This window comes from Mastigoproctus giganteus, chromosome 3, assembly GCF_048544385.1.
Source record: "Mastigoproctus giganteus isolate SK-2022 chromosome 3, ASM4854438v1, whole genome shotgun sequence".
Taxonomy (NCBI): Eukaryota; Metazoa; Arthropoda; class Arachnida; order Uropygi; family Thelyphonidae; genus Mastigoproctus; species Mastigoproctus giganteus.
The window spans coordinates 86184331-86328509 of record NC_143577.1 but is presented as its reverse complement, the minus strand read 5'-3'; the positions used below and the strand labels follow the sequence as shown (position 1 = coordinate 86328509).

At 37.0% G+C, this 144179-nt stretch overlaps 1 protein-coding gene across 1 annotated transcript; it reads left to right on the top strand.

Annotated features, from left to right (window-relative positions):
- The first annotated feature begins 55363 nt into the window (after window positions 1-55363).
- Window positions 55364-142250, top strand: LOC150088126 (lysosomal alpha-mannosidase-like). The gene is made up of 26 exons (XM_090370580.1): window positions 55364-55421; window positions 73973-74114; window positions 85646-85748; window positions 88618-88767; window positions 91456-91649; window positions 97110-97215; window positions 100235-100332; window positions 107261-107314; window positions 108380-108496; window positions 113126-113329; window positions 114296-114353; window positions 116160-116199; window positions 116934-117003; window positions 117189-117308; window positions 118132-118248; window positions 118874-119000; window positions 119335-119408; window positions 126924-127133; window positions 127515-127633; window positions 128421-128522; window positions 132189-132276; window positions 133261-133347; window positions 135894-136160; window positions 137779-137928; window positions 139355-139517; window positions 141871-142250. The coding sequence occupies exons 2-26, from the start codon at window positions 74013-74015 to the stop codon at window positions 142077-142079; spliced, it is 3129 nt and encodes a 1042-aa protein (XP_090226706.1). The 5' UTR covers window positions 55364-55421; window positions 73973-74012; the 3' UTR covers window positions 142080-142250.
- Window positions 142251-144179: the final 1929 nt, after the last annotated feature.

Sequence of the window (144179 nt, the reverse complement as noted above, 5' to 3'; positions counted from 1 at the left end):
AAGCTGAGTCTCTGATTCTGTTTTCCCATCAGCTGAGTACATGGACGACTGTTTGGCCACTGGGATGGAGACTGAGAAAACTGCGTCTACAGGTTTAGCTTATCGTCTGTATCCTGTTCTGGATTTCGGGCGTATTACAAGAGTGAGTGCGAATCCTAATCATCAAGTGATTGATAGGGACAAAAGTCTCAGTGGATCTCATTGACGTCCTCATCCAAGGAGTAGTTCCCCTGATGCGCTCCAACCCTCAAAACCTAATTTTCTTACGCATGAAGAACCTCCCAACTTGTCTGTTGAAGAGAACGAATTTTTGACGCCTCTCGTTTAAGGTCCTCGTTAAGCTAGGGAAGAAGACTACAGAGTTCCTCTGCTGCTGACTGGTTTATTCATGGGATAAATGTCAAGTCAAAGATTAAAGCATCTCCTGAATTATCACCTGTCTTTGTTTAATCAACCCAGACACATCCACTGATGAGATTCCAAGTCTAATATATCACAGTCAGGTGGTATATTAGACGTCGAATACTACTGGTGTTCGAGTCAAAGTGCGCAAGATGTATACCAAACATCCCTCATATGCCGCTTTCGACATCTGCAGACCTGTAGACCTTGATATAATTCTTGACCCACGCCTTTGGCCACTGGGATTGGTCGTCCGCGAATTTAGAGATAACCTAGGAGTATTTACTAAAGTGGGGAGCAAATAGCTAAGATTCGGAGAATCGAGCAACTGGATGTGCAACCCCTCTTAATGTTTGCCCAGAACGTCAGAATAACACACACACACACATATATATATATATATATATATAAGGAACTAAAATATAAGTCCTTTATAACCAACAGCCAGACAAATAGTAGTAACTAACAGGCCGCCAGAAATATTAAGAGCCCAAAGGCGAAAACATGTTAGACCAGTACTGATCAGAAACCCCTATCAAGTATCTTTGAAAGTTTGCTTTCAAAACTTCAGTGGTCTCAGAAACAAGCTTGACACTGAAACAGCTTTTTCGCCCAGTATGCGGATAAATTTTTATTTATCTGAAATATGGCTAAAGCCGAACCAAGAGTCAATTACCAGCGTCAGTTTAGCCGGTTACTCGGCGTTTTTCACATCGAGTTCACTCTGGAGGTGGGTGGGGTAACTCTCCTAATAAAAAAAAACAAAAAAACCACCAAACTACAGCTCCTCCATGCTTACTCTTGTAACTTTCCACGCTATGAATCCTGGTCGTCATTGAAAAATATAATACTTGTCTAATTGACATCGGAATAGTCTATTTCCCTCCGTCACCTGATGTCATAACAATGGATGAAGCCTCGGGCTGGATGTTAAACAGATTGCACACTTCTGGCATACATCTGATCTGTGGAGATTTCAACTTACCTCCGAATTTAGATAATCTGTTGCAAATGCCATTAATAATTCTTAGCCCAGCATACTTACACAGCATCAATAACGATCCAACCGGAGAGAGAGACATCTTCTCGACTTTATCTTCCATTCTGGAAATTGCATGGTCAGATTCTGAATCTGAGACGTATTTTACCTCGGATTGAAGATACTTACTTTCTGTGGTACAGAAAGTTTAAGTATCTTCAATCTTCCTCAAACCTACTAAATTCCTGGAAGCTACAATACCTTGGAATATCGTCGAGAATTGCAATCCAATCCTCGCCTCGGACCTCATCACGAGATGGACGATTACAATCTGTCTATATGCTGCTACCAAAACGATTCGGACCTAGCATATAAGTCGAGCGCGATGGACCCCTGACCTTTCTAATCATTTCAAAACCAAACAGATCAATCCTTCATGACCAATGGCAGACTTCAGGTACTATCTAACACAAAATCCAATACTCATGTGCAAGGCCAACTTTAACCAACATAAATCAGCCGTAATTAAGCGTTTGACTGGTGCTAACATCAGTGAAATGCTTAACTCCTTAATATTCTTGAAAAGATGTTACTACCAATCCTAACTAAATTACCGGGTGCCTCCGTAGCCAGGTGGGCAGAAGCAGCACACGCTTCTTGATTAGGCCGGGTTCGAGCCCGTGACCACCAAATACGCAGGATGTGGGAAGGTCAGGGAAGGACCACCGCATATCCCCCAGGAGCAATATGGCCTTAGTTGCTAATGCTCCTAAAAAAAACCAAACAAACAAACAACTAAATTACCACTTAAACAGAACTCCGAATTTCCTCGTCACCTACAATCAACAAACTGGATGGATCACATTGCCAGCTTCCAGTTCTGTGAGCTATCCTACAGTGATCTTTTAAATTTGACAATGCAGTTCATCTTAGCCCAAGAGCTCACATCCATCGAAATCAGCAGGAAGCAGCTAGGAGATGCCATAAACTCTCTACTGCTACTGAAGCCATGACGCAGTGCCACATTTTATCATAAGAGCCATCAATCCCTATTTAATAAATCCACTGCTGATCATATACAATGCAATACAATCTAACAGTCTTTCCTTAACAATGGAACAAATACTTGGTAAGGCCAATACCAAAGAAGCCAGCAAGAACCATATCAGATGAAGAATTTCAGACCGATTGCAACCTCATCCACTCTCCTTAATATTCTGGAAAAGATGTTAGTACTAATCCTAACTAAGCATCGTATGTCAAGACCCCGAGGCGGTTTCAGTTTGCAGTGCCCAATAGGTACACAGTAAACAACCTTCTGGCAGCACAAAACGCCACACCTTTGTGCCGTTTTGTTCTGCTAAATCTCAAATGGCAATAATATATGCAGTCATCGAAGCCACCTTGGACAGGTGGAACATCTCAGCTCGATTATTTCTACAACAATCCTTCTTTATAATAAATGAAATCATACTGATTTTCCTTACTGCACTGCTAATGAATAGGAGTGCCCACCTAACCGTTAAAAACAGGGCCTTCACTTGGCAGATTACAACCAGTGACCCACAAGAGGAGGGGGGATCCTGTTCGGCTTTCAATTCACTGCAATTCTCATCCCCTTCATATGCCCTAGAGCTGATTATTTAGTGTGTGCACAAGATATGTGCCTATGGCACATATGAAATAGTCTGTAATCAAGTCACAAAGGAGGTTAGGCAAGCGAAGGCAGATTATGAGAAATCTTTGGCAAAAGATGCAAAGAAAAACAAAGATTTTCTTTACTTACGTGAACACTAGAAGGAAAGGGATGAATCAGATTGCACCACTTAACATAGATGTGTTGACTATTGATGATCATGCTCAGGTAGCTGACAAACCGAATGCGTATTTTTCATCTACATTCGCACATCAGGCGTTATTTAAGGAGGGGAATGCCAGACGTTTATCAAACTCTAACAGGGAGCTAAGTGATTTTGTAATAACAGGGAACAAAGTGGAGGAGAAATTGTTGAAGTTAAACATAAAAGAAATGCACCAGGGGCAGCTGAAATCTATCCAGTTATATTAAAGGAGGCAGGAGAGAAAGTAAGCAAATCCTTAGCCATAATTTTGAGAGCTTCCTTGGACTCGGGGGGTCCCCATGGGCTGAAGGTGTGCAAATGTATCACCAATTCACAAAGGGGATTCAAAGGGTGACACAAGAAACTACAGACCTGTTAGTTTAACTTGTGTTCAGGAGAAATTAATGGAGTCACTGGTTAAAGAAGCATTGCAGGATTATCTAGACAAAACTTCAGTAATAGTTAAGTGATAGCATGGGTTTGTTAAAGGGAAGTCTTGTCTGAACAAAGTGATTGGATACTATGATGTGGTCACAAAGGAACTGATGCCAAAAATAATTTTGATATCGTATACTTGGATTTCAGGATAGCTTTTGATACTGTTGCGCATGGAAGACTGCTGTACAAATTGGAGCGGTATGGCATTAAGGGTAAGTTGCTATAGTGGATAAAGGGAGACAACAGAGAGTGGTAATCAATGGACACTGCTCTTCGTAGACGAATGTTATTAGCGGAGTTCCCCAGGGTTCGGTGCTGAGCCCATTTTTGTTTTGTGTATTCTTCAATGATATTGATGAAGGTATATCAGGCTTAATGTCGAAGTTTGCAGATGATACAAAGGTTGACAGGGTTGTTAACGATAGTAAAGACAGTATTCTACTCCAGCTGGATGATTTAAATAAGTTGGGCAAATGGGCCGAGAAATGGCAACTGAAGTTTAACACTGACAAATGCAAAGGTACTGCATATGGGTAGCAATAATCCAACAGAAGCGTACCAACTGTGTGGTACTACACTCAGGGAAGTGGAAAGTGAAAAAGACCTGTGGATAATTGTGCAGTCAGATATGAAGTTCGTTGAGCAGTGCAGACGGGCTGCCAGGGCAGGTCATGGAGTCTTGTCAATGATATATAGGAATTTTTCTAGCAGGGACAGGGAGGTGACTGTCCCGTTGTACACGGCAATGGTCATACCACACCTTGAGTACTGTGTATAGGTCTGGAGGCCTCATTTTAGGAACGATGTATAGTTGCTAGAACGAGTACAAATAACGGCAACAAGATTTAGCATTAGTAGAGGCATTTGATGCAAGAAAGCAAGCTTATGCAGCATCAGCCAAAAAAAAAAACCCACTTCCACTTCACCCCTCTGTTCGTTCAAAATACCTGTCCAGCTGAGCCTTAAACTTATTTAGGCTATCAACCTCCACCACAAGGGATGGAAGTCTGTGTCACAAACCAACCACCCGCTGGCTAAAGGCAAATTTCCGCACGTCTATCCTACATCTGTCTTTCCTCAATTTGAATTTATGCCCTCTCAGGTGATTTTTCTGAGCTAGAGGAAGAATCCCATCACCATTGAGCATGCTTAAACCATTCAAGGCTTTATACACCTCTATCAGATCACCTCGCTGGTGCCTAGTCTCCAGACACTGTAATTTGCAAAACTTAAGCCTTTCTTCGTAAGAGCACCCCTTTGTTCCATTCACTAATCTTGTTGCCCTTCTCTGTACTCGTTCCAGCAGCTCTACATCCTTCTTGAAATGAGGCCTCCAGACCTGTATACAGTACTCTAGGTGTGGCCTGACCATCGCCTTATACAATGGAATAATCACCTTATCCCTTCTGGAAAAATTCCTGTATATCATTGACAATACTCCATGAGCTACTCTTGCAGCCCGTCTGCACTGCTCAGAGAACTTCATATCTGCCTGCACAACCACCCCCAAGTCCCTTTCATTCTCTAGCACTGTGAGTGTAGTACCACAGAGTTGATACGTTGCTCTGGGGTTGCTGTTTCCCATGTGTAGTACTTTACATTTGTCAATGTTAAATTTCATTTGCCACCTCTCAGCCCATCTGCTCAACCTTTCCAGATCCTGTTGCAGCAGCATAGTGTCAGTAGTGTCCTTGACAACCCTGCCAACTTTGTATCGTCTGCAAACTTGGACATTAAGGCCGATATACCATCATCAATATCATTTATAAATACAGAAAACAATAATGGACCCAACACTGAGCCCTGAGGGACTCCACTAATAACATCAGTCCACGATGAGCAGTGTCCATTGATTACCACTCTCTGTCTTCTCCCCCTCAACCACCCCTTTATCCATAGCAGCAATTTGCCTCCAATGTCACATTGCTCCAATTTGTGTAGCAGTCTTCCATGTGCAACAGTATCAAAAGCCTTTCTAAGATCCAAGTATATAATATCAAAGTTATTCCCTGCATCCAGTTCTTTTGTGACTGCATCATAGTATCCAATCAAGTTGGTCAGGCAAGACTTCCCCTTAACAAAACCATGCTGTGTCTGAGCTATAACTGAAGTCTTGTCTAAATGATCCTGCAGTGCTTCTTTAACCAGTGCCTCCATTAATTTTCCTGGAACAGAAGTTAAGCTCACAGGTCTATAATTATTTGTGTCAGCCTTTGATCCTCCTTTGTGAATTGGGGTCACATTTGCACATTTCCAGTCTATGGGTACCTCCCCTGAGTCCAAGGAAGCTCTCATAATTATGGCTAAGGGTTTGCTTACTTCCTTTGCTGCCTCCTTTAATATAACTGGATAGATCCCATCCACCCCGGGTGCCTTTCTTGTGTTTATCTTCAACAGTTTCTCCTCCACTTTACTCCCAGTTATTTCAAGATTCTGTAGCTTACTGCTAGAGTTGAATACACCTCTGGCATTCCCCTCGCTGAATAACTCCTCATGTGTGACTGTCGATGCAAAATATTCATTTAGTTTGTTAGCTACCTGAGCAGGATCATCAACACTTGACCCATCAATATCAAGTGGACCAATCTGATTCATCCCCTTCCTTCTAGAGTTTACATAAGTAAAGAACTCTTTGCTGTTTTTCTTTGCATCCCTTGCCAAGGATTTCTCGTAATCTGCCTTCGCCTGCCTAACCTCCTTTATAACTTGGTTGCATATCAACTTGTATCTATCATAGGCTTCTGTGTCATGTGTTAATTTTTATGTATCCCATGTATTTTTCTTCTCTGCCATATGCCTCATTAGTTCATCTGACATCCATTTTGGCCTAAACCTTGAACAATATTTCTTAGTTGGTATGTAAAGCCTAGTAGCTTCCAAGATAAGTTCTTTGAATGCTTCCCATTTTGAATTTGCTGTTGGTAACATCATCAGTTGGTCCCACTGTATAGAATTTAAATACTGTCTCAGTCCATCGTAGTTGCCTTTACAAAAGCAATAACCCTTCCCTTTACCCCTAATGGTAGTTACCTCTTTGAGTAAATCCCACTTCGGCACACTGTGATCACTGCCACCTAGTGGTTCATTTATCTGCAGATTCTTAATGCATGAAGAATCACTGCTGATAATCAAATCAAGAGTATTACTCCCTCTAGTTGCCTCCCGAACATGCTGATGTAGAAAACAATCATCCAATAAATCCACAAAAGCCCTGCTAGTGTGTCAGTAACCAGCCCCCAAATTCCAGTCAATATCTGGGAAATTAAAATCTCCCATTATAAGACACTCTGATTTACTGGCGCACTATTTCCCTGTACAGTTCCTTATTATACTCATCAGAGTCATTAGGCCTATAGCACACTCCTACTCTCAATTTTGATCTCCCAATGTTTATGTCACACCAAACTGACTCCACACTGCACTGTCCAGCGATGTCGACTGGCTTTACTTCCTTGGTTTTTATGTGTTTCTTAACTAATAGCATAACCCCTCCCCCCCTTCCTATCCTGTCTATCCTTTCTGTAGACTTACTCCCCAAATTGCAGTTCTGCATCCCTTATATCTGTGTGACACCACGTCTCTGATATCCCAACAATATCTGCCTTCGATGTTTTGAGCAATACCTCAAATTCATCAAATTTATTTACTAAACTCCTAGCATTGGTGTACACGCAAGTATACCTGCACCTGTTTCTATTCTTAGCTACCCTAACACAACCCATGTGTTTACTTGTACCGCAATGGCTCCCAGCAGTCTCTGAAATATCATGCATCTTGTTTTTCAGGCTTCTGCTCATTCTAATAGAAGCAGTGCAAGAATCTCTTTCACCTCTGCCAGTGGTTACTGTCAATCTATTGGTCTTTGTCTCCCCCCTGGCTTTTGATTTGTGAGAACAAAGGGATGCTCTTACCAAGAAAGGCTTAAGTTCTGCAAATTGCTGCGCCTGGAGAGTAGGCACATGCGAGGTGATCTGGTTGAGGTGTATAAGGCCTTGAATCGGTTGAGCAAGCTGAATACTGATGGGATACTCATATATATTCATATATCTTTCAGTGGATTAAACCACCTGAACTAAGATAGGGTCACATATGGTGATGATCGCCTCTATTGTGTCCCTTAATCTCGTCGGCTTAAGTTTAAAAGCTCACGTGATCTCATGTTTAAGTATATGCATTACAGGTGTGATTTCCAAACGCGCACTGCATTGGGTCGCATTAGGTGATGATTGCTTCTCCTGAGCTTTATTTTCTCTGATATCGAGCTAAAAGGCATCGTTATCCCTTTTGTTCCAAACTTACCTACCATAGGGGATTATCTTTCGTCCCTTAATACTCTTGTCAAGTCGAATGGCAATTGTCCATTAACACTAGACAGTTCGCCATCCATTCTGTTGCAGCACACTAAATACGCACCGACGTGTGTTATTGTAAGGTCGACTCCTAGAACGTCACTACAACTCCGCCCCGTGTCACTATGAAGTACAGTGCTGCTCTCAATGGCTCATGCATATAGTTTAGTGTCGTTTGTGTGGCGTTGTTCAACGCGCGTAATACACACAACGAACCACAGTTGCCCTTTAACACTTTACAGTACAGCTATTCACTCTCCTGCAACACACTAAACAAGTACCAACTCTTGGAAGTCTGAGAGATTACAGGTGAATTGATTTAACACCAATTTTCACTTTCTGAAAATTGGTGTTAAATCAATTTCTGAGCCCACCATGCGTCATGCGGCCATTCGATCAAAGTATTTTTGAACAGATTGTTGTATATTCTTCATGAACATAAAAAAAGTGGCTAGGTAGTGATAATAAAATATTTGAATCTTTGATAATATAAATTCGGCTAAATGATTAACAACCCTCAAATATATTCAGATAATCTTTCCGAATATCGTTATTCAATAATCCCAGCAACTGACTTTTATCCTATTATGAACTAGTACATATTCAGATATCGTTTAAAGGTGGTATAATCATTTAACGCTGGTATATTTGCGTATAAATTATACAATAAGATAACATGAGATTGAAAAAAAAAACTGAGTATAATTTTGACATCATTTACTTAGACTATAACAAAAGTTTTGGTACAGTTCCAAATATTCTAGCGTAAAAATCTTCATATAAGTTGAAGCAATATGGCATTAGCGGCAGCTTACTGCTGTTTGATGGGTTGGTTAAACGGTAGAGGACAGAGTGGATATAAACGGCCACTGTTTTCCTTGGCCTCATATTAGGAGCATCCGTCTCGAAACTTTCCGTACTAAATTCCCTTTCTGTTTTTAATTATGTATTTTTTTATTATTATATACATATGTCAAGGTTAAAGGATTTAGGACTTTTTGGTTCGAGGGGTGAATACTCTTTGGAACCTGTAAAATATAAATCCACTCTGAATCTAGTTATTTCAAGTTAAATGTTTAAGTTTACTGATGATAGCAAATTGGGTCCAGTTAATGACAGTAATTATTGTTGCTTCAGCAAGATTCATTATTCTGATAAGCCGAAAAGGAAGCATTTTGGTATCACAATGAATGAAGAAAGGTCATGAAAAGTACGTTATTCTAAGATGTAATCAGAGAATAATTATGCTGGAATTTGAATATAAATTAAACTGTCTGAACAGTGCATTCAGGCATTTATTGCCTTCTGAGAGATTATTTGTTGTTTTTCAATTTAATAGCATCGTAAAAATATTTCGTTATTATATGATTCTGTGTCACAGGCCGATCTGCATTTTGCTTAAAAATCCCGGTGTAACTCACTTAGAAAATTATAACCTACTCGACGCCTGAAATCGGCAAGAAGACCAACTGAATAAGCCATTAAGCATTCCTTCAATCTCTAATGGGGATTAGAACTGAGATCTCTAAAAACAAATGAGAACTGGCGAGACCCCTAAACTCTCTAAGAGTATTAGAGGAGAAATGGCATTTCAAATTTACACCTTGAATATTATATAGAGATTTACAATCTTCAGTTTGCTTTTTTCTTCTTCTTCTTCTTCTTCTTATTTCTTTATTTTTTATTATTGTTTTTTTTATCATTATTATTTAATATATATTTTTTTATTAATTAATTTATTATTATTTTACTCTTTTTCTTTTTTTTTTTCCCTAACTGCACCACGGGTGGGTTTTTTATTTTCTATTTTTTATTTATTTTTTTTTTTTGTGCTCTTCTGTCTTTATCTCCTCCCTCTGGAATGGGCCCCCAGAGGAATCTGTTCCACCTTCTGGCAACACTAGGTGGGTCAGAGTCTCTCTTGAGACAGTACGTGTTTTTCTGGGACTGGCCCACCTTCCCGTGGTGTGGACGAGTACCCAGAATCATCTGTCCAGGCGACTGATGCTTCTGGGTAGCCAAGTGGCCAGAACATAACAACAGAACACACACATAATACACACAAACGTACGTCACACACATATCTGGCCCATTTATAGTGATACTGTTCTTCACAGAGACACAAGGCGGAGTTGAACAACCGTTCTAGGTGCCGCCCTTACATATACACATGTCCACGTCAGTTTGGAAAGATGTGAACTTATTGTAGTAGTAGTGGCATGTGATGCAAGAAAGCAAGTGTATGAGCTTATGCAACATCAGCCAAAAAAAAAAAAAAAAAAAAAAAAAAATCACCCCATTCCCTCCAAATGCCTGTCCAGTTCCTCCTTAAATTTATTCAACCTATCAACTTCCACAACGACAGATGGAAGTTTGTTCCAGCAATTAACCACCCGCTGGCTAAAGGCAAATTTCCACACATCTATTCTACATCTGTCCTTTCTTAATTTGAATTTATGCCCCCTTAGGTTCGTAATCTGAACAAGTGGAAGGATCCCATTAGAATTCAGCGTGCTCAGCCCATTCAAGGCCTTATACACCTCAATCAGATCAACGCGCAGGTGCCTAGTCTCAGATGTAAAACATACAGCGAAAAGTAACAGTATCTATTTAAAATTATATATTCTTATTAAGAAACTGATGAGTCCTAAATATCTGAGAACCAACCATCTTGCTGCTGGCCTGATTAAAGTATTTAAGGCTTTGCAAGAGTCAAGTAAACTAAACGCTGAAGGAATACTGTACTCCTTTTTTTCATGCGCCATGCACAGACGGGCAAATTTTATATGGGGAAAGGGTAGTTGTTGATTACATGTGCAAAGACTAGAAGATATGAATGAAGATTACATATTTTACTTTTTTTTTTTTGCCATGCTTTCGTTCATCATTTATTACTACTATTAATTGATATTACTATTAGTTGTGTGTAGCACAGTTGGTTTAATAATCACTGTTCTCCCACACCGTATGTTGAAGACCTGAGTTTGAATCCCTTCAATGATGCGAGGAATTTTATGGGTATTTTTCACAACGTGGCTAAATTAGTCAGTCTCAAGGGATGGTAGGATGGTTTTTTCTCCCAGAAACTCGGGTTTTTCGTCCAGCACATCAGAAAAAATCGACCACAGAACACACGAAAGTTACATATATAATATATACTGCGCAATACTGTCTAAGTTGCTGATGCGCCTAAAACAATACAGAATGAGAGCTTCCTTAACATCATAAAGTAGTTCATTAGCTTAACTTTATCTTTTGCCAAATTGTCTCAGATGTGTTTCAATGCATCTAAACTGGAAAGTAAATAAAGGAAAGAATTTTTAAATGATAAACTGACGTGCATGAACTCCCCCATAAAATCGTGATTTTAATCACCTTTCTCGCACACATAATGAAAAGGTCCGAGGTCGAATTTCGTCAATGACGACAAGAGTTTTCCACAAAGATACTGAGGTATCCTGTTTCAGTTTGCATGGTGCTTTCTCCCGAAAACTCGAGTTTTTGTTCCAACAAAGAGGCTAAGAATAGGTGCAATTAAAGATCAATATACTGGCCCCTTAGCCTTTTTTTTAGCTAACACCTAAACATCATGTGCTCCAATACCTTTCCTAACAGTGTTTACAAAAAGCGTTAATTCAAAATTAGACCAATTGCCCAAAATGTTCTTTTACAATTACATGAGTAATGTAATTATGAAAAAGAAATTCAGATAACAATTTAAGTTTATTTTCTTTCGGATACATTTAAAATGAATGAAAAGGTACACTTTCCTTGTGATGTAAGTAGTTTGACCACTTTTGTATGTTTTTAGACTTATTTTTCCTGATTTATAACTCCAGATTTCATAAACACGGCAAGTCAATACAGTTCCTCACACGTGCACAGTTAGCATTTTGCCGAACTTTTTCCTTAATTGCCACAGTGACTTGTTCTATTCGAGGAAACATAGTTCGGCACATTCGGAATATGTTGTTGTAGAGTTTTAGGCGCATCAGTTTCTTAGGCCATATTGCGTCGTATCGTATATTTGTAAATTTCGTGGTTCTGTGTTCGTTTTGCTGTTTGCCGGACGAAACACCCGATTTTCTATAAAGAAACAAAAAGCTGCCCCAGCTTGAGACCGACTGATTCAGTCATGAAAAAGACCATAAAAAATTCTCCTACCATTTATGGAAATGAAACTCGGCTCTTTTCTACCTGGCGCGGGAAGGACGATGATTATACAAACTGGGCTTCCGAGGAATACGATCAGGAATACGATGAGCAAAACTAAAAATAAGATACAGAAGAGATGATTTTGTAAATATCTTTACTTTTTACTTTTCTGCAATATTTTCTCATACCCAATGAGTAACATAATGGTTATCATTGCTATTCTCCGATATCAGATCGAAAAGGCCCGAGTTCGAATCTTCTGAAGAGCAGGAGAAATTTTTATTTTAATTTTGTCCCCCACTATGTGGCTGACTTAGTCTGACTCGGGAAATTATTGCATGGTGCTTTCTTCGGAACCTCCGATTTTTCGTCCCTCAAGCAGACTGAAGAATACACTCAGTTATAAAGAACTCAAGTACTCAATTATAAAGGACATGCACTCAAGAATCGAAGTTCATTCAAATATTTTGGTGTTACCATAGGCCTAGATGATTGTAGAACTTTCATGCCACATCTAAAATCCATGAAAGAGAAGGCCAAAAATTATATCAATATGCTCGCTCGCTTCACCCGCAAAGACTGGAATCTTAAGGAATCTGCACTCCACCTTCTTTAATCAACTGTTTTTGTACCGTTCGTAACGTACGTCGCTGCCGTATGTTTCCATCGTTTGTCCATCATCAGTGGCGCCTCCGCAGCCAGTCTGTAACGCACGCCGTAGGCAGGAGCAGCAGTGCGTAGCACACGCTTCTTGATTAGACCGGGGTTCGAGCCCGTGACCACCAAATACGGAGGATACAGAAACGTCAGGGTATGACCACCGCATATCCCCGGAGCAATATGGTCTTAGTTGCTAATGCTCCTAAAAACCAAATAACAAACAAACAAACCATCATCAGCACTATGAACGTTATCCTGTAGATACAACGGTTGATGTTATTAAAAATGACTTGTAGAACGACATCAACAGCAGCACTACAAGTATTAACAGGCTGTTTCCCCCTTGTCCTACAAGCGGCCTTCACAGGGCTTTCCCATGCTATCAGAAAGAACAAAGAAACTGAATTCCTGGGAATAAAAACTATTGTCGATGCAGATCCTAAACAAGAACTCCGCGTACATGGCAGGAACTTGTTTCCATCTGGCAAATCCGTTGGGATGAATCCACCAAAGGCAGTACTACCAAACTATTTCTACCTAGTGTCTCCAACCTCAAGAAACAGACTTGGCTGATTCTTCCCTAATTTACATACTGCCTTTCTTCTGACAGGACATGGGTCATTCAAAGAGGGACTTCAGGACTTTTGGCTTGTAAACGATGCCCATTGTAATTGTGGAGAACTGGAGGGGGTGGCACCACGTAATGCATTCTTGTAACATCTACCTGGACCTACGTAATCAACTGTTACTGGATCTAAATTTAACAACACTTAGTCTGGCGCACTATGGCCATAGATGCTGATGCACAAAATAAATCCCCAACCAACCACACTTAATCCGGAGAGCAACCTGTTAAAATCAAGAGAAGCGTTTTTAGGTTTTAGCAGGTATGCCTCAGCAATCTTCAAAAGGCGTTGGTATAATCTCTACGTCTGATCCCACAACATAGACATCCAGACCAGACGTTCCCGAAACCGTTATGATGTATCCTTGTACCTGCTCTTCCCCCATCACCGGCCACTCTTAGAACTGAATGAACACCCAAATGGGCATCTTCCTCGTAGGAATGACGGCACTGAACTGATAGCATTCAAACTCGCACACTTTCCATTGCACCTACCCAACTTTTCAGACCTTCCTTGTTCTGCAAGCTGTCTTCCTTTTCCTGGCCTTCGGTGGGCTCCCACACCAGGGGTGATACCTGCTTCTCCTTTCCCACCTCTTTTCGCTGGAGGATGTCTTCTTTCCTTATCCTCCTCCTTTTGCCTACTTTGACTCCACCACTTGTACTATCTTCCCCACTCTCTTCCCTTTTTTTCTTTTATTTGGTCTCCGTCCAGAAAGCTCAGGCGACCTTGGCGGAGATCAGCCAGAGTATGAGGGCAGCCTGGCTCACCTCCCAGTGGTGGTGGTGGCGGCAGACAACGTAGGATCCCACCACTAAAGGCCCTGTGGCCAAGTAGCCAGAGCAACAACAGAACATAAATATAATACTGCTTAAACCAGACACTACACTTTTTTTGGCTTATGCAGTCGGTCTGCATTCCATCAGAGTACATACGGCGCAGATGTGGGAAACCACAGGTGGTGCCTAACCCTAAATACTATACCACTCAATTATAGACAATATAATGATGCCTTAGTTGCTTAACACAGTCTGCGTGGGTAGCACAGTGGTATCGTCACCATTCTCCCCACACATCATGGGGAAGGCCCGGGTTCGAATCCCTTGATGACGGGAGGAATTTTTAATGGACATTTTTCACTCCTTGGCTGAGTTAGTTGGTCTCAGACGTAGATAGCAAGGTTTTTTTCCCCTCAGAATCTGGGGTTTTTCGTCCAGCAAAACAGACAAATCGAGCATAAAACACACGCAGTTAACGGACATATGACACACAGCACGGCAGATGGATTCAATTATTCGGGTGACCTAAAATAGTTTGGTTTGTTTTTTTGTTTAGTTGCTTAACATACACACACACACACGTAACTTCACCTATTTCCTCATTTTGAAACCAGTGTCTCAATTACGGCCGAAAACCCTGCTTTTATAGAACACAGTATTGGAACTGTGAGTTATGGAGAGCCGTTTATTCTCACACTGATTCAACTGTTCAGGTACTTCCTAGTAATACTTAATACTAATATTACTAGTAATACACAGAAAGTTTTAACACAAGTAAAATAATTTGAGAAAGAGTTAATCGTACAGTTATGAATCAAATGACAGTCTACGTACGAGTATAGTTCCGAAAAACTTAAGAGATGGCATCGCTGTTAATTATTTACATCTGGCAGGTAAAGCAAAACGGAGATGCCACTGGAGACGTGGCCTGTAATTATTTTTTTTTTCTTTCGAAACGGACTACACCGAGTGAATATACATCTATTTATTTGTTTATTAAATTCATCGAACTTTTCTCTCTATGGAGAGTGCGATATCAAAGGAAATGGCCTGCTTTTTGGTGTAATAAATTCGATAGCTGGGACGTGTGAACATTTCCGATGAACCTTGACCTTCAACAAGCCGAACAGATAACAACAGGAGCATTTTGCAATGTGTTTTTGTAAGTTAGGCATGAAAGTTTGAACAGTTGCGCAAGTTAACGTCTATGAGATTTTCATCTGGCAGCATGGATTCAGTAAAGCATGCGCAAGGTGTTTACCAAAGCAATTTACACCACAGCACAAGGCAGCTTGAGGTGGTGGTTGGTTGGGTACAGACTTCATTTGATGCCTTTTACTATAACAAAGGCGACAATTTTCTGAATAGGATTTTTACATAAAGCGAGACAAGGGTGCATTATTACAACTTGGAAATGAAACGAGATTCGATAAATTGGAAATGTCTCGTTTCTCCTGCAGCCATGTATATGGTGTGTTAAGGCCAAAGCAAGTTAGGCTATTAGGAGTCAGTATACTGTCTCAATAAATTGCACGTATTCTGTGATTGATTTACCTTAACACACCATATAAATGGCTGCAGGAGAAACGAGACATTTTCAATTTTCGCGATTTATATGTTTAATAACTGATAAAATTAAAAAAAAAGAGTTCCAAGTTTCCTATGCGCTTATCGATAACATTTCTTTTTGCGCGTCCTCCATATTGCCCATTCATTTCTCAAATGAGCCCAAGGCAAAAAATATATGTGCCTCAACTGGATATCCTGTGATACTTATGAAAACAGAAACAATGTGCCGAATTTCTTTAGCGCTATTTTAGCGACCGCCCTTAAATACTCTTAGACCACTTGTTACTGCAGCTTTATAATGATGGCACCATCATGTACATTTTGCACTAAACCTCTTGTAGCAGTAAACCCATAATACATCCAGTTACGCTATTATTTTACGCTACTACACAAGTATGCACTTACACAAGCGACCAACTGTATATTTAGTTTAATTTCAATTATAGGAATTTTAAATGTGTATAAAATATTACAGCAAACAACTGGATGCATTACATCACTCTTCTTAGAAGTTGATAACCTCAGCATTATGATACCTTAGTAGTTTTCAAAAAAAACAGGGGTCACTGAATGACCTTGTTATTTGATATATATCCCAGCCTTCCCTTGAAGGTCCATTTATATCAACAGACCTAGACCTATATTCAGCCGATATCTTGTCCATAACCTTAAGCCGAAATATATTCTTTCACGGGCAGAGGTCAAGATTTCGGTGAAAAGGAGGATAGTGGAAAGGAACAGTACAGATAGAAATGAAAACGATCTAAATAAATTGGAATGATGTAGTATTAATGACATCGATCCCTTGTAATTATTTTTTTTTTAAATATGGGAATGAGTTAATATAAAATGTCAAATCTGAATCTTTATGTATGAACGCCTAATACTCTCAGCGCAGTTATATTAATTAATATTGAAATAGCAAATCATGTAACGAAGCAGAACATTTACTCACCTGAAAATAAAAAAAGAAAGAAAAACATTGCCATAGTCAAAAAGTGTTTTTGTATCCAATTCTTCCTTTAAGGAGGTGGTGGAGGTGGAGATTTTGGCAAAATCTCCACCTCCACCAGCCACTGGCAACTTTTTTTTTTTTTTTTTTTTTGAATTCCACAACACCCAAGAATTCATAAGAGCAAGTCTACTGTTACTCATTATGGATTTATATTTATGCCACCTAGTCCTTGTGTTACTCACCAGTGAGAATATTCCTTCCTCATTCATTTCACTAATTCCCTGAGGGAATAATTAAAATGAATGAAAGAGGAATACTTCAAATATCAAATCCCATGAAATTTCCATAAGACCGTATGAAATCCCTCTAAGATGTCTAGTTGCTAAATTCTGCAGACCAGATCTGCAAAGATGTTCCTCATGGGCACTCTGCGTTATGACAATCAAAGACAATCTAATAGTCTCTCTTTGCCTTTCTCCAAGAGTTCCATATCCTTCGCTAGATGCAGCGCCTAGACTCGGATACAATATTTATTTCAAGTGTGGTCGCGCCATTGCCTTAGAGAAAGGGATAATCACTTGCTTTCCTACTTGCCTTGCAAATTGTTTAGCCAGTAAAACACCCCCACAAAAATCGTAGATAAACGCCATGTGCTCTTCTTGCTGTCTATTTACACTGCGCTTTGCACTTTATCTTTCCGTATCGTAATCCGCAACTTTTTTTCATCCAGTACATCCTTTAACTCCTCTTCCGATAATCTATAAACTACTCCTGAGTTTCTTTTCCTGAAATGTAACACTGCATTTGGTAGCATTAACGTTTTACTGCCACTTTTCAGCTAGTACTTGAAATCGGACCAAATAATTTTGAAACAGAATAGCACAGTTTTGATCGTTAACGACCCTCCCGACTTTTAAGTTATCAGAATACTGACACCTTCTCCTGTGTTCCCTCATAAATATCATTTAGGAAATTAAAAACAAGGCATGACTGTCATTGATCCTTGAGGGGCCCTACTACTACTACAGTACAGCTTGAAGAATGCCCATTTATGACTATCCTCTGTTTCCTCTCCTTCAACCAGCTCCTTATACGCTGATGTTGGCATTCTCCAGTACAAGGGACTAATACCTTAATCTAATGACGATTTAATTAATATTATTAATGATCGGATGCACTCACCTAACTCCTTTTTCTGTATAATTGGGTGTACACTATTTCTTATTAAATCACTGGACACTACTGTGGTTACAATATTAACCTGTTCGACTTCGCTCCAATTTTAACTGTACTGTCGATCACGTCACCACTTTTTTTTTTTTTTTGTTCACTCAACTCAGTCTTTCAGCTTCTTATCATTTGTTTAGGCATCTTTCTTTGCAGTACTGTACTTCTCAACTGGAACGAATATTTATGACCTCTAAAATCATCCCAAATCCATATCCCTTTAAACGCATTCCCATAGTGCATTACTAACAAATTTAATGTAATAACTCCAGTTAGAGCTCAAGAAATAACTGGGAACACCATAGTTACTCTTCGTGTAATTAAAGCCCAGCCCTTTCACTTTACCTACCAAAATTTCCTTGGCTGCTACCCATTTTATGATATTATGATCATTCCCCGCTGTCACTAATATCACTATGATATTAGGATCACTCCCCTGAACTGTCATATTTTTAATACTGATTGGATCTTTGGTTTAGGAAAATACTCCAGCTTTGGATTCTGCTTGTTCATTCAAGAACCTACTTCCCATTTGCGTTCCAAGATTTACAGTCCATAAGATTAGTCGTACGTAATGGTGAACTCGCATTTGCTTGCCCACTCATAATAACTAATGAGATTTTTTATCGCACTCTTCGGATTTGTTTGGCCTATAACACACCCCCACTCTCACTTTCCTTTAACGAGGAGAGGAAACAATTATGGACTCTGCTTATTGATCGGTGGCAAAACAAATGGAACTACTGCACCAAGGGTTTAATAACCAAAACGTTTCTTCCAAAAAGCATCAAACAGTTGGGGAAGGATATGCAAGTTCAACCATACCTATATTTAGCATTCCTTCTCACAGGACACGGGTCCTTCTCTGGAAAATTAAATGGTTTAGGTATTTCAGCACGTTCATTGTCTCGTGGAGAAAGAGAAGACTAGGTACATCTTCTGTATAGGTGCCATGAATACCAGGATCTACGGGAGGAATTGATTTATGGAGCACCCAGTTTGAAAACACTGACTTCTGGATGTGAGGCCCTTCTACTGAAGACAAGGGCAGACTTTGGTTCTTTCCAAACTTTTGCTGTACAATTTTTCAAGAAACGGCCAGTCCTGCTGCAAATGGAGCAAGAACAATGCTGATGAAATTAGCTATATAACTCCGTGGCAATTTTCTTGAGTGAAACGGATGTAGCACATTCCAGTTTTTCGTGACTGAAACCGATAAATGTAGAATGTTTCTATCAGCTGCGACAATCAAAACGGAAGGAAATCTGTTGTAGGAACTTGTCACAGGCCAGTTCCTACAACACGATGCCCTTAAGGTGAGCTGCTTCATATGGCGATCTTTGGGTTATAGCAAAGCGGTTCATTATGCCGCGAACGACAGATGTATGATGCGGTTCCTGATTCTGCAGGCACGAGCTTTGGCAGCTGCTAGATAATCACTAATTATTCAAGAGGACTAGTAAAATAGGCCAATTCATCCCTAATTAGCCCACATTTCATCACTGAGTGCTCTTTCAAGGCAGATTATTCAAGAACAGATGCTTCCCTGTGTGATCTTTAAAGTCTGTCTGAGTACTCGACGAGGATAGGTGCTTCAGGATGTGCATTTCATCACTGATTGGTCTTTAAGTCGATGTACTCGACAGTTCATTGTAAACGTCAACTTCTAACTAAGCTTATTTCAACGCTTATGAAGGTGACGCATTTGCATCAGATCTGTGATCATCTTCTGACTACAATTTACTGATGAGAATACTTCCCTGGTCTGACTGCAATTTACTTTGGAGAATACTTCCATGGTGTAAAATTCAGCTTTCCCGCTTATATTCCATTTATTAAAAAGACTTTTTTTTTTCTCAGACTGGACGTTACATACATTGAATTGTATGCACTGACTGCAATTTTTCACTAGCTACTTTCCGTAGCAGGGACTCCAAATTCATTTTATGTGAACTGCAGCTCTTCAATGTCCTATACTTGTGCGGGAACATGAAGTGCAGAACTTCAATATCTTGTAATGGAGCGGGAATTAGTGCTGTAAGTCTGTAAATATCTGTACAGTATTGTGATTAGTAGTGGGGATGCCAGGAAAGCTGGCTGGGACCGCCTAGGATAATAAATGAATTTAAAAAAAAATACCACTCAATCATCTGACACCACACGGATTCAACATCTGCCTGAACTTCATTAGGTTCTATGAGCATCCTTGTTGCTTTCAAGCTGCTCCAGATAACCAGTATATCCATCACTTCCCTCCCTTTTGAATGCACCGTCGTCATAATGAAATTGGTTATTTCTCTATTTCAAGAATAACACCTTGTTTCACTTATTCCTGAAAAATTGTATTAGTTGATCTGATCAGGATCTCAAGATAACTAGTTTTACGTAAAATACTCCTAGCATTACTAAGAAGGCAGGTTGTTATTTATTTAATTATTTTTTTAACTTTTTACTACCCTAATACTTCTCTTATAATTATTTAACCAAGCCTTTCTCTGTGTCATCTAACTGCTGGAGCCTGTTGCCTAATTCATTGGGTCTTTCATATGTATACAATTAGAAAGTATCTTAGGAGAGGGATGAAGATGAAACTTCGGTTGATTCTATTAATCTGAGTCTTACCACAGTTACCTATCCCCAAATAGTAGTTTCCCCCAGCCCTTAATGGCTCCTCTGTGGCATCATCTGAAACCCTTGCACTTCTCCTATTCAAACAAAAAATAATCCATCCCTTCTATTTATTAGAGCAGACCAAGCTGTAAACCGTTTCTCCATAAGCCTTGTAGAGTCCCTGAATTCTGGACGCAACCCACATTGCTTTCATCCTGTACCCCTACTTATGATGTTTGGGCAGAATTACAACCATTTTATTCTATCGTGCGGTATTTTTTTCTGTAGTACCTTACATTTATTAATCAAGTCGTCAGTTCGTTTTTATTTTCAGTCATTAGTCTCCATATGTATAACCACAAGCCCTTTAGTTTTCTTAAAAACTGACAACTGTGTAGTTAGCAAGATCATCAGTTTTAACACCTGGGAGACATACCCTGGTTTCGCTCCATCTTGTCTTGATTACAGAACACATTCTCAGCTTTCCAAACAACCGAATTATCGAAGTGCTCTCCACCTACTGCTCCATTCTGGATGCGTGAACCATCGAAAGGGCATCCCTTGGTTAAGTATTAAACACCTAAGTAACTGCTGAGCCCCGCAGGTCTGTTACTTTCCAAAGAAACCGCTTGCTTTGACTTAAGATTTTCACTTTACCCACATCTTGAGCACAGGGTTGCATCACCCTCAGCTAGCGAGAGTTCGTCTGCATACGACAGTTTATGCAAGAAACAGATCGTAACTCGCGGGTGAGTTATCAACAACATTTACAATCATCAAGGTCTACAGTTGAATTCGTATCTTGGCTCTAGTGGATGGAAATGGCAGGTTCTTCACGTCACTCGCCAAGATGGAAGGAAATTTTATGAGTTTCGAATCGAGTCAAGATGGAAGGAAATTTTTTGGGGTTGTTTCGCATAGTGGCCGAATTGTCGGTCTCGGAAGAAGATTGCACGTTTTTCATGCAGAAAGAAAGTGTCAAACCAACTACAGAATCACAGAATTTTGATTTCCCTCAAAAACAAATAACAATTTTGTAAATACAGTGCGATTTCTTTAATCGTCGTGGTATACAAGAAATAACAGCGGCAGTTCAAAGTTTTGAATTGATTCCAGATTTAAAGAAAAAAAAACGAAACGAAAGAATACACTCCTCGCTACACAAACTTCATATGACTGAACTGCTCAAAGAGAAGACTTTGATCTTAAGTCAGGGAAGCATTAGTCCAGTTACCACAGTGTACTAAGATTGCTCGAGTATAATTGCCTTTAATGCCGAGTATACGCAAAGATGAATGAAATACTCTCGGTGTGAATGACCACGGTTGTCTGTGTGTGAATGTGCCGTAATTTCCTGTGTAAGAGGAGAAGTCAAAGTAAAGTAAAAGGAATGTTTCATTCAATAGCCAAATGAAAAACAGTTCCAAGTAATGCATATTACACTGGGATAATAAATTAGGTTAAATTACTCTGCCCTTGACCTTTCTTTTCCTCTCGGGGTCAAAAAATGTTTTCAGTTTAATCTGATAAAGAGGAAATTGAACTTTCTGTACGATAATATCAGAGTACATTCACTCCTGTGGACACAATTTTGTCTGATTTCAGCGCATGTAACATGCGCATGACAAACACTTATTGAAGAACTCCAGTAGTAATATCAGGCTATTCTCTTACAAGTTCTTTATTATAAATTCATAAAAAAATTATATATATATGTGTGTGTGTAAATTTACTAATTTCGTAAAGAGTTGCTGAAACATAAAAAAATATATCAATAAGAACAATCATTTTCCTTTTTAGCATAATGAACGCACATGTAATCAAATTAAATGAAAATAAATAAATAATCGGAGAAGATTGTAGAATTAACTGTACACTAGTAAAACCAACGTATTACTGAATTGTGACTAGGATGAAACAGTAGGCAAAAAGAAAAGACGAATGAGGTTTCTTAAAAATTCCAGTATCTTCAAACTAAACAATACCTGTAACTGAATCCTCTCATTTCTTTTTGGTATCTATATTAGAATTCTGATGACGATTGAGACCCCCTATTAATCTACGTCCCGAATAATCGCGAGTGTACTTTATAATAAGAGTATATTGGTCTTTTCATCCAGAGTAGATCTCAAAGTATCAACTTTCTCATCGCATACTTCATGGTTGGTATTATCAGGTAGTTCTCAGCAATACTCGAACCATTCCTTCAAAATAACATTTTCCCCTATGCGGATGAAATTCAAGTATCTAATGAATGAAAATCTTAATCTCCACAAACCGGACGCGAACATCGTTGCTATCAGAGGACGCAGAGTCTCATTGCCATTTTAGTGTTATATCTTCAAGACCTTGTAAGACAGAGAGAAAGAGAGAATCTTTATTGCAACATTTGATTGTAACTAGTTACAAGGTTAAAGCATTGAAACTTTCCCTTCACGGCCAAAGGGTCAAGGGTTTACAAATAAGAGGTGTTACAAAAACATTAAATACTATAAGACATTAAAGAAAAAAAACAAGATGGCATTAAATTATATAGGGATAAAACAAAGTGAAAAATACATGTACAATTTACAGTAGTGACTATTATCCTCACAGTTCATGGGAGAGAGCAGCAAGAGCACTGTCAGGCTCGTTTCCCCGTTATGCTCGCTAATTAATTCACAGGGGTCTCCAACCGGGGCAGTTTCACTTCCGTCGATGAGTTGCAATGCTTTGTTGCAAGAGATCGTGGCGCTACGTCCCCTGTGGTCGCCATTCCCTGTATTAGTTAAGGGGACTGGCAGATGCAGCTGACAGATCGCGGTCTATGGAGTGTGTTGGGCCGAGTATCCCACGTCAAAATCATCGATTGATGGCAAATTTCTTAAGGTCGGCGTCGATGTCCTGGATGCGTCTGAGCATCTGGTATGGTAGAAAACTATCTGATAGGTGGAGGCGTGCATAAAGAGGGCAAATAGTTGGGGTGGCTCTGAATTGGGCAGGTAGAATCCTCCAGCCACAGAGATCCCAGAATTGAGATATGATCAGACCGGTCAATATCTTTATTGTGATTATCAGTGTTTTTTCGTCAATGAGAGAGGGCATCCTGGGGATTCCCAGGGCCTGTGCCATTTCAGTTGTATTAACATGGGGTGGTAACCTGTGCTTGTAGTTATCCATCTGAGGAGCCAATATTCCGCTGCCCAGATGGGTTTTCTGATCGTGGGTGCTGCTGACGCCCAGATTTCAGCTGTATAAAGTAGTGGGGAGTATATAATGGTCGATGTAAGATGTAGATCTTGCAAATTAAAATATAAATATTTATTTTACTAAAATAAATCCAGGAAGGGCGATGGGAAGTGAGAATTATCATTAATGCCCGAGTATTAATTTAAAGATAGTAAGTATTAAGATTGGATATTTAGTTTTAATGTAAATAAGGTTAAATTGGAAGAACACTGGATTTAGTAATGGTCAGTTTTAGGCGTGTGAATTAAAATATCAGCTAAAGGTAAACAAGAAATTTAAATAATACAAGATGACAAACAGAGACAGCTCAATGACTAAGAAAGAGGTGCCATTTGAGAACAGGCATGAAAGGGTTGCTGAGGGCAAGAACAATAGAACCGTAAAATGGGATTACGAAGCGTCTCTTTTGATCTAAGCCACTGTTAGGAAGTAAACAGAAAATTAGTGGACGTCCAGTGTTCTCATCAAAAAGAAACGGCATCAGGGTGACTCATATATTGACAAGTTTTCCATATTTAGAGAGAAAGTGTGAACACGAAATGGAGTGTTTTGGAGGTGACCGGCAACGTGATAGGGTCATACTGCTGTGAGAAAAAAAATAAGAAATTTCTAGAGAAGGGTTGGTTTGTGCGCTAGGGAGACAGCTGGGGTGAGTTGTTTAGCAAATGGGAAGGAATGAAAAAAAATTAAAAGTTAAGGGGATTGGTTGGAGTCCTTGGGGGAGGCATTCCAAACTTGAGGGAAAGGGTAAAGTTCGGGGGGGGGGGTAATTTTAGCAAATGTCCATTCCGTATCTGACTTCTGCGTGGTCTAAAGAAGAAAAAGTGGTGAGTTTGCAAGTTGAAGTGGAAGTAAATTTTTTGGTGGTCAGAGTTCACATATCGTGGTAGAAAGATGAAGAAGAAAAAGAAAGCAAGCGCTGATAGGCAGTGAAAGCGGTGGTTAAGTTTAAGGTTAAGGTAAACGTGCAAAAAAGAAATCCTGGTCCGGCATCGGAGGGCAGTGATAGGCAGTGAAGTCGGTGGTTAAGTTTAAAGATAAGTGAGCCGTGAAGAGAAAAAGCCTGGTCCGGCATCGGAAGGCAGTGTGCCCAAGAAATGGAAGAAAGCCCATTTACCACGAAGGAAGCCTGAATGCAAAGAAATTGGAAATAGTGGCCATTTCGGAACGTAAGTCTGTTCCTGGTTTTTTTTTTTTTTTTTTTCTTGATTCCTGAACTCAAGTACTCATAACCTAGCTCTGTAAGGAATTGAGTGATTTTTCCTTTTAAAAAAGGGAACATTCCTGTTGTATCAGGCAAGTTAGTTACTAAGGTTGAGATATTTTTTTATGAATGTTAAATGATTATGAAATAACGAAAGTGTGGTATAGGGGTAATGAAAAGAAAGTGATAGTATAAAGGCAGTAGTAAAGAAATTAAATTTATAGGGTAGTACTGTAAGGATATGTTAACCTATATCATTAAATTAGGCCAGGTGCCAACAGAAGAGGTGTAAAGAGAAATAAATTTTATTAACTAAGGTGGAATGAGTGATTTATAGTGAACATTATTGAGGATACCAGTTGCAATACACTTCTAAAGGCTAGAAAGAAATATGCAAAAAGAATAATAAAAGCTGAAATGAGTTTGCTGATGTAAATGATAAAAATTGGTATGGTAATGTAAGAGAATGGTTGAGTAATCATCAAGGATTCATATTAAGTAAGATATAACTGATACAAACTGATGTTAATAATTCGTAAATTGAGAATAGCTGATGAGAGAGAGATAATGTAGTGTACTGTAGCATGGTTCAAATATATGGAAATTGGTATGCTTGTATGTAATTATTTGTTTCTTTTATGTAAATGCTGTATATAATGTTCATTAAAGGTTTGTAAATTTTTTGTAAATAAATGTCTTTAGTGTTCTGCTAACACCCGCTTTACACACCCTAGAATCCAGAATTTTCTGTGAATTGCATTCAGATTACCACAACCTAAATATTTGTGAGAAAGAACGCTGACAACTACGCCCACCTTACCAAAGTCATTAGACTTTTAAATTCACGACAAGCCAACACCAAGAGTAACATTATTTCGAGATTTAAACATGATTCTTGCCCAAAAAGTTAAGATTCAGCGAGCAATATGCTTATGTAGCCAGGAAAATCACAAAAACCATGTGAATAATGAAATAAGAAGTAACAGCAAAGTAATAGTTAATTATATCCAGCGCCGAAATCTACCCTATTCTAACATAACGCTCTGAAAATTGATAGGGTGCTTCACGATAAAGAATTTTCTTGCATTGGATCTTTGGATTGCTCAACCGAAAACATCTATAATCTCAAAAACAAATTACATATGAATCTCACTTAATTACTGGTACGAACAATGAAAGAAGCCGCCATCATCCTCTATCTGGGCATGTCTCTCAGACAACGTGCGCATTAGATCATCAATAACGCTACAGAAACAACCTCACAAAGTCGCCTACTATTAAGAACTAATCTCCCAAGAATCTACAATATGGAGAAACCGTTTCCAAACACAGAAAGGTCTATCCAGAGGAAATCCTTGGCCTACTTATAACAATTCGTCATCCGATGGTGGGAAATGGGCAACAACAGAAAAAAATCAGAACTTAAACGGCAGGTAATCCAAACTACCAATCACATATCAAGATACCAAAACTCCAAAGCCATTTTATCTATCCCACATTGCAGATGACTTGTTTCTACTCCTCGGAGCAGCGAATGACTTGTCTATCTCTGGCAATAAAATTTTTATTAATATAGGTCAGTGAATAATTGATTTCGATGCATATTCAGCCTCCATACTAAATAAAACGATTGTGATGCTATCAATTAACCTTCATCTGCTGTTTTCTGAAGCTTTAAAATGTGCCATTTGTGAAAGTCTGCCATTTGATTAATTATTAAGCTGCTATCCGTAAATTAGGCAATACTATTTTTGACGTTTTGAACATCCCCTTAGCACTTCGTAACCTTCCCACTTCTTACCAGTAAAATTCATTTAATATTTTACCTGATATTCCTGCTCCTTGCATTACGTAATTTGTAAATGACCCCTAATCCCATCGACCTACAGTACTAGGGACGATGACCTTGACTGCATAATCGTAACGCACATTAAGTTGAATTACTGTATTACCGTTTGATGTACGGTTATGCCACTGTGGTAATTAAATACATTGACTCGGGCGCATCTCGTATTCAGTTGGTGGAAAATCAAAGTAACGGACGTTCCATAGCTTGGTAATCCGTTAGTCTATTTATGAATTTGTTATTTCTCTGATTTTGGCCACGCAAAAAATGAATTTTGACTATGGCTTCGCAGAAGTCAACCTCTTTTAATAAGAGGTATCACGGACTCTTTTTTTATGATAGTTTAAAGATGCGTCAACGTATGCGTAAAACACCTACAAGTTCTTCCACCCGTCTGTCCACATGTAATCCAACTCATAGATAATTCGTTATCTAAGAGTTGAGTTATTACACAGGTTTTCATAAAATTTTATATTTGGCTATTTACAGAGATTTTTCGAGCCATCACAGATGTTATTAAAATGAGGCCAGTAGAAATCTGGCAATGATGATAATAATAATTACTATTATCATTATCATAAAATATTATATTTTTTTATCTTACGACACCCAACGAACTCCAGGTTAAATGTCTCATGATGTGAGTGCTATGAAGAAGAAGAAGAGAATCTTTATTGCAACAACATGAATTTTAAATAAATAGCAATAACTTCTTGACAAATTCAGTTTGTGGCCAGAGATTCATTTTCAGGAAAAAATAAATAAATAAAGGAAAAGGAGAATATTTAATATAAAATATAGAATCCGGTGATATTAAATGTGCCTAACTAAACTCTACTACTCTGATTACTGCATTTGTTGGAACGGGTGCAAAGAAGACTGAAAAGCTTAGTCAGGGCCGCAATGGGGGACCCTGATGAAGAAAAACTACAGTAATCCAAATTGCAGCGCCTTGAAACTAGACACCTGCGAGAAGATCTGACTGAAGTGTCTAAGACCCTTATTGGATTGAGTAAACTAAATGCTGATGGCATCCTTAATCTTTCCCGGACAACACATACAGGAGGACATCTTAAATCGAAAAAGATGGTTGCAGCGAAAATTTGTTTTCAGCCGGAGAGTAATTGATGTTGAAAGAATCATTCCATCTAATGTTGCGGAAGTAGATAAATCTAAGGAAGGATTAGACAATTTGTTAGAGTAAAGGAGAGTATAAAGACCGGCATTTTGGTTTTTGCTGATGCTTGGGTGTGCTTACTTCCTTGCATCGTTTGCTAATAATAATGCAAATTCTATTGCAAAACCGGATACTCGAAATCTGTCTCTATTTCGAAATTGCTTTAAACTATGATTTCTGTTGCTTAATTTCCAGCGAATTAATATTTGCTTGTCTTGCTATATATGAAATATTTTTAATTCTGTAAATCAGACTTAACTCACTGATAACTTTTTAAATCAATTTTTAGATTTTTTTTTTTCTTGACGGTAAAAATAACTAAAAAAATAACACAGTGGTTCAGAACGTGAATTCGTCACTTTTATAAGATTTTTCCAACTTATAACATTGCTAGGGGAAAAATATAACGAGTTAAGTTAAAAGGTATGAAAACTAATATCTTCCAACATAAATTGTCAACTTTGAAACTCATTACTTCTCATGTCTGGTTAAATAAATTAGCACAATAGATTATGCTTTGCCCTACCATTAATATTCGGACACCCTTCTATGGATGGGGAAACAGGTCCTAGGCATGCAACACGTCACAGAACCTGCTATAAATATGCACACTGGGCTTCGAACAGACAATTGCAAAATTGGGCATGCAAGGTGACACGTCCAACAGAATTACCTCAATAAATGCTAGAAGCCGATTAACATGGTTGAAGGAGGCGAATCCTGGACTGTGAAGCAGTGGAAAACAGTCCTATGGACAGACTAGTCGAGGTTCGCATTCTATCAGTCTGATGGATGGCCGTTCTTGGGTGTGGCGAATGCCAAGGGAACAGTAACTTCCTGATTGTATCCTTCCAACAATGAAGTTTGGTGGAGGCTGTATCATGGTATGGGGCTCCTTTCATGGTTTGGCTTGGGCCCATTAGTCGTTACCGACAAAAACATTAATGCTGTGATATACCAGGACATTCATGCACTTCCAACATTATGGCAATACTTCGGGGAAGGCCCATGCTTGTATCAGCAAGACAACGCGCCATGCCATACTGCTCGAGTCGTAACAGAGTGGTTTGAGAACATGGGTGTGGAAAAGTTGGATTGGCCAGCCCAGAGTACTGATATGAACCCTATCGACCATCTTTGGGATGTATTGGATCGTCAGGTACGTGCACGTCGACATCATCCAAAGAACAAAGCCGAACTGGTGTCTGAGTGGAGGAACATATCACCTGGCATTTATAAAAAGCTGGTTGGGAGTATTTTTTTTTTTTAATGCGGAAATGCAATTGCGCTATATTTGTAGGGCACATATTGAAGTCACAATGATTTAACACTATTTTGTTATTGGTGGCTGTAGTGGGCCCTTTCACAACTGCTTCCTCTGTTATTATACAAGCTGAAATTAGCTTTGACTATGCAAGCGTTGAATAACTTTCTGATTTCGACTTTTGCTGCTATGCGCAGTCTCTGAAATCGAACCAAAATATGTTCTTGTTTAGCTTGTTTATACTCCTGCACGGGGAGCAGTTTGCAATAAATAATGAATACAATCCTTAAGCATGTTTAGCATCCACGGTCCACTCAAAGAGTATGTGCTACTGCATTCTCGCTCACCACTCGGCTGTATAGAGTATATACACGTATACCTAAAGAAAAGCGATGTATTTATTCACTTAGCCATTTTGAATGGCTCTAATAATAGAGAATTTTACAAATACTTGTTTTGCACGATTTATATTTATCATTCCAAGTAAAAGTGTTTACTTGTATGAGTGGAAATTGTAAATGGCACATGTCGTTAAGCGTTTGATCTGAAAAGGAAATAGATGTCGTGGTTTTTCATTTAGTTAATAATGAACCAATCAGGCGTAATTCCATCCCCGACCCGCATTAGTTGAACCAGTAGATAAATGTTGAATATTTAGGATAAACCGTGTGAGACTAGCTGTTGGACTTTGCTCAGCCACTCAAGGTCCAAATGAGAATTACGAATGTTGCACTCTCTATCTGTTTGTGTTTTTGTTTCACGGCAGGGTAGTGGTGACCACTGAAATCGCCACGTGCTGCAGAAATGGAGAGTTTCTGGTGCACGTAAATTACAATTACTGCGCCTGCCTTCCTTCGGGTAAGTACTTTTACAGAGTAATTAGATGCAAAGATTTATAGCTTTGAGAGATTGTGTAATGTATTGTTCAGTAATTGCTTTTCCCAGTCCTCCTATATTTCTACAACCTATTTTAAAGATATATTTTGTACGTTTTTCTTTTTAGTCTACAAAATTGATGATCTTCACTTTTACTAAGGGCAGCTGCGACTTTATTTGACAGATCCATTTGTCTAATCATTTCAAGAGGAGGATTTTCAAGTTTGTTCCAATTTTACTTCACTTCAATTCCGTAACAGATTAAGCAATTCATCTTGACTATTATTAAATATTTACTGGTCCCCTGTGGTTATTACAAATAAATTCTTTCTAACTCTCTGCTTTGTGTCAGGGTACCTTGCTCCTGACACAAATAGTTTTATGTATACTTTTTCTTTTGTCAAAATAAAAAATAAAAAAGATACCAGACATCAATATATTTTGGTTTTAGAGAAGGGTAAAGAAATTTCACGAATTCATTTATGGTTCACAAGTCATGTGTTGGTGAAATAAGTATCTTTGTTATTTTTGAACCTGGTGCTTAGCATAAAGGAAATTAAAGTGCCCCCATAAAGGGTGTTCTATATGTGTGGAGTGCTTGCGATCATGGAAACGTGGCAAAAAGAAAGCCTTGGCCTTTGACGTTCTGGATCTAATTAATGACTGCTACTTTTGTTCCATAAACATAATAGGTTATTACACAAAGAACAAGCCGAGCATTGTGTACGCCAACAATATTATATCATCTGTAAATCCAGTACCATGCCGGTACCACCTCAACTAGCTGTACTTGAAAATATGATATCGAATCCGATATTCGTGTTCGAGAGGATAATATAAACAACTGTGACGAAGAAATTCGCAACTTTGGACTAAAGCTGTTTAACAAACTAAATTCCGCGATATGAGAGATTTAAATCTATCCATGGAGTCTGCAGAGCTTTCCGGACTCAAATCCAACAATCTACTGATCCCAGCAGTCTTTTCGTGGTATAGAGATCTTGAAAAAAAAATTGGTTTCCCATTTTTCCGAAGAAGGCTCAATGATGTATTGCAACACCATTCCTACATACAATTATGACCTCTGTTTGGTATTTTCAGCAAACCAACAGAGTGGAGACTGTTTATTCGTCATAGAAGCAAAGTCTAAAAGAGTTTTTCTTCATAATGAAAAAAAAGGATGCATTCATTCCTGTAACTCATTCAGCACCCTCAAAGAAAACTACGAAACTGTTAAAACTTCTTTTGAAAAAAATTCGGTACAAGAGCATAGTTAGTCAGTGCATGTTTTTTTTTATCCATGTAATCCATGGATAAAAAAAAATTCCATTTTTTATCCATGGATTACATGGATAAAAAATTAAATTTATTTATTTGCTACTCTGCCAACAACACAAAAATGCCTTGCTTTTCTATGCGAGTAGCATAGTCGAGCAAGAAGTGAACGTTCGAAAAGGAGTCTGACCGCCAAGAGACCTTTAAGATAAACATTAATGCCGGATGCCACAAGGAAGTGTTCAATATTATATCATCTGTAAATCCAGTACCCTGCCGATACCACCTCAATTAGCTGTACTTGAAAATATGATATCGAATCCGATATTCGTGTTCGAGAGGATAATATAAACAACTATGACGAAGAAATTCGCAACTTTGGACTGAAGCTGTTTAACAAACTAAACTCAGCGATATGAGAGATTTAAATCTATCCATGGGGTCTGCAGAGCTTTCCGGATTCAAATCCGGAAAGGATGATTTAAAATTGAAGACAACGGTAAAGCCATCTGATAGCGTGCATGATATGAGCGATGCGATTAATAACAGTCTCTCAGAAATGGGCAGTTATCTCAAATTCTTCTGTCTGAAAATTAATCCAGAAAGTCAGATTGCATAGTCTTATTACAAAACCTGAAACCGACAGTGATTCAGCTTGTTCATATGCAAAATCTCAAAAGAGTTGCAAATTATCGTGAGCTTGGCGTGATCTTGGACAAGAAGTTACGTTTTAACCACCATCTTGAAGAGTTGTCTTAAAATGAGCAGGAATCGCTGGATGGCAAAACATCATTTGCTGCATGTCACTAACCCGATCACGACCAAGTGATACATCGATACCATGATCTACCAATGCACGCTTTATAGAATAGATATTGGGATTCGTCGATCAAAACTACATTAAAACCGCTATAAGCAGCAGAGTTTCGGTTCGTGAAATAAATCTGAATTACCTCCTAGCAGTGAATTGCAGCTACGGTAAATTCTCTTGGTTTGGGACGATTGCCACTGATAACTGTAGAGACGTTCTAGACCTTTACTGTGAAAATGCTTGGGAGAAAGATCTTTGGCTTCGAAAATTGTGACGTGGCCAGCTGGAGAGACTCCTGCGCTGAGAGGGAATGCCACAGTTGAACTCGAGCCAATGAGGATGGTGTATGTCTGAAAGACTGCTACCAAATCCCAAAGGCCGATTCTGGTACAGTTACTGAATACGAATCTTGTAGAGCATTAGCAGTGGCACATGATGCAAGAAAGCTTAAATAACACCAACCAAAAAAAAAAAAAAAAGAAAAAAGAAACACGACGCCCTCCCCTTCAAATATTCATTCGCTGCAATAGTTTAACTAGTTCTTCCTTAAATTTATTTAAGCTATCAACTTCCACAACAACAGATGGAAGCTTGTTCCAGCAATCAACCACCCCCTGGCCAAAGACAAACTTCCTCGCATCTACTCTGCAACCGTCTTTCCTCAATCTGAATTTATTTCCCCGTCATTTGCGTAGTCTGAGCAAGAGGAAGAATCCAATCGCATTCAGCATATTTAATCTAGTGCCTAGTCTCCACTGCAGACTTGGAACTCGTTCTTGGAAAGAGCTCCCTTTTGTTCTACCCAATCTCGTTTTCCTTCTCTGTGCTTGTTCCAGCAGCTCCATATCCTTCCTAAAATAAGGCCTCCAGACCAGTATGCAGTACTCAAGGTGTGGCCTGACCACTGTCTTATACAATAGGACAATCACCTCCTTATCCCTGCTAGCAACTTTCCGCATATCATTGACAAAGCCCCATGAACTGCCCTGGCACCCTTTCTGCATTGCTTAGAGAACTTCATGCCTAACTACAAAATTACCGTCAGGTCCATTTTCCACTACCTTGAGTATAGTTCCACACAGTTGTTAGGTTACTGTGCGGTCACAACTAACTATGTGTAGTAATTTGCATTTATCAACGTTAAACTTCAATTGCCATTTCTCAACCCAACTGCCTAAATTTTCTAGATCCTGTTGCAGTAGCATACTGTCATTAACCACCCTGCTAACCTTTGTATCATCTGCAAACTTGGAGATTAAGCCTGATATGCATTCATCAACAGCATCGATACATATTGAAAACAACAATGGGTACAACAGTGAACCCTGGGGAATAAACCCACTGTCAACGAAGATCAATATCCATTGATTACCGCTCTGTCTTCTTCAACTCAACTGTCCCTTTATCCATAGTAGCAATTTGACCTTAATGCCGCATTGCTCCAAATTGTACAGCAGTCTTTTATGTGTTATTTATACCGGCTCGATTAGTGCTAATCGAGCTATACAACAGAATACGAAGAACGAACCCCTACTTAGAGAGATCTGAAATACTCTGAATAAGTTAAACCAGAAAAAACAAGTTCTATTTTGTTGGTCAGTCTGGAATTTCTGAAAACGAACAGGGCAACCAGTTGCCAAAACTGCTACTGATCCTATACAGTACAGACTTTTACTACATCTGCATTTGACTACAAATACATTATAGAGAAACAATGCTTTGAACAAGGGAAACATATCTAGCAGAATCTAGCCAATAACAAGCTACTCGGTGTGAAAAAAAAAAAAAAAAAAAAAAAAGATCTCAAACTATGGAAATCCAGTATACGTGAGAACCGATATGAAGAAATCGTATTAGGCCGATTACGGATAGCCCCCCTCATACCCTTGACACATCTTTATATGCTTTTTCTAGAAAGGTCGAAGTGCGAGGAATGTGGATGCAGAGTTCGGTATCGCCCATAGCATCGTCTCACGTGCGTGGTCGGCCTTCAGAACGATAGGTACAGCTATTCGAAGGACCAACGCAGGATATCGCGGTTTACTGTGGCCAGTCGACTCCACAAAGGTGGACTGTTTGCCCGACGGCCAGTACGCTGTGTCCGTTTAACACCTGCCCCTAGGGGACACCGTTTACAGTGGCGCATCGAAAACAAGGACTGGACAGTAGCGCAATGGGGTAAGGTACTCTTTACTGATGAGAATAGATTCAGTCTCAGCAGCGATTCTGAACATCAGCTGATCTGGCGAGAAGTTGGCACGGTATCACTCCGCAAACATCACTGAAAGGGATCGATGTAGCGGTCGAGGTGTTCTCGTCTGGGGAGGCGTTATCTTGGATGGACGTACACAACTCCAGATACTGGAAGGCGGTACTGTAACCGGTGCACTCTACTGTACCGAGGTAATCCTTCCCCACGTGAGTCTGTTTCAAGGTGCCATTGGCCCCCAGTTTGTGTTTATGGATGATAACACCACATCCCCATCGCACTTCAGCTGTAGAAATGCTTTTGGAAAACGAGGACATTGTTCGTATAGATTGGCCCGCCCGTTTCCAATGATCTAAATCCCATCGAACACATATAGGACGCTCTGCGGAGACGGCTAGGGGCACATCCACACCCACCATAAAATGTTCACCAGCTGAAGGTGGCACTAACGGAGGATGGACGATGTAACCGCAAGAACTTACCAACAACATTGTCCTAAGTATGGACAGGCAGTGCAAAGCCTGCAACGACATTAGGGGTAGCATATCTCCTACTGAGGGCCACTTCTCCCCTTTGTTCCATCTTTGGCAGTGATGCATCTGTATCATGGCAGCCAGTGCTATGTTGCCATTTTTGAATAAAATCTCTCTGTACCGTGTTGTTTCTTTCATCATTTCTGTATCTTACGAGGTTTCTTTGGTATGATTTTCCCATGTCCAGGTCACTCCTATGAGAAGCTACAGGTGAAAACCTCACTGGTCCTTAAGTTTTGCACACCAGAGTAACAGATACGCCATACGTGGACAAAATCTTTACTTTCCTCAAACAGATACAAATCTATACCGTACTCTAAACTTCAACCTCAATCCATATTGATAAAAAACAGAGCATTAAACTTTACCTTAGTTAGGCGCATTATGGCCATGTTGCGCTTGCGCCATAATGCCACAAACAAACAAACAAGCAGTCTTTCATGAGTAGCAGTATCAAAAGCTTTCCTGAAATCCAAGTATATGATATCACAACTACTTTTTGCATTCAGTTCTTTTGTGACCACATCCTAGTATTCAATCAAATTGATCAAACAAGATTTCCCATTAACAAATTCATTCTGTGTCTGAAGTATAATTGAGGCCTTGTCTAAATGATCCTGCATAACTTCTTTTACCAGTGACTCCATTATTTTTCCTGTAACAGAAGTTGAAATAACAGGTCTGAAATTACTCGTGTCACCCTTTGATTCCCCTTTGTGAAATGGGGATACATTCTTACATCTTCAGTCCATGTGTAGCGTACTTATAATAATTGTAAATAGTTTGTTTATTTCCTTTTGCTTCCTCTCTTAATATAAATGCTAAGATCCTATCCACCCCAGGATATTTTTTTATGCTTAGCTTTAACGATTCCTCTTCCACTTTACTCTCAGTTATATCAAAATAAGTTATCTTTCATGTTAGAGTTTGATAAACTTCTGACATCCGCTTCCCTAAACCCTCATGTGTAAATGTAGTTGCAAAATACCTATTCAGCTTGTTAGCAACCTGAGCAGGATCATCAACACTCAAATCATCAATATCGAATGGACCAAATTAATCCATCCGCTGCCTTCTAGTATTTATATTAAGTAAAGAAGTCTTTGCTGTTTTATTTGTGTCCGTCGCCAAATATTTCGATTAATCTTCCATTTTTTGCCTAACCTCTTTGTGACTTGATTTCAGACTATTTTATATTTGCCACAGGCTTCTGTGTCGCTCGATAATTTATATTCATCCCATGCATTTTTCTTCTCTGCCACGAGTTTCATCAGGTCATCTGACATCCATTTAGGCCTAAACATTGAAGAGTATTTCTTATTTGGTTTGAAAATCCTAGTATTTGTTATGATTAAATCTTTGAACGCTTCCCATTTAGAATTTTCTGATGGTAAAAGCAGCAGTTGGTCGCACTGTAAAGAATTTAAAAACTATCTGCGACCACTCTAGTCACCTCTACGAAAGCAGAAACCCCTCCTTTTACCCGTAATGGTAGTTACTTCTTTATATAAAATCCAAATCAATGCAGTGTGATCACTGCAATTTAGTGGTTCCTTTATTTTCAGATTCTTGATGCATGCATAATCTCTCGAAGATGCTGCTGTAGAAAATAGTCATCCAACAAATCCACAAAAGTCTTGCTAGTGTGTGAGTGACCAACCCACAAGATCCAGTAAGTATCCATAAAGTTAAATTCCCCATTATAAGACATTCTGATTTACTGGCCCACTCTATTTCTCTGTACAGTTGTTCGTTATACTCATCAGAGTCGGTAGGCGTATAACACACTCCTACTCTCATTTTCTGCTTTCTCAAGTGCTTATGTCAAATCAAACACTCAAAATTACACTGACCATCCGTGTCAATTGGATGCACTGCCTTAGATTTTATATGCTTCTTAACTAAATGCATAACCTCCTCCCCCCTCCTATTCTCTCTGTCCTTTCTGTATACATGGTACACCCCATATTCAAATTCTGCTTCCCTTATATCTGAGTGAACACCTCGTCTATGAAATCCAAACAACGTCTGCATTTGAACCTGTGATAAACATTACAGGCAAAGGATTTTAAGGAAGACACGTATTTCTCTCTACTTAGTAGTGTATGAACTAAATAAATCAGCGAAAAGAGTTTTTAATGTAGAACATTGCAATCTGCTCTGAGTTTTCTTTCTTTCAGCCACGGCTCTCAATATGACACTTTATGATATTATAACGTGCGAATTTTTTTACTTTAAACCATTTTCAGATGTATCCTGTGTTCACGTTTTCTATTTGTGTATCAATCTGTTATAATTATATGACACGAGTAATTAATCAGTAGGAGGTTGCCCTCATCTTTTATCTAGATTATGGAAAACTGAATCACAAGGTGTTTGCGTGTTAATGTTTATTATATATATATGCTGGATATATATAAATAAATAACACAAATATATATATAATACATACTTATTAGATTCTTTCATATTAGATAACTTCTCTTCTATAACCGTTCAGTCCATATTTTCTTCAGTTTTAATTATCAATTTCACTGTCTGATTTACGCATTCAATCTACGGCGTTCTATTTAATTTTTCTTTAGTTTTCATTTGCTTTTGTCTTAGTAATGTGTACATCTACCTCATAATACTTATTATTTCCGCCTGCTTCTTACCAGTATTCTCGCCGTTGGCTGCTTGCTACTCTGGGCTCTATCCTACATTAATCGTTCTTTGTTTTAATTTAATTTTTCAGATATATATTTCTCTGTTGGATGCTGATATGAGGAACAGTCACCGAAACTTTGCCAAAGTAACAAACCAATATATATATTGGCTTGTTACTTTGGCTATCTCTAAAATTTTTCCCTCCTGTCTTTCTCTTAATTCTATTTAATAATTTTGCTTTATGTTAGAAACAGAGGATACTATATTGTTGTTTTGTCGTACAATTCTGGTGGTTGACACTTGAAGAAGAGACGCCAGATTTGTGCGAAATGCGACAATGTAATTATATAGGTATTTATTTCTATGTATTGTTTAAAAAATATTTTTTTTACCTTTTTAGTAGCTGTACTTCCCACTCATCTTTCCATTTTTCTTTTCTTTCTCAGCAGCTATTATTTATCTATACATTATATATCCATATATATATATATATATATATATATTCTCTTACGTCGCATTGCTTGCGCTTACACACGAGAAAATCCAAGCTGTAATTTTTGTTAATAATCCCAATTTAACTGGACAAATCAATTTGTTGATTTGATTTTGTTAATATCAAAGCATAGAAGGAGCGTGCGTGACATGCTGAAGAAGTGCAGGGAATTAGGCTGCAAGAGAGCAAGAAGGTACAATTCTTGTTCTGTTATCTTAACTATTTCTCGAGACAATTTAAGTGAAGAGAAGGGTAAAGTTCCATCAGGATATTAAATAAATGGAAAACAAAGGTACCAAGTGGGGTGGAATGTCAGTATGATGCCGAATACTGTTGGATGCTGATATGGGGAACAGTCACCGAAACTTTGCCTGAGAAATTTTGTTGATTATTTCTGTAGCGTTTTAGGCACATCAGCAACTTCGGCCATATTGCAGCGTATATAACATGCCTGTAAATTTCGTGTGTTCTGTGCTTGATTTGCTGCATGAGAAACAACCCTAGTTTTCCGGAGAAAAAACCACGCTACCCTCGCCTGAGACCAACTAACTGTTTCGAAAAATGTCCGTAAAAATTTCTTGCTTCATTGAAGGGATTCGAAAATGTCTTTTCCACCCGGTGTGGGGAGGACGACGATTATACCAATGCTGCTCATGAGGAGCTGAGGAAGTCAAAATGGCAGAAGTTTAACTCAGTCTAGTGTATGAGAAGTCCAGTTTGCGTCCATCTATACTCAGGAGGTCGTTGTCTTTGACATTTCTGTTTTTACGTATTTCTATAGAGTGTTTATATAAAAATAACCTTTTGTTAAAATCTGTAAAAATAGAAAATAAACTAGAAACATCTCCACCAATATTATCGCCTTCTTTTTTTTTATTTGTAAACAATTATGATGTGTAGATCAAATTCAGTTAACTTTCGAAATTTCCGTTAAGGATGTAGTTCAAAGTTCTTATCAGCAGTAAAACACCAGAGGACCTTTCTAAAAATTAGCATTTCGTGTTAATAAAAATAAAAAGAGAGGGGTTATTTAGCATTCTGTGTATAGGTGATCAGAAATGATAGTTAGGCCACTACTGATAACAAATCTTATGAATATTAAGATGTAACTTATTAAATACTTACCAAAACACAAAATAAGATAACCTGCATGATTAGAGTAGTTAAAGCTATTTGTTATCCACAATTTAGTATGCTAATTAAGTAAAAAACCTTCAAACTTATTCCCAGAACTAACCTGTTATTAGTAGCGCTTCCAAATCGGACAACTTTGATTCTAGAATTTCCATGCGTATTTGAATATGCATATATAAAAGCTATGTAAACGTAACGTTCGCATGTGCGAAAAAGCCATGACGATTACTGCACCGGAAACGTACATCCCTGAAAGATGTTCACGCACATTTTGTGCACAAATTGTGACATCTGGATCAAGAGGCACACAGCCTGAAAACGCAACTTCCAAATAACAAAAATATATACCAAATAACACTCTACTGAAACGAATAATAGTCTAATAAAAATTATGACGGGGATAATAATGTACAGTTTTAAATATGCATAATTCATTTTACAATTTTATTTTTATATTTGGCAATAAACCAAATTTTATTTAGCTTCGTGTTTTTAAGCCTTTTTTTTTTTTTGCTTCTAAGAACCATAATTTAGGTTTATTTTATGATTCTAAGGAGAGTTGCTTCTTAGCCTTATAGACAAGGATCTACTTAAGAGGAATTAGCTTAATATTTGAGAGAGAAAGTTAAAACAGAAATTTAACTTTTCTTGTTGCTATTTTCTTTAAAACTTGATACTTAATAAGCTTTGCTTCCTTGCATCGATGTTTTTATTTTATTTTAATACTATATCATTTTTGGTAAAGTTAGGGTTCTACTCGTATTTTCATCACAAACTGTGAAACTTAACTGCTTTTGTATTCGAAGTTCAGTTAATCGATTTCAAGAGGAATGTAGGATTTCATCCTCCAATAGGAGGAAACACTTTGATGATCTTAGGATTAGAAACCTAATATGAGAGTAAGAAGGCGAGAGATTGTCAAGATACGGGTTTTTTTCACCGTGGCCAAGTTAGTCAATCTCGGGCGATGACTGCATGATTTTTTCCTGCAGAAACTCGGTTTTCATCCCAAGAAATAGACAGGTATACTGATGTCTACTGATGTCTCGTAGCATTAGGTACATCAACATAAATACTAAAACAAACAGAAACCTTCCCATGCAACTTTCGTATTAATAATATTCAAGACATGGCCTTCAAATGTTTTGTTTTTGTTGCTTTTTTTAAACAGCAAATCAAATTCGGTGAAACGAAATATTACAAACCAAAAGTGACTTTTTTCATTTTGCATCAAACAGTGAGGATTATGTTAAATGCTCTCTTCGATAACCCTTTAAACTCTGTTGCTCCACCCACGTAAATTACTCCATATTCAAAGCAGTTTTAGTTTCACCTCCCAGATAATAGTGAGTACGATCGTTAAAAAAACAAAAACACTGCCATGATCTTGAACGTAGGCAGGTAATTTTCTGCGTTACTGGTATTTTACTTCCAACCGTTGCATTCTTCCGTACATCCGCAATCACTTGTTACGGTATTTTAACTTCCTAATCTCATATATTTCTTGGTTTTTCTTTGTTACTGGCGTGTCTGATGGCCTTGATAAGCTAATTCTCTGTGGGTTTGCCCTATTTCTCATTGCATCTCTAGGCAGCGAAAACTCTTTCCCATTGAAAAGCCTATCTTATTTCTTCTCGGTCATTTGCTGACATCAGACTTACTTAGGAAGGCTCAGTTGAGAAGAGCGATCCTTTTTGTATCATGGACTGAAAGCGCCAGTATTTCTCCGAGATGCAAGTAAAAAGACAGTGCTAAATGTGTGATAAAATATTTAAAGTAGATATGCAGGTCATAAACAGATATCTGGAAGAAAAATTCCCGCATTCGATTCATTACATCAGAATCATTTTCAATCAGGTATGTAACAGTTTTAATCGAAAATTTGAGATTAATTACTATTCTAATACTGAATTTCTTTTTAAGTAAATAACCTGTCTATCTGTTGGGTTAAATAATCATGGAAGAATTTAAGACTCTAGGCAGCGAAAGAGTCTTAAAATTTGGTCGAAAAATTGACTTCAGTTTTAAAATGCAGTCGAATTGAAGTGTGAGTGTTTTATTTAAACAGAATTTAATTTTAATAATGAAATCTGGAAGGAATTACTTATTTGAAGATATATCTTGTAGTAAGAAGTAATTCTTTTCAGATTTCATCGATACCTTTCGACTGGAACATTTCAAGTTGAAAAAACTTGGTTTCTTAGGTTTTAAAATCCTTTCATCTATGCTTTTAATGATCATTTAACCTAATGGTTAGCGCGGTGATTTATTAAAAAAAAAAAAGATTAATAAGGCACAGTAACTAGAAGGTTAGTAAAACACAGTATTGCGACTAAAATATACATACTTAACAGAAACGTGGAAAAGACCAGAGTTCGAGTCCCGTCGAAGACGTGAGGAATTTTTATAGGCTTTTTTCACAACGTGGCTGAGATAGTCGGTCTCAGTCTAAACTCCTTCTACGGACAAGATACTGACTTAATACTTTCACTTTATGCGATTTAACGTGATGTTTATTAGGTATACTTAGTTGAGACCAAAAACGAAGAGAGAACAGATATGGAACACCACTGTACCAAATATTTTAGTTTTTGGGACCACATTAAAAATATATAATAATAAATAAATAAATAAAATATAAATGTATATATACATTGCTTATCTTTTTATTTTGTTTTGTTTTATTGTTATTGAATTTTTTACTCTTTTGAATGACCCTCCTCTCTGAAACTGACGACATCGGGTGACCAATCGTCGAGCTGACGTAATTCATGTTTACAGAGTGATTTACAAGCTGACATATTCCGGTATTAATTTACCAAGAGAAAGACACGCGCAACTGGAAGGCATGAAAGGTGCTTCGAATTGCATCCGTATGGAACAAACTTTGGTTTTGGTTACACTCTTTCGTGTCGCACAGCATAGTGTGAACTTTGTTTTGCCATGCACCGTTCGTGACAGAAAACATTCCGTATTATATTTTTTGTAGTTAATCCAGTATAATAAAAAAAGAAATGGCTTCTGAAGAAGCGTTCGATCTTATTAAGTTCCAAACCTATTCTTCTTTACTCTGTTTGGAATTCAAAATTTTCATCACTTCATTTATTTATTCATAGTAAATAATGAAACTTTCACAAATTCTATTTAAAGGTTCCACTTACAACGAGTGTGAAGTAACTAAATTATTCGTTAATAATGGAAAAAAATACAGAGAAAAAGTTTTGATAAACACTTCACTTAAAAGAAAACTGTCTGAAAATTTCTTTAATATTTAAAACATTCATTTTACTTCTTCAAAATAAAGCATTTAATGGTAGATTTCGTTGGTTATTATAGGCGCATCAGCAACTTGGGACATATTGCGCCGTATATAATGTCTGTAGGCGAATTTCCGTTTGCTGGAAGAAAAACCATAGTTTCCGGAAGCAAAAAACAGTGATAATATCACTGAGACCGACTAACTCGGCAACGTTGTGAAAAAGTCCCGTAAAAATTCCTCAATTAATTGAACTCAATCTTTTCCACCCGGTGTGGTGAGGACCTTGATTATACCAAGTGTGCTGCCCACCAGGACTAATCAAAAGAGTTCAAAGATTTCTTTTTTCTAGAAAGAAAAAGGAGAGGTACATACCAGTTTTATAAAAGTTCCCCTTCAAAATCCCCCCTTCCCCGATAACATGAAACTGTACTAACGTTCCTGCCACTTCTGGAAGTATCGCTGGGAGTTTTCATCTATGTGCCGATTGAGTTTCGTTGTCGCATTCCATTTTGTTGTTGCATGGTTAGAATGTTAACAGATCTTCTTCCATTGAGCTTCATTTTGAGTTCACGGAAGAGAAGGAATCACGTGGGTTAAGATTAAATGAAGCTTCGTCGCCGTCCGTCATTTTCAAACAACAGGTGGCGTTTTCTCATAGCTTATTTTAATGGAATCAGAACGTCTGTATAACAGGTCTGATTTAGCATCTAAATGTAAGAAATAAGGTTTCTTGGGGTGGGATGTATCAGCGATTTAGACTATAATGTAATGCAATTTGCAGACATACGATTACATTATGCCTGTAAGTTGCATTTGTTCTGCGGGCGATTTGCTGTTTGTTGGACGAAAAACCCGAGTTCCCGAGATTAAAAAAAAGCAACTCTTGCCTTAGACCAACTAACTGAACAACGTTGTGAAAAAAAGTCGGTGAAAATTCCTCGTCTCACTGATTAATAGGACTCTAACTGCAGGTGTCGAGAGGACAGTTCTTAATGTATCTGGAAAATAAGGATCAAAATTGTTTTCGCGTTTTGCTGAACCTCAGTGATTTTTGGACAGGTCGAGTTTCTAGTCTTCTGAACTGGAAAACTGGAAATTCATTTCTGGATCATAGCCATACACCTTGTTTATCATCATCAGTTGTAATGTAGTTGAAGAAATTAGAGCCCGTTTCCATCCTTTTTTCCCGCTCCTTGTTCAACACCCTAGGAATCGTTATGATTTCAGCTTATATTTGAAAGATTTAACTGAAGCCCGACTGTTTCAAAATAATCTTCTTGTCTTTGTATCTTTCTAGAAACTTGAAATTTTATGGTATAGGTCTGATGTGGGTTATTTTATTATTTTACTTCATTTTTTTGTCAATCTTACAGAGAATATCCATAGACGGATAAAGATAAAGTAAAACTAACAACTTTATTTTATTATTTAATATTGCACCTGCGCCTTCAATACCCGGCATAATAATCTGTTCATTAATTTAATAAAAGTCTTATCATATAATAACTACTTCTTCACTATTTTGTGTCTCCATTACGAGGTCTAGTGCAATATTCGTTGTGGTAACGTGATTCTTTATCATTTCTAAGATGAGGCTAATCTCCTTAGCATTCTTTGAAATGATTACCCGAAGTATAAAGTTGAGGTCCTTCTGAAAAAAGGTTATGATTTAAAAATCTTTTATATCATTCTCACTTAATAAGTGATAAAAAAACAAAAAAACTCAACTCTATGTCCGGAAATTTACAGAATAATTTTGATATTTTAATCTTTAAATCTGCATATTTTTAAAGCATTTCTCCAAGTTATCAACTGTGATTTCTGAAGAAATGCTCGTTAAAATAAATATACTAAAGGTTGACACTATTCATTAAATGCTCATTTGGTTTCAATTTCCTGTTTATTATATTTAGATTTAATTGTTCCACTATTAAAGGAATCACGTAACTTATCAGGTGATAGATAATTATAAATTATCTATCACCTATTTAATTATTTATTTTTATTTTCGGAATTAGTAATGCCTCTCAGAAGTTCTGTCAGAAGTTTTTTTTTTTTGAGATTTTCATAAGATTCAGTTATTTCCCTTTCATGAATTCCCCTTGTCAATCATCTTTGCATCTACAATATAGTGTTCAGTTATTAATTTATCATTAAATAAGACAGATTTATCAGTCTAGTGTTTCCATTTGCTAAACTAAATATATGAAATACGTCAAATTTATCTGTTTTTAGGTTATTACAGGCACTTACTCGTTATCTGATAGCTTATCTTCAACAATAATACTACAGTATTTCCCTGTCTTTTAAATATGCGTTTATATTTAGGGAGGCGAGGTGGGCAAATAACTAGCATTCCTATCAAAAGTATCAACCGTTTTGCCTTCGTTTTACACAAAATATGAATCTAATTTCTGGCTCTTCAACTTAGTAAACTGAATGACAGTGTTATTCAGTTAACTAAGTTTAAATTTAAATAAATCCATAAACATAAAATTTAAAATTGCATTTAGCAAATTATAAAATTTAATTAATGGTGGTGAGTCTGTCTTTTAGTCCAATCAGATAATTGCTCATTTCGTCAATGAGCAATTATCTGATTATATTATTATAAGTGTAAATTATGTGTAAATTTCAAAAATGTTATGTAAATGACTTTCTTTTGTACACTATTCGGAATGGCACGGTGCGAAATCTAATAGCAGATTGCCAAAATATGTTCGTTCCAGAAACCTTAGTAGCCATTTCCCTGTCCCCTGCCTTCACTCATCGTGGCAAGTTTTTTTCTGGAAAAAACTTGGCTCGATGCAAAGCAAAATGCGAATGCAAAAAAAAATGAAGTTTCAACGACATCCGACATCATTTTTTTTATTTGCATCGAGCAGTTTCTGAACTCCATCTATGTATGCAGGAGAACAGCGGTTACACAAACGTTTTCCCTAAAGCCGCCATGCTTTTATCTCTAATACACTGAAGCACTTTTCAAAGTTTTCATCCTGCAGAAGCACTCTGATTTGAATATTCAAATTAGTGCCTCTGAAAATGAAAGAGGGAATATTCTCACGAACATTCCCTCTTTCGTTTCAAAGATAGATTAGTGAGAATATTCCCCCTTTCGCGGCCATGATCTTTGGAAATTTCTCGCTTGGTACGCTTAGTAATTAAATCCTCTCGAATTCATATTACCCGTCCCTTTCACAAAGCTCTTCATTAGGCCAAATTTAATGTGGTTAGGTGAAAGGAAATCTTCACTGGATTCAGTAATGGAACCTACTGCTCCTTCTGGACCCATATGTGCTTCTTTCAGAGAGAGAGAGAGAGAGAGAGAGAGAGTCACATCTGCTGCAATGGTCTTTGGTAGAACGACTGTCTCACAGGCATAGTCTGCGCACGTAACACAATAGTTATAATCACCGTCCTCCCCATATTGGATGGAAAAGGTCCGCAACATTCCACACATGAGGAATGTTGCGAGGAGATTTTATGAGTTTTTTTTTTTCGTTCCGTAGCTCAGTTAGTTCGTCTCAGGCGTAGGTATCAAGGCTTTTCTTTTCTTCCGAAACTAGAGGTTTTTTTTTTTTTTTTTTTTTTAGAAAAACAAGAAAATCGACCAGAGAACAAGCGCAATTTATGGATACAATATACATGAGCAAATACGATGGTCCACAGATGGCCCTGACATGGCAATTTTTTTTTGTCCTACAAGCTTAAAAAAGCAACATTTTGTGAAACACCTTGCATGCCCATTAACATACCATCTTTGAGGTTTCATCGCATATATTCCACTGATGAGTGTATATTGAATTGCTTCAAGTAGCCTTCATTTATATTATGTCTCCTTATATGGAAAAAAATGAACATGTGTTGTGCTTTATGTAGAGCGGCACCTAAACATTAGTTGAACTCCACCATTAGGTGTGGTCTGAGGTAAGTTCCGAAGTGCTATAACTCCACATAATTTTGATCTGTATAATCAAAATAATGTTACAGCTACATGATAATTAAAGCTTAGTGATTACTCTGAACACAGCTTTAGCCTCTCCCTTTAACTACTTAACTCCTTCCTTCAGAAAATCCTGGAACCGTCCCTGTCAGCCATGATGTCGTGATGAATAAACATCTCTGCAAAATGGCTAAAAATGAGTATGGTGTTATGTCTGCGTAGCGTGTCTTGCTTCCTAGTATCCATCCACACCAGGAAGAGCCGGGCCACAATAATACGTGTACTTTCCAATAAAAATGACAAGACAAAAAATCACGCATTCACTGGAGTTAGAGTTCCAGATTGTCAAAGCCGACAGATTCTGTATGAAGTAGAATAATGCATGAACGTCAATCAACGACAAGTTCTCTACGAGGCAAAGTAACTGTATTATAAAATAATGCATTGAGTTATATGGCAGATGTCTTAATTCAATAAGACTGCACAGTCTTATGAAGGAGCAGATGGCATGTGACAATCGCCTAAAATGCCATTGATAACATGGAAATAACAGAGCAGACAGTTTACTGTAATGAATGTCACCAAAACTTTGTTTCTTTTTTTCAATAATGAGAAATTTTGACATTCTTCTTAACCAAGTGTTTCTACTTTAGTCTCGAGGCGAGAAATTCAGCTCTATCTGTGGAGAGGACTTGATCTCTAATGAAGTCATTCGACTCATCCTGAGTAAACAGCTCCGGCTCCGATGTCTCTTCTTTGTGTGTGTATTCAGGATCGTCTAAAGATCTCAGTCTCCGCAAATCGCACCTTCATCAAATCAAAATTCATTTCGTCTTCTAAAAAATGTAGTCCATGCTGGGAGGTACTAGAATTATCGTACTGTCATAACGACAGTACGATAACTAGTTATTGTTGGTGATTCTATTGTCAGGGAGACGGGGAATATATTATGCAAAAAGATAGGTGGGACAGGACCAGGGTATGTTTGCCAGGGGCAAAAATTGATGACTTCTTAGAGCAGATATTATCTTTTAAGGGCACAAAAGGTGATATTGTTGTACACGTTGCCATTAATGACCTAAAAGAGTAAGAGATCTGAAGATTTACTCAACAAGTACAGGTCAATGTTGAAAAAAAAGTCGCGAGTTAGGGTTGAATTTGAAAGTGTCTGCAATTCTGCCCAGGCCGACTGGGCTAGCTGGATGGGTAAAGTACCTACCTGACAACCCAGAGGGTTGCCAGGCAGGTATTTTAGCGTGGTTTGTGTTTGCTAACAGGAGAGACTACTTTTACAGGGATGGAATACACTTAAATAGAAAGGGCGCAAGAATATATTTGCTGATGCTATCGAGGCAGTGTTAGTTGGGTCGGAAAACTGCAAGCTTTGGGGGGATTCACAGACTAAAAGATTAACAGTAGCCGCAGGCAGAGGCGAAAGCGATTTTTGCACTGCTTCTATTGTAACGAGCAGCAGCCTAGAGAGCAAGTTGCTGGAGACTTCAAGAGCTGCTGGGAGTCGTCATGGAACAAATAAATACACGGGCTGTGTAAGGGTAACTAAAAGTAAGAACAGGTGCATGTATATTTGCATATACACCATGCTAGAAGTATAATAAATAAATTTGAAGTAGAAGTGCTAATCAAGGCATCATAGGCAGATATTGTTGGGATATCAGAGACATGGTGTCACACAGATATAAGCGGTACAGAATTGGAATTTGGGGAGTACAATGTGTATAGACAGAGTAGGAAGGGAGGAGGGGCTACGCTGTTAGTTGAGAAACACATAAAATCTAACAAAGTGCATCCAGTTGACATGGGTGGACAGTGCAATGTTGAGTCAGTTTGGTGTGACATAAACACTGGGAAAGGGAAAATGAAAGTAGAAGTGTGTTATAGGCCTAATGACTCTAGTGAGTACAATGAACAGTTGTGCAGAGAAATAGAATAGGCCAGTAAATCAGAATGTCTTGTAATGGAGGATTTTAACTTTCCAGATATTGACTGGAACTTGTGGAATGGTCACTCGCACGCTAAGGCTTTTGTGGATTTATTGGAGGATTGTTTAATACAGCAATATGTTCGAGGGGCAACCAGAGGGGGTAATACTTTTGACTTGATTATCAGCAGTGATGACGCGGGCATTAATAATTTGCAGATAAAGGAACCACTAGGTGCCAGTGATCATACTCTACTGATGTGGGGTTTACTTAAAGATGTAACTATCATCAAGGGTAAAGGGAAGGGTTTTTGTTTTCGTAAAGGTGACTACAGTGGTCTCAGGCAGTTTTTAAATTCTATACCGTAGGATCAACTGATGATGTTTAAAACAGTGAATTGTAAATGGAACGCCTTCAGGGAATTAACGTTGAAAACTACTAGGCTTTTCATACCAACTAAGAAATACTGTTCAGGATTTAGGCCTAAATGGATGTCAGATGAGTTAATGAGGCTCGTGGCAGAGAAGAAAAATGCGTGGGATGCATATAAATTAGCAGGTGACACAGTAGCCTACGGCAGATATAAGCTAGTCTGTAATCAAGTCACAAAGGAGGTTAGGCAAGCAAAGGCAGATTATAAGAAATCCTTGGCAAAGGATGCAAAGAAAAACAACAAAGACTTCTTTACTTATGTAAACTCTAGAAGAAAGGGAATGAATGAGATTGGAGTCCACTTGATGTTGATGGTTCGACTGTTGATGATAACTGTTTGAGTGTAACTGAATGAGTGTTTTGCATCTACATTCACACATGAGGAATTCTGTAAGGAAGGGAAGGACAAAAGTTTATTAAACTCTAACAGGGAGCTAAATGATTTTGTAATAACGGAGAGCAAAGTGGAGGAGAAATTGTTGAAGTTGAATATAAGAGGCAGCTGGGGAAAATATAATCTATCCAGTTATATTGAAGGAGGCAGCGAGGGAAGTAAGCAAATCTGAATATGTGCAAATGCATCACCAATTCACAAGGGGGAAGCTAAAAGGGTGACGCAAATAATTATAGACTTGTTTGCTTAACTTATGTTCCTGGGAAAATAATTGAGTCAATGGTTAAAGAAGTGATGCAGGATCACCTAGACAAGACTGCAGTAATAGCTCAGACACAGCATGGATTTGTTAAGGGGAAGTCATCTGACCAATTTGATTGGATACTACAATGTGGTCACAAAGGAACTGGATGCAAAAAATAATTTTGATATCATACACTTGGATTTCAGAAGAGCTTTGGATAGGGTTGAATATGGAAGACTGCTGTACAAATTGGAGCAGTATGGCATTCAGGGCAAATTGCTGCCATGGATAAAGGAATGATTGAGTGGGAGACGGCAGAGTGTGGCAATCAATGGACACTGCTCTACGTGTACTAATGTTATTAGTGAAGTACCCCAGAGTTCGGTACTGGGCCCATTGTTGTTTTGTGTATTTATTATTGATATCGATGATGGTATATCAGGTTTAATGTTCAAGTTTACAGATGATACAACGATTGGCAGGGTTGTTAATGATAGTAAACATAGTATGCCACTGCAACAGATCTAGAAAAGTTAGGTAAATGGGCTAAGTCGCAACTGAGTTTAATATTGACAAATGCAAAGTACTACATATGGTTGCAGTAACCAAGAGAAACGTACCAACTATGTGGTACTACAATTAGGGAGGTAGAGAATGAAAAAGACCTGGGGGGTAATCGTGCAGTCGGATATGAAGTTCATTGAGCAGTGCAGACGGGCTGCCAGAGCAGGTTATGGAGTTTTGTCAATGATATATAGGAATTTTGATAGCAGAGATAAGGAGGTGATTATACCTTTGTATAAGGCAATGGTCAGGCCACACCTGGAGTACTGCGTATAGGTCTGGGAGCCTCATTTTAGGAAGGATGTAGAATTGCTAGAACGAGTACAGAGAAGGGCAACAAGATTGGAGAGAGCAACAAAGGGGCTCTCTCTTACCGATAGAAGCTTATATTCTGTCAGTTGCAGCATCTGGAGACCTGTGAGGTGATCTGATTGAGTTATACAAGGCCTTGAATAGTTTGAGCAGGCTCAATGTTGATGGGATTCATCCTCTTGCTCAGATTACGAACCTGAGAGAGCATAGATTCAAATTGAGGAAAGACAGTTGTAGAATAGATGTGCGGAAGTTTGCCTATAGTCAGCGGGTAGTTGATTGATGGAACGGACTTCCATCTGTTGTTGTGGAAGTTAATAGTTTAAATAAATTTATGATGCTAAGCACTTTATATACATAGTATAAATTTAAGGCTGAACTAGACAAACATTTGGAGTGACCGGATGGGTGAAATGGGAAGGGTTTTTTTTTTTTTTGGCTGATGCTGCATAAGCTTGCTTTCTTGCATCATATGCCTCAACTAATGCTAATGCTGAGTTGTGTCATCCAAATCAAGTTTTAATAAACAATCTTGTGATTATTCTTCTCTGAGAATTCAGTTACATTCAGATTACAAAAGTACCAATCATCAACCATATCGTAGATAGGGCAAACGGTATTGACTTTTTTCTTCATTCAAAAAAGCGGTACAAATACACTTTAATATTTACGCCTTATTCTGTTCACTTAGCGCAGTGCTTCTCAATCTGTGGTCCTCAGAACTTGACAATAAAACAGACCTGTTTTGGAACACAAGTGTAATTAATGGAGCTCATTACTTTTCCCTATAAGTCTATTCGTAACGTGGCGGAAAGCGAATGTGTATCCCTTCCTGGAGAATAGTAAGACAGCTTTGCCATCTTTAAACTACAGTACTAACTCCATAAGCAATGGAAGCAATCTGGCAAAATTAATAGTAGGATAGCCTTTTCAAGATCACGAGCCATTTTCAACCGCCAAAAGTCCCAGTCCATCAAGAGCTATTTTGAACGGTTGTTAACAGCGGAGGCGCCTCCGTAGCCAGGTGGGCAGGAGCAGCAGTGCGTAGCACACGCTTCTTGATTAGACCGGGGTTCGAGCCCGTGCCCACCAAATACGGAGGATGCGAAAAGGTCAGGGAGTGACCACCGCATATCCCCGGAGCAATATGGCTTTAGTTACTAATGCTCCTAAAAACCAAATAACAAACAAGCAAACTAACAGCGGGAAAGACACCACACACAGAAGAAACTACTAGTTTCCTAGAGCAACTTGACCCCTAGAGATGGATTGACTTCATTACCCGATTCGATTTGAAGGCGTTATGGCATCCAATAATAATTTCGACCACATATTCAATCGTGGTAGACAGGACTCGCTGACATCCATCACTATATCTAAACACCAAATGATAATAGCCCTGAACTCAACCCCATCCTCTACAGCTATGGGTGCAGATGGAATTCCCCAGTTCATGCTGAGATGCCTGGTTCCATATATCATCCAGCCCCTTGTTAGCATCTTCAATGCATTACTAACCAACCACACCTTTCCCCATCAATGGAATGTCTATTTGGTAAGGCCACACCCGAAAATAAGAACGCCATCATTAGAGAAACACTTCAGACCCATCTCCAACTCCTCATATCTCCTGAAACTACTAGAAAGAACCCTCCTGCCAACTCTAAAAGCTCACATACTTCCAGATGCTCCACCACAAATTCATTCATCACTACCAAACAGGTTCACCATTATCAATCTCCTTCCCACCACCCACTGCATCCTTACGACTTTTGAGAGGAAAGAACTCCTCATAACCTATCTCGACATCGTTCAAGTACCTGCACTGCTACGACTGCTTGAAGACCACTACTCTATAGGTGGGGATACATTGCATTTCCTCTCATCACTCCTTCAGAAACGTACAATACTTCTTCATACTCCATAATTCTGAAAAAAGCTATACTAAGCAAATATCTACCGGACTACCAAAAGGGGGAGTCCTCTCCAGCCTCCTCTTTACTGCCAATATCTCAAATTTTATAATCCAGAGACCAGATATCTTTTCTTATGCTGACGATTTAAAAATTCTGACCACCATCCAAACAAATGCAGACCCTATAAAGTTGCTACTTTATGCACCAGAGGAAATTAACAGTGTGCTCCTCGCACTAGTAGGCTACCTCAAACAATTTGGCCTTAATATCAACCCAGCAAAGTCTGAGTGCATGCTGTATTCCTTGAAGAAAGAGTCTACAACCATCTCGCCTAAGATTAATGAAGCATCCATACTTCCTGTTTCATGTCATTTAGATTTGGGGGTGGTTTTTAACACAAAGCTGACATTTAACCATCACATCGAAAAACTCATCAGGCGAGCGGCGCACCTGAAATGGAGAGCGAAGCAGCACCTTCATTACGTCTCAGACAAGGTTACCCGCAACAAAATATGTCAGGATCATCGTATACCCCCCCCCCGCTACTTTATGCAGCAGAAATCTGGGCGTCGGCAACACCCATGAATACAAAACCCATCTGGGCATCAGCGTACTGGCTCCTCAAGTGGGTAACCTACAAACACGGGGTACCACCCCCAAGCCCATACGACTGAAATAGCCCTCGCCCTGGGAATTCCCAGGCTGCCCTCTCTCATTGAAAAAAAACAGATTGGTAATCACGATAAAGATGCTGACCGGTCTCATCACATCTCCTTCATTCTGGGATCTCTGTGGCTGGAGGATTCCATCTGCTCAGCTCCGAGCCACCCCAACAATTTGCCCTCTTCACTCACTTCCCTCCACTTATCAGATCGCTTCCTACCCTACCAGGTGCTGGAAGAATCCAGGGCATCGATGTTGACTTAGAGAAATTTGCTGTTAACCGACACTATAGGAAGAGGATTCTGGATCCCACACATACCATGCTCTCCAATCAATCAGCATAGACAGAGAGCGTCCTCGAAGCAATCTGGTGACATGCAAATTCACCACAGTTTCCCTCCAGTAAGGAATAGCCAACGACTGTCCGGATAGTCTGCAAAATGAAAAGCCTTCTCTTCATCGCATCCAAGCCAATATGGCCTGCACTCACCACTTTAATGCTCCGATTAATTACTGAACATACCGAGAAAATAGCCAGCGGTGTGTGCATCAACTGCCTCTGTTCATGACGTTCTCTCCCACGAGCTGCAAAAACGAAAATCGGGACTTGTGTCATTTTTTAATTTAATCTAAATGTTACGTTACACCAGTATTTATTTAATATAATTTCATTTAATGTAAATTTTATGTCATCTTAATATTTTTCTGTAACCTAATGCCATTATGGAAGTCATTGTATCGTCTTATGTCACTCGATGTTATTTCATTTAATTTGTTTTATGTCCTGGCCTTTTGACCGTGAAAGACGTTGCAACACGTCCAATCATGTAACTGTACTGTCACAATTGGAGGTGGTGCAATAAAATATTCTCTCTTCTCTACTATACTTTACCTCTACCTGCGCAGTTGTCAGTCAAACGTTGTCAAAACTTGTTAGCCAGCCGTTATACAAATATATATGCTTTCCGGAATATTTTTCTCATACCTACTAGTAAATATGTTGCATATTTAATGGTACACTACAAAAAAAGCTTGAGATTCTAGGAAATAGTCGTATAATATAGTAGATTTGTCACACGTAGAAACGTAATAAAATTTTTGCAAATTTTCTTCACGTTACAAAAATGTTTTATCTGCAAAGCAAATCTTTGTAGTAATATTTTTAGAGGCATTCACAATGTCTTTTCTTCCTTCATAAATAATTGACTCACCGCGAACCGATTTTCTTTAAATATTATATTTTGCTCTTTAAAAAAGTAAGTCGATCCATTCAATATTTCTTTAAAATCGGGCAAATAGAAATTGAACGTTCTGTCTGATTCATTAAAATTCACAAAGCATCTGCTGTAGTTATAATTCTACATAAAAATAATTAGATAAAAGTAATTTAAAACATGATGGTAAGGCGCAATGGGTCCACATCATTTCTAAATGGTTAAATGCGGATATTCTAATTTTACGCAAAATATTTAAATCTAACTAATAAAAACATGTTATAATTTTAATTTCGTTTTTACAAAAGCATTCAATATTTAAAGCTAAAGGTTTATACAAGTAAAATATATTCCGACATTCTAAGACATCCTTCAGGTTCTCCCAGACGTCGGGAGTTCTTGAATTATTCGTTCATTCAAAAGTTGGATGCTGAGGATGAGGCAGAGCAACGAAATTCAGACCGTTATGTATGTAGGTGTTTCCTACCTGTGAAAGAAACGGATTTATGCTCCGATTAATTTTAAGGGAAACACTTGTTAAACATGAAGCCAAGCCGTATAATCCGGATGTTTTTTAACAGATACTCTCATCTGAAATAAGAATACGTTTTGGAGTTTCGAAGCTGTTGAAAAGTTCAACGATATCCGTAGAGGAATTGCTATATCTGTTCATTATCAAATTCATTTAAGTTATGCTGCAGATAAAATGCAAACTGAAAAACTAAAATGAAGCCTTATTGTTCGCTTTTAAAACTTACTAGAATCCACATTTTCAGAGAATGCATTAAAATTTGACTGGGATATTCAAAAACCTTAACATTTCCAATATGTTTTCGTGTCTAAAATTCATATTTTGCATTTCCAATCACGCAAAATCATCAACATACAGAACAGGGGAAAAATGGCAATTCCTCCCGACGCGCTATTGTAATTCAGAAAAGCGAAGTTCCTTCCACGTTCATTACAGCGCTCTCTGCCTTTACCGGTATTGGCAATTTTTAGTCGCGTGCTCAGTAGATGTTTTCTGCACCCAAACTCTGTCACAGTTTCTGAGCATAGATTCATCTGTTCGCAGTTTCTATTATGCGTTGAGGTTATCCAAACCGAACCCATAAACATACTGACAGAGCGTTCACCATTTACGAAAGTGTTTTGATTTTTTTTTTCAACCCATTCTCATAATTTCCACGTAGTATCAATATTTTGCACGTGTAGGATACACTACGAAGAATAACACTGCTAGCAGTTAAAGTAAGTTTTAGCTTAATTTAATACTATTAAATATATCCGTAAATTTTATATTATGTTTATTACTATTATTATTATCTCTTTCTTCTCATTTTTTTCCTTCCCCCCACGGGTATTGGTACCAAGTGCATGAGGTGGATCGTATGTCCGGTTACTATTATTAGTTGAGGAACTCTCCAGCCCTCTAAGTGTTCAGGATTGTTTTTTTGGAGTTCCACGTAGGGCTCCCCCCTTATGTAGGCATTTGGCAACATGGCAGTGATTGACAAGACGACCAGGATGATTGTTACTTGTTCCATATGCTACATCTGTTTGACTTCTTGTTAATGTCTGTGTACTGCCTGATTTTAACTCGTAGATTTTTTGGAAGTTGCTGGTGTTGGGCACTGCTATGTCGATCAGGCAGGTAGTCTTTTTCATCTTGTCAACGAGTGTTACGTCCAGGCTGTAACACGGGATAATCTTGTTTGTTCTTATGGTAACGGTCCCAGTAGAACTTGTGGGTAGGCGTCTCTAGCACCGCCCGAGGTTCGTATTTGTAATATGGTATGCTTTCTTTGATCAATTGGTGTTTCTTCGCTATCTCTGATGTTCAGGATGCCTATAAATTATTCACCTGATTATGAAGCTCGATTAAACAATTATTATAATAGATAGTGTAAAACGGTTTCCTACACTTAATACAGAAGCTCAAAGAATATCTTATCACAAAACCGCACTTTAGTAAGCTGTCACTTCGGTACCTTTGTTAGCACGTAGAATGTTAAGATGGTAGGCGATTTAATTCCAAGTATTTTGGATCATTTCTTAAGAAATGGAAGTCACTGCCTATTCAATCCGATCTTTTAATCCTGTTAACTTTTTTGCATATACCTTATCCTTTATGTAGGACAAGGTGTATGCAAAAATATCCGAGGAAAGAGGAGGCCATTGAATGGTACCAACCTGGTCGATCCATCGGTTAGGAAAATTTTTATTGAGAAAATCGCGCACATACAAGCTCCAGTGTGGTGGTGCCCCCATCTTGCTAATAGAACACATGTGGCTGCGTATCATCCAGCTAAGGTACAACATACAATTAGAGCATATCTAGTTAATTTGCGGATTTCATAATGTTTTTATGGAAGAAAAATGGCCAAATAACCTGGCTGAAGAATAGTGCTCACCACACGTTTACCCTGAAACTAACGAGCTCGTGTTCGTGAACTGAGTGGAGATTTTCAGATCGCCATATGCGACAATTGTGTCTGTTAACTTTACCACACACGTGGAATGTCGCATCACTGGAAACGACATTTTCCAAAAAATGTTCATCATCGTCTCTAAGTTTAAGAACGTAAACAGCTAATTCCTCTTGTTCTGGTTTGTCGTGAGTCTTAACTTCTTGGACGATTTGCAATTTGTAAGCATAAAGTTTCATTCTCATGTAAACCACCCTCTGCAACGTTGTTTGCGGTATTTACAGCTGCAGGCTCCAGGCGGATAAACTTTGTAAGACTTCGAGTAAACACTTCTTAAATTTCCGAAACTTTATCTGCAGATACAGTAGGCTTACCTGCTCCTTTCTGGTGTAGCACACTGCCAGTTCTTTGAAACTGTTTCAGCCATCGCTTCATTGATTATTCCGTACTTGGATCTTTCTGTAATTCCGGTCTCTTTGCAGTAACTGAATATTTGGTGTCCCAAAACCATAATACGCACACTTTTTTCACCTACACTGTCGCCATTTTAATTCTTTATGTCGCAATGCTTGCTGGGATCAAGGCTGCCAACCACATGAGAAAACATTCCTTGAATTGCTTTGATAACTGCAGCAAATAATTTTAAGATACCTATTACAATAAAAGTTTAATCGAGCTTCATAATCAGATGAATAATTTATAGATACCCTGTATTATCCTGGAGAACTGGTCGTGTCTGTGAGCATGCTTAATCTGGGTGATCACCCTCCATCTCGCGCTGACGTGCTGGATTGTTCTAAGGCAAGACAGCATCGTCGACACGAGTCATCTCTCAATCCAAATTCCTTGGCAATATATTTTCTGTAGTTCCTGGTGTTGATTAACTGGTCTTGGATAGCGAGCATAAATGCTTCGATTTAGAGGAAGAGCGTCCGCCGGTGAGTCACGCATTAGAAGTCTTCCTATCTATGTATTCTTAATGGAGATCATTGTAGTGCGTGCCATGGAGCGCTTTCTTTTCGCATTTTTCTTCTTCGTTTCTTCCATCTGGATTGCTGGGCCTCATCGTTGAGGTTGAGCTGGCGTGCCGGTTGCCTATCTTCTTTATGGCTTGATAGGATGGCACTGTGTTTTGCTAGAAATAATCCCTCGGGTTTATAATTGCTTATTCTTTTTTTTCGATGAGTTCAGTGAAATCTCTTCTTTCCAAGCTATGGTCAGTCTCTCGACGGCCGCTTTCGGTTAGTGTTGGCGGCTCTTCGTAATCATTGTCCTGGTTCTTCTCATGATTTTTCTCTCAGCTCGGTGTTAGTCCATTCTTTGATCCCAAAGGAATACATTAGTATTGGTCTAAATCTAAAAACATCAAAATTACTGCCCGACCTATTTGGCCCTAGAACAAGTTATCAGCGAACAAACCTACGCTCTGTTAAAATTACAACTGTTGCTCAAGAAACAGCGATCATCTCATTCTCAAATCTGGTCCTAGCCACTGAAATCCCAGGAAAGTAGGTGGCAGGACCCGCCAGAGTACTCTAGCTACAGTGGTACACCCGGTCAGCCTCCCTGTGGCATGGTGTAGTAACGTCGGGTCCCACTAGGGGCTCGGCGGCTAATAGACCGGTGGAACAAAGGGCACAACACAATATACAGCACATGACCCCCACACACTTCAAATCTCTGGCCCCGATACAATGTACACCCGCGGAGATGGGAGAAATCCCAGGAGCCGTTAGACACTAACATACCTTATACCTTATTAGTATTGGTGCAACTTGTCAGCCATAAGGATATAACAAACCCAATAATGATTCTCTACTGCACAGGATGCACCAGGGCGCCTCCGTAGCCAGGTGGGCAGGAGCAGCAATGCGTAGCACACGCTTCTTGATTAGACTAGGGTTCGAGCCCGTGACCACCAAATACGGAGGATGCAGAAAGGTCAGGGTATGACCACCGCATATCCCCGGAGCAATATGGCCTTGGTTGCTAATGCTCCTAAAAACCAAATACCAACAACAGGATGCACCATTACAATCTCGCCACCAAGTTTCTGTTATGTGGCCACTCGAGAGCTGCCTCATTTTTTTTTTTATTCCTGTCCATCTACAGTAACTTCATTTTCCCCTGCAATGCTCCAACATGTTCTCTGCTGCTCCTAGAAGACTTCACAGGGTGACTCTCAACTTCCCTTGATACAGCTTCCACCAGAGATTCTTGCCGACGCCGACACTTCTCTCTGCAGGGAATAAACCAATGGGATTCCTGCCTTCACCTCTTCTCCGTGAAGCTCCTTTGCTGACGCTGCCACTCCATCGGCGTGGGATTAGATGCTTTCGGGCTCTTTTGCTGGCCTCGGATACTCCCCAGGCGGGATTTCAACCACCCTCGATGAATCCTCATCGAAGGGGCTCTGCTGACGGTTGGTCAACTGACAGGCGTGGGATCATCTGGCCGATTGGTCCTCTGCTGAGGGTAGCTTTCCGCTCTGCCTACCCTTGCTTCCTTCCTCTTTTCTTACCTTTCCTGTCCAACTCACTCCGTTCCTCTAACTTGGCCTCTCTCCTCCCTAGCTTTGCAAGTGGGGAGTGAGCCCGTCAGGCGTTCCTTCTACCTTCCTGGCCCGGCTCCTCGTGTCGGTGGACGGATGCTGAAAGGCTCCTTCCATGGTGATCATGCCTCCCAGTAACTAAGAGGCCAGTCAAACAACGCACTACTCACACATAACCCACACTGACTGGCCTTGCAACGTTGTATACATCACAGAGTACTCAACGCGGATTTGTGGGGAACCACAGGAACCTCTTGACAAAAACACTATATCCACACACACACTATTAGTATTGGTGCTTCGTAGGTGTTTATGTCTTTGACTGTTTTCTCTCCGTTTATCACTGCTTTTAGGAGGCTTCCAAGTCTCTGACGGTTGTTGTTGTCACAGGGTTTTAGGAGCATCAGCAGTTAAGGCCATATTGCTCCATTTATACTGTCTGTAAATTGCGTATGTTCTTTGGTCGATTTTCTATTTGTTGGACGAACAACCCGAATTTCTGGGGGGGGGGGAACCATGGTACTCTCTCCTGAAACCTACTAGCTCAGTCACATTGTGAAAAAGGCCCATAATAATTCCTCCCGTCATGGACGGGACTCGAACTCAGGACTTTTCCACACGGTGTGGGGAGAATGCGATTCTACCAACTGTGCTATCCACGAGGATTTTTTGATGGTATTTCTCCGTCAGGCGAGCCTTGATCTCCTTATGTTCTAGATGTTTCAACTTACATGGTCCCAGATGCTTGTTGGTCTCTCCCTTCCCTCTGTCATGACTTTGATCTGTTTACGGGTTTTCATCTCGTAGTTTAGTTTCACTGGCTATTCCTGATGCAATCCTTGCGCCTTGCATTTGTCTATTCCAATATCCATCCTGATGTCAGTATTAAAATCTTGGGTGAATCCGGAGTAGCAGTTGGAGTTTCTTCTCCTTTGCCTCGGTTGCTATTATTATTATTATTATTTTTTTTAATTTATATTATTTAGGATTAATTCCGGTAATTTCTATATAATGCTGAATGATGCAGTCTTTCTTGTTACTGGAAAATGCAAGAATAGTATGAAATACGAAACGAATATCCTTAAATATAACACTGAAATTCGTAAGAATTCTACAACTGAACAAAACTCTCAGCATGAAAACTTTTCTTTAAAATTTAAACACAGTTCAAATGATATTAAGGATGGATTCATCCACCTTCTTAAGAGAGGTGACAGATTAGGAATATTACCCTTTTTACAGATGACACAAAATTAGAACGTATAGAACCATGTTACAGGAATAAGCATGGTAGTGATTACTTCCATTATTTCTTCAGATCTTAAAATGGTCTGACATGAACCGTACAGTCCCAGACTTCAATCCAATAGAGCTTGTGGCTCTAGGTAGGACGTTTGACATTCACAGTTCAGAAATGTTTATGGAACTTTTTCGTCCCTTACTCAAAAACGGAAATTTATACCACGAGAACAAATTACTAAGATTGTTCTTAGCATGAGGAATCTGTTATGTCTTTCTTGCTAGCCACGCAGATCTCGAACATTATATTCGGCACATTTCCATGGATAATAAACGCACCAGTTTTGCCTCTCATATACTCCTTTGCATAACCCGAATGTCGTGTTGAAAATTTCCCATTCATTGTACATTATTAAGGCACAAAAATGCTCTAACGTTTTCTTTTGAATTAAAAAAGGTTTCTGATTTACATTTTGTGTTGATTCTTTAACTTTTGACCACCAGTGTATGCTGAATGTCAAGTCTAAGGGAAATGTTGATGCTGCGAATAAGAGTCAGTGTGTTGTCGTTGAACAATAGTAATTCATGTTATTTTAATAATTTATTTTACTAACATCATGAACAGAAAGTCATGATGTTAGTAAAATATCATCATCTGGGGATTGATATGTCTGGAATTTGCAGACATGACGAGAAAAATATCCATTTGTGCGAGTCTTGTCAATCAGTTTTATAATGGAGTCCTTTGTGCATATCTCGCAACTCTCGTAGGTAGTACAAGAATTTCTATCGCTATCCATACACACCAGCTGGAAAAAGCTCGAGTTCGAATGTCGTCAGGACGGCCAGAATTTTTATGCATGTTTTTCAACCTGAGCCAATTTAATCGATCTCAAGCGAGGATTGCACGGTTCCATACTCTTTCTGAAACTCGGAATTTTCATCCAGATTAAATAGGCAACCCGGCCATATTATTCCCGTAATTTACAGAAATAGTTCACTGAAACCTCACAACCTTAGTTACCTTGAGCGCAAAATAACTATTTGCGATTTTCAGCTGGCATTTTGAGAAGACTTTTCACATCGACTTATTTTATCGATTTCACGGGCAACCTTCAAAACAGCTGTCGCCTTCCTAACAGCTGTTTCGAAGTGGCTGCGCTCTCTCTTTCTCTCTCTCTCTCTGCTCCCCCCCCAACACACACAAAGAAGTTTAACTTTACAAAAATACCGGAACAAAAATACAAAACACGGAATGTTTTAGATGCATTCTGGAAGGAAAACTTGTGAACGAGTACAGTCTCAAATAAATAATGTGCGATGTATAGCGTGCATTTTTGTGCAGCTGTCTAATAAAAACACCACTCATCGGACAATCTGACTGCCACACGTCACTTTCAGTGGGATTTTAGTTTACAGGTTCAACAACTTCAGATTATTTAAAAAGGAGTAATGGAGGAAAATGATTGTCTGTTTGCATGTATGGTGACCTGTATGAACAAATATAGTAAACAGGAGATAAGAATTTCTTTTTATGGTGATCTTTATTTCTTCAGAATTTAAGTGATAGAAACCAGAGTGATTATAATTAAAGATAAGAATCAAAAATTGGTACTGAACTCCATTGATTTTTCAATGTCTCTCAAGTTTGGTGCGCTGTGCTCAATGATAAATGGGCCATTCTTGTGGGATTGGTTTAAAACAACGTCAAATTGCAGATTTTATAGCATAGAGTTCTCTTTCTTTAAGCTTTCGAGACACACTTACCCTGATACAGTACCACCCGCAGCCCATGAGAGTTCCAATGAAAGTTGACGTGCAAAGGCTTTTCTGTTTAGATTGGCTGTTTAGTCCAAATATTGGTCGTCTTTCAATACAGGTGTTCCTCGACGGCCTCCATCTTACCTCCAGTATATTCCTATATATTTGAATTACTTCTATATCATTAAAAAGAGACTTTCAGATAAATTGCAGGAATTGAAGACCCCCGCATGTGGTTCGGCCATCTGCTTCATTCGAACAGCTCGCCATTGTGACAATTATCCTCACGATACCTCCTTGCCATGAACAGTTCTGCAAAAAAAAAACTATTGAAAATTTCACATACCTATAGGAATAAAAGTGAAAAATACCATTTGAACCTATTTCTAGAAGGAATATGATAATATTGCTCATATTGCGAAATTTTTGCTAGAAATTTATGTATATATTTTTTCTGGATTTGTAAGAAGACGTAAAATTGTAAAATAACGCATAAGGTTTACCCGTATTTTTATCCAAAACAGGGAAAACCTAAAACTTCAACTTTTGCGTACGAATCTATAAAAAAAAAGTTACTGGTTAAATAAATAAGAACATCAAACTGTTCTAGTGAAAGAAGCGGTAAGATACCTTTTACTTAGTTCGCTTAACAGCATGACGTCAGACACTCTTCATGACGTCCCATTACTGCCTTTATATCTGCTGGACTACGAGTTAACTTCAACTTGTAGCATGTTAGCTTTACGGAGCGGCACGATCCTCAGCTGTTAATTAGATGCGAAGTCATTCTTTTCGTTTCCATCTGAGGAAAACGCTGAAAGGGAAGTTATTCCACTCGGAGTTTTTAATTTTAGCTGAGTTATCGACATATATATATATATATATATATACTGAATTTTAAACACTTCCCGATAGTTTTACAGGATTTCACTTTGGTTCAGTTTTAAAAATTTAATTTGGTTTCGGTTATCCTGAGGTATGTTTATTTTATGTTCTTTAATAAGCTTTTGTCTCAATTCTCTTTATTAAATTTCTTCTGTTTCAATATCTATTTATTTTTTTACTTTTCAAGTGTAGCGCTGGCACTAGCATAATTTTCTCTGAGCTTGGTTCTTTCATGAAAATTCAATGAAACCTAACGTTGGTTTTACAACGTTATTGTAGTTTTAGAAATTTAAATAATTATTAAGCAGAGCAGCCTGGAAATACTAACCTCAGCTGGTGGCATTGGAAAGACATTTACTAAAATTTAAAGCCAAGTAGTGTCCTATCCAATATTGTATAGTCTAATGAAACTGTGCAATCTGCCCATAATCATATTCGTATGTGTAGGAGTACATATATGTGCCTTTAATTTGTAGTTGTGTATTATACTAGTACACATTACACACACTACACGTACATGTAGATGTTAAAAGTAGAGTGTTACTGGCATTCACTGTGGTCTCCTTCATCTCACTTGTGTTTCCACCCCTTTATGGTTGTGCTCGTACCAACTGTCGCGTGACTTGCTCAGCGCATCCTCTCGGTAGGTTGGTGTTAATACCCCGGTGCCTTAGTTTCAACCGCGGAGTAGCAATTCAGTACAGCCTGATGTTCACGCGTCGAGTGTCTAGCAGCTGTTCATCACCCTCGCAGTCCACGTATAAAATAAGACGATATCCAGGATTGGCTATGCAACGCTAGGTTTCCAAGGAACGTTTTTTGATAACTGTCAGTCGAGGTTCATCTTTTTCTTTCAGTTTAGGAAATCTAATTAAATGTTCATTAACTTAATTTTTATTTTAAACATGGAATTAACTACAAAATAAATTGTAAAATCATTTTTCTTATGGCCAAATCAGAAAAAGGCAAAAAATATATTTTTTTGTCCTATGGAAAAGTTTCCATCAGTATTCCCTTTATGGGAATTTTCCACTTAGAGCCTTAATAACATAGAGCAAAAATTATACGTAACCTGATCTCTGTACCCCAAAGATAAAATCTGTTCCTTGTTTCGAAACCGTTATGAAAAATGTCAATGGAAAACGAATATCAATTGTCAGAGATACTTTAACCAGATCAACTGTCACAAACTTATTTCGAGAATTTTTCACCCATAACAGACCAACGTATTTGCCGATTGCATGCAGAATCCCTACAGTAATAAGGGATCAACCCATTATTACAAAACATTTTCCTACTGTACTTTCTACTAGATCCCCCAATGGCGAATGGAAGAACTTCGAAGTTAGTTTTATGTGGAATTTAAGTGATATTAACATGGTTTTATATTCTAGTTTTGATTGACGCAATTATGTGGAAATAGATTTACATCTGTTTACTTCCAGATTTTTTTTTCATCCCCAAAAATATTAACTTTTCAGCACAATGTAAATTCTTTAATTTACAGGGCTAATTTAATATGGATTTCAAATTATGTATAAAATTATGCACAACTTTTTTTATGGAGAATTCATCTGTTTTCACAGATGAAAAACCCGAGTTTCTGGAAGGAAAAAAGAAACGCGCATTCCATTTGAGACGGACTCACTCGCTTCTGTTGATAAGAGTCTAGCCACGCTCCTCTTTGAAGAAGAGGAATGTGCTAGAATCCTGTATAGAAGGACAGAATTATAACACTATCTTACCACAAGAGATGTATATGGCTAACGATTGTCAAATATGGCAGCTTAAAATTGTATTTATCTTGAATATATTTTAATTATAGAAATTTATTTTAATTTTTTCCTGTATGGCATATGTCCAGGGTGGGGATGCAGCTTTCCAAACACTCTGTTTGATCCGTCGTGATTAACAAAATACGATGCTCATTATGAACGCTAAGAACCATGGTTTGTAAGATATGTTCTATTTCGAAACCGTTAATTGCTCTAGCAGCTTGAGCAACTGCTTGAGTCTCCTTGAACTTCATTATCCACAAATTAGTAACAGAAGAAAAGATATTATCACTGGATCGTTATGGAAGGACTCCACATTTACGAATGTTAATTAGGTGGAGATTTTAAGAACAGGGTGAAATTTCTTGGTTGATGGATTGTTGAATGATTTTGGAAAGGGCAATAAGTGCGGTACGACAGCTGAAAGAGAAGAGATTCACTCTCTTTAGGAACTGACTGGACGGACTAAGAGCAAGTATTCGTGCAAAATCTAAACCATCGAGTAAAAGAGTATTAAAAGGCAACACAAAACAGCAATTAACTCGGGAGCGATCGTTCAGGATTCTTCTAATCTACTTCTGTCGGAAGACGACGGATAGCATCGAGTGAGGTATGTTTAATATGGTGGGTATAATAATATTGTGTTAATAAGATCATCAATGCAGAAATTGTGCTAATAAGTCGGTATTACCGTTAGTTGAAGATTAAGAAAAAAAAAGCGTGTTGTTTTATTGTTAGTTGCTTGCATGTATCATGAATATATCTTCTTGTAGGAGCCATTAAATACAAAAAGGTTATTAAAGTTCTGACAATCGCAGTCGTTTGCATTTCAAAGTATCAGATTATGGTTATGCACAAGTTTCGTATTTGATTAGATGTATCATAGCTACTTTCGTTATGTCATGATTCTATTTTAAAAATATAAAAAAATATTTCCATTACTTAAGTTAAATTTGGATAACGAAATGGTAGTGCACCTTCTTAGTTTTATTAATTAATAAAATACTGTATATGCTAATCTTAGGTAATAAAAGTAGATTTCGCAAGGTGTTAGCATATACTTTCTAATTAAAAAGTCGCAGATAAGATTAAAAAAACATCGTTTATCATGGTTCTTTGGTTTATTAATTTGTTTTGCTTCAAATAATTTTTTCACGCAAAATAAGTACTTATTTTGTGAGCTTAAAGACATTTGAAAAAAAGTATGGGCCTTTACAAGCATCAGTAAACGCCCCAGATTTGTGCGATCAGTGCAAAGTCACCTTTTTTCGAATGTGGATCTGGCTTCATGGTCTCATTACCATTTTTCGATTATATTTTAATACATAGTTAAGCAACATAATCTTGGTTTCACGTTTAATGATTTATAATAAAGTAAAGTGATTATCTCTCAGGCTTGCTTCTCTTAAGTATGTAAATAACTGGCCACATGTTAATACGGCTATTGATGGGATAAAATACCAATATGTAAACAGTCGCGATTAACGTTTTGATAGTCCGAACCAGAAACAAACTCCCTTCATATCTCAGACAAAATGCGGGCATTGACCGACGGGGATCTTTTGCTAAGTTTTCGAGGAATATTCAGGTTCATCAAAATTAAAATTCCCATCATAAGAAGAGCGATGAAACAGATGTGCTAGCGCGATTTATACGGTAATATAATATAATAGAGTTTAAACCTTTTAAATTGCTCTTTTGGGATCGAATTCTTCTGTTAAGAATATTCAAAAAACAGAATGACATATGCTTTATTTTGTTGTTTTGCAATGGAATATAGAAAACTAAATACAAAAAAAAGCCTTATGCCAGATCTTTCGGTATCCACGCTCTCATTTCATGGACAGTCTAATTGTAAAACTGTAATTAAAACTGATCGTTACCATCGAAAGCATCCCCAGTGCAAAATAAGCATACCCAGAGTTTGAATGTGCAAACTCAAGCACAGAATTTGTGTAATGCTAGTTGGAAGCAAAGGGTAAATGAGAGTGGGGTGCTACAGACCACAAAATTGTGAAGTGTATGACAAGAGCTTCTTTATGCAGATGGAACAAGTGACCAAATATAAATTACTTAAGGGATTTCAATTTTCTGCTTATTGACGATAATAATTGGGACGGAACTTACCATGGGAAACATGATTTTCAAATGAGCTAGAAGATTATTATTTACATCAGCATGCTAGAGAAAATACTAGGGGTAGGAATATTTTAGACCTGATCATTACCCACGATCCAGTTACTATAAGATAAGTGATAGTAAAGGATTCCGCAGTGGGTACTGATCACGCACTTTAAGTTGAACGATAAGGAAAGAGGTCGCAGAAGTTAATGATAAATGCATGTCTTTTCATTTCAGTTAAGAAAGCTATGAGAGTTAAGGATACAGCAAGGCCTTTAACTTAGCTGGGCAGACGCAAAGAACGGATGAATATTGGTTCATTAGAATTATGGAATATTTTTAAAACGTTAGTCACGGAAATCAAGTATACAAATACCATTAAGAAAATATAGCACGAGGAGAAGGATGCTGTGATGTATAAAACGGAAGCCTGCTAGTTTCATAGAGGGAAAAAGGATGTCATGGTTGAGCTACAGGGAATGAAAAGTACTGATGCTTTTAATAACTATAAGTTTGTAATACTATTACAAATAGGGTTAGGTTGGCGAAAATACAAAACAAAGGAAATAAAGAATCAGATCGGAACATCGCGTTATGAATAAGGGAAAAGTCGTTGATAATTCAGTTGTTGCCAATGAATTAAACAGGCACTTCGCATCGATCTTTGCACATAAAATACCCTTCGCAGAAAGAAGAAAATATGTGAGTGAATCTGAGCGCTATACAATTAAAAAAACTTTCTACCCTAAAGGCCAGTAATGTGCCTAAGGTTGATGTCATATACCCAGGAATTTTGAAGGAGACGACGAAAGAAAATTCATAGAATCATAAAGGATAATTATAAGGACATCGTTGGATTCCGGAGAGATTTCTTTGGATTGGAAAAAAATGCCATTGTAGCGTCATTATATAGACAATTCCAAGAGCGAAGTGGGAAAATACAGAGAGCTGTTACAAAATACAATATAAGGTCATCGTTTTTTTTTCCTTGTTGTTGTTGTTGTTTTAATGAGGAAGCACGAGAGGTATTAAACCTAGAGTAATTAGTACCGTGCATGGATTGAAGGTTCAGAAGATGAAAGAAGATACTCGATGTTAGGCTTGAATATCATAGAGGATAATTTTCAGGAAACACGTATGGAAGAAGAAACACGTTGTTCCAGAAGATGGAAGTTAAATGAACAAATGAGAAGGAAGAAAAGTTGATTCTGTGAGTTTAAAGGTGGACAGTAAAAGGACGTCGACATGTTGCGGCACGTGTTCGCACTGATTTGGAAGAGAAAGCGGAAATTATAGAAGACAATTCAGAACAACAGTGCTCATGGAAGTATAGATAGAAAAGGCACGCAACATGAACAGAATGTCTATGAGACAGAGTGGAGTGACTTTGTTAGAGATGAGTCATTAATTAACCTAACTGCCCTCTTTCTAGACTCCTAAGAGAGGTGTTGGTGACACTGCCCTAGACGTGGGAACAATGTTCCATGGTAGGGCGGATTTGCAATTTGTGAACAGATGTTTGGAAGAAAAGTAACATTGAAAGCGAAAGAGAAAACCAAGTTTTTATATGCAAAAGAAGCAATATTTGCAATGTGCTTATGCTACGAGAGATTAAAAGTCAGGGTAATCCCCAAAAGAGATATATGATCTTGCCTAGAAATTAAAGTATCATCCAAGATGAGCATAGGTACAGAAGAATCCTTTTTGTGAGGTATAAATCAGGACTAAGTTTTAGAACGATTGAAGTCAACTAAGTTGTCTTTGCCCCACTGGAGAATTACCTGGAGATCAGCATAGCAATTGGTAGTGGATATTCGAGGATTTGAAGCTGTTTGTGCAGGGCAAGGCTTCTCAAACTGGAAGGTGGAATGCATCAGCGAAACTGGGATGGGATCTCTGGTCAATGGAAGAAGGTCATTAATATAAAAGAGGAAAAGAGTGGGAGAAAGAGCCGAACTTTGGGGAACACCAGCATTAGTGGAGAAGTTAGAAGACACAGAGACATCTACCATTACCCGAAGTGAGCTGCCAGAGAGAAAACTGGATATCTAAATACGCAAAACAGTTGACAAACCATAGAATGGAATCTTATTTTGAAGACTTTATGCCACACACGATCAACCCAAGCACGGTACTAAGTACTATAGGTTCTAATACTTCTCATGTTTGGGGTTTTCATAAAAAAAAAGCTTTTGAAATGGCAAGAGCACTTTGTTTGAGTTTCGCCAAACGTTTCCATTGAATTTGCCCATTGATGGGTAACATAAGTCAAAATATCACCAGTGGATCGACACTGATGGAATTCATACTGGCGATCATTGCTCCAATGGAAGGTTTCCAGATAATTTAAGTGTTGGCAAATAATTGATTTCTGCATTACTTTAGAAAGAAGTAAGTGCAATAGGCCGATAAGGAATTGGTCTCCCTTTTTAGGAACTGGCTGGATATGAGCAAAATTTCCAAGAATGGAAAACACCTGTGGAATAAGAAATAAAAAAAAAAGGTGACACAGAACAGTAGTAAGTTCAGGAGCACAGGTGAGTGGAGAAATACCAACAGGACTTGGAGCTTTCTTATCATTAAGATTGTTGAAAATCCTTCTGACTTCATATATGGGTTAGAAGAAAATTAAAATGCTAGTAGGTCAGTTTTATCTTTGGCTGAAGTGGCAACAGAACAATTTGGTTTCGAAAGAGCTTGGAATAGAGATGGGAAAAAGTTGCGGCCAATCGCTTTGGAAGAGACCAGAATGCTCAACTACCGTTTGGACAAGAAGAAAGCTTTCTACTCTTAGCCTGTTGGAAATCTAGTTTGGACTGATTCATCACAGTTTTACAACTGGTGCGAGCTTTGGTGTAGAGCTATGGAGACTTGGATACAAGCCAATTTCAATAAGCAACATTCTTACCTTGAACAACATAAGCACATTTATTGAAAAACCAAAATTTAGATAAAATACGAGATTTGAAGGCGGAGTGTAGTATAAAGGATTTCATCCCTACAAGAATAATTTCACTGACAAGATCTGAGCAAACGCTGACAGAAGATATGAAACAGTAATCCGACCAAGAAAAAGAAAAAAAATGAATCTCACAGATCATCCTATTTTGCATTCTCGTATACTAAACAACACGAGGTTGAGAATAGCCACGAGAAAGAGGCGCTATTGGAGAAGAGATCATCACAAAGTTGTGATCTGGGGTACTTATAAGGGTTGTTTGCTAGAATAAGATCAAGCGTGTTAGATGCGTGGTTAGGATTGTTTGGTATTCTCGTAGTTAAACGAACAATCTGTGCGAGGTCATTAGTAATTAAAATATCCTCAGCATCTCGACCAGCTGGGTACGTATGAAGCCAGCTGGAGCTGTGAACATTACAATTACCAAGGAAAATTACCTCACTGTTAGTAAAGTTGCACTGTAGAAAGTAAAGTTTCAAAGAGTTCCAAGTGATTAGTTTTTTGGAAAAAATGATAGAGGCAACAGATGAATTTGACAGAATGCGGTAGAGAGATTTTACATCAAAGAAGATCGAAAAGAGAGATTCCAAATTACTAATTCTCTGATTGGGGATATCAGAGCAGGCATATGTACAGCGAATAATTTGGACAATTCAGATGGACAGTGGTTGACTTAACTGATATTTGTCAGATAGAGTACATGGAGTTTGGCATACTATAAGTGGAAATGGACATCATTGAGATTGGAACTGAGACCATGTATATTTGTGAAATGAACGAGAAAGTGTTTGGGAGGTTTGGAACTTCTCGCAGATAAGTTTGTTTTTTCAGTTTGAAAATTCATGTTGTAATCAGTAGAAAGAAAAGGTGGGGGGAACATGCTATGAGGTATGTTGAGGGCCCTAACGGCTCCTGGGATTTCTCCCATCTCCACGAAAGTTCTATGTATCGGTGACAGTACCCTGCCAAAGCCAGAGATTTAGAAGTGTGCGCGTCAACCAGAAACCAAATTATGATATTAGGGTCCCCTTTAAATGATTACATCTACCCATATTTATTTTGTTTGTAAATTGGGTGTGTTTTCTGGTCGATTTGCCTGTTTTCTGGTCGAAAACACCCCAGTTTCTGGGAGAGAAAAACCTTGCTATCTACGCCTAAGATCAACTAACTCTGAGTGTGTGGGTCACGTGTAGTGTTATATGTTGTGCCCATTGTTTATCTGGGTTATTGGCCGCCAGGCCTCTAATGGGACCCGACGTTGCCCACACCTCGCCACGTGGAGGCTAGCCGGGTGTTACCAGTGAGACAATTGTACTCTGGCAGGTCCTGCCACTTACTTTCATGGGATTTTAGTGGCTAGGACCTAAAATAAAATTGGAACGAGCGCGGTTGATTTTAGTTCAGTTATATTAAAGCGCTGATATGGGGTCTGACGTTGAAGGCCTGTTTCTGAAGTGCCTAAAAGGTCGGGCGAAATTTTTTGGTGTATTTTAAATTTGGACGTGTAGGGCTGTGCAAGAGAAAGTGCTGGTAGGGGAGAGTGAAGGCTGGGGGATGAAGGAAGAAGAGGATCGATAGGATAGGTGATCCCCTATTATTCAATGAGACATGCCCATGCCCCACCAGAGGGAAGGAATGATGTGTCAGGGGAGAGAAGAGACAGCGAGCCGTCACCTCCCCCTGCCGGGTGTGGAGAAAAAAGGGTTGCACCGCACAAGAGTGTAGAGCCTTGAGCCAATATGGCTCTGGCAAGGCGGCAACTTGGAGTTTCTATGCAGTATGAGATCTTCGTCGGTCTTCTCTGCCATTGGTATTCTTTAGTATCCAAGTTTGCCCTCCTCATCAATGAACACTGGTCAAGTCCATTGTCAGTCCGTTATCAATGGCTGTGGTTCTCTTCATCATGGGAAGATCCACATCTGTCTCCATTGGGTTATTCTTGCTTTCGCTAGGTATTAGATATTATTAGTAGTGAGCAGGTTCCTGAGGCAGGTTATCTCTGAGTCTTCTCCACGTGTGTTCTCCGTCTCATTTTTTTTTATCTGTTTCTTCTGTTAATGGCTATTAATGTTTTACGGCTAGCAAATAGTTTTTGTGCATATTCCTTTAGCGCCTTTTATTCCTCTAGTGAATCTAGTAAATGTGATTCCAGGTTCTTGAAGAGGTAGTGTATCGCGGTGATCATTCTGCACCTGAGGTCCTCATAATGTGCTCCCAGCACTCAAGCTCTCCACAGGCGCAGCTCGGATCCTCCTCAACTCCCAGCGCTGTCAGCTTGGCTTTAAAGGCCCCGTGTCCAGTCAGTAAATAGGTGGTGTATAAGCCGGGAGACATATTACTACTATTATATTTAGGCCAACCGAATAATTAAATTCATCTGCCGTGCTGTGTCTTATGTCTGTTAATTGCTTGTGTTCTATAGTCGATTTGTCTATTTTGCTGGAAGAAAAACCCCAGTTTCTGGGGGGAAAACCTTGCTATCTACGCCTGAGACCAACTAACCCAGCCACGGAGTGAAAAAAGCCATTAAAGTTCCTCGCGTCATCGAAGGGATTCGAACCCGGACGTTTTCCACCCGGTTTTGGCGGGGGGAGACATGCTGTAGGAAATAATGAAATTCTTGAATATGGCATGAATGTACCCAGCTCTTTGACATAACGTGGCTTGACAATGCGCCACTACATACTACTCGGACTCCCACAAGTCACTGTCTGGCAGAGTAGAGGCAGAGAAATTATACACTAGCTGACCCAGAAGCCTCCTAGAGAGGTTCGGACAGAACCAATATGTTCAGTCAGGTGGACTATCTAGCTGCCGCCCTGCGAACACCGTTTAGAGCTGTACCCTTGAAATGTAGGGAAGATTGGATCTCGTCATGATGTCCATCATAACCTCAGAATACATCAATCGTACAGCACGATAGAAGAGATGGGGGAGCAGTTTGCCAGAGCTTTGCTCTTGAGACTAAACGTGCGTTTCAACACTTCAAGCCTCCAATAAGCCCAGCTTGACATACCTGAGTGACAGCCTCAAGTACAAAATGGGACCGAAAAGGATTTCAAGACTATTCCTAAATAGAAATGATATTCGGAAGTGAGCACAGCACTGATTTTAAAAGGGAAACATCTTATTATGGTTACCTATTTTTAAAAAGTTTCCAAACGTGTAAGTTGATATTTCTAAACATTCCAGTTTTTTTTCCGAAACTACACGTATACCTGGCTTAACAATGTTTCGTCATAACAACACTAAGAACTTGCCACAAATATTTGGTTTGCAAATCTTCTCTCCCGCCCCATATGCTGTTATTATTTGATGTATCTGTATGAGAGTTGCCGTTATTAGTATAATTGGAACAGGGGAATGAATTAAAATAGTTTGAGAAATAAGAAACACTGTTTTAGAATAAAAAGAAAAATGTACGAACTCTTTACAAATTAAAACAGAAAAATATAAGTTGCATGTTACAAAATGAGTTATATTTCTCCAATCCTTAGCCTAAGCATCCTCTCATAGACTTCAAGTGCTTTCTTGAGTCTTTAAAGGTTTCCACAATCACCTCATAACAACTTTTCACTCGTGATAAACAAAACTCGATAAACGAAGTTAATCATTTCTGCAGACTAACCAAAAAAAACTATTTTGTCGTCTCTAAAACGAAATTTTTTTCGTTTTCTTGTTTTTTTTTTTTTGTTTTGGTTTATGAGTCCTGTGGTTAGCGAAGTCATGAGCTTTATACAGTAGCATGACAATGGCCAGAAATTAAAGGTAATTTCTTAAACTGTTGTGGGCTGCTATTTATGCAGGGTAAATTTCACTTCGAAGCGAAAAAACATGGTTCTGTGTTTTAATGAAATTTAATTTTGAAAATTTCAGAGAATCTTGGAAAAAATTTGATCTTTGTTTATTTTCTAGATATTTTTTTTCTATCCGGCCTAGCAAATATGTCAGTTTTTTTACTTTCTGGATGATAAAGAACTCACAATATTATATTATATTTGGTTGGCATTAAGTGTGATAATTTTGCTTATAACCATATTTGAATTTATATTCTGGTACAGAAAACTTTATTTTGTTTCTAGAGCGCTTGATTGTCTCCAGTTACTTCTTGGTCAGTTTAAGATGATACGGCATAACTCCCTGGTGAACAGAAAGTTATGTCCAATAACTGTCTTCGTCCTGCTCTGTTCACTGCCAACTGCATTCAGCATCTGCAATTACCATGTAAGTTAAATTTGAATTTATTTTTAAGATGAACTGAATAAAACATCGAGCAGAAATTTCCGGAGTCAAAATCCATCCCAGACTGATTAACTCGGCCACTATGTGAAATGCTCCAAATAGTACTCCCGTCTGGATGGTATTCGAACCCAAAGTTTCTCAACATGGAGTGAAAAGGTAGCTATCCACTATGGTGAAATGCAAAAAAAAAAGTAAAGTATTTTACTTTTTTATCTTAGAGTAAATGAACAACCATAAACAATTCCATAATTGTTAGTTTTAATAATCTTCAACAAACAAGACATTCATTCACAATCAACAATTTTCAAGAAGCAATTTTTACTCTGTTCTCACTGCGTTAGTATTCACTTCTTTTATTTTAAAGAGCAATCAGCTGTGCGTAAACTTTAACAAGATAGTTTTAAGTGCAATTGTTTTGGGTAACTGTATGCCATTTTTCGCTCATTGTAATTCTAACTAAGAAATAATGCAACATTCAGTTTACAGGACCACCAACAACAGGTTTCAAATTATTACGCGTACATTTACATCTTTTAGTCGAAAAATACGCATAGAATTACAAACAAATGTGAAAAATTGTTGCTCAATTTCACACACGGATCATAACATTTTGGAATTTCAATTGAGTAATTTCAATAGTAATTTTAATATGTATATATTCTGTTGAAACAAGCACAAGCTCGCTCTCTCTCTCTCTCTCTCTCTCTCTCTCTCTCTCTCTCTCTCTCGTACACAGAAACACAGATTTCATTTGAAATAACATCTGTTGAAAGCAGCAAGGACGCAACTTAATATGTTCACTTTTAACTGTATTCAAGGTTAAATTATTCTTATGCTGTGGACCGAATATGAACTGAGTTGTGGTAGTTGTTTTTGAATACAGACCATGGAAACTGTCTATGAGGTACATGTATATCGCCTTTTGTAATTTATAATAGACCCCCCCTCATTCAGGAAAGTTGTTAGCCCTTATAATACTTAGAGCCGTGGATGTTTTGAGAGGATTGAAGATACTTGTTTAAACTGGAATTTAATTTCTGTGCATTTTAAATATCAGGAGGAAATATACACGAAGGAAGGTTGTTATAACAGTAACAGAGGGATAAATGAGAAAAATGAAAAGTTGGTTCAGTGAGTTGATCAGCGAATGGATATTGATTATGTGAGACACGAGTTCGGATTGGTTTGTGGGGGGGAGAGAGAGGGTGGAACTACAAGTTCAAAAGAACGATAGCCATGACAATATCTGCAGAAAAGATATCTGAAACTGAACATTTATGTGACAAAGCATGGACATACTTTGTAGAAGAAGATCAATAATTATTCTTATTGTACTTTTTTGAATAGAATCTAGGAGCTTGAGAAAGGTTTTGGCCGGTCCAGATGTAGGAACAGTATTCCATGAAAAGGTGTATTCCAGATTTGTACTGAGTCAATAGTTGTTTAGAGGAAAAGTAACATCGAGAGCAAAAGCGAAAAACTGCGAAAGATATGTGATCTTATTTAGATATCGAAGTGTTATGAAGATAAGCAAGGGAGATGTAAATAAACAACCTATGCAAAGCCATTAGAAAATCATTATTGTATTATATGGCTGCTGATGCTGAAGACCCTGAACATCAAGATTCTGAGTACAGTATTAGGGAAAGGAGCAATAAAATACAAAACAGTGACAAATATATTAAGTGTAATTACGAAAAATAGATACAATAGCATAAAAATAGACACATAAGTGGCACATATTGACAGAACTTAATAAAAATTAATAATAACAAAAGCCTAACATCTCTATCAAGTGGGTCCGTGCTTCGGGAAAATTTAAGGAAGCTGGAATTGCGAATATTATATTCAAGAAGAAAATAACTTCGTTCTTAAAAAAGCTAGATTGTAAAAAATTGAGTTTCACAGAAAAAGTTTCAGAAAATCATGTGATTTTTAGAGTCCGAAAAACAACAGAGGTAAGAAAGGCTCTAAAAGATCGTAATAAAGAAATTCCGAGCCAGAGAAGATTCCAAATTAGGTAATGTTTATCAAGGATTATCAGATGAACAAATGCACGTGTCACGTTAAAAGCAAAATTATTCACACTTTAAATGTCACATTTAAAAGGTGAATAATTAGGACAAATAGGATGAGTGATGGTTGAGCTAATTGGTAATTAAGATTCTGTAAGTGTATAGATGGAAATGGGCATCATTGCTATTGGAATAACTGAGACCAGCCATACTTCTCAAATGATTTAAGAAAATTTGAGAGGCTTTAAATCTTTTAGTAGATAAATTTATTCCATTAATTTAAATAAAATATTCCTGATACATTTATGTAAATTAGGAAGAATTTGAGGAGAAATGTGGTTGTAAAAAAATAAAATTTGTACATTTATCGTACATTGTAAACACCACATTTTATACCCACGGGATATATTATTTTCAGAGATAGAAGAATTTAACTAACTTTAAAAGGGCAAATTTTGCATGGGTTCGCTGTATTTGGCTGCATTGTGTCCAGCCTGTTCTTTGCGGTAAATGAAGGATACCGGAAAACAGTCTCCGCTGTTAATATACTGAAGTTAGCAGTGAATAACTAGGTCGTAGTTCGCATGCCGTTACCCTGTTTCCTGTTTCATTCGAGTGTATGTATATTATTCAAAAGTTTCCACTGTTATGACTGGCTCGATTAAGACTCTCCTTTACAGCGGTGTCATTGAGGCAGAAAGATCTGCAATTTGATTAGCCTTTTGAGTTTGAGCCATGGGGCATTAAAATACCGATTTTAATAGCAAGGAAAAACATCATTTCATTTAATTTTCGAAATTCTCCGAGTGGATTGAGAATCATACAGAAGAAAATAAAGTGGACCAAGACACATAGAACAAAATTGCAGGTTGGGCATTAAGTTATTTTACAAATTTAAAACTGATTGTAATTAAATCTTTCATTCATATGCAGTGATTCGATAAAGAAGAAAGAATTCTGTCAGTGACAGCTGTGTTTCAAATCGGTTAGCAGAATTCTTACCAGGGCAGAATGTCAAAAACATTTTGACTCTACCCCACCATTAAAATTAACGACTTACTAAACCACTGAGGTTTAAGTGATTTAAGGATACTGGGAATATTTCAAACCCTACTACAAAGGGTGATACTCTTTCTATGATAAAAACAGAAAGTTCAGAACGAGATAATGAAGATATACAGAACAGTTCTCAAAAGCCGACATGCTCGCTAACAACTTTAATGATAAAAAAAGTCAAAAACCAGTATTATAAGAATTTTAAAACTCTGGATATACCAGAGTTTCTACGAAGTTAACAGAATTCCAGCGCAAAATGATAATTGGGTGCTACCTAACCTAAGCATTATTCTTGTAGGTGAAATTTTAATGGTACAATGAGAATTCCGCATTCAATTATTTTACTAACCTTTCTTAAAGCGTTATAAACCTCAATCAGGTCCTTCTGAAGTGCCTGGTTACCAAGCTCTGTGGCCGACATAATCGAAGTCTTTCCTCCTACTACGGTCGCCCTTTTGCTGATCTCACCATGCAAATTTCTCATCTTTGGACCCTTTCAAGAAGCTTGATGTCTTTTTTTCAGATTAGAGCTCCAAACTTGGACACAGTATTATAATTATTATTATTATTAGCCATATAGTGCAAGGAAGCCAGAGGCTTATGCTGCACCAGCCAAAAAAAAAAAAAAAATTCCCGAGTTACCCAGAGAATCAGAAGTAGAAAGGAATCACCAAGAAAGAGAAGAATGATGATATCCAGCTCAGGACCCTGGGTGTGCCAAGCCTAGATGTGAGCCCCCAGGGTTATGCAGTCTTACAATTATGATATGAAACCGCAGCACACTGGTATCTTCCTATCAGTATTGACTTGTATTTATATCAATAGCATCATGAAGATAAATGTAGGCTTAAGCGAAATATACAATCTGTATTAGTGATTGTTGAAAAATACACCGTTGGGCAAAATTTAGACGGACTTCTCGGTTGGATGGCGATATTCTTGAATTGTTTTGAAAGGGTACAGTTTCCGTACCTTGGTCATTGTTTTGGACATATATGCCCTGGCTCTTTGTGAAACAATTGGCCACAACCCTTGCACTGAATTCTAAGGGCGAAGTTAAGATAATTATTTACAGTTCAGTTAATCTCAAAAACGATTTCTGCCTGTATCGAGGGACGAAATTTTCACATTTATTAGTAACACATCCCACTTGTTCATCTTCGATATCAATTTTTTCAGGGATTGTGCAAGCACTTTTACTTCATCCCTTCGTTTTCTAGAGATTTCTAGGACACCTATAGCACTTTAATGCCTGATTGTCGCATGTATTGAGACTTATTCATGAATAATATGTAATAGAGCCACAGAAAAGGTTCGACAGGCAAAGGCAGTTTATGAGAAATCACTAGCAAACAGAGCAAAGAGGGGGGATAAAGAATTCTTCACATATATAAATGCCAAGAAGAGCAGGACAAACCAGATCGGACCTTTACGTAAGGGAAAGGGGATAGTAATAAATACACCAGCTGCCGTTGCAGATGAACTCAACAGTTATTTTGCATCGATATTTACAAATGAAAAGCCTTTTGTGGCAAAGGGAAATTGTGGGAGCGAAGTTAAAAAATATGTAATTAATGACATTGAAATTTCGCAAGATTATTTAATGAAAAAACTTTCGAGCCTACAGACCAGTAAGGCTCCTGGAGTTGATGGAATATACCCTATAATCTTAAGAGAGGCGGCAAGCGAGTGCATTGAACCATTGAGGCTAATTATGCGAGCATCATTAGACTCTGGGGAGATTCCCTTGGATTGGAAAAGTGCAAATGTATCTCCCATACATAAGGGTGGCTCTAAAAGTGAAGTTGGAAATTATCGACCTGTCAGTCTGACTTCAGTAGTAGGGAAAATCATGGAGGCAATGATCAAGGGTGGAATTCAGGATCATTTGGATCGAATTGAAATTCTCAAGGATACTCAGCATGGTTTCGTAAAGGGAAAATCATGTTTAACAAATCTGGTTCGCTATTTCGAAAGGGTCACTCACGAGCTGGATTTAGGGAATAATTTCGACATTGTTTATTTAGATTTCAGCAAAGCTTTTGACTCAGTCCCACATGAGCGGTTGCTTTATAAGCTGGAACAGGTTGGAATCACTGGGAAAATCCTTAGATGGATAGAAGGATGGCTTCAGGGCAGGAGGCAGAGGGTTGTGATAAATGGCTATTCCTCAGATTGGGTTGAGGTAAGAAGTGGGGTTCCCCAAGGATCAGTATTAGGACCACTGTTGTTTTTAATTTTCATAAACGACATTGATGAAGGGATAGAGGGCGTGATGTCTAAATTTGCAGATGATGTTAAAATTGGAAGAGTAGTTAATGATCACTGTCAAGCTGAGCTTCTTCAGAGAGACCTAGATAGACTTCAGGAATGGTCAGAAAAATGGCAGCTGTGCTTTAATCCAACAAAGTGTAAGGTATTACACCTGGGAAACAGTAATCCCAAAAAAACGTATTCACTTGGTGGAGTTCAACTAAACCCAGTACTGGAGGAAAGGGACTTGGGTGTTACGATACGGTCAGACATGAAATTCTCTGAGCATTGTAAACAGGTTGCAAGGAAGGCCCATGGTGTCCTATCGATGATCTATCGAACTTTTGCAAGTAGAGATAGGGACATGATAATCCCATTATATAAGGCTTATGTTAGACCACACTTGGAATACTGTGTTCAAGTATGGAGACCGCACCTGAAGAAAGACATCGAGCTTCTTGAAAGGGTGCAAAGAAGGGTAACTCGCCTGGTGAGATCGGCAAAAGGGCGTCCTTATGAAGAAAGACTTCGAATATGTGGGTTGCAGAGTTTGGAAACTAGACACCTTAGAGGAGATTTGATTGAGGTGTTTAAGGCTCTGAGAGGCATCAGTAAAATGAATGAGGACGAAATTTTCAAGATTATAAATGATGCTAGAACTAGGGGACATAAATTCAAGTTACGGGGGGAAATGTTTAGATTGGACTGCAGGAAGTTCTATTTTAGCCAGCGAGTTATAAATTACTGGAATAAGTTGCCTTCATGGGTGGTAGAGGCCGACAGGTTGGGGAAATTCAAAGGTCATCTGGATAGTACTTTCGGGTAAGGGAAGCGCATAGGATGATAGGTTTAATTTCCTTTTTATTTATTTTTTATTTTATTATTATTTTTTTTATTTATTAATTATTATTATTTAGTTATTTATTTATTTATTTATTGTTTTTATCATTGTTTTGTTCGGATTTTTTTTTTGGCTGGTGCAGCATAAGCCATAGGCTTTCTTGCACCATGCGGCCGTTACTAATACTAATACTAATACTAATAAGTAACGCTTCACCAGTGGAGAAGACTAACTTTACTTAATCTCGGCGGATACCACCACCCAGATGGCACCGTTTCGCAGTTGTTGGCTTACTCATCGGTGAGTGGACAGGTACCCTGTTGTTGCAATAGTGACAACCCAGTTATGAAGTATAACTCCACAATATGAGAAATGCTTAATGGTGTGCATGGTTTAATCTAAATATGTTTCTTGACAATGTCTGAGTATGAAAAGGTTATTTATGTATGGGTAATGCATACCCGTGCATAAACAACCTTTTAATACTCTCAGACATTTAGTCAATAAATATATTTAGATTAAAATATTTACATATTATTACTTTCCTGCTTTATATACAGCAGGCCTCACTCTTAAATATAAATTAAACAAGGTATGATCAACTAATGAAGTCTAAATTTAAAAAAAAAAAAACAATACTTTGAATTAAAAGAAAATCGTAAAAAAAATATTATTCATTAAAGCATTTTATACCACGTATAAATGTGTTAATGAATTATTTAACAAACTATCAAGACGTAAAATATTCTTAGTAGGCGGGTGTATTCAGTAGTGCTGGAAGGGACCGTCCCTGAAAACGATTAATTTAGCTCTCAAAACCAAAATACCTAAACTGAATTGGCAGGACATCAAGTTTAATCGGGATAATGCAAGGCTGCACACAGCACAAAGAACACTGTCAAAGATGGTCCATTATATCCTATTTTTACATTATAAGAAAGCAAAAATGCAAGTTGTGAAAATATTTCATAAAAAAGCAAAAATGCAAGTTGTGAATTAGGATAAAGTACTAATCGGTTGAGCAGTTACTCACCGAATATGATGTTCGCAGTCATAAACTTTGACCTAGTGATTACATAAAAATTAAATAAATAGGCAGTGAAATTCTCCAATGTCATGGTTTTGTTTTCAGGGACAGGAAATATAGTTTATTTAAGGACAACTGTGACGAATGAGATATCATAAATAAGCTACTCTGTACTATGATTCTTATTCGTTACTAGCAGATAAATAGTGGCATTGATATGTGTGTCAGGGTTAACTAAGCTTAGTTTTGGTTATGCTATCCGTTTAGCATGACTGAATGTTTAAAATCCATAACGAAGCTTGCAGAAGACTTCGCTTTCGTCCTTAACACGCATTTTATTTCTTTTCAGTGAACGTGTAGCTTTCTTAAGAGCATACTGGTTGATTTTGTTTAGGTGAAAACACAACGAGATAGACCTAGAAGACTGTTTTTTTGAAGACTCTACCTAGAAGTACCAGGAGAAGAGCAACTAGATATCCCAATGCCTGTGAAGAAAGCTGCTCTTCTCACAGTCGTGAAAAAAATAACACGCTGCTGACCGTCAACACCCTATGACCCTGTCATTTAACATCAGGCTCAATGCAGTGACCTTATTTCAGTGTTTCTTCCGGAAGAACTGAGATGCTAGTGTAAATTGCACAGGTTTGTGGTTTCAACAGAAAAGAGCAAAACTGTGTTGTTAAAAGGATACCTGTCTAGTACGAGAAGTCCACAATGCCGGATAGATGGAATCAGTCTGCAGTGTGTGAAACCAATCAAATACCTAAGAGTTAAGATAGACAGTTACGGTTTGTCTCACACATCAACTACATACATCGCTGAGAAGATTCGTAAATTTACTGATATGATTGGGCATGTAAGCAGGAAGGAGTGGGGTATAAAAGATAAGGCACTGAATCTATTTTATGACTGTATCTTCTTGCCAATTGTGAGCTATGACGCATATGTCTAGCTAGATTGTGCGTTACAAAAGGCAAACGTTAGGAAAATATTTTCAGTTCAACGGACAATGTTGTTACAACTCAATATAGCCTGTAAGACTATGTCAAATGAGGCCTTGTAAGGTGATAATGGGACCGCTGCCGTTGGGTCTGGTCTTAGTATTCAAGTCAATGTGCTTCTATGTACGCTGTAGATAGCCATACGAGTGGATATGAATTGAAATTCGTTGTAACGATTGTTATAATGAGCAGAGGAAACGATTGTGGGCTCTTCTTATTGACATCTTGCCACTTGCAGCAGGACTCATATAAAGAGTCCTGCTGCAAGTGGTAAAAGAGATGGAACGACTGTACGAAGGGTTTAATAACCAAAACGTTTCTTCTAAGAATCAAACATTTTGGGAAAGGTATGTCAAGTTGGTTTGAATCAAACCTCCATTCAACGTTCCTGCTTACAGAATACAGGTCCTTCTTTGGAAAATTAAATGAATTTGATATTTCAGCACGTTCATTGTATACTTGTGAAGAAAAAGAAGACTGGGTACATTTTCTGTATTGGTGCCATGAATACCAGGATCTACGAGAGGAATTGATTAATGGAGCACCCAACGCGCAAACACTGACTTCTAGATGTGAGGCCCTTCTACTGAAGACAAGGACAGACTTTGGTGCTTTCCAAACTTTTGCAGTACAAGTTTTCAAGAGACGACGAGTCCTGCTGCAAATGGAACAAGAACAATGCTGATAAAACTGCCTGTGTAATTCTATGGCACATTCCAATTTTTCGTGAGTAGAACGGTTGCATGTAGAATGTCTCTTCAGCTGCGTCAAATATAATGGAAGAAGGCAGGCGAAATGGTTGAAGAGGGCTAGTGCGAGAACTTGCTCACTAGTTTTATTTCCTGGCAGAAATTCAAACTCACATGACATGAACTGTAGGGTTTGATTAACTGTAGAGTTTTATTACTATATGCCAGAGCGGGCACATGAATTGCGAAACTTCAATATGATATAATAGAGAAATTGTAATTATCTGTGCAGTATGTGGACAGTGGTGGGGTGCTAAGAAAGCTGACTGGGACCGCTTAATACAATAAACAAATTTAAAAAATATATATATAATTTGAACTGAAACGTTCGACAAATAACTGTTATCCTACAAGCCATCACTTGGGCATATGGGAAAACAAGTTTCCGGAGATCTAAAAATAAACTTCATTGAACTCATATCCAACAACTCTAGCTGAAGACAAGTATTGAAAATATCTCTGTTTATTATCGAATATCCTTTCAGTAGCCTATATGTGTTTTGGGATTTAATAAAATTTAGTTATGAAAAAGAATATCTTCAATAATCTTCCTATTAATTTCCTCCCTTTGTGCCATAATAATCTTTACCTAGGAGAAATTTTACAATGGATTATAATCCGATCAGTAGTAACTAGAGATTGACTGATTGAGTCACTCCCTTGTTGAATGGTTTAATCCCAGGCTAACAGGAAATCAGCCCTTAGATAAAATCACTCAACTTCGCCTAACAGCCCTTTTAATTGGTGTAAACTTTGATAGTTCTCTTATCACAAAGAAAAATACGTGGTTAGTTAAGGGTAGGTATACATTAGTAAACAAAATGATATGAGAAATACACGAGTCGCCACAATTCTCTCACTATCAAGTTTTTGAGACAGACTCCTTACTGAGAACCAGACCTAGGATGTTAGAGACCCTTTCTCTCTGTTTGGAATTATAGGATAAGTAGCAATCAGCCAGTTTGTTCGTAAAACTGTTACCATATAGTATATTTGCGCTCCGCGTATTACGGAGGGTGGTTGCAGACTCCCATAATGAGACGATCACCACGCTCCTCGGTGCCATTCGGCTTGTACCGTACTTTCACTCACATCTTCCATTTAAATTAAATCATTTCACACCCCACTCACTCAACATTGGCGTTACCTTGATCTGACTCAAGGAACACTCTGTTCATCTTCAAGCAGCTTCAATCAGAGCAACATTTCGTCATCTCCTCCGATCCTTCCTATTTCCCTTGAACACATCACCGAACTGAAATTCTTTATCTCGTATTTCTCAACATTACCATATCGTAGCAAGCCCAACTAAATCAACATTAGCCGACTTGATCAACACCCGAATTTCATTTAATTTGTGGCGCATTATAGCCTCAGTTGCTGATGCGCCAATAAAACTCAAACCAACCCAACTCATTTAATTTGTTTACAATGCTCTACTGTTATTGTATAGGTGAATTAAATTTTGTACTTTATCGTTTTTAACAACCAAGAAACATTCCTTATAATGGCTTAAATGTTTTCCATATGTGATTTTGGTGGGGGTTTTGCTTCTATTACAGTTTCCCTTTCAATGGTTAAGGTAATCAATGGTTGCACAAAGCGCTCTCAGAGGGTACAGGTGTGATTTTGTCCCATACTGCTGACACCAAAGTCGATCCTGTCGCGATTTCCCTAACTCCCCCAAATTAACAGTTCCCCTAAACCCTTAATGCCCCTCAATGACATTCATGAAACTCCTTGCACCTCCTCTGTTTAAATGAATACCATCTGTACAAAATAAATTCCGCCTACCAACTAAGGCTGGCCAAGCTGATAAAAATTTCCTTCTTTAAACTTTTCAGATTCCTTCAAGGCTGGAGTTAATCCACGAGCCTTTCATCATGAAATCCCTCCTGTTAAACTAATTAAATTAAATAAATATTAAATTGATAATTGTTAAAAATGAAATTAATTTTGTCGTCCTAATTTTGTCTGTTGATAAACTCAGTTATTTCTACACATTTTTCTTTTTCTAAGATCCTTTTTTTCTAAGGACCTCTAAGGGTAATGGAGATAACCCTTATGGAGGTAACCCTTAATGGCGGTGGAGGTAAAGCTCTGCATTAACGTGTATTTGCTGATTTTGTTGAAAGACCTCAGTAAGTAACATTGAGTAGATGTGGAAGATTGGAAAAATACATCCTTCTTCGAATTGGTCTTTTGAGGATAACGGTAAAATACTTCAACACAAGCACTTCGTCTCTGAAATAACGAAGTGTCCATTAATCCTCAGTGTGTTTCTTAAAAGTATTTTCGAAATAAAAATCAATTACAAATGATTTTTTATAAATATTTTTGGTGAGTGTTTTTCAATGAAGTTTGTTTTAAATTTAATTGTCCATTGTAAACCAAAACTCAATCATATTATGACGCGTAGAAAATTATCTGCTTTATTGAACAAGTATGGCTGAATAAATATTCAATATTATAACAGAATTAGCACCTAAGTTACGTGTACAATGAGTATCCTCTTTGTTTACTGCACATATGAAATGTTAGCTCATCAAAATGTTTTCTTTTGTTCAATAGTCATGTCCAACTGGCAAGCCAGATATGCTCAACGTTCACATCATTTGCCATACACATGACGATGTAGGTTGGCTGTTGACCGTTGATCAGTACTATGATAAATGTAAGTATTGTTAAACTTATTAAATAGGTAATAAGTAATTTTCTAAATTGCAGAATTATGTAAAATTATTCCAATTAGGAACTAAATGAAAGAATCTTATATTCTGTCAATTAACTCTGAATTAGTCCTTTTAAAAAGTTAAAATCAGTTTATAATATCTGTCTTATATACAAGGTACATATTTTTTTCAAATGCATGAAGTTATTTCTGCGGATGTATATTCGTTAAAAGAATAAACGGCTTTAATTAGCTGAATTAAAATTTTCGATTTGAAAATTTTTTGTTTTTTATATCAGATACTTAACTAATTTCCAACATAAATATATTATTTCTAATCCTTCTGTCTGGCCTCGCGGGTAGATGGACAGGTGGGTCTTCTGTTAAGATACGGAGGAATTTCAAGGCTAACGATGTTCTCGACTTACACCTACCATTCATATATCGCACTCTTTAAAGATACGAAAATATTTTGTAAACCTACTCTTCGAAAAGTCTGTGGCAACTTTGAGGGAAGAAGTTACCACAGACTAATACCGTGTATACGAAGGGGTATCAAAAAGTTCGTACCCTGACCTAGATAAAACATCAGTAGGAAGATGCCGTTTTTAATATAAGTTGTCTACATATTCAATAACTCACATGTGAGATTTCATTCCCTTAGGTGATCGTACACCAGAGGTGGAGCCCGGAATCTGAGGAAGGACGCTGTGGTTGACAAAGTGGAGTATCGAGCAGTGATCAAGTTCCTGTATTGCAAGAAAGTTCAAGAAATTCACGAAGAAATGAAAGCTGTGTATGGGCAGAATTGTCTATCATATGACACTGTAAAAATATAGAAACGGGAGTTTCCACTGCGGTCGTACAAGTGTCTTTGATGAGCAAAGAGAAGGAAGGCCATCAACATCTACAGACAGTGAGACGATTGAGCAGCTGGTGCTGAGTGACAGTTCATTTCATCGTAAATGCTCAGGAATTAGTTATGGGTCTGCCCGAAGCATTTTACTTGACCATTTGCATGTCTCCGCACGATGGGTTCCAAGATTGCTGACGCCCTTTCAGAAGCAATGTCAAATGCAATGGTCTCGCCAACTGTTGGATTTGTGTAATATGGACGTTGAGAACTTTTTTGATCGGTTGGTGACGAATGCTGGGTGTACCAGTATGATCCGGAGACTAAAGACATGTCGAAACAGTGGTTTTGATTCGTCTCAGGAAGTCACCAATGAAGTGAAATCGTGGGTTCAGGCAAAATGTGCAGACTTCTGATCAAGGCATTAAACAAATGATCATAGATGGGAGAAATGTGTTACTATACATGGAGAGTACGTAGAAAAGGATTAAAGTTCCTGTGAAGTTTCACCTTTCTAAGAGGCTATTATTCTAGGGCCAACTTTTTGATACCCCTCTTATAATAAGTGTACATTAACTTTTAGTCCAGAAAGGCCGACTTTATGGAAGCTTCCTTGGGATTTTCTGCATTAAGATTAAATTAAAGAAAAATGTAGCTGAAAACTACAAAAATAATAAAATAATATTGCTCCATATCAAGAACTACAAATTAAATAGTTTATTGAAACGGAAAGGGAGGAATTGTTCCCTACCCAAGATATCCAAAATAAAAAATTAATTTTCTAACCAGTAACAACGTTTCGGATCTAGTTTTTTATCCGTTATTACCTCTGAAAATTTCGAATAACGCCTAGAAATCAGTTGTCTATTATGTAAGCTGACGAACAGATTTTTCGTCAATTTAGATAATAGTTGTTACAAAGAAGTGTTTTTCGCCAACAAATATCAACCGAATATTAGTTTTAATTTTAACGTCCTGTTCTGTAGCTCCCCATTACTTTTCCCATGGTTCCATAGTCTCATAACCAATTCCAGCTTTTGCAGTCAGGAGGCTATTTTAAGAACCCCCAGAAAGCCCTTACCCCTCCTCATCCTACTAGTTTTAGAGCTCATATGAGCAACGGGTAGGGAATTAAGAGACAACTGATCTACTTCATCGAAAATCATTATCAGATTATAATTTAAATGCAATAAATTACCTTTAAAACAATGTAATTGTGGAGATCACACTGTTTAAAAAAAATAAAAACAGTAAGTTAGTACCAGACAGGTTTTAAACACTGTTCAGTTTCAGAAATCAGATTGCAAAGTACAGGGACATTGATAATGGCCTTTAAACAAGATAATGAAACTCACCAGTGTAGTGGTGACTCATACAATTATTAATTTTATAACAAGAAGTAATTATGATTTAAATGCGTTGATGACGTGAAAGTTGTCGTGGTAAGCCAACTACATATACAAAAACAGTCATCTTAGGCTGGTATATTTTTATACGTGGGTGAGAAGAATCAAATGATAGAAGAACAGAGAGCAGGACAGAAATCTATATTCTTATACAGTGCAAAACAGCTAGAACTGAACTTTGTTGAGTTTCCATATCTTAATTAATTCCATTTGAGTATGAAAGTTATAGTATTTAGGAAGATCGTATTACCAAGGGGTGCTGGATAATAATTAGAACTGCGTGAGCCAGATTAAGAAATTAATTCATATTCAAAGCATTATTTATCGAATACTTTTTTTCTAGTATCTGTGTTTATTAATATTATTTGATGTAGTGTATATTGTCTAATATCAACCTGTCAAACATTAGTGTCAATAGCTTCAACAAAGGCTTTTCTACTATACACTACAAATGTTTCAAACTGAGTGCTTCAATTCTTCCTCGATGATTTTATGCATGTACTCAGTTTTGTACGATTAAACTTATTTTGCCCGCATAAAGAGTTTGATTTTTTTCTTTAATTAAAATCGATGAATGAAGATTAGAGAGCAATGAAATTTTATATTCCAACAGATGTACGAGAAATCATACGATCGGTTGTGTCTCAACTCGCATTGAATGAAACGAGAAAATTTATTTATGTGGAATCGGCTTTTTTCTGGAGATGGTGGGAAGAACAGTCTGACTTGATGAAAGAGCACGTGAAAAGGCTGGTGAACGAAGGTAAAACCATCTATATATATTAATTTTCTGTGATTATTTTTGCATTGGTGTAATAAACCGTTTAGTAGGTATTTAATCCAAGCAGATAAATTTTACTCTTTCAGTTCAGAAAAGGAAATACTTTTTTTTTTCTAAACTGAACGAGTAAAATTGAAGAACACTCCAACATCCATCAGGATGTTGTGTGCTCTTCTTATTGCTTAAATTTTATTGCTATTTTTAATAAAATATCAATAAAATTTCAAGTTTTCTTTTAATAATCGTTTAGGAAAAATTCCCCCGAATAAAACGTTACTCTTTCATGGTACGCTAATCTTATAGCTTGTTTTTATATCCTTCTTTTGAATAAATCGCTGTTGTCAATACAGCTGTTTCTCAACAGCTGTACTGATTTCACTGCCCTTCTGAATGGATAAATTTTCCAATAAAATCTTCACGTAAAGTATTAAACAGAGATTCAGCCTTGGAGAAATCATTCTCTTTGTAAAATGAGTAAAAGAATGAAAAAAAAAAATTGTCTAGTACCTTGCTGTTATGACTGGAAAAATTATATATATATATTTATATTTTTTTATATTTATATAAAAATATATATGTAAGAATTCTCCTTTATAACAGGAGAATTCCCTTTTTAAAAAAATAAATAAAACTAAGCATTTGAGGAGACAACACAGTGTACTGAAAAGTACCATCCCAAGGAGCCATCTGTCCAATTCCTTCATGGAAACACTTTACTTTTGATAAAATGTCCTGCGTACAGTATTTCCAGGCCTTTCAGGTGATTCGTCGAATTGGGATATAGTTTTTCCCGAACAACCGAACAAACCCAATTTCAAAATGCAGTGAAATCACTTATCCAAGAAGGATTATTGATTTATTTGATTTTGCAGCGACTTATGCTAGAACTAACAGCAATAGGAAACAGTAATGTCAAAATCATAGTTAGTAGTTAAAACGTATTTAAGTGTAGTTGTTGCGGACCCCAGGCTTTCCCCCATTAGCTGCTTTTATAGTTCTTGTGGTGAGGCTTGTATTTTGGTGTAGTATTTTGTGTCAATTTGTGCTGTTATGTTGTGTGACGGGCGCTTCGCATTTTACCAAAAGTACCATCCTGGTATCAGGATCAGCAAACAGAGGAAGCTCCTCAAGGACATTGCTGTCTTCTTTGAGGAAAGAGTCCAAATATCATGGACCAGTTTTCACCCCAGATCAAACTCCATTAATAGCGAAAGATTTAACAAATCTTACCCTATTAATGATTAACAAATATATGTACTATGTACAATCAGTAGCAAGTCCAAGTTGGCTTCAACAGTTCACCAAAGGGAGAACCAGTAGGTTCTCCCTTTGAAGCCCACAAAGAGGCCTAGCAAATATTTGGTTGTAGTCTCCGCCTGTGATGCTAGAAGAGAAGCAATGCATCCTCCGTACCCTTGCCACATGTAAATCCATATTGCACTGGAAACGGAAGTCTTTTATCAGTGTAAGCAATCAAAACAAGTCCAGCAATAACCTTTCCAAATGTCTTTCCCAAAACAGGGAGCAAGGCAATAGGCCTGTAAGGGGACGGATCAGACTCGGGCTTCTCTGTTTTTTAGCAAGATCTTCAAATTAGCAACCTTCCATGCCCTAGGAAAAACGTCCTGAAAAAGACAAGCGTTAAACAAAGCAAGGATAACAGCAGGAACAATCTTCCAAACCCGTTTAATCACATCAACCGCCAAACCGTTATTCCCTGGGCATTTTCCAGAGCACATTGATTTGATAGCAGAGTCAATCTCCTCTATTGAGAAAGGGGGTTCATCAGAAGAACCAGTATAGGCAGAGTTTCTTTTTGATTTCTGTTTGCGTGAGATGAACACAATCTTTATTATCCTGATGGATAATGACATCAAGAATCCTATTAATAGTGGGTACCCAAGACAAAATATCCTGATCATCTGCCGTTCTGACCGAGCAAATACCTCTCCAGGTGGAATCTTATTGTTCAACAGCTTATAAATAAATCCACATGGATCAGCATTTCCCTGAGCGCGCAAGCAACAGGAATCCGTGAATCCAACGTGCGTGGTACCCACTATCCAGGCAGGTGTCGGTGGTTGGTTAATATGGGGCACGTTTTGTTGGCAAGAACTAAGGCTGGTGATGCGTATGGACAAAATTTTCACTGGTGAGATCTACCGGCAGCTCTTAGGATACCATGTGCACCTTGCCATGTTGCATTTTTCCTGGACAGAAACGGGATCTTCCAGGATGATAATGCGCTGTGTCATTGGGCCCGCACTGTTCACCAGTTGTTCGAGGAACAAAGTGAAAATATCACACATCTTGACAGGCCTCCAAATTCCCCTGACCTCAGTCGTTTGAACACCTATGGGGTGTTTTGGAACGGGAAGTGAGGCTTATGGACGCGCAATCGTCATCTATTCCGACTCTATGGAAAGCCTTGCAGGCGGCATGGCTTCAGATCCCTAAGGACGCCTTCAGATACCTAGTGGAGTCAATGCCTAGGCGAATAGCGGGTGTTATCCTTGCGAACGGTGGCCCAACACGGTATTAGGTAGGACATAATTCTGTGATCACTCAGTGTATAATATGATGTTCATTGAAAAGCTAGAAATGCATTTTTGTTTCATAAAAAGAGAAATTACTGTTTGCTAATGTTATCTTAATAATCACTTCAAACAGATCGACTTGAATTCATTGGCGGTGGGTGGAGCATGAACGACGAAGCTGCAACCCACTATCTTGGAATTATCGATCAAATGACTTTAGGACTGCGATGGCTAAATGACACCTTTGGCAGGTGTTCGGCACCGAAGATTGGATGGCAGATCGATCCTTTTGGCCACTCAAGAGAACAGGCATCACTATTTTCTCAGGTAATTATTACTAACTTTAAGTAGGAATTTGATTTCTTAAACAAAAGAAACCTCCATTTTTTGAGTAGTCAAAATTTTATATTTGATCATAAAGGTCAACTCAAGTTCCGTCCCTTCTCTTCCCTCTTTGTTTCAAAGAGAGAGACCGAAACTGAATTGCAGCATAAATAGATCCATTTAGGATTGGGATAATTAAAATCTACTTTAAAATTCTTAAAATAGATGGCAAATATTAGTATGGGAATTAATACCTCTAAAGTAGAGATTAGTGCAAGGGCATCAGATTTATTCGTAGCCATCTACCAAAGTAGTAAAATTTACATTTTAATTATATCTCGTATCGTGAATACCTTCACAACGAGTTGTCATAATATTGCACTACCTCGAATAAGTAACGCTTCACCATAGGAGAAGACTAATGTTACTTATTCTCGGCTGATACCACCGTCCAGACGGCCTCTCTTCGGTGTGGGCAGGTACTCTAGTGTTGCAATAGTGACAACTCAGTTATGAGGTATAACTCCACAATATGAAAGATCCAAGATGGTGTACAATAGTATAGACTAATAGCATTTAAGGTAGTGCAATGTTATGGCAACTCGTTCTGAAGGTATTCACAATATGAAATATAATTAAAATGATGCCAACTTAACTACTTTGGTAGATGGCTATGAATAAATCTGATGCACTTGCACTAACCTATACGTTAGCCATATTATCACGTAGCTTGAGGCTTTTACCCTTTAATAATATTAGTCGATTTTGATCGAGTTCGATCGGTGGTTTGACCTTTGTCTTTTCCATAACGAAATAGAGCCACAGCGCTAGATGTTTCTTACTTTCTGTCTAAAAGTGGTTTCGCTATGCATCTTTAATTGAATAGAACAAATTCAGAATGGGAGAACGAAATTTTTTCTACATTGGAATTAGTTTCCACAGTAATCATATGATTATTTCATTCACAATTACCAAATACATCTTAATATTGAGTTACTTTTTTTGTTTTTTACAATCATCATTCTTAACGCTTGATTTTATTCCTGATTTCTTCTGCTTTATTCTCACTTATGATTTAACCAGAAGAATTTAAATAATCGAAAACTAAGTTTATTAAATTATTTCATGAGCTGTTGTCATATTATTCTTCTATTAAGATAATAGGAAAGTCATACGAAGGGTAAAGAGCGAAGCCAGAATCATTTCTGCATCAAACGCATTGTAGATAAATCTGAAGGTTATACATCCTTATTATGTCTCGCCTATCTAAGAAAGCAGTTTTGATGATGCGGTACTTATTCTCAGTAACCCAATTAACTAAATTTGACGTCATTGCATGTGTCACGCTATGGATTTCCGGTTCTTTATTGTGTTTCGAGTTCCGCTGAAGCGAATTACAATTTATGGACACGAGTGCAGTGACACTCCACTGGTCACATGACCAAGTATTGCAATTCCTAAATGTTCGCTCTGCCTGCAATACCTTTTGCAATACTTTACTCCAGGAAATATTATAGTATTTTTATTACAGTTTCGGACTAGAATAAATCTGCGTTACCTTCTAAAAATACATTTGAATTAACAAAGGATCACCTGCGTCTATGTCATCAGCCTTAAAATTATATATCCTTCAAACTAAAATACAAACGTATGAATAAGATACTACATTATATTGTCATCTTATTTGAGTCAAAGCACGTACGTATTTGGAGTTGGAGACAAATTTTAATTGCTCTTCCTTTCGAAGAGTTTGTCTCTTTTTTTTTTTTGCTGAATGAGATCTCTTTTACGAGAGATAACAAAATGACCTTGTTCATAGTTTAGAATTGTGCTTTATCAGACCGCTGCACGAACCTTTCTGAACACGCATTTTAATCACGATAATTTTGATTCATTCAATGAGTTCCCTTTTAGGAGAGATAACAGAACGACCTTGTTCATAGTTGGGAAGAGAGCGATATCAAAATTTTGCATAAACCCCTCTAAACACGTATTTGAACTAACATCAGATAAATGTGTGGTTAGGCCTACTTGACCAGCATATGTTTAATTTTATTTCACTTCATGGATATACCGAAGAATAAATAACATACTGCGGTTCAAAGAATATTAAATTTTAAAAATTATGTCGAGGTGTTACTCACATTAATTAGAAACGCTGTCTCCAGGAAAAATTAACTTAATCATTCGTAATATAGTTAAATAGCTGGGGCAGATGTTGAATAAAAATGACGCATGCGTTATATATTGGTTGATTGCTGATGATCCTTGTAGTTTCAATTAGCGTTGACTGTTTAACTAGACCTCCACTGCAGCGTGTTTTGAGCGAGAAGAGGTAAGGGGAATTTCTAAAATCACCTTTAATCACGGTTGTAATCAGTTGATCTCGAGCAGATGGAAGTAGAATTCTACCCACACTGAATTATTCCTGATTTTCAGCCAGCACAATTATCAAATCCGTTTGTGAACACACACTTCTACAGACTTATGCCGTTAAAAAATAATAATTTGAATTGTATTCTTTTATCTATTAGAAATCATTAAATAGCCACACCTGATTAATTAACGTGAGTGTTTATAAACATATGAAAGAAAACAAACGTGAAGGGAGTGAACACGACTTATTAAAAGCAAGTACAGCAAGAGGGATGGCACATTCATCCCTCTTGGAAGAATAGTTACTGCAGATTCTTTCCATTCTCCCACAGTATCGAACCCCATGTAAAAACTGATCACAGAGAACTGTTTTAGTAAATGCTGACTGTCTTGGTTACTTTGTTATTCGAGAGATTGTACCAGAGATTTTTAGAGAAGAAAAATAGCCAAATATATAAACGATGGAACGTATTGATTTATGTGAGTACTCAAATTTGTTTTATTTAGTTCTTTCTACCGATAGTTCTTTCTAATGGATAGCTTGACATATTGTTGTCAACTATCCATGTCAAGCTGTTCAGAAATTTATGTCTGAAATATTTATAAATTTCTTCTTTTATGAAAAACGGATGAGGTTACTGATATTCTTAAGTAAAACGGGGTTTCTGTAAAACCAATTAATTAACCATTCATCAAGAGAAAGCTTTAAAGCATCAGAATTTATATCGCTATATCTACTAAAAAATACACCGCAGAAAACATTAAACAGCACAAAAGTATTTACTGTGAACTCATTATCATTTCTTTGTCCTCACCAAGTGGTTGTCGATATTTCAATTGTCACACGCGTCATTAAAAATGCACAATGTGAAAACTTAACTGTGCTGAAGTAAATTAGTGACTTCGCATACATATTGTAGTCATTGGAGAACTTTGCCCTTTGCACTTCATTACTTGAGCATCAGTAGATGTTGCTAATAAGGTGATGAGCGAAGTGCAAAGGGCAGAAGAAATTTCTTAAGTCAATACGAGAAACATTAGAAAACTGGCGTTGAAGCCTCTTTTAAATTGATCGTGTAGAGTTTAATTAGCAATCCGTGACTAGTTTGAAGTGTATCTAATAAAAAAGCAATTAATATAAATTCCACAAATCAAAAATAAACTTTTATTAATAAAAATAAAGTTAAATTCTAGATTTACTGACAATATTTTCTGGATAATCACCAATAGTGAAAAATATATTTATGTATCAACTATCGTCATTTAAACTGCACAAAATAAAAATTTAACATTACGGAAATCAGTGTTTATTAACTATATATATATATATACTGTAACGAACCAACTTCTCTGAATCTTTCCTTAAAGCGATCTTCTGTATTCCAATATGGTTTATCGATTATTCTTCTGACCGAATGGACCATATTAATTGCACTGACTGCGTAACTAAAACGGTCACAACAACAAAAAGGACAAACACTGACGAGTCTTTGCTTCATCCCTATTTGCTTCATCCCTATAAACAAACAAACTTTTTTGTATCCGGAAAAACCAATATTTTCTGAAAAACTTGCATAACGGATTTAAATTACACTCTGCACCAACCACTCAACTACCAAAAACCGTCAACCATGACTGCACACTACAATTTAACCGAATGTAGCTGCTTCCATTCAAATTTCCATTAGTGAATGTACGTATCATTGCTATTAATTCCCTTTTCCTTTTCTCTGCATTGAAATGATCAGGTCAGCAATTCATAAAATGCGTCATTACAGCGCTCTATGAAAATATAGTGGATTCGCCACTTGTGAGTCATTTGGAGAGATTTGGGTGAGTTGGAATCCTGTCGGCAAATGGAGTATTATTTATAGACTACTTCCAGTGGGACGCACTTCAATCACTTGGTCCCTATTTAGAATGATCCTGAAACCTGACTGGGTTAGCTAGTCTCAAGCAGAGGTGGGGGGGGGGTGAGAATTCTTTCAGTGAGTTACACTAGGGCTTTATCCTCTCTGCTGAAGATAAAACCGCACCTGAACACACAGTTGCAAAAAACAACAAACATCACCGCACTACTGTATAAAATTCCCAGGATTATAAGGACATGACTTATAGATGAATACTCCTCATTATTATCTAGATTGGTGAAGAGAGCATTGCTCAATCCGTTTCAGATTCTTAATTTATTTATTGTTTTTTTTATAAAATCTATAAACAGACATGTGCCCAGTTAAACTGTACAGCAGAGCCGTATACAGTAAAAGCTTAAACATAAGTCGCGTAAATAAATAATACCACATGTACAATGATGTTATAGTTTTATTATGAGATCAGTCCAAGACTAGGAAAAGAACATTGCTGTCCCACAATCCTTGATTATGAATAAGTCATAATAAATATCATATATATAAGCAGTCCATCAACCAGATGGACTGCTTATATATGCCCTGTGAAACACCTTCCTGTCCTGAGAGGGATCAATGTCATACTGGTTTATAAGTGGCATTGCTCTTTTAAAGAAAGGGTTCTTGGAAATCTGTAATCTTGATCTTCCGATGCAGAAGGTAACTTCTGTCTCGTAGTGGCTGGTATTCATGAAAGTTGAGATGTACAGGAGATCTGAAAGTATCAAAAAATTAATGTTTGACGATGTGAAACTTTACAATCAACAGTTAACTCCAATATTTACCAAGGGATGATTTACCAAGTGCGGCAGCCATTGACAAATATCCTAATTAAAAGAAGCCGAAGAGCTGATCCTTGTGTAACCCATTTAGAAAGGAAGAGCTCTCTTGAGTTTTCCTGTCCGATGGTTACCTTTGGTCTCTGCTAAGCAATTGTTTCAGTTCTTTAATATATTCCAAAATGGAATGTAATAATTATTCAACAGCTGTTGATTATTGTATTAATGAAAGCTGTTTTACGCAAAAGGTTATTTATACAACACACGCGTTTTACACACAGTTTAAGGTTAATTTTGTTTACTCCTAAAACCTAGTTTCAATGTAAATTTGCTTATTTCAACGAATGTTTCATCTGGTTAGCTAGATGCTGACATAAATATACTTTGTTTATTTTCTGAAGATGGGCTTCGATGGATTATTCTTAGGACGAATTCACTATCAGGATAAAGCTTGGAGAGAGCAGACGAGAATGATGGAATTCCTATGGAAAGCTAGTAAGAGTTTAGGTAAGGAATTGTCATCAGTTCAATATGATTCATTTTGTTTGGTAAATCGTGTTTGGTTACTAACGTAACTATAAGTATAAACATAACTTTGTTTTTATTTATATTCATTCATTGTGAAACGCATTAGAAATTACCCCACAGCAAAATATGTTATAGCAAATGCTAATTAGAAGGATATTGATGATGAACATATAAAGAAATGCGTACAATGTAGAAAGAATATGAACAAAAATAATTTAACTACAAAACAGAGAGGAGAAATGCATAGATAAGGTATTGTGGATGGAAAAAGTGATTGATAATTACCACGATTGCACGCTTTTCAAAGGGCTGAAATGGCATAAATCATAAGTTTCCGAAAATAACATGAATATGTGCTTTCACTCTAGGGAAAGATTAATATTAGCTGGGCTCTCATCTAAACAAATTATAAATGCACACAGGTATTTAACAAATTTACTTTGTACATTTATAATTTGTTTAGATGGGAGTCCAGCTCATATCACATGTCAAGTTTGTAGAGAACAAGAGAAAGAGTTATAGAAAGAAATGCATTACGCTAATGTGTGATCTACTCCAGGAATTTGAAAGACATCGGTACTACATATGAGACCGAAGGAGTCATAAGGATCAAATTTAAGACATATAACTTAAGTAAAAAAAAATAGACTCGATTTCGTTTATATCTTTACCATCAATAATAGAATTTTCAGAAGCAATTATAGAAATCTACCTAAGCAGCAATGAATCGAGAACGTTTTCAATTTGAAAGTGTAAGATCATAACGTTTTTATGTGACCAATAAAACATCGATTAGACAATGCTGTTATGAAAGTCTATCATCTAAAAGGGTGATGACTTAATAATCTATTAAAACTTGAGTCTGAAACTATCATAAGATACCAAATAACTTCAATATAAAAACTTAGACATGTATACTAGAGAAATATCGCCTTTTAAAGAATTCTGCTAAATTTCTATAACACTACGATACACCTGGGGCAGTGGGGGGAAGGTTCAATTATAACTTAAACGAAATCCTGAATCACTCTTTAGCACTACTCTATTCTCGAAGGGATCCCTGATACTCAGAGGTAATAGTTTTGAATAAAATCTAATCTTATCTTTTCTTCGACGAAAGTTGCCACTTGAATAGAACTTTTTTTTTTCTGAATTATTACCTTGGGTGGAGGAGGGCAGCATTTTTGATCCAAACAAACTTTCTTCGGATGACAGCGATGACTAAGTAAGAGGAGGAGGCTCAAGGAGATAACTGACATACACTTTCCGAATATAGATTGTATTAGATCATGCATAATGCAAATTTAAAACATAAAATGTTTAAAACGACTCATAACACAGATTCTCAAGGGATCAATTAATATTAGAGAATGTGCCTTGACCGTCAGCAAACATCATATAAGGATTTCTTATAACAACACATGGAAATTAAAATAAAACTGTATTAAATAATACATAAGTATAAATAAAACAATAGAAAAAGCCTGAAAACGTTAAAATAAAATTAAGAATAAACATTGATAAAATCAGTGGATAAAAGCAATAAACTACAAAAATAAATGTCAAATACTTTTCAGATGGAGGGGCCGTTTTATCAAATTCAAAAAATAAATACATAAAAATAATACAGAAACTTGAATAGTAGAATGTTCGGTGACACATAACTGTATTAAATAATACATATAAGTATAAATAAAACAATAGAAAAAGCCTGAAAACGTTAAAATAAAAATTAAGAATAAACATTGATAAAATCAGTGGATAAAAGCAATAAACTACAAAAATAAATGTCAAGTACCTTTCAGGTGGATGGGCCGTTTTATCAACTTCAAAAAATAAATACATAAAAATAATGCAGAAACTTGAATAGTAGAATGTTCAGGTGACACAACTGTCATAAAACAGGCATGGCCGGACGCGATAAATTAGAGAAAAAAAATCGGCTTCAAGTGACACAATACAACGAGTGTAAGGAATGTGGACATTTGTTGTGCCTAAACGTTAATTCAACTCGGCCATTGTACACTGATGAGTACAGAGCTCTGTGAAATGGCCAGATACAAGTATGGTGTTATGTCTGCAAAGTGTCTTGTTTTGTTGTATCTGGCCACTTAGCTACTAGGGAGTGTAAGGAATATGCCAGTGCTCGTGACATTGTAACATTGCAGACTCCATAAATGGATGAATACAGGTACCTTTATTACGATTCATAATGGAACTCGCCGTGTAAATATGAAGTGCTTCAAACCATGAAGGTGGAAGTAACGAGAATGGTTAGTTACCTGGACATCACGGTTTTGCTGCTCACTCTATTAATGCTCAACGACAGCAGAGCGATCAAAACTAGCTGTACAGAGATTGCCTCCCCCCTTGTGATCTGAAATACGGTCCTTCAGTATCTAGGTTGTCTCGCCAATGTAGCATATCCCTCCCTCCTCGGGATCCGGACATTTCGTGCAGCATACAAAACCATTCCGCAAGAAGGAATGAAGGGCTTCACTCTATAAACAATGAACTAAAGTTTTTTTATTATGAACTTGCACACATAATGCAATAATTCCGAATAACTCTGGAAAGGCGTTCACAGATACTCAGATAGTAGGGGATGCAGACAGTAGAAATAAACTTACTATTACGCGAAGGACGATCTGGAGGATCACGGGTGATTAAATCACACCTATCCAGAAACAGGTGGAGAGTAATCGTAATTAGATCTGTTACAAGAAATTATTTATGAAAAGAAAAAGACACAACCACTCGAATTATTGTCAATTTTACTGAAATATAAGATTGTATAAGTTTCCGAATTCTGCTTTGGAATCCTGACATCAGTCCAAGAAAATTTTGGTTTACAGTTTTAGCCGTATTGGTGCACTCTTACATTTACGTTAATCACGATGCGCATTTATTTTAATTTGATAAAAATGAAAATATGCAGTATATCAAAATGCACTTAATGCTAATTATATTCCTACTGAATAACTAAATTCTTTTATAGGTAGGAAGGGAGAAATATTTACAGGCATACTTCCAAATATTTATTGGCCGCCTCCCGGGTTCTGTTTTGATATTAATTGTGGAGAAGAAGAAATCACAGTAAGATGGAGATTTTCTTAATTTAAAAATATATACTCATAAGAGATTGCCAACTCTGTTTACAACATAAAATTAAAAATGAGTATTATATGTTATATACAATTTCTTAGAAATAATGCTATACGAGGGCAAATGTAATGGGCAGTTCACCTGTAGCGTTAATAGGATATGTATATGAGGGTATTTCAAACCGAACTCAGATCAGAGTTCATGTTTCGTGGCGCACGTGAAGCAAACATACATCAATAACAAAAACTGAAGAAAATTTAATAAACTGGAAGGCTGCTACTGAGAAGGATGAAGATTTTATTGAAAGACATCGGGCGTTATAAATACCTAATGACCAAGTAACAATATACCATGGATTACTTTTGGGATAACCATCGCAATCGGTTAAAACGTTTTGTTTGCAATATAGTGCAGCAAAAGCCTATGGCTTCCTTGCACTATACGGCAAATACTATTAACTATTGCCTTCAGTTGCATATTCTTTAATATTTAAATACATTTCTCTTTCTCTCTGTCTAGATCCAAAGGTTATTCCTAGAGTAAGAAAGCAATGCGCTTTATATTCTACAGGGTGTTTTCAAAGTCTTCAAAACCACGCCCTTGCATATCTCCTGTTACCTTTGCGCGAACAAAATATAATGACATGTACAAGGTTACAAGGCGTTATAAGAGATGTTTGCAACTACGGTATTCTGCTCTAAACACCCTCGAATCTGATGAGGCATGTTTTCAGCGATGCGATGAAGCATGCCTTGGAAAATGTCAGCAGGTTAACTCGGTGATTGCGTCAATCGAGTTTCAAATGCAGGCATGTGAAAACTGTTCACATGCCTGCATTTTACAGAAAAAAAATCAAAAGGTCAAGGCCCTTTGAAATCACGTGATCTTTTAATACAGATTTCACTGTCTGCAATGCCACTGCAGATATGCGTGCTCAATTGCGACTTCTAATGGAAATACCCTTTCTGATATCACCTTTCGTCCAGTTGGTTTATGAAGCTATAAAGCATATTCAGATATTTCTGAAATATTAAATGCTTCTTTAAAAGAATTTATCCGTCATTTCTTAACTTGAATACTCTTGAATACTGCAATACTCACTGCGGCACACTACGAATGAAATCGTGGTGTGCCGCAGTGAGTATTGCAGTTCAGTCATCGTCTCAGTTCAGGGTGCAACTTTCTTTGGTAGTCATATTGAAGTTTAAGATTTTATTCTTTATTTATTATAGTTTGTGTTTCTTAACGATGAGAGTAACCTTCAATCTGCTCCACTACTAAGAAAGATATTTATTGCACCACTGATCATCAATTAATAGAAATTTCTCAGCTTTTCCTTCGACATCGGCTGGAACTGGATGTTTTGCATTGTTACATTGGATTTACAAAGGACTTTACCAACTTTCTCACAGACTTTCATCAGTCAGGACATATATAAATCAGCAGGACAATTCCAATAATACCCAACTCGTACTCTTCAAGAAAAGTTATCTAACCTAATCTAATCAGTTTAACTTTCAAAATAGATTTATCATAACCAGAAGCACCATATTTTCGGAATGGCTGGCCGAATTTTATATAAAAAAACATTGTGCTTGTTTTCAGTAACTTTCTCGATGAACATTTTGTCATTTATCCTTATTATTTTATTTTTTTTTTTATGTGAACCCCAAACACGAGAGGTATTAGAACCTATAGTACTTGGTACCGTGCTTGGGCTGGAGGTTGAGAAGACGAAAGAAGATATTTGTTAACATTGGACTTGAACTTCTGTAGATTGTAATTTTCAGGAAATACGTATGAAGGAAGGTTGTTCCAGAAACACGGCAGTTGAATGAATAAATGAGGAAGATGAAAAGTTGGTTCTGTGGGTTTGAAGTTGGACAGTAAATGGATGTTGGCAGGTGGCGCACGTGTTCGGACTGTTTTGAAAGAGAGCGGGAATTATAGAAGCCAATTCAGAAGAACACTGCCCATGGAAGTATCTGTAGAAGAGGCATGCAGCAGAAACAGTGCGTCTATGAGAAAGCGAGTGGAGAGACTCTGTTAGAGATGAATCATTAATTAACCTAACTGCCCTCTTCTGAATGGAATCAAGAAGCCTTAGAGAGGTTTTGGGGACACCACCCCAGATGTGGGAACAATATTCCATGGCAGGGCGGATTTGCGATTTATACAGAGTGAGCAGCTGTTTGGAAGAAAAGTAACGCAGAGAGCGAAAGAGAAAACCAAGTTTTTTAGATGCAGAGGAAGCAATATTTGTAATGTGCTTGTGCCAAAAGAGATTAGAAGTCAGGGTAATCCCCAAAAGAGATATATCATTTTGCCTAGAAATCGGAGTGTCACTAAAGATAAGCATAGGAGCAGAAGAATCCTTTTTGCGAGATATAAGACAAGACTGAGTTTTAGAAGGGTTAAAATCAACTAAGTTGTCTTTGCCCCACTGGAGAAATACCTGAAGATCGACATTTAAGGAATTGGTAGCAGATTTTCGAGAAGTCGAAGCTGATTGAGTAGGACAAGGTTTCTCAAAATGGAAAGTGGAATGCAATGTGCTATCATCGGCAAAACTATGGATAGGATTTCCAGTCAATGGAAGCTCATTAATATACAAGAGGAAAAGAGTGGGGAAAGAACTGAACCTTGGGGGACACCGGCATTAGTGGAGAAGTTAGAAGACAGAGAGCCATCTACCATTACCCTCAGTGAGCGATCAGAGAGAAAACTGAATAACCAATTACTAAAAACAGTTGGCAAACCATAAGGTGGAAGCTTGTTTAGAAGACCTTTATGCCAAACACGATCAAAAGCTTTTGAGATGTCAAGTGCAAATACTTGTGTTTCACCGAACCTTTCCATTAAATTAGTCCATAAATGGGTAACATAAGCCAGAATATCACCAGTGAATCGACACTGACGGAATCCATACTGGCGATCGTTGATCAGACGGAAGGTTTCTAAGTAGTTTAAGAGTTGGCGGTTAATTGATTTCTCCATTACTTTAGAAAGAGTAGAAGTAATTGCAATGGGACGATAATTGGACGGAAGGGATTTGTCACCCTTTTTAGGAACTGGCTGGATATGAGCAAATTTCCAAGCAGAAGGAAAAACACCTTTGGAATAAGAAAGTGAAAAAAGGCGGCAAAGAATAGGAGTAAGTTCAGGAGCACATGTTTTGAGAACAAGTGGAGAAATACCATCAGGACCTGGAGCTTTCTTAGCATCAAGATTCATCAAAATCCTTCTGATATCCTTTTGACGGAAGACCACAGGAGGCATTGAATGGAGCGTGTTGGGAATGGTGGGAGGTGTTTTACCAAGATCATTAATACATGAGTTGGAAGTAAATGGGATGCTAGCAGGTCAGCTTTATCCTTGGCTAAAGTGACAACAGAACCATCTGGTTTGGACAGAGGTGAGAGCAGAGAGGGCAAAAGTTGCGGCCAATAGCTTTGGCAAGAGACCAGAATGCTCGGCTACCATTAGGGCAAGAAGCAAGTTTTCTACTCTTAGCCTGTTCAAACTCTAGTTTGGACTGATTAATAACTACTTTACAATTGTTGCGAGCTTTGGTGTAGGCAGAAAATGAAACTGAAGAATTAGAAACAAGCCAATCACGATATGCAATATTCTTCTCTTGAACAGCCTTAGCATATTTATTGGAAAACCAAGGTTTAGAAAAAGGACGAGATTTAAAAGTGCATTGTGGGATAAAGGATTTGATTCCTGCAAGAATAATTTCACTGACACGATCTGAGCAAACGTTGACATCAGAAGTTTTGAAACAGTAATCCGACCAAGGAAAAGAAGAAAAGAAGTCTCGCAGGTCATCCCATTTTGCATAAACAACACGAGGTTGGGAATAGCCATGAGATAAAGGCTCCATTGGAGAAGAGACAATCACCAAGTTGTGATCTGAAGTGCCTAAAGGACCTCTCACTTCGACCATGTACTTAGAAGGGTTGGTTGTGAGAAAAAGATCAAGCGTATTGGCTGTATGATTAGGATTGTCCGGTATTCTTATAGGTAAATGAACAATCTGTGCTAGGTCATTAGTAATTGCAAAAGCCTCAGCATCTCGACCTGCTGGGTCGGTGTGACTAGAAAACGGAAGCCAGCTGGAGGTGTGAACATTAAAATCACCAAGGAAAATTGGACTGGAGAAAGTCAAGTTGCAAAGAGAGGAAGTCAAAGAACTCCAAGTGATTAGTGGAGTTGGGAGAACGGTAGAGACAACAGATGAATTTGACACAATGAGGTAGAGAGATTTTTCAGCCAGAGAAGATCAAAGAGAGGAGATTCCAAATTGCCAAGTCTCTGACAGGGAATATCAGAACGGACATATGCACAAGTACCACCTTTGAGGCAAAAGGAATCATACAGCGAATAATTTGGGCATCTGAGATGAGCAGTAGTTGAAACAACCGATAACTGAGATTCTGTCAGAAAAAGTACATGGGGTTTGGCAGCAGACAAGTGGTAATGGACATCGTTGAGATTAGAATTGAGACCACGTATATTTGTGAAATGAATTAGGAAGTGTTTGGGAGGTTTAGATCTTTTCGCAGATAAGCTTGCTCTATTAGTTTGACAATTCATGGTGTATTCAATAGTAAGAAAAAGTGAGTGGGACATGCTGTATGAAGTAATGAAATTTTTGGATATGGCGTACATGTGGTAAGAATATACCAGATCCTTGACATAACGTGGCCTGGACAATGCTCCCCGCATACACACTACTCGGACTCCCTCCAGTCACTATCTGGCAGAGTAGAGGTAGCAAGATTATACACTAGCTGATCCAGAAGCCTCCTAGAGTTACCAATAGGTAAAGTGAAGTGTAAAGTGTAAAGTGTATTGATGTCTAACGGCACCAGGGATTTCTCCCATCTCCGCGTTGCTTTCATTGTAGGTGTACCAGTTCACTGGGAAGGCCAGAGATTTAAAAGTGTGTGGATTTTGTATATGTGTAATGTTGTGTATCGTTGTTCATCTGGCCGTTTAGCCGCTGGACCCCTACTGAGGCCCAACGTTGTCCACACTTGGCCTCGTGGAGGCAGACCAGGTACACAGAATGAAATTTTACTCTGGCAGGCCCTGCCACCTAGTTTCCTGAGATTTCAGTGGCTAAGGCCAAAAAAAAAAAAAAAAAAAAAAACTCGGTAGGGGTGAACGCTGGAATTAGAAAAGCCAATTGAGGTGTATGCGATTTAATTTGGACGAAGTTAAGTTTTTGCAGTTTGTGTGGGGTTATACGCTGGCGTATTAGGCAGAGTAGGGGGGAGACTGAAGGCTGGGGGGAAAAGACAGAAGTATGGGGACGATAGAGAAGACGACCCCAGGATTTTCAGTGAGGCAGGCCCAAGCCCCACCAGGAGAAGAATCAGGGTTGGCAGAGGTGGGAGGAGACAAGACTGTCTCCTCCTCCCCACCAGGGGAAAGGGAGTAAAGGTACCAGGCAAGGGAGCCCGGTACTGATCGCCACAGGCATTGACAGTTGTGAGCACGTGCGGGTCCAAGCGATCTGAACCGGATCTTCTTTGGTGTTCTTTTTCAATGTGGGAGTCAGATCCCAGTCGCAGGGTCATACATGAATCAAGTCCTGTGTCAGGTTGTCTCTGGTTCAGACGTAGGTCTTCCTGGTTGTCAGTTCTCTCGTGAACAAGGCTAAATGATGGTCATGTTCGTGGGTTATTTGGTACAGTTTTCTTGTGTATTCCGGTTTTCTCTAGTCCTGGTTTTGGGATTCATCATCAGCTTCTGGGTGCTGTGCACGGTGGTTTGCTATAAGTGCTCGCCTTCTAGCAAAGAGTTTCTGTGCAAAAATGGTAAGGGCTTTGTATTCTTGTTCCGAGTCGAGAAGATGCTGTTCCATGTTCTGCGGGAAGTAGGTGATAGCAGTGGTGAGCCTGCATCGCAGGTCCTCATACTGGTCACAGTCATACATGAGATGTTGCCATGTCTCCTCGTGGCCACAGAGGCAACGGGGATCCTCAGTGATTCGGAAGCTAGATAGTTTTGCATTAAATGGCCCGTGCCCCGTGAGCAGAAAGGTGACGTGGAGTCCTGGTTGAAACCAACTCGGGGGTTTTGGAAAGACTCTGTTAACGCTAGGGAGGAACTTCTTGGTGATTTCACCTTTAGTGGATTCTGTCCACCGATCCTGCCATTCCTGTCGGAGATGGTCGAGAAGTCTGGTTTTTTCAAGTTTCCTGTTGTTGGCGAGATCCAACGTGAAGTTCAGGATAGTGCATGGTATTTCTTTTGCCATATTATATGTCAGGGCGCATCTGATGATTTCCAAGTCCAGCAGGAGGACTCCGGCCAGAATCTGGAGTGCGTGCGTGCTGGCTGTGGAGACAGCTCGTGTGATTGTCAGAATTATTGACCGCTGGATGCTGTCCAAGGTTCTTCTATTTACCACTGTGGTTACCTTTTTGTACACATAGGTTCGGTCCGGTGTACTAACTAGCGGCCGGCCTGCGAACACCGTTTTAGAGCTGTACCCTCTAAATGTAAGGAATATTGGATCTCGCCACGATGTTCATCATAACCTAAAAAGTCATCAATCATACTGCATGAATTAAGAGATAGGGAAGGGTTGACCGGAACTTAGCTCTAGAGACTAAACATGGGTTCCACCACTTCAAGCCTCCAATAAGCAAAGTGGTGGTGTTTCACCGGTTGATGAGAGTCATCTACCACCTAGCGCTTATAAATCAACAAAAGTTCAAATTTACAGAATTATTAGTTTTATTTTGCGTCTTTTGGCTTAAAATATTTACTTCAAGAATCGCATGAATCAGTGATATCATATCAATGATGTTATAATCTATTTATTTGCTTGATATAAATCCGCATAATAAATCCTAACTGATTATTTCTTAAACATTAAGAACATGTATTACATTTCTTTCAGGAAATGAATATTGATAGAAAATCCCGCAGGTTTGTTTCTTTGGCATACGATGAGGTAAGAAAGAGTGAAATTGTTTGTTAATTTTTTTAATTTTATGTACTTTTTACAGGACTGCAATCATGTGAGGTAAAGAAAATCGAATGGTGCTACATGAGAAAAGTGAGGAGGATGTGCTAAAGAGAATCGTCTGTAGTCTCTGTAAACAAATCACCCAATAAATTTCTTTAAGAAATGGAGAAAAGTGGAGTGCTGCTCAACATTATAAAATTGGTATCTTCAAAACTATCCCTTTACTGCGGATTCAAGGTGACGTGCACGATATCCCTCACGGTTATCACAATGGTTGTAGTCATTATCTAACCGCACTGTGAGAGGAAAAGGAGAATTGCCGGGGTTTGAATTCTGTCTCTACAGGAGGAACATTTGTCACATTTTTAGCAACGTAGCCGAGTTAGTAAATCTCTGGAAATTATTGCATAGCTTAACCTCCCAGGAACTTAGGACTCTCCTCCAACAAACAAGCAGATCAACCAGATGAATACACGCTCTTACAGACATATCTGATGCTTCATAGCATAAGTTGCATTGGAAACTAAAAGGTTCACACGATATTCCTCAGAAATTATAAAATATATTTCGTATTCCCAAGCTCTGATTTAACATAGGTCACTATGTTTAATCAGAGCTTGGGTTAACATAGCCACTAATAAGCTGGCTATAAAATCTCTCCAAATTTTTACCTTTGTTAAATGGAAAATCGCAAGAGGATTATTTCTTATTTACATAGATGAATTATATGTTAAAAGTTGCGAAAGTGTATTTCGTCTGATCCCTAGCCAGTTTAACGTCAAATGAAAAATGCATTGATGTTATGATGCAATTCATAAACTCTGGGTGTTTTATATGGATAACGTACCAGATTATTTTAAATTGAATTTAAATCAATCGTTTTTCTAAAAATAATTTAAGTATTTATATTTTCTTGGGATAACTGAACCCTCTGTTGTCCATGGTACTAAGAGTAGTAATAAGAAAACATGAATGTGTTGAATGCATTAAAAAAGAATAGTATACAAATGAATGCAGGCCGAGGAGTAATTATTTTAATTTCATTTGTAGGCTGAACATTATGCGACCAACCATATTGTGATGACCATGGGCATGGACTTTTATTACACAGATGCGGCGCGATGGTTCCGGAACTTGGACAAACTCATGCGGTACGTTAATGCTTGGGTAAGAATTTCCTTTCCTATTCTTTGCACTTAGCTCCATAGAAATACTGAAACTTCACTCTAAATCACTCAGTTAAGCGAGACTGTTGAAACGGACTTATTTGAAAGGCGTACAGCATTTTAAATACATGGTTATTAAAAGCAATTACTAGAAGTAAATCGCCATTACTAGAAGGAAATCTAATATCATACAATAGATTATGAATTGATTTTATTCATAAAAATCATTTAAACATTAGAGAAACAGTCACGCTCAAAAAATCATTCATTTACAACAGATATAATTATTATAATGTCATCTTAATAACCAGTACATTGTCGGTTCTGAGTATGATTTGTACATACTGAAATAACCGACCCTGAAAATTACTTTTAACTGACAGCATATTAAGAAAGTAAACATTTGTTACTGACACTCGATAGTTTACTTTAATATACAAATCCAATACTGTGTTGTCTAACTAGAAACTTTCTATGCCTTCGTTTATTAATACTCATAAATTAAAACTTACGCAAACATCATGGGCAGTATGAGCCTTTAGAAGTTTAAAGAAAAAGAAAGTTTCAAAGGTTCTTCATCCATCTAACTGAAAACATCGGATTTCCCGAATGATTGTAAATTAAGTTCCAAAGCGGGGATCTTTTCATTAAACTTCATCCTCTGGGATATCATCCTGTCTAATTTTCAAGCTGTGGGGTGCCCTCGGTTGTACAATCTGAGTGCGGAAGACGCAGTAAGATAATTATGCTCCAAGCGTAGTAGGTACTTCAGAAATGTTTCGAATTCCTTCAATAATAAAACTTTGGTTTTCTGGGGCGGTGAATGCCATTTAAAAACAAATATACAGCCTTGATGAAGGAGAAAATCAAAAAGTAGGCGAGATTTCTTTAAGACGTTAAGGGCAAATTTCTCAGCTTAAATCGTCCATTGCAAGATAGTACTAAAAATGACGCTGCGGAGTAGCAGCGCAATTCTAAAAAAACATGCTGGAGGGTTCAACACGACTAACGAGTGCTTTCAAGAATAGCAATGTAGACCTTTAAACAAGTCACAAAAGATCCAGCTCTGGGTGAACCCAAGCGGATGAGGTTTTTCCAAGACTAGAATTAAGTATTGTATCGCCCTCAGAGAAAGTCCCAAATATAATTAAAGTTTGCATTTGCAAGAATGTATATTACTGATGTAATTCTTCATATTTTAAATGACATTATCATAATGTGTAGTCACGGATTTAATGATCAATATTTGCGAAGAGAGTAAACTCTACTTTTCTTGAATCAATCATAATCAGATGATGTCCAACAAACAGTACAAACAGATATCTAGGGACCGAAAAATCCTAGGTAACCTAATGTCTTAAAGCTCGCTGTAATGGTAAACAATCCTGTAGCTGTATTTTAATATAAACGTGTATGCTTTCAGTGAAATTTAATTTCTAGTGCAGTCTGAAATCTTAAAACCTCCTGGTTTTTTTTTTTTTTTTTCAGAAAAATCGCCAGTTTTCTTCTGTTTAACAGTTATCCGATCTGCAGCTTTTTTGAAAGTAAAAAGTTTCAGCTATAACTTCATGTTTATAGACGTTTCAACAGATAATTATACAGTACTTATTAGTAACATTTTATCATTAAAAAAAGTTTTAAAATAAAAAAAATTGGTTCTAGTAATAGTAGTAATGGCAAATGATGCAAGAAAGCAAGCATATAGTATCAGTCAAAAAAAACGAAAAAAAAAAAACTATGCAGTTCAGCCATTCATACCCTCCAATAATTTGCCTAGTTCGTTCTCTGAATTTATTCAACCCATCCGTTTCCACAACAACAGATGGAAGCCTGTTCCAACAATCAACCACCTGCTGCTGAAGGAAAACTTTCGCACATCTATCCTGCAACTACCTTTCCTCAACTTGAATTTATGCCTCCTCATGTGTGTAGTCTCAGCTTACTCAATCCATTCAAGACTTTAAACAGCTCAATCAGATCTTCCCACAGGTATCTAGTCTCGAGGCGCTGCAAATTGCAGAACTAAAGCCTTTCTAGAGAAGGGCAACCAGTTTGGTTGTCCTTCTCTGCACCCGTTACAGCAGATCTACATCCGTCCTAAAGTGAGGCTTCCAGACCTGTATACAGTACTCAAAATAGGCCTAACCATAGCCTTATACAAATGGATAATCACCTCCTTATCCCTGCTAGCAAAGTTTCTGTATATGATTGATTGACACGACCCCGTGAACTGTCCTGGCAATATGTCTGTATTGCTCACAGAATTTCATGTCTGACTGTAATATTAGCCCCAGGTCTTTTTCATTCTCCACTACCCTGAGTGTATTAGCACATAGTTGATAAGCTACTTTACTGCTACCCATATGTAGTACCCTGCATTTGTCAAACGTAAACTGCCATTTCTCAGCTCATCGACCCAATTTTCCTAGATCTTCTTGCATACCTCACCCTGATGACTATCGTTAAGAACCCTGCCAACCTTTGTATCATCTGAAAACTTAGACATTAAGCTTGAAATACTTTCATCAATATCATTGATAAATACTGAAAACAACAATGGGTCTACACTGAACCCTTGGGAACTCCACTTATAATATTATTCCACAAAGAGCAGTGCCCATTTGATAACTACTCTCTGTCTTCTTCCACTTAACCATCCCTTTATCCCTAGCAGTAATTTGCCCTTAATGCCACATTAGTTCAGTTTGCACAGCAGTCCTTTATGAGCAGCAGTATAAAAATCCTTCATGAAATCCAAGTATATGATATCAAAACTATGTTTTGTATCCAGTTCCTTGGTCACTGCATCATAGTTACCTATCCGATTGGTTAGACAAGACCGCCCCTTAAGAAATCCATGCCACGATTGCAGTATAATTGCATGCTTGTCCAGATGATCCTGCATTACTTTTTTAACCAATGATTCCATTATTTTCCCTGGAACAGACGTTAAGCTAACATGTCTGTAATTACTCGCATCGCCTATTGGTCCCCCCCTTTATGAATTTGCGATATATTGGCACATCATCTCCGGTCCATAGGAACCTCCCCTGAATCTAAGGATGCTGTCATAATTATGACTAAGGGTTTGCTTACCTTCCTTAATATAACTGGATAGATTCCATCCACTCCAGGTACCTTTTTCATGTTCATCTTCAACAATTTCTTCTCCACTTTCCTTTCAGTTGTCAGGGAGTTATTTAGCTCCTCGTTAGAGTTTGATAAACTTCTAGCCTCCCCTTCCCTAAAGAATTCCTCATCTGGATTATACATCTTAATTTTTGTAAAACTAAGGTTAAAATGCGCTTTAATGGTATGATAGTAACCTACCATTTGAAAAAATACAGCTAAATGGGGAAGATTTAGACTATTTCTTAATAAGATTTAGAAATCTTATTAATACTGAACTTTGCAAAGCGAATAAAAAAATTCTAATTAAGTCCCCCACCCAAATATTTTGGTATTACAGTTTGCGTTTTATCTGTGCTGCAGAAAGTGGTCCTTCCAAGTACTGCTTCTGCAACACATGCATATGTTAATGACATCTGAAATCGCTTCGTTGTGCTTCTATTTTGTTTTACAGTATCAGATAGTTAAAAACATAAATTCGGCTGTTATCCAACTCGAGCTTACTGGCTGAAACTGCAGACAGGTAATTAAATCTGATAATTAAAAATATAAACACTACCAGTGTAATCGTCCAAGCCCATTGGATTTAACTGCAGACATACATCCCACTGAGTTAGACTATAAAAGTATGTACTTAAATACTGTTACTCTCATTCCAATCTTGTTAAACCAATTAATATTTAAAATTCTTTTTACTTTCTATTTATATGTGTGGCTGCAAAACATTACGTAATTTTAAACTGATAGCATATGCATTGTATATAATGAATGCCATTCGCTTTAAGAGTTTGAACATTTTGATCTTTTTTTTTAATATTTAAATCTTGAAGTTAATTTTATGTCCATTACTTTATTGATACGATATTCTCACAATATTATTTATGTGGTTTATATGAATAAATGAATTGCTCAAACTGATTTTGATAATTTACTCCTTATTAAATGACATCTCATCTCGGTAAATTGACACTTGGTATAATATGGTTGTTTCAAGTCCAGTCTCTTTTACTGAAGTGGACAGTTTTAACAATTCTGTCCAAAAAATTCAGGTGATTTTCATTTGTATGTTATTTTTTTTTTATTTTCGTGTGAAAGCGAAAATTCGTAATCACATGTATTACTTAGTACTACATATATGTATGTCAAACATTTTATTCTCTTCAATACATAAATATAAAATCGATTAATTTATTTCTGTATTATTTAACATATTCTCTATAAAAGATTTAAGGACAAAGGCTTCATTCTACGAGGCAGAATGACTAACATATTTAATTAATTAATTTAACTACTTTGGTAGATGGCTACGTTAAAATGATGCTTTTGCACTAATCTATATGTTAACATATTCTCATAAGGCAAAAAAGTACTTATAAATTTTCCATTAATATTTTTCATTCGGCTAACCCTTTTCAGAAAATATAAATAAAACTTTTACACACTCTGAAACAATATACCGTAACTCCTGTAAGTAATTTGACTGTTCTCTTGGTTTGTGCAGCAGGACAATGGATCCAAAGTGAATGTGTTCTACTCTACGCCCACATGTTACCTATATGCTCTCAACAAAGCCAATAAAACATGGTCAACGATGGACTCGGATTTCTTCCCGTATGCTAGTGAACCTCACGAATATTGGACAGGTTACTTCACTAGCAGACCAGCTCTAAAAGGCTACGAAAGGGAGGCCTTAAATTTCTTGCAGGTAAATTAGCTTTATCTTGGAATGAATGTGTTGCAATACCCAGCTTTAGATTTGCGCTATAAATATTTCTGGATAGAAGAATAAGATTAAGATTCGTTTTGCAGAATGAATTAAAAGAATGTCTAGTTTGATGAAGGAACATTGCCCTAAGAGTAAAATCCATTGCATTTCACTTCAGTCCAATATGGCTGTTTTTGTGTCAAGCATAGTGGAAGAATCTCAGAAATTGATTATGGTTTGGATTATTTGCTAACTACAGCGTGACTATACCATTATGGTGCTAAAATTATTGATAGAGTAATAGAAGTGCAGGATTTTATAACCCTTAGATTCCATTCAGTCTGCTTTTTGGAAATAATAATGCTGATATTAGAAAAAACATTGTAGAAAACGTTAGTAGATATCAGGTATAATGTGTTATTTTTGTTTACGAGCATGTATCATTGTATCACATTCGTGATGCAGTGGAACATGTATCATTGCATTACGAGCATGTATCATTGTATCATATTCGTGATGAAGTGGAGCTTGTTGCCCTCATAATAACAAGAGATTTTCACATATTTCCTCAAAATAACACCAGTAGTCTGTCAAAACATGATGACGCAAAAACTTAAAAACAGCATAAATTGTACTCGGTTAATATGTAATAAGCAATAATCATGATAACTTAAATTTTGGTCAACTTAATTCCAGTTGCAAGTTGCAGAAACTGTACCCATTTTGGTGTGGAATTTTCCATTCCTGTTTTAAGAGTGTGTTGTCTAATATTTCAGAAAATTCATTACTACTTTCATTAGCTGACAGTAAACCGTGCCAATATTTATACAGGTTTACAAGTATAATAAAAATAATGTAAATTAATTTATAAATCATTACTTCTTTTAATTGTTTATATTCTTTAAAAATATAAATTGAAGGTGTTTAATTCTTCGCTCTGTTCGTTTTCTTTTGTTCTGTATATAGACTTGTCAGCAGCTGATTGCTTTATCTCAAATAGAAAACTTTAATACAAGACGGTTGGGTACGTGTATGCAAAATGTTGTAAGAATTTTTATTTTCATCCTTTTTAATTTATAGTTTAATTTGTAATTTTAATTTGTTTTCTTTTCATTTGTAAGTAGTATTATAAATTTGTAAAAATAACTTTCAATGTGTTAAAGAATCAACTATAGATTCTATTTTTCACTTTGTTCTTTTTGCTCTTCTGATGTATTGTAATTATTAACGCGCTGAAGGGACTTGATTTACACATTATGAGATCCAGAGCCAAGACAAGGCCTTAAATTACGTAATTAAAGATTTTTAACCTCACAAAAGTAAACGACGAGGTCCAAAGAGTTCTTTAAGCCTAAATCCTACACTGACAACACAATCATAACAGGTGAACGAATGTATAGAAAAGGAGGAATGGATCTAAATGTGAACTTCTGTGGAATTGTTGATCCTGAATTAAAAGAAAAGTACCACAGTTGTTCAGAAGCGCTTTGTCATAAGTTGATATTCGAACTTGTGAAATTAATCTGAATTCTGTTACTTCTGTTCACCTTGCTTCATATCTCTAGAGGCCAGGCGCCTCCGTAGCCAGGTGGGCAGGAGCGGCAGTGCGTAGCACACGCTTCTTGATATTAGACCGGGGTTCGAGCCCGTGACCACCAAGTACGGAAAGGTCAGAGAATGACCACCGCATATCCCCGCAGCAATATGGCCTTAGTTGCTAATGCTCCTAAAAACCAAATAACAACTTCTAGAGGCCAACAGTTCGATCCTAAATCAGTTGAGTAAATTTGACAATGCCAGGCTCTCTAGTGCTTTATTCGCCCTATTTTACTGAACGGTTATACTCTCTATTACACTTGGTGCCATCTTGAATTATTGATGTGATGATAATCTTCGTTAAGATTAAAATGTTTTGAAACCAGTACAAAATATTCAAACTCTCCTTTCACATTTTCATGTAAATGACACAGTTTTCTGAAAGAGCTAAGCTTTCATAAATATGTGCGACTTCAGTTAAATACTCTTAGAAATGTTTTCTCTTGCTTTACAGAGAAATAGGTGGCTGTAGTAATTTTAAATGTGCGAATTGAAATCAGAACTTTAAAATTTTATATTTTACTCACCATTTTCATGGGAAAGGAAATGCATAACAAATAAACAATTTCTTTTCATTTATTCCTTTTATAACTGCCATTTTGAGCTGCTTTGATCAATATCTGGCAGCAGTCTGCTAGGATATTTGGATTCCTTCTTTCCTGGTAGGTTGAACACAGCGGATGGTTTCATCCCCTTGGTGCTATCTTCATATTTATGCTCATCACTAACAGTACTCAGGTCTCAGGGAAAAACATAAATTAAATACGCCGAGACGCTCACATGAAGTCAAAGAAGCTTACAAGGTGTGTCCTTAACAAACAAGACACAAAATATAAGAATATTACCATATTTAGTAGTCAGGTGAACCCAAAATACTACTGCTTATCCGGATTTAACTACTCTGCCCTCTAAATGTAAATACAGGAAATGTATCTTTATGGACATATTACGTCCCATTTTAAATGCTCCCAGAATTTCATTAAAATATCACCATAATCTTCTTCTCTAATATTGTCTAAAATTTGCTGCAATCAGCTTACAGGTGTTCATGCTGCTTTTTGTATTCAATTAGTTTAGTATGGATTCAGGTCTTCTAATTTCTCCACCAACAAAATTGCCATTTTGAGTTTTTCTTCACACATTCTTGGAATTTATTCTTTTAATATAACTCAATGTTTCAATGCTAAAATCACTAAGACAGTGTATAAGATACCGTTTCTTATATTTTTTTCAGAACGAGCATTAGGAGTACTTCAACACCATGATGGCGTATCGTAAGTATAAAATTTCTTTTCGTATACAATATACCAATAGACTTCTATTTCAGCTGTATTATTAACATTTAATTGGTAACTATCCTTTAAAAATTTAACTATCCAGAAGAATTTTATTTATCACCATCTAACTTCACATCACCCAGAGAACTAATGATATCGAAATTAAAATTAGAGTAGTAAGGATAACGCGAATTCAAAACAGCCACCAAACCAGATATTGGGAAATCGAAGTGGCGAAACGCATGTAAAATGGTTGAAAATTATAATGTTATTGGATATATTTCGACAAAACCTGTCCGCGTATGTGCTTGTCCACTTGTCATGAAAATTGTAGTCTTACCAGTTTTGGTCTTTCATGTCCAATGATTATTTTATTTTATTTTTTTTTTTTTTTGGACTTAAGAGACTGAGGATTTTTTAATTGTCTTGACGATTATTTATTATACTACCTGAAATAACGTGTTTGGAGAATTTTTGTATTACTGGGATTTCTAAGCTGTAAATTTGGAATATAAAATTATAGATTTTTCTCTTTTTTTTTTACAAAGCACGATAATGGGTAAGTTAAGTTAAGCATTGCAACAGAAGGATATTAATTATTCTAACTGATCAAGCTCTCTATATATTAAACTTTTATTGGGTAATAAAACATTCAGTTCTAAAGAAACAATATTTTATAGTTAATTGCCATACGCAAAGTGAATGAACTGAAGTCCTTCATTTTCTTGCAGAGGTACTGAGAAACAGCATGTAGCGGACGATTATGCAAAGCAGTTGGCAATTGGGGTTGCAGATTGTCAGGTAAAATTCAGTCCTGTACAATGTGATCGCAATGCAAATTTGAACTACGTTAGAGAGATTTACTGCAATTTTGGAGTTTGCGCAATTCAGCATAATGAACTACTATAGAATACCGTGATTCATATTGCTAATTAACATGAAATATTTATCTTAACACGAAAATATATGTTCTGTAATCGTTGTAGGATGCAGTTAACAGAGCCTTTAAAAAGCTTCTGGCAGTGGAGGAAACAGAATCGCCGGATTACATTTTCTGTGACTCATTGAATTGTAGCATGTGTGAGGTCTCAGAATTCGAACACAGAGTAAGTAGTCATTCCTTTTTAATGATATTTCCATAATTTATAATAAAACCTGAAATAATATTGAAATATAAAAAATTATTCTTCTTTTACACTTGAGATTGCTAGATTTTTCTGAGTCGATTAAGACAAAATTTGTGTAAATTATTTCTCTTATTTTTTCATTGAAAAGAACTGTGATAAATTTGGAAGCATTGATTTCATCAGGAATAATTCAACAAATCTTCTTGTTAAACTTTATTTTTTATATAAAATTCACAAATTAGCATTGGCACAGACTTATTTCTTTTGATAAGGCTTCTCTTCTCCTCTCCACTCTTATAGCTCTCCCGATGGTCAGACAGATGTTTAGTGGATGAATCGAAGTTGATAACGTGAATTATATGAAAAAGTTTTGAAGTGAAGAAGTAGCATGAAAAATATTAAAGACGAGAAGTATCAGGAAATGATAACCTTTCTAGAACCAAAAAGCTTTAAAGCTGGAGTATTAATCGGATGAAAGCTTGACTTCAAGGGGTAGAAGAGATGGCTCGGGCAGTATATGTAAGTGGGCAGAGAACTTCAACGTCCTTCAAGATTAAAATTCTCTTTTATGGAACAAACTGTAGTATCCTAATAACACATTGCCTACTAAAAAAGTGTACACGCATCTCAGAAAATCAAGAAATACTTTTGCAAATGTGCCTTTCACATCCTTGAAATCATCAGTGGGTGTGGCTGCAGCCAATAGTATATCTGTGTGCCTCGATCTTTTTGCTCATGTTAAATAAAAATATTAATTAGCATTTCAGAAACTAATATTTTACGATTTGATTATTTATTTTAGTTTTGGACAGTTGTCTACAACCCTCTAGCTCAGAATATCTCTACTTACCTCCACATCCCTGTGTCCGGTGAAGGTTACCATGTAACTGATGGAACAGGAAGATCTGTTAATATTCAGGTAAAATAAATTTTACTTATGAACTTATATAACTAAATGCATTAACTTCCTTTGTTCATGATGTACGGGTGTGTGTGTGTGAGTGAAAGAGAGAGGGGTTGGCCAAATAATTGCTCTTGCGTTTTTCAACATTACAAAAAACATTCTGTGAGACTCGCAGAACAGTAGAGTTTCTGAACACTGATTTTTTTTTTTTTTTTCTAACGTGCACATTAACTACTCTTAAGAGTAACGAAGGCAATTGAAGTGTTTGAAGAAGTCACTTTCTCTGAGATACAGTGGCGAATTTATCCGTGGGAAGGGTCAGGACGCATAAAATCTCCGATGATATAGAAACATTTAGTTGGATTTTCAGGATTAAGTTATTTGTCTAAGACGAATATAAGCTAAGCCTTAGCGCTAATGCTTTGGCCTCAGTCTTCAGCGGGTGAGAATATCCCCGTAACCGAAAATCGATTGGAGTAAAGACGAAAGAATTTATTTGATTCTTTCATCACAGTTCGTTGAGTACTCCATCTTCAAATAAGATTAATTTGCCAATATTTAATAATCAGTTTGTATTGCGTTTTTATAGAACCTTTTAACACTTCCAGAATATATAATGTTTTTTTCTCTCTTTATATAGCTTGTTCCTATACCTTTGGACGTATTCAGCATACCAGGAAGACTGAGCATTGCACGATACGAAATTGTTTTGCCCTTGAAGTTACCTCCAATGGGAATTTCAACTTTCCATTTCAGTTTATTTCATGGTAGGCCTATTTTAATTTTTAGAGCTTTTTAAGTTTTCGTACTTATACTAAAAACATGTGAAGTGAATATAACTTATTATTCTAGTCTGAATTTGTTTGTTCTCTATAAAAGTAAAGACAAATCAACATATATGACTCATGTACAATACAGTAGTCTGCTGCTTTCTGCTAACTTTATGCAACGATATATTATTTTTGTTATAAGGTTGCATCCTATTAATCTTTATTTTAAATAATTTAATTCAAATTATGAAGAATTCTAATTATAAAGTTGAAATTTTTGATGTTTATGGATATATTATATTTAGATTCGTTAATTTATTTTATTTACTAGCTTACGAGCCTGTAAACGATGACGAAAGTGAAGTAATAAGTGCAACTGTAAGCGACAGTTTCATTGGCAATGAAGTAAGTACGTTAATCATTTTAATATATTAAGAAGATGCTGATTAAATATGAATTTTTTTGAGATGCATATATGTAAGGTTTAGAATCACCTAAGTTCGAACATGTAAATCTACAGAACCTCAGAATTACACGGTTCCGTTATTGACATTGAGAAATAAAAGTGTAACAGGTCTAACGTATTCTGGTTCTCGTATATACCATCCAGGAGTATAAATTAAAAATCGATCAAATAATTATTTTGTTCTAACCTGCAAACTGAAAGAAAATAAGGTTTGGGGAGGGGGGGGGATTATAATCACCGTTGGAGGACACACCGGATGTAAAATGCCCGGGTTCGAATCCCTAGCCTTTTCTACCGGACAGGGTTTTTGTCCAGAATAATAGACAAATCAACTAAAGAACACACGGTTTATGAACATAATGCATAGGGACAAATAAGATAGCTCTTGGGTGCTCCTAATATGACCAGTTTTTATAGCCTTGGAGGAGTGGATGCCCTTGTTCCTTGTTATTATATTCCTACTGAATAATTAAATTATTTTATAGGTATGAAGGGAGAAATATTTGCAGGCATACTTCCAAATATTTATTGGCCGCCTCCTGGGTTCAGTTTTGATGTTAATTGTGGAGGAGAAGAAATCACAGCAAGATAGAGATTTCCTTAATTTAAAAATGCATATTATTCATAAAATATTGCCAGTTTGTTTACAGCATAAAATTAAAAATTCGTATTATATGTTATATACAAAAAGTTGCCATCCTATCGTGTACCAAAATTGCTCAGTAGGGGACAAATCAAGATATTTACTAGCCTGGAAACCACATCAAGACTGAAGAGAAATTATATGATAAACGCTGGCAATATGTAGCAGACCACTGTCCTGTTGGAATAACGAGTTTTAGAAGCTTTATTCAACAGTTTTATTTGTCTACAATCGAGTTTAAAACTGATGAATAAAGCTTCTAAAACGAGTTTTAGAAGATTTATTTATCAGTTTTATTTGTATACAATCTCAAAGTTCAACATTAGGGTGAAATTGTGTTTAAACCTGTCTATTTGCCATTTCTCTAACTATTATTTAACTCTTCATTCTAATAGGATAATGCTCGGCTAATGTTGTCAAATAGTCTCTGCAAGGTTCATATGCTTTTCGGGCTTGCTGGGTCCCCTGATTTTTGCCCTGTTGAGCAAATCTGGCACGTTTCATTTGGGATTTCCTTTTCTAGCACCGCGGATATCGAAAGTGGACTAGGCAATTTCAGGGTCCTAAGCCGAACAGTTTTTGAGACGATAAAAATAGACGTTATTTTACACTTACATAACGGCCTTTTTGCATGACTTGCTAACTTTGCAATACGTTGGAATTGAATGAACTCGCTGTATTTGAATTTCGAATGTCTCTCAATTCTGAAACTGAAAGGGCTGCTGAACGTGCTTCCGAATAAATCCGTCACTGGAGTGTATGGTAATACAAAAATATCAAGCACGTATTAATGAAACTTAAAACATCCACGTGCTTATTTTTTATTTAACAAATTCCCTTTATTAAGTAAAAGTTAGACTTTTACTTATAAAAGCGTGACTTAAAAGTCCTAAAGGAGTTTTTTAAGTTACGCATCTCGTGTATTATGCTGTAAAAGAGTCGAATCATCTACCGTTGTGTTGCTTGAAATTACTTTAGGCACATGAAGCTTACAGTATTCAAACATGAATAAATAATAATAACATCGCACAATGTTCATAGATACAAGGGTCACGGTTACCAGAATAATGGGAAGTAAGAATTGAACACGTGACTTATTGAGACGTTAGATCAGTAAGTACTGTGCTGTATTCTGAAATGTATTCAAAGAAGAGCAGATGCTATAATGAGTGACGAAGCCACGGAAACGTGGCATTCTAACAGGACAGTCTACATTTGTCTTATATTTCGAATAAGGTCGCATGTATCGCTATTATTAACTTATTTCTTATTTCTTCCTATATTTTAATAACTATTTAAATATAAAACGTATTTAACATATTCGCTATTATTAATATAATGCGCAAATAGTGAGATCATGTGGTTTATGCAGTTAGTAAACTGATAACAAAAATATATATAGAAAAGAGCAACGAGTTTCTCAGTTTTGATCAGTTTTTTTTTTTTTTTTGTTTTTTTTTTTCAGTAGACAGACCGAAAACACAAAAATCAAGCAAAGAGAAAAATATTTTACTTTCTTTCCACCTACTGTGAGTAGGTGGAAAAAGAGTAAAATAGAATATGGAAATTTATCCGAAAAATAGTAAAAAATATAGACAGCCCTCTCCTTTTACTGTGTTACAAGTTCTTCATCACACTGCCCTGGTGGGTAGCACAGTTGGTATGATCATCTTCCTCCCCACACTGGGTGGAAGAGACCTGAGTTCGAACCCCCTTCAATGACCCAAGGAATTCTTATGGACCTTTTTCATAACATGCTTGAGTTAGTCAGTCTCGGGAGAAGGAAGCATGGTTTTATTCATGGAAACTCTAGTTTTTCGTCCAAAAAACACACGCAATTACGCAATTTTCTACACATTGTGCGCAATATGACCTAAATTTCTGATGCGTCTAAAACCCTACCACAACATTTTTGCGCTGGCTAAAAGAAGCCATCCATCTCAAGGAATTAATGGCATTACCAAACTTTCTCAATAAGACAAAACGCTGGAGCTCTTAAAATTCTATCCTTTGGATTCTGGGGACAATTTGCACAATCGTGAAGCATTTACTCTTAATAAAATGGATTACACATGTAAGCAAGGACCAGCATCTAAACTGGCCAATTTAACGTACCATTAACTCGGTTCACCATAAATTAATTGTATATATATATTTTTTTTTCAAAAGTCAACAGAAAAATTCATAAGGAATGAAAGAAAAGAAACTGCTACTGCATTACTAAACTTCAACTGAAAAAAAGTATTTTATTTACTAGAGCGTATCTTCCCAAATAGGAAGTTTGCCAGAGGTTCGGTCACTATATGAGGTTATTTCCTGGTTTGGATCATTGGTCATCGTTGCTGAAACAATGAATAGCATGGGGTACTTTTACATTCTGGATCATTCCTCCACTGTGTCAGCAAAATAGGAAGTGCTCTTGAAAGTGGAGACTCGAGCGTACAACTGTTTCAATGGACTGTCCTGAGCCTCGACCTTAACCCACTGAATAAGCGCCTTTGGGAGGGAATAGAACGTCGACTTTGGGCGAGGTCAACATGACCGGAACGAGCTGAATTCACTGCCATGTTGAAGGAGAAATTGCCCAATATACGTTATTTTCTGTTATAAAATATTGGTCGAAGTTTACCGAACTGAGTACAGTGTAACTGAAACTAAATTTGGGCCGTCATGTTTAAGTATTGTAAAAAAGGGCTCTTTTAAACATGCAAATATCTGGTTACTTTTGGCCATATACGTTGCACATATACAATAGGGCTTGCTTTTTTGGAATTCACGGGATGGGGGGGGTCATCCGAAATATCTCGGTGATCGGATCCTCCTCTTATCCTACTCTCATCCTTTCTATGTTTCAAATATCACTCTTTAGTTTATTTCAATAAGTCTAACAAGTGCACAAATTGCAATATATATCTTCTAAACTTGCTCACAGAAATTTTAGAACCTGCATGCTTTGTAGTGAAAAATATGAACAAATGCAGAGTCAAGAAAAAACGTAACGGTTTTTGAAGACCTTGTGCTAGCATTGGCGAGTTTTGTCACACTTATGACATGGAAATTTATTATTCGAGAAAAAACATATAGGTGAAAGGATGGTTAAAGAGAGTAATCAAAGTATGCTACTGCAACAATATCTAGGCAGTTGGGCTGAAAAATGGAAATTGAAGTTTAACGTTGATAAATGCAAAGTAGAGCCTGCATATAGTAGTAGTAGTAGTAGTAGTAGTAGTGGCACATGATGCAAGAAAGCAAGTGTAGGAGCTTATGCAGCATCAGCCAAAAAAAAAAAAAAAAAAAAAAAAAATCATCACACCATACCCTCCAAATGCCTGTCCAGTTCCTCCTTAAATTTATTTAACCTATCAACTTCCACAACGACAGATGGAAGTTTGTTCCAGCAATTAACCACCCGCTGGCTAAAGGCAAATTTCCGCACATCTATTCTACATCTGTCCTTTCTTAATTTGAACTTATGTCCCCGTAGGTTCGTAATCTGAACAAGTGGAAGGATCCCATCAGAATTCAGCGTGCTCAACCCATTCAAGGCCTTATAGACCTCAATCAGATCACCGCGCAGGTGCCTAGTCTCCAGCCACTGCAATTTGCAGAACTTAAGCCTCTCTTGGTAAGAGAATCCTTTCATTCCCCTCACCAATCGTGTTGCTCTTCTCTGTACACGCTCAAGCAAATCTACATCCTTCCTAAAATGAGGCCTCCAGACCTGTACGCAGTACTCAAGGCGTGGCCTGACCATTGCCTTATACAGAGGGACAATCACCTCCTTTTCCCTGCTAGCAAAATTCCTATATATCATTGACAAAACCCCATGACCTGCCCTAGCAGCCTGTCTGCATTGCTCAGAAAACTTCATATCTGACTGCACAATTACTCCCAGGTCTTTTTCATTTTCTGCCACCTTAAGTGTAGTACCACACAGTTGGTACGTTTCTCTGGGGTTACTTCTACCCATATGCAGTACTTTGCATTTGTCAAGGTTGAACTTCAGTTGCCACTTCTTAGCCCATCTGCCCAAATTATCTAGATCCTGTTGCAGTAGCACACTGCCATTACTGTCATTAACAACCCTGCCAACCTTTGTGTCATCTGCAAACTTCGACATTAAGCCTGATATACCTTCATCAATATCATTGATAAATACACAAAACAACAGTGGACCCAACACCGAACCCTGTGGGACTCCACTAATAACATTAGTCCATGAAGAGCAGCACCCATTGATTACCACCCTCTGTCTTCTCCCACTTAACCATCCTTTTATCCATTGTAGCAACTTACCCTTAATACCATTCTGCTCCAATTTGTACAGTAGTCTTCCATGCGCAACAGTGTCAAAAGCTTTCCTGAAATCCAAGTATATGATATCAAAATTATTTTTCGCATCCAGTTCCTTTGTGACCACATCATAATAACCAATCAAATTTGTCAGACAAGACTTTCCCTTAACAAACCCATGCTGTGTTTGAATTATTGCTGCAGTCTTGTCTAGATGATCCTGCAATGCATTTTTAACCAGTGACTCCATTATTTTACCCGGAACAGAAGTTAAACTAACTGGTCTGTAATTACTCGTGTCACCCTTCGATCCACCTTTGTGAATTGGGGACACATTTGCACATCTCCAGTCCGTGGGAACCTCCCCTGAGTCCAAGGATGCTCTCATAATTATGGCTAAGGGTTTGCTTAGTTGCTTTGCCGCCTCCTTTAAAATAACTGGATAGATCCCATCCACCCCAGGTGCCTTTCTTATGTTTAACTTCAACAATTTCTCCTCCACTTTGCTCTCAGTTATTACAAAATCATTAAGCACACTGCTACAATTTGATAACCTTCTTCCATTTTCAAACCTTAATAATTCCTCACGTGTGAATGTAGATGCAAAATACTCATTCAGTTTGTTTGCTATCTGAGCAGGATCATCAACAGTCGAACCATCGATGTCAAGTGGACCAATCAGATTCATCCCCTTCCTTTTAGAGTTTATATAAGTAAAGAAATCCTTGCTGTTTTTCTTAGCATCCTTTGCCAAAGATTTCTCGTAATCCGCCTTCGCCTGCCGAACCTCCTTTGTGACCTGATTACAGACTAGCTTATATCTGCCACAGGCTTCTGCGTCACCTGATAATTTATATGCATCCCATGCATTTTTCTTCTCTGTCACGAGTCTCATTAGTTCATTTGATAACCATTTAGGCCTAAACCTTGAACGATATTTCTTAATCGGTATATAAAGTCTAGTAGCTTCCACGATTAATTCCTTGAATGCTTCCCACTTAGAATTTACTGTTTGTAACATCGTCAGTTGATCCCACTGTACAGAATTTAAAAACTGTCTGAGACCACTGTACTCCCCTTTACGGAAGCAAAAACCCTTTCCTTTACCCCTGACGGTAGTTACCTCTTTGAGTAAATCCCACTTCAGCACACTGTGATCACTGCCACCTAGTGGTTCCTTTATCTGCAAATTCTTAATACACGAATGATCACTGCTGATAACCAGATCAAGAGTATTACTTTCTCTGGTTGCCTCTCGAACATGCTGCTGCAGAAAACAATCATCCAATAAATCCACAAAAGTCTGACTGGTGTGTGAGTGACATATGGGGTAGCACTAATCCCAGATCAACGTGCAAACTGTGTGGTACTACACTAAGGGCAGTGGAGAATGAAATATAACTGGGCGTAATTGTGCAGTCAGATACGAAGTTCTCTGAGCAGTGCAGGCAGGCTGCCAAGGCAGCTCATGGAATTTTGTCAATGATATATAGGAATGTTGTTAGTAGCGATAAGGAAGTGATTATCCCGTTGTATAGGGCAATGGTTAGATCATATCTTCAGTACTGCGTACAGGTCTGGAGGCCTCATTTTAGGAAGGATGTAGAACTAATAGAATTGGTGCAAAGAAGGGCAACGAGATTGGTGAGGAGAACAAAGGGGTGCTTTTACCAAGAGAGGCTTCAGTTCTGAAAATTGCAGCGTCTGGAGACTAGGCTCCTGCGAGGTGATCTGATTGAGACGTTTAAGGTTTTGAATGGATTTAGCAAGATCAATGCTCTTGGGATTTTTCCTCCTGCTCAGACTACGCACATGAAGGGGCATAAATTCAAATTGAGGAAGGATGGCTGCAGAATAGATGTGCGGAAGTTTACCTTCAGCCAACCGGTGGTTGATTGTTGGAACGAACTTCCATCTGTTGTTGTGGAATAAATGTTTGAATAAATTCAAGAAAGAACTAGACAAACTATTGGAGGGGATGAACAAGTGACGTTGGAAGTTTTTTTTTTTTTGGCTGATGCTGTATAATCTTTCTTCCTGCATCATTTGCCACTACTAATACTAATATTCAATATGTGATGCACCAAAGACCATTCCCAAATATCCACTGAAATTTATATTGAATGTAGTGAGTTATTTCAGAAATACTCTGTACAGCTGTGATTTGGAACAACTTTCCTTCGTATGCATTTCTTGAAAATTACAACGTAAATTCAAGTGGACTCGGATATCTTCTGTCTTTTCAGCGTCAACCCACACGAAATACTAGAGTACCACAAATTCCAATACCTTATGTATTCAGTAGAAGGGATCCACATAAAAAACAATAAAATAAAATTTGTAAAATTCATCGGAAACCTCTCTGTTATTACAACTGACCCCTCCTCTCCGCTGTAGTTTATTATAAACTAAACAGTTCATAAAATATGTTTAAAATGTAACTTGCTTCGATTTATCCAAATTGCCATTGTAGGCACTTGCTGTTTCATTAATTTTACTGTTTTATTTTTGCTTTCAGTTCTTAACACTGACAATCAATGGACAAACTGGACTTGTAAAAGATATACAACTGAAAAACAATATATTAATTCCGTTGCGTCAGTGTTTCTATTGGTACGAAGCTCAGCCTGGATATAGATTGGAGAAAGCGTCAGGAGCTTATGCATTCAATCCTTACTTCGACATTGCTTACCCTCTTGCTGAAAATGTTACTTACCGAACAATAAAGGTAAGAATTATCTTCAACATTATGTTTAACCTCATAACGTTTTCATTTGTCTGAAAGTGATCTGCTTATTTTTCTGCCAGCCTATTTCTGAAGTCATAAAAATTTCTGCATTGACTTGTGTATTAATAATTTACGAGCATGTACTTCAAACTTATTTTTTCTGAATTAATAAATGACTGTATAATTAGAATTTTTTTTATCTTAGAATCTTTTACTTGATAATTAATTGAATTCCCCTAACAACAGTAAATAGAATTTGAAAAATTATATATTTATCATATTGTTTTCTTGGGAAAAATATTGGACTGTAGAGTAAGACAATAATCACAACATAAACACTAAACGAATAGAAAGTTATGTGGAACCTTCCTTTCTTTCTAGGGTTCTCTAGTAGAGGAAGTACAGCAGTATTTTACTCCCTGGCTGAGTCAAGTGATCAGAGTTTACAAGGGGAAACCAGACATAGAATTTGAGTGGATTGTAGGACCTATTCCTGCCAAGTACGTGAAACATTTTTTATTTCTTTTAATGTTGTAATACTTAATACAGTCGATCTCTTTTAATATACTCAGTTTTTATTTTTATTGGAAAATGTTATTATTATATTTTTTATTCGATTAGTGTGAAAATTTTTTACCTTCGTGGATATTTTTAGTTCTGTCTATTTGTCATTTCGGATATTTTTTTTTTACTGAACAAGTCTCGACATGCTCTTTCTATCTTTGATATGTATGTTTTTAGAATATAATTATATTATATTTATATCAGATTGAAATATTGGTGTATAAATTCGATAAGTATATAAAAAATATAAAGAATTTTGAAAAATATACAGTTTTTTCTAATGTATCAAAAATAAGTTTCGATTTGAGTCGTACTGCTTTGAAATCCGAGCAGTTGCATTCGGGACTTCTTTGCTTATAACAGCTTCAGTTCGCTACGAGTGTACAACGTGGACTGAAACAGTCAGTTTTGGTTATCATCTCGTAAGATATTATCCACAATTATGGATGCGTTTATCATTCTGGTTGCACTACTAAAGGGCACTACTAAAGTTTACAATATGTAAACTTTAAGTAGTGCGCGAATCCGTGTGAATGTACTTGATATCTATACGCGATGTGTGTCTGAAAACCCCGTGTGTGCGAGGGTTTTAGGCATTTTGTGTACGCGTATAACATATAAAAAAGAAACAAACATTTTAATCATATTTGTTTTTTTAATTTCAATGGAATTACCGAAGGCTTAATCTTGAATATTTTTCACTTTCATTTTATTCCTTTCTAGTGATTACGTCGGAAAAGAAATCATTACTCGCTTCGACAGCAGTCTTTTCAGCAATGGTACCTTTTATACAGATTCGAATGGAAGAGAAACAATAAAGAGAATGTAAGTTATTTTTATTTCAATTTTTTTAAATGCTTCGTTAAATATCCTTTGATAAACTAAATATATAATGCTTATTATAATTTTTTAGGCGCAGTGTCTGTCTTACAAAAAGAGTGATCTAGAATCATAATACAAACCGTTTGTGACACAGAGCATAATTTAAAGACATGGAGAACAGTAAAGAAAAGTAAATCTCATTAACAGATTACAATCAGATCACTAGAATATGACTAGGGCTTTTTGTCGAAGGTTATTGCCAATTTTAAAACTCGCACAGTTGGCTTGTGAAGAGGCACGTGTACAGATATAAAGGCCAATAACGATCACCTCTAGTACAGTTCGTGAAGGTACACTTCGTCAAAGCAGTCGATTTTAAATTTGTATTTTATCTTCGGCGAAATTATTTTTATAAATTTATAAGGTTCACGATTTGTTTTTATTTTATATATAGGTTAAAATTTAATCTTAGCATATATATAAATACGCAGTCTAACCCAAATTAAATCATTAATTTTATTCATGAGGATCGCACAAATTCATTTAAATTTATTTTATAAATTCTCTTGATAGGCAATATTTTGAGTCTGAGTCCCCTTTTTATTTACTCCTATCTTTAATTCGATAATAAAGGCAATTTTAGGCTTTATTAATGAGTGATTATTTATTTGGTAATAAATGTTTTAGAAAAGTCGACTGCGCTCAAAGATAGTTTAAAAAGCTCGTTATAAGTGGTATGATCATGGTTAATATACTTCTGTACCACTTAGACAAAGTAGTCATTTTATTTTACCCGGAGATATGCTGCATTCTGTGATCTACTTGTTTGTGATCCAAGTGGATGGCAGAATGCTGTAAAGTTTAGATACGAAGGTTAAATTTTTGTTTCAATTTTTCTGTCCGAATAATCGACGAATAGTTAGTGGGGAAAATGTCTGTGTGTGAATATCAGCAAGTACACCCGATGTAATAAAAACTCACTTGAAATTATTTTATTCGTTGCTCTACTAGTTTAACTGTTTGTACTTATAACGCATTCATTTACAGTACCAGTTAGCCATTTGTGCAAATGCACCAGTTACTTAATTATTTTATTTGAAAATAATGTCAGTAAATTCCTGTTTACATCATGAACACAATATCGTGAACAAACATATACATTATCAAAACTGTTTCTGAATATGACAGATTTGTCTCTAGCATTTTGAGTGCTGGTTCAATTCTGTAACAGTGTTGGCCTCTTTAAGGATAAATCGCATAGTCGATTTGCTCTACTACCTTGTTTGAACTGGTTCTGGAGATAATCCGCTCTCTTTCAGCGTTATTTGATACATGATTGTCCTCAGTTTTCTTTAGTTTTTTTATTATTTATTTCTTAAAGCTCTTCACAAATAAAAAACATAATCACTGAACATGCAGTTTTCATACAAATGCACTTGGCTTACAAAGCAGAGTGATATTATTCTTATTCCTCCAATTATATAGAGCTGACCGTAAACTCAATTATGTTCGTTGTTGACATACTGTCGAACGTAAAAATATGTCATCCTTTGTCTCATTATCAGTGCAATTTCTGGAACTGGTGGGCGTGATAATTATATATAATTTGGGAAATAACTTAATATTTAAAATACACGAATGGACTCATAACATTTACCGAGAGCAACTAGTTGTTTGTAGAAATCTGCTTGGAAGGTCAAGAGATACAATTTACAATTTTCTCATTGGCAGATATGAAATCAATTATGGAATTCTCATATTATTTAGAAATGCTTCTCCTGAAGGAAGGATCTCACGAGTAGCGCAGTGGATAGTGTAGCTGCTCTCTCTCTCTTACACCGTGTTAAAAAAAAAAAAAAAAAAGCAGGATTTGAACTCCATGGCTTGCCAAAGGACGAAGGGAGATTTTATGTGCTCTGTTCACGCCACGGCAGAGTTAGTTAGTCGGTCTCGGATTTTCATTTACCACGAAAGCGTCAAGAACTATCATGGACCTGGGACAAACATTAAAGTAGCCAACTTTTTCCCATAGGAAGACGGGACTCAAATTCCAGTCTCCCCCCCCCCCCTTTCACAATGTCCTACGTTGATGGAAAAGAAGTGCTCGACATTTGAAGCAGATTATCAAGTTTCGCCGAAGAGGAGATCATTAACCTGTGCATTCAATACGGAAACATCACAAGGTTTCAGTACCCGCACTAGGCGAAAAATCCTACAAAGAATGCGTTACTGGAGTTATTCAAACGCGACGTCTCAATTTCTTACACCAGTCGGAATCTACTTTGGTGACAGGAACTGAAAGTTGGCATAGGAGGACTGGAGGCAAGTAAGGGGCCCAGTGAGTCCCGATTTACATTTTTCAGTACTGATAATAAAGTGAACATTATGAAGGAAACAGCCATCTCGGTTAGCGCATTGGTTATAATCAGTTCGTCTCCAGATAGGTTCCTCTAGTTATTTTTCTCGGAAACTCGAGTGTTTCCTCTAGCAAACAGAAAACAGAAGAATGCATACAATTACATATGCCTCATTGCCTTAGTTACTTTAGCGACTAATCTATTCCAACATCCAACAGTGTTGCATATTTGCTTCTATGTCCATAGGGCATAGCGTCATGTTTCATATTTCGCGCTATGTCCATGGCACGAAATATGAACCACTGGTTTTAGGAACACAATGAAGACTTTAAATGTGTTTAACTGTAAAAGCATATTCGTAAGCACAATCCTCTGTTGCGTCATTCCAGTAATTGATAACAGTTTTCTTACATGAGTTGTCCAGCCATTCCTCTTCATCTCAGACAGTGACTCTGTTAACGGCAGCTCACCATGCCAGCCCATAGTCACTGTCATTGTATAAATTTCTGTTTTGTGTCAAATAAAGGGACAGATATTTAAAAGCTTTCCAGGTAAGCATAAATTAAATACCGGAGATTATCTTCTAAAATGCAAAAGTATCTACAGAAAACAGAGGGCAAAATAAACTTAGGGATGCGGACATTATTAAGATTTAAAGGGAAAATGCTGTGTTCAGTGAACTAGAGAAAAACCCCAGTTTCTGGGGAAAATAAGCATACAAGACTCGCCTGAAACCTACTAAGTCAATCATGTTGTGAAAAAGCCCATAACATTCTCCTCGTGTAATGGAATGGAACTCAGACCTTTACCACTTAGTGTGGGAGGGAAACGGTGATTATAACCATTGTGATATCCGTAAGGGCAGCTGTTCTTCTACCCTGTATAGTCAAGACCTGAGTTCCGAATTGCCACTGGGAGACACTTATGTGATGGGTTTTCTTTCATATCGTTTCGTTACTGCATTAGTGTCCCCAGAAACTATTGTTTTTCTTCCGGCTACTCAGGGACACTGGCCGCAGAATGGAGAAGCATTTAGAAACACGGATATTGGCGTGGTCTCAGCTGTCTTGCCTCTGTCAAAACAAAGCTACTGTAATAAATAAGGATTTTACCAGTACTATTAATGATTTTAAAATTTAAAGATGTAATTAATACGGACATAGCATCTAATAATTTTATGGACTAGCATATTGAAACTGCACTGTTCACTATTTCGTCAACATTGGATATCACTTTTAATGGCATCTCTAATCCTGTGACTTGAAATGATAATTGCGTTCAAAACGTGCTAATCTATTTATTTTTATTTCAGTCGACATCGCCAACCAAATTATAAATTGAATGTAACAGAAGCCATTGCTGGTAATTACTATCCGGTTAATTCTTGGATTTATATAAAGGTAAGCATAGTTTATGCTATATTTTTAATATATTGTACTTATCTACATGCAACTAGATGGGACCAAGGGCCCTGTAATTGTTGGGTTAGATTCATATCTTTTTGCAGAGGCATTGTAATACTGACGCTGTGTAATATCGATGCTGTGAAAAGCCCTCGTGTCAATATAAAATGTATTTTCTGGGGAGATTATCTTCCCCCAAATCTATAAACAAGCAGTATTTGGATTCTACTCATCAAGCCGGTTAGTTTGATATCTCACATATCAATATTAATTTGGTGGGAGGGCGGTTCCCCCATCTAAAAAGAAGCAGTACATTTGGCATCTCCAAGCCTATTAATTTGATACACCACATGTCAGTATTATATGTCAAGTTTATCTCTACTTCTATCGGAAAGATACACATTTAGCAATGTATGTGTATATTTTAAAAATTTGGAACCCCCAAACGCAGCCCCTAGATTACTTGTCATAATTTTGTAAATTTTCTCAATACCAAGAAAGATTATCCCATAACAGTACCAAATTTCAAGTCTCTACCTTAATCAGAAATATGTTAGAATATTGAGAGTGAGTGAGCGAAAGATCTATCATACAGCAAACACTACCATCTTTGAGGCTCTACAGAAGGACAGTGGTTCATCCCAGAGAAATGACATTTGTTATATTTTATCTCAATAGTCCAGGCTTTCAGAAATCTAAGATTTTAATCTTCTGGTTTTTCCATGTTCAGAGATAGCGGTGTGAAAATGGGTATTTGTTGCTTAAAGTAAAAGGTGCAGGCAGCTTGTTAAGAACATGGCTAGGTGCGCGGCAGCGCACCTTGATCATAGGAGTTCCATAAATTGATAAATTTGTTAAATAAGGAATATTGTAAGGAACTTCTTAATTCTTTATATCGTATGTTATTAATTATTCATTTATAGAATTATTAATTTTAATATTTTGAACGAAATCTATTAACTCTTCTATCATATCTTTTAGGATGAGCTACGAAATCTTCAGATGGTTGTTCTGCCAGATAGGTCCCAAGGAGGAAGCAGCATTATCGATGGATCGGTTGAGTTAATGGTACGAAATATGCGATTAAATCTTTCTACTAGTAGTAATTCAAACTAGTTTATATACAGAGAAAGATATTTTATTTATGATTATTGTTGTTCTTATATTATTTCTCCCCGATAGAGTTCCATCCCGTGTCGGATACTGGTACCAAGAGCTCAAGATGGTTGTTATGTCTTGTGTTACTGTTAATCGAGGAATTCTCTGACTATCCTACAGGTGTTCAGGATTGCGACTTTCTGGAGTTCCTTTTTAAGTGTTCGCTGGCAGACCTATTGCTGCTATGCTGTTATGTAGGGTCTTTGGCACCATACGGTTGTTGACATAATGATTGGGATGGTCGTTACTTGTTGCATATGCCATATCCCCTTGATCTCCTGTTTTAGGTCCGTTTACTTCCTGATCTTTTCCTTGTGTGTGTTTTTTGGAGTTGGCCAGTGTTGGGTACCGCTATGTCAATCAGATAGGTAACCTTTTCCATCTTGTCCACAAGGGTTATGTCCGGTCTCTTGTGCGGGATTGTCTTGTCGTTATTATGGCGCGGTCTCAGTACAGATTGTAGGTTGGGGGTCTCTAGTATCTGGGTTCGTACTTGTAATAAGGTGCACTGCCTTTCAAGGTTGCACTGTGTATATATATTTTTTTGGCTGAAAAATTAATTTTAAAGTTCGTTTTATTCTATTTAGCAGGTGCTGCCATCTGTAGTCATAGGTTGTAATATCCAAAGAAAAATTTGGGCGTATAATAACCAGACAAGTAGAAAATAATAAAACTACTTGTCTATAACCAGACAAGTAGAAAATAATAAAAGATAAGAAAGGCCATGTCATTGCTTCGCTTTTATTAATTTTGCTAATTAGGATGAACCTGTAATTTTAAAATTAAATCTTTTTTTTATATATAATTTGCAACGATGTGAAATAAAATAATTTTCGGTTTACTTGATTGACTTAACAGAAAAGAAATTTCCTCTCCTGTTGTTTCTATAAAGTTTCATGCTTATTTCTTACTATATATGTTTCTAAACTCTTAATGGACAGTAATTTTTTATTTTTATTTTTTATCTTTTGTATTATGACTAGAAGAATAAAACGAGCTTATGTATTCTTCCAGTAGATTCTTATTTGCTGGCGAGAATGCACTAAGGGAATTATATTTTTTCTCCTTCTTGGAGCAAACTACAAACACTTGTAAAATAACCACAATGAATAGTTATTGTTGAGTTTTAGGGAAAAAATCATGACTTGATAAGTGTATTAAATGTTACTTCAGTAGCTGCCAACGCACAGAAAGATTCAGAAAAAAATAACTTGGCACACTTGTTTCAAAAAATAAAAAAAATAAAATAAACGACGTTTGCGGAAACTCTACTACTAAATGCAGCATAGTTTAAGTAAAAACAGAGATAATCCTGTAGTTTATATGATATAATCATGTAGGTTAATAGGTATATAAGGCCTTTAATACTTTATATACTAAAGTATATATTAGGCCTAATTAAAATTATGCCACTATACGGATGCCTATTTTCCAAAGATTGCAAATTACTGAACCCCATTCTTTCTTGGTAAAAACATCCATCTGTGTCCCCAACTAATGAATACCATATTTCAGATGTGACCTAAACGTTTCTATATAATGGGACAATCCCTCTGGCTAAGTTCCTGTATATCATGGACAGAACCAATCAGCACAGTCTGTTGAGCTCCTCAGAGAATTTCATGTTGGACTGTACAATTACACTTAAATCTTTTTCCTTATCAACTACCTTGAATTTGGTACAGGCTAAATGGTATGTTATCCTGGAGTTATCGCTACCCAAATGGCAATGCTAAAACTCAGTTACCATTTTTTGCACATCTGTTTAGTTTCTCTAGATCTTCTTGAAATAAAATATCCTGATCATCAGCAAAATTGAACATCAAACTTGAAATGCAGACATCAATATCATTAATAAATATTAAAAACAGTAAGGATCCTCCACCGATTTCTCTAGTACCTGACTAATCGCATTAGTAGTAACTTGCTCCTACTGCCACATCTCTCTCTCTCTCCAATTTAAACAACAATCGTACATGTGGTACAGTATCAAAGACTTTACTGAAAACTAAGTATATTTTGTCAAAATTATCCTTTGCATCCAATTGCTTTGTGATGACCTTATATTATTTAATCAGATTGGTGAGGCATGATATCTCTTTAACAAATCCATGCTGTGATTTCCTTATGGCTCCATTCATATCAAGATGATTCCATTACTCCATTTCTTCTTCCATTGTTCCATTACTTCTTCAATTATTGACTCCATTTTCCCTAGTACAGAAGTCAAAGTTACAGGTGTGCAATTATCCACTTCACCCTTTGTTTACTACCGTAGTGAATAAAAGCTACATTGCCACATCTTCAATCTGAAGGGGCTTCTTCCTGAATTTAAGGATGTCCCAATACGGTTACTAGATATAATTGCCAGTTTCTCTTTCATATTTTGTATTTCATGCAAGGACGAAATGCTTATTTTGAGATCTGATAATAGTTGACCTTTATTTTATCAATAGGTACATCGCCGCCTGTTGTTTGATGATGGTTTTGGTGTCAGTGAACCACTGAACGAACTAGGATATGATGGGCGAGGGCTCGTCGTCAGGGGAAAACATCACCTCCTTATTGGTCCTGTAGATATTGTCAAGAATCGATTCAGAGAACTAGCGAAACAAATATTCTACAAACCTCAAGTGTCATTTGTGGTCGAAAACATCACCTCACAAACTGAAGATGAAAGTTTTAACGATTCTCCACCAGCTGTTTGGATGAAAGATCCCAATGTAAGTGTGTATTATAATTTTAATGTTTAGTTCTGAATAGTTGACTAATAGGGAGGTGATAATAGTTAGATGTGTACGTAACCCGTTTTATGTTTCGCATCACGCAATTTAAAGCCATTGGGCGTAATAGAACAATAAACTTGCACAATCAGTTTAATGTACTTTTGGGTGAATACTTCATCTAAATAGCTCTATATTACAATTTTATCTTGAACAGCTAATGCTTCATAATTGAGTTTATTTGTTATATTATAATATGTAAAAATATAATTAATTATTTTTATCATATGTTGCAAGTTTCATTATTCAGTATAAGAGTGGTATAATTGGCTCTTTTCTTGCATATTTTGACTTCTTTCTTGTAATTAACGGTCAACAAAAGTACCTAGTGCTTCAACAAAATCATCTTGTAAGTGTATTGCAGTTTATAATAATGTGTAAAGTGTTAGGTCTCTTTATGTTGGATACAGTCGAGCTTTTTGTTATTTTATTTGTTACGGATAGCACTTCTTTCATATAATAGTGAGATTATATCTGATTTTAATGAATTTAGAAACATACAATAGACCAAGGAGAGAATTTAAGATGTATATGCTTGTGTATTTTAAGTACCAAAGCACTCAACATTTCGACTATATTATGCTGTCACCTGAGAACAACTAACACAGCCGCATGTGAAAAAAGCATAATTTTTCTCGCGTCATTGACGGGATTCGAACTCAGGTCTTTCCCACCGGTGTGGGGAGGAGGATCCCATCATTCATTAACTGTTAGCATTCAGCTAGAAAATCTTATGACTGATATAAGGGAAGGAGTACGTCTTTGGTTCTTTCGGATTCGTAGTGGCTGATCTACATTCTTTCACTTAGGTTGTGTGCCTCAAAACTAAACAACAATTTATAACTTCACTGGTGAGCAAATCTTAAAAAGCTGGACTGGAAATGCTTCTCACATTCATAAACATTCTTTGCATGACTCTTAGTCTGAACAATTAATCTGAAGATACCAGAAAGAGTTTAATGCATTTAGATGAACATTTCAATTAACGTGTCTGCATTGTAAATACTGTTTGGGGTTACTGATCAAGGTTCTAAATGTATTTGCCCTAAGTAATATATTTTCCAGTGAAGCAGTGCTTTTGAAACTACTTTGATGCCAACACACTATGTGCATGCCAAAAACAATTCGACCCTCCACTCTTTTAATACCTATCTTTAATATACACTTAAGTTAGTTATAAACCAGTTATACAAATATATTAACAAAAAATATATTTGTATAACTGGTTTATAACTAACTTAAGTGTATATTAAACTATGGACCCCAGTACTCCAGGCCCATTCGTTACCTATCTTTAATTTGCTGCTGAATGGTAAACGCAGCTTCCTTTGTTTCCAGACAAAAATTTTTACAAGTGTCTTGAAACAACATGTGCATTAAAAGGAGATCACTGTGATCTCCTTTTAATTTAAATATCACCAGTAATTTCTGGTCCTGACTCGCATTCAAAATTAGTCTTTTGTCGCAAAGGGTGATTTTTCTCTAAAAACTTTTTACATTTCTGATACGGACAATAAAGTTGTATTTCTAACTCTAGTTATTTATATTTTTCTTGTAGTATTCAGGGTTAATTTCCAGTCTCCCTAGTAACATTCATCTTCTTACTCTGAAGAAAATTAGTAGAACTGAACTATTAATACGACTAGAACACGTTTATGAAGCAAACGAGGGCTCGCCAATGTCGCAGTCTGTGAACATCTCACTTTCTGTAAGTATTTATTCTGGAACAACCTGTAAGTGGAAAATAATATGCACGTAATAATAAAATGTAATTTCAGAAAATAAAATAATAAGATGTTTATATATACAACAGTGCAATATATTTTATAGCGATGAGTGCAAATTCCAGTCATATACGAAGTGTGGCAATAAAGTTCCAGAATCAAAGTAATCACAATAATCACCACCTGATTTATTAGATAAATAAATGCATTTATTTTTCTAAAAAGAGTCAGGCGTAGGCGTCCAAAAAGATAATGGTCAATTTGGCGGTTATGTTTTTTTTTTTTTTTTTTTTTAGTGTCCTTAAATATCTTTTTTCTTTGAGGGTAGTTTTCGCCTAGCGAAATAGAGTCCGCTGATGCTAGATCGGGAAATAGGGAGAATGGTTGATCTATACACAGACATGCTTCGTCTGAAATGTCTTCACAGCAGTGCGGTATGGGCGGGGTTTTGTCGCGCAACAAGAAAGAACCAGCTGCCTCTCTCTCTCTCATAATTGCGGCCTCACCCAGGAAATGCACTTCAATAGTCTTTGAAGGACCTGTACGTTGAACGTAGCACTGACTCTCTCCTCTCCTCTTCAAGTACAGATGCCCTGTGAATCACACCCTGTTTGTCACAAAACGTGATGAGCATTGTCTTTATCTTGGACTTATGTAAGCGAAATCGTTGGGACTTGGTAATGATTTTTAGGTCCACTGCATGCTCTGACGCTTCGTCTCGGAATCGTACTGAAACACCCAACACTCATCTCTAATGAAAATACAATCTTGACAAGTCTGGATGAAGTCTTCACATGACAGTCTTCGATGTTTCTGCTTATCAATACAGTATTTGATTTTCGTTCGTTGCTGCATTGCATAATCATGACACGGAATCTCAAAGCTACTAACGAAATTGGTTGTTACTTGCAACCTGTCAGCCTACTGAAAAATCTTTGTACCACCATCAGTTGGAGGAAGGTTGAACTACAACGTGTCACTTCCGTTTATTTTCAAACTCATCGAACATGATCGCAACAGCACCAATCCTAGAACTTTATTGCCACATATCGTGTAAGAACACATATTTTAAGTTTTGTGGAAAAAAGATTCAAGTTTAGTAAATTCTCACTTTTTTCACTCCGACTTTTTTGAGTTCCCCTTTATTGTAAATAAGCTGTATATTCCTGCTTCGCCATCTCATTTAACTCCTTTCAAAAGTCAAACTCGAATATTCACGCACTATATGAAGATGAAAAGATTTGCATCATGAATTTTCCTGTTACATATAATTTTCAAAAATAAAAGTATTCAAGTTAGACGATTCATCTTCAGGCAGTTTAGAATACCAATCTAAAACTTATCGCATTTCGTTAAATGTAAAGTAATTGTCATAATTTAAACATACTAAACATTTTCCTTTTTTTGCAGAGGATGTTCAGGCCGTTCAGGATCACTGCCGTCAAAGAGACTACTTTATCGGCGAACCAGTTTCTTGAGGATGTTAGCCGCTTAGAGTGGAACACAGTGGAAGAACAAAACTATGAGATGATGGTAAATGACGAAGCGCCAGGGGATATAAATAGAATAAATGGTAATTTTTTTGAATTTTTTTTGTCTAAAGTACACAGTCGAGCTTGAATACAATTCAATATAAACACAGTTAAACTCAAATCGCAAGGTAATTTAAAGAACGACAACTTTACTATAAAATATATGCATTGCGTATAAAAAATCTCTCCTTTCATCACTTTGAATGTAATTCCTGTTCGTTTCAATGCAAAAGTTCCACTTTTCCAGTACTTTTATTACCCAATAACTTTATTCTGCGTGTTTAATCACTGTGCATCTTTTCTACCACTATTCTGGCCATCAAGTACTTTTCAAATACTTTAATTGTCCAAAATTTTGAATAAGGTAGATCCAGAGTACAAGGACGATATCGCAAGGTTGCCAATCCAGGATTTGAAACCTCATCAGAATGGTACAAATATAAAATATGAGCGAATAGCAGAGGACTGAGTCTCATGAGATTCACTTAAGGACTGCGCATTGGTGAACACTGGAAGGCGTTCCTTCCTAACATGGTACAGTCAGTGAGTCCCGCTAAGTTCAAAGCGGAATCGGATAGTTACCTTCTGCGAATGGGAATGGTATGACTATTTTTTATGTTTTTGTTATTTTATTTTTGCTGATGAAGTTGTCCGATTCCTTGTATCAGTTCACCTTACTAATCGAAAAATTTTGTTTGATTTGGCGCAGTCTTTCTGTTTGAGAGGTTATTTTAGTTGTGTTGATTGTGATGACTAACAATATGGTGACCCAAACTTTTTAGTTATTCTGTAAACCGGTTTCTTGGAACTAGGATATCATGATGTATTATATATATATATATATATAATACAGGAATATTAGGAATTATTTTATTTCTTAACATTAAAATGTAAAGTATGTTATTTCTTAGTTATTTTTCATTTTATTCCTTGATGCATTCAAATATTAAGAAATAAAAGTAATAAAATATGATATATTTTACAGTTTAGAATGAAGAATGATTATGCATAAATACACTCCCGCCTAAAAGTTTGGAATCACAGCGTATGACAACAGTTTCTGTTATTATTATTATTTTTTAATTAGCTATGAGAGTGTAAGGTTTAATATAAAAGAAACACTAGAAAGTATTTCAAGATTTTTTTTTTTTTAAGCATTGAAAAATTTTACAGCAAAAAAGATATTGAAATTATTAATATTAACGACTATACTGGTTTTGCGTCAAAATATCCTCCGCGAGATGCTATCACAGCCTTACACAAACGTGTCATTCTGGCTATTAATTTTGCAATAGTGTCTTGACTAATATTATTTCAAGCAATCTGCAAGGTTGCCCTTAAATTTTGTAAAGGTGGGCAGACTTCACAGACCTGATTGTCTAGAATCCAGGTTGAAATCCAGACAGTCCGTGACTGTCTAGCTTCTAGACAGTCACGACCTGACTGTATATGGGATCATCTAGACTAAATAATCCCATAAAAGCTGCACTGGGTTAAAATCAAGCGATTGGGGTGGCCAGACCATAATTTGCAATGCTTTATCCTGTTTAGTTGCTAGAAAGTCCCTGCACAGCATACAGCTGTGCTTCGGTTTATTATCTTGTTTTAATATAAAATTTATTCCACACAGTCGAAGTTCAGAGGATGTTGCATTATGTTTAAGAATGTTTTTATCGCCTTATTTTCTTAGAATTCCTGCAATTTTAATGATGTCACCCACTCCAGAAAAACAGAACCAGATCATAATGAAACCACCCTCGTGCTTGGCTGTATGCACTAAACAATGTGGGACCATTTTTCTTCAATTGATCATCTCACATCAACTCTACGCTTAGATCCAAAAGTTTCAAATTTGGTTTCATCCGTCCACAGTACGTTTTTACACTCTTCAACTGTCCAGTGCTGATGGCGCTTGGCTCCAACTAATAGCACTTCTTTTTTGAACACTTACCATGTTCATCACAAAACACGAAAAACTTAACCAAATACTCTTTTTGAATGACGGGTGTTCGAATTTATAAGTTGCAGCTCTAACTTCTCAATTTATATTACTGAAAAACACTCTAGAATCATCATAAATTTTCTATACTAGTAAAAGACTACTCCCATTTTCTAGAATATTGTAGAATAGTTTACGTTTTACCACATTCGGGAAACTTGTACACCTTTCCGGAATATTCTGAAACATTCTAGAAATTTCATAAATATTATTTCAGTTTTTTATTTTTTTTTATTTTAATACATAACAGAAAGTATTTTAATAAAAATTGGTAAACAAGTTGTTCTAGTTTAATAAAAAAAATGAAACGTGATTCCAAACTTTAGGTGGAAGTGTACATTATTAGTTTCCATTCTTACCATCACACGTATGTTCCTTTATTCTATGCAATGAAGGGCTCTTTGAAGAAGAGGAGGAAGATATAGAAGAAGACCAACTAAGAGAAGACGAAGAAGTGGAGGAGGAGGAAGAGATCCAAGGTCCTCAATTAGAAGAACATGAAAGCGATATTGAACCAGAACAAACTTTTGAAATCCTTTTGAATCCTATGGAAATCAGGACATTCATAGTGTCTATATTACCATTACGTGAGAATTACAGCTAAAAAGAAAATATGTGCATCTTTTGTACTTTTGTTCATAAGTTATCCTTTGTACAATCGGAATCGTAGCATATTGAACGCAGAACTGTCTTTTAATGTCACGTTTGCGCCTTTTTAAATAGAAGCATTGAAAACAAGCGAAATTCAAATGGCTTCCTCATAAAGTGCCTTCAAACTACCATGGGAAAGTACAATTTATAACAAAATTTATTAATACATTAATTTCTTAGTAGAGCTTTGTTTACAATAAATGTAGTTAAGAGAAATTAGAATCAAAAAGCGGAACAAAGATTAATATTATTATAAAAGAAATTTGCTGAATTCGCTACACGTTTCAAAGATTTATGACATTCTTATATGATGCAAATGCCTATTTGTCGAAACTTACTTCCATAACAGTATAGTTAATTAACTGAAGTGTTGGAAAGAACTAAAACTACACGAACTAATTAAAAAATTGATCTTTTGAACTCCTTGGAAAACAATGAAATTCTTCCCAATGGTTGATCATTATGCAAATTAAACTACACTAAAAACTGAGGAACTTCTTTCAGTTACCTATCAGTTTTTAATATGGTTAAGTTGCATAATTAACTACTATTTGGAATTAGCGGACTATTTTATAGGGGATTAACTTTTCTCCAGGATATTTGATGAAACTTCCTCCAAAGCCACACTGTTATGGAGATAAGTTTCGAAAAATAAACTTTTCTGACATATAAGGATAAATATTATTATGTAATTAGAACCGGTACTTGGCTCAACAACAATAAACATTTCAAAATCGTTATTTTTTATTTTATTGTTTTAACTTAAACGTCTAATTTTATATTTGCAAAAGTTTAATATAAATTTCTAATATCCCCATATATATCTTAAAGTTCCTAATTCCAATTAATAAGTATAATTAATCTTTTGAATAGCGCAACATTAAAAGTTTGGGGAGTTATTTTTAGATTAAATTAGATTAAATTCTGCATTAATATTTGCAAATTCATTTACATAGCTCGAGTATTTCCTATTATTTCACCTACTAGTCAATCAATTCGAGCGAAATACTGATTCGAATAAGTACCGTATCTAAATTGGGTTTATTAACCTTCATATCTTCCAATATAATTAAAAAAGTGACTCTAAATACTGATATTACAAAATATAATGTTATTATATTAGCTGAAGCAATACATTATTATTATATTATCAGAAGCAATACAAAATAAGTGCAATGTGAAAGCATAATGAAACGCAAAACATAGTGAGATTCGAAATAATTAGTATTTCCGTATCTCTGAATATTTAGTATCTCTGAATTTCACTTGTTTCCTTCAGTATTAATTTCTGATATAGATTGTGATCGCTTATTGCCATACTTCAAGTATAAAAGTTTTAATGTAGTTGAAATATTTTGTACATATTTGTATACAACATAAAGAACAAAGAAATTCACGTTCTTCTGTATCAGAAAATTATGCCGTTTCATAGCTAAATAGTCAAGTCAGAAATCCTATATTTTATTTACTGTTTATCTTTTACATATTTTGCTTTGATGTACAGACAGAAAATATTTTTATTTATAAATACATAATTAAAGTCTTTAGCTTTACATAAAGCCACTAGATGGCAGCACAAATATGTGTATTATGTTGTACCGCAATCTAGTCCAAACAAACAAAAAAAAAAAAGATAAATATATATGTATTTAATTATAATAAAATAAAAACAATATGTGTTAATTTGTTGTCTTTAATTTTTTTACTAAGTACACAATTGTAGTGAAAAAGAATAAAAAAATATTTTCCGCCATCTGCACAGATGTCTACAACCTCTGGAAAAGACCTAAGTTCGAATCCTGTCAACGAGAGAGCACTTTTTTATGAACTTTTGCTTTCAACATCTTGGCCAAATCAGTCAATTTTGAGTATATATTATAATATATTTTATAACTTATCTAATTATATAATATATTATATATTTTTTTTAGTTTTTTATTATTATTTTTTTATTATTAACAGGTTGCACGTTACTGACTTGGATAAACAATGAGTATTTATAATACAAATTAATGAATATATATATTTTTTTCTCTTTATACGCTGGTACTGC

Coding starts and splice junctions, on each gene's coding strand:
- LOC150088126 (XM_090370580.1), top strand. CDS start 74,013: ATGATACGGCATAACTCCCTGGTGAACAGAAAGTTATGTCCAATAACT. Junction 74,115..85,645: donor TCAGCATCTGCAATTACCAT/GTAAGTTAAATT, acceptor TTTGTTCAATAG/TCATGTCCAACTGGCAAGCC. Junction 139,518..141,870: donor GGATATAAATAGAATAAATG/GTAATTTTTTTG, acceptor TATGCAATGAAG/GGCTCTTTGAAGAAGAGGAG.